The sequence below is a fragment of the Peromyscus californicus genome, unplaced genomic scaffold (assembly GCF_007827085.1).
Source record: "Peromyscus californicus insignis strain IS unplaced genomic scaffold, ASM782708v3 Scaffold_9__1_contigs__length_137607984, whole genome shotgun sequence".
Lineage (NCBI taxonomy): Eukaryota > Metazoa > Chordata > Mammalia > Rodentia > Cricetidae > Peromyscus > Peromyscus californicus.
In genome coordinates, this window is record NW_026294617.1 from 86,601,737 (window position 1) to 86,744,393 (window position 142,657).

The 142,657-nt window shown below is 45.5% G+C and overlaps 4 protein-coding genes and 1 non-coding gene across 10 annotated transcripts; 2 read left to right on the forward strand and 3 right to left on the reverse strand.

Annotated features, from left to right (window-relative positions):
• Nucleotides 1-599: 599 nt before the first annotated feature.
• Nucleotides 600-89,941, reverse strand: Elapor1 (endosome-lysosome associated apoptosis and autophagy regulator 1). Of its 5 annotated transcripts, none has more exons than XM_052729994.1 (22): nucleotides 89,667-89,941; nucleotides 49,403-49,523; nucleotides 47,307-47,499; nucleotides 37,443-37,590; nucleotides 36,902-36,982; nucleotides 36,103-36,208; nucleotides 35,815-35,964; nucleotides 23,649-23,737; nucleotides 22,054-22,231; nucleotides 21,302-21,430; nucleotides 20,650-20,740; nucleotides 18,877-18,982; nucleotides 18,501-18,638; nucleotides 16,891-17,154; nucleotides 14,871-15,044; nucleotides 13,161-13,341; nucleotides 12,040-12,136; nucleotides 11,487-11,588; nucleotides 6,077-6,203; nucleotides 5,819-5,997; nucleotides 4,282-4,447; nucleotides 600-3,250 (listed from the first exon to the last, which is right to left on the reverse strand). In XM_052729994.1, the coding sequence occupies exons 1-22, from the start codon at nucleotides 89,817-89,819 to the stop codon at nucleotides 3,182-3,184; spliced, it is 3,042 nt and encodes a 1,013-aa protein (XP_052585954.1). In that variant the 5' UTR covers nucleotides 89,820-89,941; the 3' UTR covers nucleotides 600-3,181. The 5 variants fall into 5 exon arrangements, with proteins under 5 accessions (XP_052585954.1, XP_052585955.1, XP_052585957.1 ...); XM_052729995.1 differs by having other exon boundaries at nucleotides 600-3,281; XM_052729997.1 differs by lacking the exons at nucleotides 47,307-47,499; nucleotides 49,403-49,523 and having other exon boundaries at nucleotides 89,667-89,777.
• Nucleotides 89,942-90,889: 948 nt separating this feature from the next.
• Cfap276 (cilia and flagella associated protein 276) lies at nucleotides 90,890-100,534 on the forward strand. Its single transcript, XM_052729999.1, has 5 exons — nucleotides 90,890-91,005; nucleotides 96,254-96,370; nucleotides 97,173-97,288; nucleotides 97,801-97,928; nucleotides 98,341-100,534. The coding sequence occupies exons 1-5, from the start codon at nucleotides 90,925-90,927 to the stop codon at nucleotides 98,409-98,411; spliced, it is 513 nt and encodes a 170-aa protein (XP_052585959.1). The 5' UTR covers nucleotides 90,890-90,924; the 3' UTR covers nucleotides 98,412-100,534.
• A 6,216-nt stretch (nucleotides 100,535-106,750) lies between these two features.
• Nucleotides 106,751-107,165, reverse strand: LOC128106829 (small Cajal body-specific RNA 2). Its single transcript, XR_008216874.1, has one exon. It is a non-coding gene; the product is annotated as a small Cajal body-specific RNA 2 (non-coding RNA).
• Nucleotides 107,166-108,810: 1,645 nt separating this feature from the next.
• On the reverse strand, nucleotides 108,811-116,127 carry Tmem167b (transmembrane protein 167B). Of its 2 annotated transcripts, none has more exons than XM_052731468.1 (3): nucleotides 115,694-116,127; nucleotides 113,546-113,741; nucleotides 108,811-111,492 (listed from the first exon to the last, which is right to left on the reverse strand). In XM_052731468.1, the coding sequence occupies exons 1-3, from the start codon at nucleotides 115,701-115,703 to the stop codon at nucleotides 111,333-111,335; spliced, it is 366 nt and encodes a 121-aa protein (XP_052587428.1). In that variant the 5' UTR covers nucleotides 115,704-116,127; the 3' UTR covers nucleotides 108,811-111,332. The 2 variants fall into 2 exon arrangements, with proteins under 2 accessions (XP_052587428.1, XP_052587427.1); XM_052731467.1 differs by having other exon boundaries at nucleotides 108,811-111,495; nucleotides 113,610-113,741; nucleotides 115,694-116,095.
• A 10,154-nt stretch (nucleotides 116,128-126,281) lies between these two features.
• Nucleotides 126,282-138,621, forward strand: Taf13 (TATA-box binding protein associated factor 13). Its single transcript, XM_052731422.1, has 4 exons — nucleotides 126,282-126,402; nucleotides 127,648-127,726; nucleotides 133,721-133,818; nucleotides 137,571-138,621. The coding sequence occupies exons 1-4, from the start codon at nucleotides 126,376-126,378 to the stop codon at nucleotides 137,739-137,741; spliced, it is 375 nt and encodes a 124-aa protein (XP_052587382.1). The 5' UTR covers nucleotides 126,282-126,375; the 3' UTR covers nucleotides 137,742-138,621.
• The last annotated feature ends 4,036 nt before the right edge of the window (nucleotides 138,622-142,657 follow it).

The window sequence follows — 142,657 nt, forward strand, 5'->3', positions numbered from 1 at the left end:
GGAGTGGGAAGGGCTGGAGGAGGAGGAAAAACTTGTTAGATCTAAAGAGTCCCCCCAAAGATTGATGTAGAAAATTCATGCCTTGTAATATTCAGATTCAAAAGCCTGTGGCAGCCTAAGCTCATGTGGTGGGTACAGTTCTCCTGGGGTGCTAAGTGTATGTAACTAGAGGGCAAGAAAGTACCGGATCAGAAGAACCCAGCCCCCCTGGGGAATGGTAGGTCTGTAGGTAGTATCTCTACGACTTTCTCCACCTCTAGTCTGTAATAATCCACTTCCTACTAGGAGAAGCTAAGTTTGTTTGTGTTTGTGGAAATGTGGCGTGGCTGAAGCCTGACTGGGGAAGGAACCTAACAAACTATCTTTGACTTGTGAGATCTTTTGTCCCTCACCCAGTCTTGGTATCATTTCATTATTATAGAAACTGAGGTGTTCGGTATTAACTCCTCAACAGGTGCCAAGAACGTTCTAGCCTCCATCTCGCATGTTGTTCCGAAGTCTGTGCTCCTTTCTCTGTTCATCTTTTCTGATTGAGCTTCAAAGACACCATTTCCCACTCACCTATCCAGCCACCCATCCCCATAATTCAAGAAAGACAGTTCAAAAGGTATGTTTTTATTTTTAAAAAAATGACATGCAACACCCATCCCTAACAAACTATAAATGCATGGGATACAGAATAAAAAGGAAATCCAACCCATCCTGATGAGACACCAATATGATTTCACAAAGCTGAAAAATCTTTTACAAAGCTTCTGTTATATAAATATAGTCAATTTTAGCTTTAATATAGAGTTAGACAAAAAAAAAAGTTTTGATGGCATAAGAAATCCCCTGGTCCTTAGATATACCACAATCTTCATTTGTATTCCCAGCCAAATACAGGGATGACTGCAGGATGAAATTATCATTTAGGATTCTAGATATCCATATGGAGTTTACACACTATCTTCTGAGCCAATGCTCTGCCCCTAAAACTTATGCAAGCTACCACAGGCCTGGCTCAAGGGCTAATGTGTCTGTCCTAAACTGTATGTTCATGGCCAGTGATGTAGCTCGGTGGTAGAGCTCTTTGCCTAGCATGTGAGAAGCCCTGGGGTTCATCTTCAGCACAGAAAACTAAGTCACTGAATTGTATGTTTTGAAAGGGTGACTTATGCAGTCTGTAAATTATATATTAGTAGAGCTACTGAAATTATCTGAAGTTGCTGAACTGCTAGAGAAGTGACAGGTGACCCTCTTCCTTTAGGAAGCACCCCAGTAAGGAGTAGAGGAGAGATCCTAAAAATGCTATCATACAATCAGTGCAGTCTGAGGATGCTTGGGGTTGGGGTACTCAATTCTAAGAGATCCTAATAAGAAGTCCAAAGAGATGAACTTTTTTTCTACTTCTTACAGAATAGTCTAAGTTATCTCCTGTGGTCTTCACCACAGAAACCCAAGAGGCTGCAGGAGACTAGCCATGAGTTCATGGCCTATGTGTACATATCCACTCAAGACAATTCCAGCATGGTCAAGGCCTGAGAATCACACAATCAGGGACAGGTTGGATACCCAAAGAAAAGTTTTTATGTTTAGTCACTGTGGATGCCTCTGATGGTCAGAAGTCATGGCATAGCTTCATTTCTTTCTGATTCTTAGAAACCATCACCAGGGCAGCCATGAGTAGCAGATGAGCAAGCCGCTTTTTTTGGCTGACAAACCACTCAGAAATGCCTCTCTGTTTTATGCCAATCACCTGTCACTGGGGAAAGGGCACAGGTGTAGACCATGAGGAACTGGAGCTCAACCAAGGGATGGCCATTCTGGCATGGGATGAAAGAGGTAGAATTCCCAGGAGCAGGAAGAAAAAGTCAAGTGGAAAATTTTCTGTTTTTTTTCTATTCTAGATACTTCATCAATTATAGCTGAGTAAAATGAGGAGATGGGCAGAAGAAACCCACTCTGTCTGTGAGACGGCACCTAGTCTACTCACCTTTCAAAGGGGTGTCACCAGAAATGGAGGCCCGGAGTCTTTTAGAGTTTTAGTGCACAGTGGAAACGAGGATAGGACAGAGGCCGGGGTGACGAGTCCCTCAGTTGGGTGCAGACCTTTAAAACATCCCTGGTTTTCCTCCCTGAAGACTGGTCAGTATCTGCCTTGCATGCAGTCCCTTCCTGGGCAGTCTACAAGTTAGTACCTCTGTGACCTAGCAGATATCATGACCATAACTGGTCCATGTCATCGTGGGCTGGAGTCCCTAGTACCACCCATTAAAACCCTGGCCTCCTGTGTTCTTTCCAAATAAGATGCTGCATCCCATGATGCCCTAGGACTGAGGTGCTCACGGATGGGCGGTTCCTCGCTGGCAAGTGTTTACTATCTCCCAGTGAAGTCCATAGAAGATAAAGCTCGACTTACCTGGTTCTTTCTAGTGTCCTAAGGAGATGGAAGGGACATTTAAAAAAAAAAAAAATCAGCTGTGGAGAATAGGTCTACTAGGGCTTTGGGCAAGTTCTTGATAAATAAATAAATAATCTCCTTTGCCTTTAGTGAGAATATTTATCACTTAAGAGAAGGAAATGAGGTTTCAGGTTATAAAATAGAACAAACAAAATCCCTTCTTTCTTGCCTTTGTGTTTTTTTCCCAGTCTTTTCTTACACGGGCTTCGACTCACCTTGTCCCCACACTGTCCACTGCTCCCTGTTCAAGCTCACTACCCAGAAGGAATGAACCCAGGCTGCTGGGAAGACTGTCCGTCTCCAGCCTTCCCTCACCCAGCCTCTCTCCTAAAGAGATCGTGAGTCGAAAGCCTTTATCTGACCAAGAAAACTTTGAGCTGTGCCTGCCCTCAAACGGGAGGCCAGAAGTCAGTCCTATACTTCAAAAGGAACTATTTTCACTTCAGAGCTATAAGAGTTATGAGCAAAGGAGAGTATGGCTCGGGGTGTGTGTGTGTGTGTGTGTGTGTGTGTGTGTGTGTGTGTGAACTATTTTAGGACACAAGATACAAGCAAGGAAACGAAACACAAAGTGTGGGTATATTTGGTAGGTCTGAGGCAAGCAGAGAGAAAGGTTTGGGTACTCTATAAAAAACAAGGGTCTGAAATCCAAACTTCCCATAAGGCCACGATGAAGAGATTCCCAGCAGCGGGGTGATGCGCCCAGATGAGAGGCGGGCGAGGCAGGACCCGGGCCTCTCACAGGTCCATGTCTGGGCCTCCTGAAGACGTCTTCAGCGGCACCGAGTCGAATCCATCAGGGGTCCTCTGAAAGAGAGATGGCGACAGGAGCTGGCGGCTGCACGGGGCAGATTAAGGGGACAAAGAAGAGAAATGGAAAACAGGTGACCGAAGGAACCCTTCGGGACTTCCGGCATCCCGTGGATTGGTGGGAACGTAGGAACGGGTTGCCCTCTGTTCTTCCTGCTGTCTTACAGACTCAGAGAATAAGAAAATTATGATTCCTGCTTTGCATCTTTGCTTAGTTCTCGAGGTCCCAGACAGACCTGCGAGGTCCCCAGAGTAACTATTCTCTCACTGGTGGGAAGGAAAAAAAAAACAAAAATCAAAGCCAAAGTTGGCCACTGCTTCACCCTGACGAGTCAGCACAAAGGATCAGACTCGGGCACTGGACACCTACTGCCACCCCTTCTTCAAGACGCTTCCTGCACCCTCCTGTCCTCTCGCACCGCCCCAGCCACACCTGCTTGAAAGACTCCCTTGTGCAGTAATCAGGTGTGTGCTCAGCCTGGGAGGAATTGTTTGGGTGCCCTCTGCTGGCCCTCTGCCCAGAGAGAGTGGTGTCTGTAGGCATTTATGAGCTTCGCGCTCACCAGCTCACCCACACAGAGCCAGGCAGCCCAGTTCAGAAGCACATACCAGGCGCAGTTTAGGCTTGGCTATGACTCAGCCTCTCAGGATGGGGCCCACACACCTTGGGGATAGCACCCTCCACTGGTCTATCGGAAACTGAACCTAGAGATGGACTCCTCTTCACTAAAACACACACAAACACAAAAAACAAAAACAAAAAACAACTCCCCCATCCCCCCACCCCCACTGCCCCCTGTGTGTGTGTGTGTGTGTGTGTGTGTGTGTGTGTGTGTGTGTGTGTGTGTGTAACTATCACACACGGATGGTTCAATACTCCTGGAAATTGAAAGGCCCTAACAATCTATCTACTAGGGAGGAGTGAGCAGGACGAGGCCTTGGCCCCAGGGGGGAGGGTACTGATGTGAAATACAGAAGGCAGAAGGTGGTGTTTCTAGGAGAGGCTGGAACAGTGCTGGGAGTTCTACCTTGGCAGTAAAGGATTTGATCTTCCCAAAGAGTGACTTCTTGCTGGTAAAGATGAGGTCATCTTCCACATCCTCCCCTTCCATGATGGCACAACTGTCCGCTGCTGGCAGGTCACAGTCCTTGAGGGTAGCATTCATCACCAGTTTGGAGTACTTGTATTCCAGTCTGTGAAATGAGGGAAGGAAAGAGGCAAGATATGAGAGTGTGGCATTGAGGGGAAATGGTTGGTGCACACAGATAACCCCTCCCCTGTCATGAGGGGATGGTTGATACACACAGAAACCCCTCCCCTGTCATGAGGGGATGGTTGATACACACAGAAACCCCTCCCCTGTCCTGAGGGAAATGGTTGGTACACACAGATAGCCCCCTCCCCTGCCATGAGGGGATGGTTAGTGCACACAGATAGCCCCCTCCCCTGCCATGAAGGGATGCTTGGTGCACACAGATAACCCTATGTAAGGAAATGGAAGCCTTGCAAAGGGTGTGAAGGATAGGTGAACAGAAGGAATCTTGGCTCTCTGTTTAATGATTTTTTTTTTCTTCAAGACTGGTTGTTTCTCGCCGGGCGGTGGTGGCACACGCCTTTAATCCCAGCACTCGGGAGGCAGAGCCAGGCGGATCTCTGTGAGTTCGAGGCCAGCCTGGGCTACCAAGTGAGTTCCAGGAGAGGAGCAAAGCTACACAGAGAGACCCTGTCTCGAAAAACCAAAAAAAAAAAAAAAAAAAAAAAAAAAAAAAGACTGGTTGTTTCTCAAAACAGAAATATTTATAAAACTGTGCCTTGTTTGTTTGTTTGTTTTTGTTTTTTGTTTTTTGATTTTTGAGACAGGGTTTCTCTGTGTAGTTTTGGTGACTGTCTGTAGAGTGCTGGCCTTGAACTCACAGAGATTTCCCTGGCTCTGCCTCCCAAGTGCTGGGATTAAAGGCACCGCCACCCAGCTTGCTTTTAGTTTTTATGAGACAGGGTTTCATATAGCCCAGGCTGGCCTGGAATGGATATGTAGCTGGAGGATGACCCTGAACTCTGTCCTCTTGCCTCTAACTCCCAAGCGTTGGGATTACAGGCATGAACCACTATACCTTGCCTTTGCATTGTTAATGAAAACAACAAAGAGACCTTTGAATCTAGGTCTCTTGCACATTAGACAAGCACTCTCACTGATCTACAACCTCAGCCCAAAGATTCTCTTTTCTTTTCTTTCCTTCTTTTTTTGGAGACAGGGTCTCATGTAGACCAGGCTGGCCCCAAACTCACAGAGATCTCTCTGTCTCTGCCTCCTGAGTGCTGGCATTAAAGACCTGCACCACCACACCTGACTTGGTTTTTCTTTAAAGAATCTTATAGCCATTTTTAGACAGCCATCCCTGCTCAAGATTGAAGGCCTACAATGGATGAGTGTCTTTAAAAGTCTCTGGCCAATCTCAGCGTCAATAACCAACTCCAAAGAAAATTCTCAGTAATATCCTCAGATGTTCTTCCTGCTCAAGGATCCAACCCTGACCTCCCACAGATTCCAACGCCCCACCATGTACTTTTGATTCTTCTTCCAAAAGTAGCAGGTCAAGACGGTGAGCAGGATGGCAGTGCAGGTGCCAGCGGAGATGCCCACTTTCAACCAGAAATCTATCGTTTTGCAGATGGTGACTCTCTGCTCAGGCAGGGAGATGCCCCCAGAGCACATCTTTGGTTCTCGCCACATGTACGTAGTCTTCTGTTGGGGAGAAAAACAGGGACCTCAGAACTCATAATCTTTCCTTTCCTGGGACATTCCCAAGCAGAGGGCAACCTACCTGGATCCCAGCCACACAGCTGCTGACAAAAGTGTGGTAGTCAGAGGCTGAGCAGAGTGGACAGGCAGCCACATTCTCCCACAGGAAATGGAAATTACAGCCATCGCAGGTCCCATCAGAGCACATGCTAGCAAAGTAGGAAAGAGACGGAGTTGTCAAGTGATGGATTGGTGGGAATGCTGTGGAACAATTCTTTCCTATACTCTGAATATGTATTACTCTCATTGGTTAATAAAAAGCTGACAGGCTGGTAGCTGGGCAGGAAGTTAGGTGGGAAAGCCAAACAGATAATGATGAGAAGAAGGAGGGCTGTAGTGGGTAGCCATTCCAGCTTTGATCTGGAAGTTCCAACCCCCATTGAGACTTCAGCAACTGTCACGCCTACAAGGCGGGGCCAAGGGAGGCGCCTGGAGACCAGCGCTCTCTCTCTGTTCCGGGACCCTGGACGGTGGAGGTGGGCCAAGCAGAGCTCCAGAGAACACCGCTGGACTGCGATACACCTTCCCCAGGCCCTGCGACCTACCTATCCCTTAATTTGTAAGTTATGCCATTAAATAAATCTCCTTTTAACTACATGGAGTGGCCTTAATAATTTCACCAATAGAGGGCAGAGTCAAGAGACACCAGCCAGCCACCCAGGAAGCAAGACATGCTAGAGGACAGGTAAAGCCACGAGCCACATGGCAATACATAGATGAATAGAAATGGGTTAATTTGAATGTAAGAGGTTAGCTAGTAACAAGCCTGATCTATCAGTCGAACATTTATAATTCATGTTCAGCCTTTGAATTGGTTATTTGGGACCTGGCAGTTGGGACAGAAAAAACCCACCTCCATTTGCATATGGTAGCCCAACATGGGTGTACATTCATATAAAGTCTGAGAAAGCTTAAAAAAGGGGGGTAGAGGGTCCTATAAACATAAAAACAGAGCCAAGAACTAGCTTCCTAGTTCATGTTTCTCATGCAGACTGTGGTACAGAGACACATCCCCTGGCCGTGGCATGTGGTCTTGAACTGCAGCATGGCAGATTCCCAAAGACTCACACAGGCCAAGGTACAGAGAGACGTCTCCCACCCATGTGCTATGTGGTGGATTTAGGATTTTTGCTCATAAAGACAAAAAGTGTTAAAGATACACAGTAAGGACAGATTCATGTAAAAAGGCCTCTAAATGGGTCACAGTGTGTTTGAAAAATGTGCGTAGGCTTGAGAGAGAGAAGGAAAAGGAAAGAAACAGTCATAGATTCAAAAAAATTTAAAAATAATAGCAAAGTCATTGAAAAGGGAATAGAGCAATAAAAAAATAAGCCACATAAAGATGGGAAATACACAGAGAGTCTGGATTCTATATTTTATTGTGTTCCCTTTAGATTTTGTGACTGTTAATGGGTAAATAATAGCTGCGGAGAGACATTTGATTGTGAAAGCTACTAAATTAAACCAACCTACATATTTTAAAAATACCTTGACTCCAAAATTTAAGTCAAAAGGTATGTCACTTTGGGGGAGAGGTTGTGTTTTTGTTTCTGCAGGAAATGAGAGGCTATGGATTCATTCCAGGTTAAGGAAAATCAGATTTGATTGAGGAAAACCCCCTAAAATCCTGACTAGAGACATGGAAAAATAAACCTAAAGTAATTACAAGACATGTGATGTACATTTTACCTGATAAAACAAAAAATTATCTTTGGATGGCTTGTGTAAAATATACAGTTTATATTTGTATTAATACAGATATGTATGTTACCTTTAAAAGTTTATGTATTCTCAGAACAAGGGGACCAGACACCCATAATAATGGCCCAGATGATCCAACATCCAAAACAGCTTCAAGGCCGCTGACTATGATGATCCAGCCTCACAAAATACTCCAGCCAAGACTTAACAATTATCCTGATTTTCTCAGGGTGTCTCAAAGATTACCAGTGCCCCTAGTCAGCAGTAAGTAGTCTAGAGAACTATGCCCACATTCCCAAAATATTGGTTATAAATGTTTGTTTTCATTTAAGGGGGTTTGGTTACAAATTGTTATTTGTCATAGTCAATCTCTTTCTAAAAGAGGAAAGGGGGATATGATATAGAAATGATGGGGGCCGGGCGGTGGTGGCGCACGCCTTTAATCCCAGCACTCGGGAGGCAGAGCCAGGCGGATCTCTGTGAGTTCGAGGCCAGCCTGGACTACCAAGTGAGTTCAGGAAAGGCGCAAAACTACACAGAGAAACCCTGTCTCGAAAAACCAAAAAAAAAAAAAAAAAAGAAATGATGGGGGAAAGGGTAGATTATTGAATCTACTTTACTCCAAAAGACAACTGTTAATCTCAAAATATTTTACATTGATATGGATTTTAATTTATTGATACAAATTTAAAGTTATTTCTGTTATGCTGTATGTATATTTCTACTCTTGTTTTGGGTATTGTGTTTATGCAGCTCAATTAAAAATGTAATGTATAATTAAAAAATACAGATTAATAGTCATCTATAATAGTCAAACTTATAGTCCTGTTTGGTATGTTTTCAAGGTAATAAACAGATATATTTAGATAGATGGTCTTCAAACACTTCAAAGATCTACAAAATATGGCATTTAAGATGTTTTAATAACATAAGGTTTTTTTATGATAATGAGACACGTCTCCTCCTGGCAGCATCAATCTACTTCAGAGAAGATGTTGGGCAGTGAAAAAAACTCCATATGGAGTTTGCTTTCTTTATGGCCATGTGGGCAAAGAAACTGCCCTTGCCTCAATTGCTGACAGTTACTATACAAACTGGACCAGCAGGATGCAAGAAAGGTGACTGCTGAACTTTGCCAAGACAAGGTAAGACAGTCCTTCAGAATTCCCTGCTTCACAGGAAAGTCTGCCAGATTTGCCAGGCCTGTAGGCCAGAGCTGGGTGCCCCAGTGTTACAGAGGAACTTTGGGTGACTTTCCAGGCAGCCTGATGTCCCTGTCATTAGGTAACATTTTACCCTTCTGGGGTCTTTGATGGAGTTGAAGACTAAATCATTATAATTATAGTTTTCCTTAGTTATAATAGAAAGTAAATTAGATACAAAACTTTAGATTCACCAAGATAAGATAGATAATTAAATATTTTCTCTAAATTTTGTCAAATGCAAATGGATTAGATATTGTTACTGTAATTCCTACTTAATAAATGTTTTTGTTGTATATATTTTTACTATATTAAGGTTAAAACCTTCCTTTTTAATTAGACAAAGGAGGAAATGCTGTGAAGCAATCCTTTTCTACACTCTGAATATGTATTACTCTCATTGGTTAATAAAAAGCTGACAGGCCAGTAGCTGAGCAGGAAGTTAGGCAAGAAAACCAAAATGAGAATGATGGGATGAAAGAGGACAGAGTCAAGAGATGCCAGCCAGCCACCCAGGAATCAAGACATGCTAGAGGATGGGTAAAGCCACGAGCCATGTGGCAATACTTAGATTAATAGAAACGGGTTAATTTGAATGTAAGAGTTAGCTAGTAACACACCTGAGCTATCAGCTGAGCATTTATAGTTCATATTTAGCCTCTGAATTGGTTATCTGGGACTGGGTGATCGGGACAGGAAAAGCGCCCCTTACAGGGGAAGATCTGGTAGAATGCCTGTTTCACTTCTTGATTAACTCATCTCCTCTCTCTCTAAAATACTTCCCTCAATCTGCCCTTAACTCAGGTGTTCCCTTCCCTCCCTCCCTCCCTCCCTCCCTCCCTCCCTCCCTTCCTTCCTTCCTTCCTTCCTTCCTTCCTTCCTTTCCGTCTTTCTGAGACAGGGTCTCCCTCTGTAGCTCAGACAGGCCTTAAACACGCTGCAATGCCATGTTTTGGCCTCCCATGTGCTGGAAATGTATGGATGAGCCACCATGGCCAGCTTGAGAGTTTGGTCTCCAATTTCCCCACCTGTTTTTGCTGACGCCAAATGAGAGCTCAATTTAATATGTCTGAGTCCTCGAATAGCTACAGTTCCAACCCCTAAAAGACTCCTGTCCTCCCCAGGGACATGTCACATTTTACAGTGGCCACTTTTATACAGTTACCTGGTTGAGGGATTGTAGTTGAGATGGAGTTCAGGCATAGATATATGCTGTGCATGTGCATGCATGTGCTTGTGAAGGTCAAGGTCAACCTTTGGTGTTGTTCCTCAGGAGATGACCACTTTTTTTTTAATATATTTTTTTTAAGATTTTTATTATTTATTTATGTATATGAGTGCTTTATCTGCATGTACAACTTTATGCCAAAGAGGACATCAGATCCCACTAGAGATGGTTGTGAGCCACCATGTGGTTGCTGACACTTGAACTCAAGACCTCTGGAAGAGCAGGCAGTGCTCTTAACCTCTGAGCCATCTCTCCAGGCCCTGACCACTTTGCTTTTGGGGGATAGGGTCTTTCACCGGAACTTGGGGCAGGCTGATTAGGTGAGGTTGGTTGGCCAGTGATCTCCAGAGAGCCACCTGTCTCCTGCTCTCCACCACCGCGACTGCAAGTGTGCCACCGTGCTTAGCGTTCTACCTCGGATCTGAGTTGCTAGGGAGCAAACTTAGGTCTTCGTGCCTATGCACTGAGTACCTTCCCTACTGGACTATTTCCTCAGCCCCTGGTTTTCTGTGTATATGTCTGTGTATCTGTGGTGGTGGGATCTGTGGTGGTGGGGAGTGTTCTGTTTTATTAGATAACATCTCATGTACTCCGGGTTGGCCTTGAATTCACTATGTGGCTGAAAGCAACCTGTTGGGGCACAGACTTTGGGCTTTAGGTGGAAAAAGTGAGGACAAGGGAGATCTATTCAAGGGGGCAATGCACTGGCCTAGCCAAAAAAAAAAAAAAAAAGCTAGTACACACTGGGACCTCCTTCAGTGAAGGGCAGGCTGTGGCAGACCCTCCATATTTCTCCCTGCCCCCATGCATAATGGCCCCAGTAATATGCAAAAATGTCTTGGTCCTTCTGTCTCTACCTCCCAAGTACTGGGATTATAGGCATGCACTCCCATGCTTGGTTTCTGGATAAGCTCTGTTGCTTTGCTGTGTGTATGATATTTACAATGGTAAGGAAAATTCTTTCCACTTCCATACCATCAATAGATCAAAATATCCTGCCCAGCGCACTTTGAGACAAGGTCCCACTGTGTCACCCTAGTGGTCTGAAACTTGATATGTAGACCAGGCTGGCCTCCAACTCAAGAGATCCACCTGCCTCTGCCTCCCAAGTGCTGCACCACAACACCTGGCTTATTTTTTATTTTGAGTTAAGATCTAGGAGCCATGACTGTGTCCCCAAGAGCCCATGAATAGCTCTAAAATGATTTTTATCTTTTTTTAAATAATCGCTGGGTCTTGGGATGGACTGAGTCCGAGGAAGAAGAGGCTGTGGCTCGTGTAGCTTCCCTCCACCAGCTTACCTGGGTAGCTGCAGAGTGCCAGGAGCAGCTTTCATTGGGTTGCATCTGAGGCGGATGGTGGTTGATCTTCCAGAACTGCAGGACTGAGTCACATCATTGGATCTGCAGTGAAAGCCAACACCAGAGGGAAGGAACTTCTCCACTGTTATTGGGGAGCTGTTATATGGCGTCAACATGGGGTGATTCCTTCACTGGGCAAGCGGGAACAGGGAGGGCCAAACTTTGGTCTTTATGTGAGAGAGTGGGGGACCAGGGAGATCTAGTCAAGGGGGCAATGCATTGGCCTAAGAAAGAAAAGGCTAGCACACACTGGGCCCTCCTTCAGGGAAGGGATGTCCATGGCACATCTTCCATATTTCCTGCCTCAGTGCGTAATGACCCCAATAATATGCAAAAGGCCCAGGTCTAGTTACAGCCAGCTTTTACTCTGATGACTGGGTAGCCCTAGACCTCGGACATGCCCAGGCTTGACAAGTAGGAGGTGGATAGAGAGGAAGGGGTGCGGATTTGTGGGAGAGTCTGAGGTTTCACTTGCCTGGTCTCTCATCCTCACCTGAAAAAGAAGACTACATCCGGGATCCCTGAGGTCTCTGGGTGGAAAAGTTCAGCCGGGGAGATGATTCCATCCAAAGTCATGTCTGTCGACACCCCTGTCAAATCAGAGCTCCCAATTAGCTCTCTCTCATAGCATCAGCTGGCAAAGGCTTCAGTGCTTTCCAGACCTGTCAACCACCAACCTTCATTTCATCATACCACTAGTAGCTCATACAAACGTGAACCCGAGGCTGATCAGAGATGCCAGGGGCACCTGGAATGGAATTGAAAATAGAGGACCGCCGGGCAGTAGTGGCGCATGTCTTTAATCGCAGCACCCGGGAGGCAGAACCAGGTGGATTTCTGTGATTTCCAGGCCAGCCTGGTCTACAGAGCGAGAGCCAAGAAAGGCACCAAAACTATACAGGGAAACCCTGTCTCAACCCCCCCCCCCCAAAAAAAAGGAAAGAAAAAGGAAAGAAAACAGAGGACCATGTACCTTCCAGCCTGTCAGCCTCATATTCTCTAACACATACATAGAGAAAGAGACACACACAAACACACAGAGACACATACAAACAAACACACCGATACACAGAGAGACACACACAAGCACACTCACATACACACACACACACATATATATACACACAAACACAGACACACAGAGAGAAAGAGACACACATATACACACAGAGACACACAGAAAGAGAGAGACACACACACACACAGAGACACATATAAACAAATACACCCATACGCAGACACACCCACACACCCACATATATACACAAACACAGACACATAGAGAGAAAGAGACACACATATACACACACAGACACAGAGAGAGAGACACACACAGACATACACATATACAAACACAGACACACATAGAGAAAGACACACAACACAGAGATACACACAGAGACACAGACACATGGACACACACACAAACACAGACTCAGAGACAGAGACATATACACACTAGTAAGAGACACACACACACACAAACACAGACTCAGAGAGAGAGAGACATACACACACAAACACACACACACATACAAACACAAATACACACATACAGACAGACACGCGCGCACACATCACACACACAGTCAAGCAAGCCTGGGGCTGACTCACCAATAAGCCGGTCAGCGAGGCTGACTGGCTGTGAGGACACCCCAGCCTTGTAGCCCGTCACCTCGGAGGGGATGATGACCACCTGGCAGACGTAGGCTGTGATGGACTTGGAGAAGCCGGCCTCACCCTCAGGGATCCGGAGGTCAGTGACGTTGTCTGTGCACACGGACATTTTTTTCCCCTAGTAGGGAAATGTGGGGGAAAGCAAATGGTCACAGATGAGTCCCCAAAGGGACTTTGTTCCTTTTTCTTTTTTTCTAAAAAGTTAAGCTTTCCCATCACATGTTGCAACAGAACAGCTCTAACAAGACTGAAGGTGGGGTGGGGTGAGGGGAGTGGGGGTGAGGTGGGGGGGGAGGTAAAGAGAAGGGCTCGGTCCAGAAGTCTCCAGCCTTTTGCTCCGTGGGGTCACCTAGACTGTGGTGGTGGCAGCTGCTTTGGAGTTCTAGCCAACTGGCCAAGGGTCCTTCTGTATCTGGGTCCATCCTTTACACAGAAGCTGAGCTATGCAACCGATCCCCGAGGCCAGTGACATTGACTGGACCATCTGGGATGGCTTAAGTACCCTTCTTGTCTCCCTCGGGGCTGTGGTTCAGCTGTTTGTCTTGGAAGCACTGTCTAGACAGATACTCCCAGGGGTTCAAACAGGCCCCAGGACCTGAGGCAGGACAACTAATCCCCCAACTTTTTTTTTCTTGGTTTTTTTGAGACAGGGTTTCTCTGTTGTTTTGGTGCCTGTCCTGGAACTCACTCTGTAGACCAGGCTGGCCTTGAACTCACAGAGATCCTCCTGGCTCTGCCTCCCGAGTGCTGGGATTAAAGGCGTGCACCACCACCGCCCGGCACGACTTTTTTTTTTTTTTTTTAAATGAACTTTTGTTAAATAGCCCAGCAGGACCTAGAACTAATGATCACCCTGTCTCAGGCTCCCCAAAAGGTGGGATTGCTAGCTGCTAAAAGGCCTCAAAATGGTTAAGTCTGTGTCCTAACTGATAAACTTTTGGAGGAAGCAAAGTTCTGGGAGCGTGGCCCCTGGGCCTTATGCTTGCTAAACCCTTCAGCTGCTCAGATGTATTCTCAACCTCTCCCTTCTGTTTTGGAAAGAGAGAAATAAAACCAAACAAAACGTGTATTGAGAGAAGGAAAGTGAGTCTCCTCCAGGTTTGTTTTTGTTTGTTTGTTGGTTTGTTTTTTGAGACCGTGCACTGCATAGCCTGGCCTTGAATTCCAGATCCTCGTGCCTCAACCTTCTGAGGGCCGGGACTGCCTGTGTACCACCACGCCTGGCTCCTCTAGTCTTTAATGACTTTACATGGGTAGGCATGGAGATGTACACCTTGCCCTTGGGAGGCTGAAGCAGGAGTAAAAGGTCCCACCATCCCAGATTCCCCACATCACCCCTCCTAACTCCTTCCCTGCACCAGACTGGCTGCGTGGAGTTGGCTTTTGTCCTCTCATGTCCCAAGTTACCACCATTCGCTACTCCAGAGGCTTCACTTTGACCCTTTCAGACTTCTAAAGCAAGCGACACCTATCGCTGATCTTAATTTTAAGAGGAAAAAACAATCCGCAGTGGGAGTTCGTTATTTAAACCTCTTTAATTCTCTTGTTTCCCATGCGGCCTCAGGGATTCTGTGCTGTTCCTCCTGCGCCCATCTCTGGCCTCTAGCCCGCTTCTCAGGTCTCACACTGTTAGCTTGCCCAGCTTACCTGGTTTCCACAGAGACTCAGGGTGAAATGATGGAAATACTTCAGCCCTTTGGAAGTGAAGCTGGGCGCTCCTGCCAGCGAGACAGTGCCTGCCAACGCTGAGAAGTTGTAGTTGAAAAGCCTGGTGGGAGTGTTTCTGGAGAAGGTGCAGTCACTGTAGCAGAGAGAGTGGATCTGAGGGGAGAAGGGTCAGGTTAGCAGGCAGTCTCGGGCCTTCGGGGCTGCAGTGGAGTAACAGACCTGTCTCCAACCTGCTCCGGACTGAATGGAATGGAAGAGGAGGACGAAAGGGCCAAGGTGGACATTGAAAGAAGTGAAACAGACACTGATAGGCTCTACCTTGCCATTCAATTGTGGACACATAGAGGAGAAACATGTCTCAAGGAGGGTTTGTATACAGTCACCCATGGCGGCTACGTGAAAGATGCTGACAGAGTCACCACCAGTGTGCAGACTCTTACAAGGACATCCCTATATATACACAAAGGATTTTTACAAGGACACCTGCCTGGCAACTGTCCACTCAACCTTGGACTGATGCCACTCTTGTATTAGTTATCGTGACCAAGGATCCCAGTTCTAATACGTCCGACACAATTTTCATTCATGTCCATTAAATGTCCCCTGGTCTCAAAGTCTTTGATTTACTGTGGCACATATATTCCAGTGCAGAACTCTGAGGTTCCCAGATGCCAGCATTCACTGGAGAATCTCTGTCTGGTTTTGTTTTGAATACTGCTAGGAATCAGACCTAGAGCCGTGTGCAGGCTGGGCAAGAGCTCTTTGGCCAAGCCTTTCTTTCAAGCAGAAGACTGAAATAAGGGTTCCAGAGTGGCAAGCAAGAGACTTCCATTCGTCCCTCGTGTGCAGGACACACATAACCATTTAAAATACACTGCCTCCTCTTTGTGGGGTTCTCTGTAGGAAACTGAGCTGTGGAAGGGGCTTTTCTTCCTGTTACTTGTGTGTTAGGGAAGCGTTAGAGGCAGCCTAACACATTGCCATTCCTTCCCACAACAGCAGAGGGAGCTCCAGGGGGAAGAAGACTATGGAGAATGTCCCAGGTACCCCTAAAAGATTGTCAGGGTTCTGTATAATAATTGTACATACTTTGCAGATAAACGGAGCAGGAGGCTCTGGAATCTGAGGTCACCCTCAGGACTACATAATGTTTAAAGTCAATCTGGACTACATGGGACCTGGTCTCATAAATACATAAATAAATTTAAATAAGTGAATAAAGTCTCATAGGTGTCTATCTGGCATGATCAGTAAAATACAAATTGATTGTAAGTGTTAATGAGTATCTAAGACCCTTTATTCATATATGCTTTGTTTGGGCTTTTGTCTTGTTTTAGGTTTTGGTTAATGAGCTAGGGTCTCATGAGTTCTATGCTGGCCTCCAACTTGCTGTGTAGATAAGAATAACCCTGAGCTCCTGACTCTTTCTTCTACCCCCCAAGTGCTGGGATTACAGATATGTGCCACCGTGCCTGGATCATACGTGTGTCTTCTTGGATGTGAAACTTCACAGGGCAGTAGCACTGTTTTTTCCACACTAGATCTTTCTGTCCGTTTGTCTGAGAAGCCCCTGATGGAGGTCAGCCATGCCAATATGTATGTCCTGGCAAAGATTGACTCACATTCCCAAAAGAGAGGGGGCAGATTCCTGTGATTACAGGCTGGATTGGACTAGGCTGAATTTGAGCCACAGACCCCACGATTTCTTCCCTTCAGGTCTATGAGCAGATGCCAAATAACCCTCTGGACCCCAAGGTCACTGATCTCTACCCGATGAAGATGAAACTTGGCTACTCAGAGGGAAGAAAAGACCTCCTGCTAAGAACTCACCACCCACAGTCACACCTGGTTGGTGTCCTTCACAACAACCTGAGCATGGGATGGGGTGGGTGTTGCTAGGGGGAGCATGTGGGTATCAGCCCCTTGAGAATCCCATCCAGAACCCAGCACCCACCCAAGCAGAGGGCAAAGGTCACCATGTGTGGCAGACTGCTGGCACCTTGTTGTTCTTGGTCCCTGGGCCACAGGGCACACAGGCCTGTGCACCATAAGGCTGGTGAGCTTTCAGGATGGTGTTAGGCGGGCAGAGGTGGCAAGTTCCAGAATCTCGGTCAATGTAATGGCCAGCAGGACAAGAGGTGCAGGAGGAGCCCAAATCAGAGGCTTCTAGGGCACAGGGACGGCAGTAGGAGGCCACACCGCCCATGACGTTGGTGACGTTGATGGAGTAGATCTTGGCAACATCATTAGTGTACTTTCTGCCCTGGAGACGAGGAAGCAAAAGCAGAGAAAGGAGAGGCCTGAGACAGCAACAACCGCAGAAATATCAGGAACTTGTTTTTATTTAGACTTTATTTACTTGTGTGTAGGTGTATATGGGTGCATGTGGATGTGCATGCACATATGTGAGCATGCATGTGGAAGCCAGAAAGACACCAGACGTTCTTTCATCACTCCCCACCTCATTTTTTTGAGACAGGGTCTCTCACTGAGCTGTCTCGTGTCCTTGTTTTTACATGGGTGCTAGAGATCCAACACGGACCCTCAGGCTCCTATGGAAAGAGCTTTTCCTGACTGAGCCACATGCCCAGCCCCAGCTTACCCCGTGATGCCTAGGAAGAACCCGGGCAGCATCTTTCTCACTTTATTTAGTGGTGATCCTTTGTATGTTAATTAAAATTAATAATATTAAGAATAAACTGTGGGTTTAACTTTTAAAAGACAATGGCTTTTAATGTGTCATTAACAACAAAACTAACCCACTTCAAGTTCCAGGGGAAAATGCCATGCACCAGGGGAATTTATAGACGATTCTAATATATGGGGGCAGGGTGAGGCAGAGGTGGGATTTTCTTTGTAAAAGGGAAAAAAAAATCCACGTATTTTAAGAGAAAGAAAGACTAGGGCTGGGTGTGGTAGCACAACCCTATAATCCCAACCCTCAGGAGGTAGAGGCGGGAGGATCTCAAGGAGGAAGGCAACCAACCAGTCTAGGCTACACTGTAAGACCCGTCTCTAAAAGCAACAGAGAGTGGGGGGTCAGATCGAGAGCAAGAGCACACCTATGCATGAGGGATGGGGAGAGACAGAGAACGCACACGCTCCAAGACAGTAACTGGACTATCTCTGGGTAACAGGGTAATGGGTGATTTTGTTTGTTCTTTTTCTTTTTGTTTTTTTCTGTTTTTGTTTTTTGACAGGGTCCACCTTATAGCCCAGATCAATTGTGTTTTCTGCAATAAATGTGTTTTATTTTGAGTTAAGAAAATAAAGCTGGGTTTGTAATTGAGCTCTGGGAAGGATAAGGCTGAGGGTTGCAAGTTCCAGGTCAGCCTGGGTTACATACCAAGACCCTGTCTCAAAAATGAAGGAAAGTCAGAGTGATGGTTCTTAAAAATAGCCACAGATCTGGCTTCACCCACGGTGGAGACTCAAGGAGGGACAGATGATTGAAGGGACGCAATGTGATCTTCCCTGGAAATCATTTAGAGAAGGCTACACTAAGCATTCTGCTTGGCTCCTGAAAATTATGCACTCAGAAGCATGCATGAGCTCTTGCCAGGATTCCTCCTGTCTCACAGTCTGCACCTGGGATGGAGAGGGACTCACGGTTTCATGAAGAGTGGTCCTCTGGAAGGCCCACGTGAAGCTCACGGTAGCGTTCTCCTCGATGGTGTAGGTGTAGGACTGTTTGCCTTTGGTGCCTTTCCACGTCTCCACGGGAGTATTGGTCCTAGAATTCATGCCCTGAGCCCAGGATAGACAGGTGAGGAAGGCGTGATGGCTAATGAAGCCAGCACTATCCTGTGGACTGTCGTCATACCCGCCAGACCTGTCCTGAGTGATATGGAGTCCCTGGTGGTCACTCTGGGCTCTTGCCCTGTGGGATCCCCATAATGGTTGTCCTTTACATTGCCTTACTGCTAGGGCAAGCTGGGCCAACTTTTCCCTGGAAGCCCCCAGTTGGCTCAGAGAAGAAACATACCACCATGAAGTAGAGCTCACAGTTCACAGAACAGATGGTCTCGAAGACAAATGTGATTCTGGCCACCTCTTTGTTCTCTGTGTCTGCCATCACTGACTGTGGAGGTCTGTGGGACAGAAAGTAAAAGTCATCGCAGAGGCCAAGCAGTGCTATTTAAAGAGTCTAGACAGCAGAAAGGGTCAGGTTGAGGGTCTGGGAGTTTGTTGGAAACAGTGGGAACCAAGTCCAATTATGCCACCCAAGCCTTATGACCTTGACTTGGCCAACATGTAGCTCCTTTGGCTAATAAATGCAAGTGATAATTATCTTTATCTTTCATTATAGTATCACTATCCAACAGTATACAGGGTGTGAACATATTTTTAAAAAATGCAGTAGGAACAGTCCTACTCAATCTTCTTGCCTCAAGTAAAAATGAATGGTATATGGGCTGGAGAGATGACTCAGTGGTTTAGAGCACTTGTTGATTTTGCAGAGGGCCCAGGTTCAATTCCCAGCACCCATATGGTGGCTCACAAACATGCATAGCCACGGTTCCAAGGAATCAACCATACATAGCCCCAGTTCCAGGGGATCAAATCCATGGGTATATACAAGTGTGTGTGTGTGTGTGTGTGTGTGTGTGTGTGTGTGTGTGTGTGTATGCAAAACATTCATACACCAATGAATCTAATAAATATTGCATAAAAAATGAACTGCAAATGGTACTGTGGCCTTATTTTTTTTTCGTTTAAATCTTTTTAAATTTTTATTTATTTATTTTATGTGTAAGAGTACATACTATCTGTATGGATGCCTGCACACCAGAAGAGGGCATCAGATCTCACTGCAGATGGTTGTGAGCTACCATGTAGTTGCTGAGATTTGAACTCAGGACCTCTGGAAGCGCAGCCAGTGCTTTTAACCTCTGAGCCATCTCTCCAGCCCTGCTGTGATGTTATTTTTAAGTCTCTAAAACTCTCTTCGCTGTTGCGAGGAGAAAGGATTCCAGCAGCCAGTCGGTGAGAGAAAGGGGTAGGCCAATACAGCATGGGCAGTGCATTTGTTTTTCTCACTGCTGTGATAAAACATTCAAGGAGGAGCAGCTTCAGCGGGGGAGGGCTTATCCTGCCTCATGGTTTCAGGGGACAAAGTCCACAGGGATAAAGGACAAGTATGGAAGCAGGAGCGTGTGGTGGCTGGTGCATCCACAGTTGGGAGGCAGCGAGACCCATGCCGGCACGCCATTCACTTTCTCCTTTTTAGTCAGTCTAGGACCTTGACCCACATAGATAGATCTTCCTCCTTAGTTAGACCTCTCTGGAAATGCCCTTCCCGACATACCTAGAGATATGTCACCTAGGTGATTCCAAATCTCAAACGGACATTCAGAATTAACCCTGGGGGGCAGGGTTCTCTGCAGAAACTGCTCAGTGATTTGGGGCACTGGCTGCTCTTGAAGAGGACGGGGTTTGAGTCTGAGCATCTGCATGGTGGCTTGCAGTTGCCTGTAACTTTAGCTCTAGAGAATCCAGTGTCCTCTTCTGGCCTCTCATGGGGCATATACACACATGCAGGCAAACACTCATACACATACAAAACAAAAATAAATAAAAACTAACTAAGATCACATGCTAGTATACAGTTAACATGGCCATGGTGTGCTCTGTTCTGGACTGATACCTAAGTGAAACAAAACTCAAGTCTGGAGCCCTCTCCATGTCACATTCTCAAGTCCGTGGGATTTGGTGGAGGCCAGGCTGGCTCCGGCTTCCCCGACTTTGTATTCCTCACCTAAATCCTGGCACAACTAGAGTGAGAATCATGAAGTCGTTGTCTGAGGCTCCAACAGCTGTGTAAATGTGGTCACCAGCCACCTCCCAGCCTGGAAAAGGAGAGGGAAGGGTCAGTGCCCTCAGGCCTGGGGCAAATGTGTATCGGGTGACACTCTGGGGATAATACCACTGTCCTTCAAGGTATCCAGACCTGGTGCTTATCCAGCGCCTAACTGATGCACTGTCTTCCTTTCTTCTTATCTACCTTCCTTCCTTTCTCTCTTTCTCCCCCGCCCCCTTTCTTTCTTCTCTTTAGACAAGACCTCACTTTGCAGCCCGGGCTGTCTAGGACTTGTGGCAATACTTCTAACTCAGCCTCCTTTGTTTTATTTTTTAATATTGTTGTTTCGAGAAGGATTTCACACTGAGACCAGCCTGGAACTCACTACTGCCTCATATTTGCAGTAAAGCTCCTGCCTCGGCCTCCTGAGTGCTGAGATTATGGGCCAGAATCACCAAGACCAGCTTGCCCATGTTTCTCCTCGCTCCAAGTCTCTGAAACTAAGCAATGGTAGCTGTCTGCTGGAAGGAGTGGGACTTTCCGGGGAATGGATGGTTCCCCGTGGGAGTACAAAGAGTAACAGCATGGGGTGGAGGGAGGTGACAGTCACCTGTCAGGCCTTTGTACTCAAAGTTGATTCCGCTGAGAACAGTAGTTTCCATGTTGGAGGGCAGCGTGTTCCACCATTTGTACTCAAATCCCACTGCAGGCTCCGTTCCTGCTGGGCAGTGGGCACAATCTAGGAGAAGCACAAGGATCCGTCACCCAGGAGGAACCCAACCGCTGTCAGACAGACAAGTGTCAGCCACGCGGCGGACGAGGAGGGCTGCGGCTAAAAGATAGGTCAGAGGGACTCAAAACAACACGTGCAGATTAGACACTGACCAGTGCGCCAACTGCCCTTTCTTATCAAACATTCATTTTGATGTACCTTTTAATCTTACTCACATACTTCCCTCGATTCCCACATCGTCATCAAATGCATTTGTTCTAGCAGGTACACGGCCCCCCTCCCCCCAACTCCTTTCTGCAGCGTATCTTACAGATTGGGATTCTGTCCAGTTGGTTGTCTTAACCCATGAACTTTCTAGTTAGCATCTTTGTCACATGCTGGACGTCTCTGTTGTGAAGACTGAGTCACGTTTGCAGATGCAGTGAGGCAGGAGGAGGAGCAGGTGTTAAATCTGACCCTGACCTACAGACCCCTAAACCTGGTCCTCAGAACTGGCCTGCCCTTCACTGCCCTCCGAGGATAGGCAGAGCGCATCCGGCTAGCTCCTCTGGGCATTCATTCGCACGGCCCACCCAACGGCCAATATCAGGATGGAGAGGATGTAAGAAACAGAGCGACAGGACTGTTACCAGAGCCATTGGAGTAGGAGCCGTAGGGGCAGGGCTCGCAGGTGCTGTTGTTGGTTTTGAAGAAGCCTGGGTTGCAGGGTGGGCATCGGGTCTTCACCCCAGAGGCGGGCAGCTTCACTGCTCCCTCCAGGTCCTCACCACAGATTTTTGGCATGGCCCATTTGTACATGAGCTGTGTCTGCAAAAATGGATTAAGCCAGATTCAGCATTGTATAGGATTTAGCCCATGACCAGAACAAGAGCGTTGGGGGATGCTGGAGATTTGGGCAAAGATAAGAACTCTAGAAATAGTAGAGAATTCTGTTCTGGTCACATGTTTGTACCCAGCGACTGTCTGCCAAATAAATGTTGAACAGAGGAGGAAAGGTGTGTCTAATGAGGGATCTATGATAGAGGAGATAGAGACCAGTTGTCTTCAGAAAAGATTTGTTGACTCTTGTCAAAAAAACTTTTTATTAGCTGAGCATGGTAATGCATACCTTTAATCCCAGGCAGAGGCAGGAGGATCTCAGTAAGTTCTAGGCCAGCACTGTCTACATAGTAAGACTATGTTTCAAAAATAAAAAAAATCAAAACAAAAACTCCCCCTCACCCTCTTCAATATCATTGACCATTGAACAGCATTTTCAAAAAGGTTTTCTCTGGCTGCTCAGGCCTGTTCTGTTTTTTTAGGATTCTCTCAGGCCCTGCACATCACCTTACTGCCTTATGGGAGTGGGGCCCTCTTTCTCCTCTGTTTGTTGTTTTCCTTTTTTTTTTTGGGGGGGGGGTGGGGTGGTTTCGAGACAGGGTTTCTGGAACTCACTCTGTAGTCCAGGTGGGCCTCGAACTCACAGAGATCCACCTGCCTCTGCCTCCCGAGTGCTGGGATTAAAGGCGCGCGCCACCACCGCCCGGCTCGTTTTGTTTTCCGAGGCAGGGTTTCTCTGTGTAGCCCTGGCCATCCTGGAACTGGCTCTGTAGACCAGGTGCTGGATTAAAGGTGTGTGCCACCACTGCCAGCAGCCTCCCTGCGGCCCCGTGAGCTCTGTGGGAGTGGGGATGCAACTCAGTCATCTCTGGTCCCCAGCCGGACACATCAGTTCACACAAGCATGGCTCGTCAGCCCAGGGACACCCAGACTACAAGGAAAGTCTTCTCCTGAGGGGAAGGTCCAGTGTGGGTGGGGGCTGGGAGAAACAGTGGGCACTAAAATCAGTCAGGCCGTTCTCCAGGGAGTCGGGAGTAGGAAGAGGTTCCCGCTACTCTCACCTGAAACAGCCAGCGTGTGAGACTGAGTGATCTCTGTGGAAAGCAGCAGATGTGGATGGGCAGGTGCGGCCCGGGGGTAAGCGGACGGGAGAAACCAAGCAAACGAAAATGGAGAGGGTTTGAAAAAGAGCACGTGTCAATACTGAGTGATCCACACAGGCAAAAGGAGAGTCTGACCAGAGCACGAATGAAGCCACGTCCTTTGGCCCCTCCCTAGCCTGGGTTCATCACGCAGGTTTTGGGGGGGGGGGGGGCTCTCCAATATCAGTTTCAATGACCAATGGAGCTTGAACACTGGTCAAGTCCAAGGAACGGGGAACAGGGGCTCGGAGCGGGCTACCCACCTCTCCGTTAGCATCACAGGCTGTGTGGGTATAGAAATAATCCTTGTCTGTGCAGGGTGGGCGCACTTTGCAGGTGGAAGATCCTTTTTCTAAATGACCAAAGTGAGAAAAAAAATATTTCAAGTCACATAAGAGAGCAGGGCTTGTTGTCACTGGCCAGTGACCAGTAACTCCCCAGCTCATGGGTGTGTCACCACACAAACTTCCAGAAAGTGTCTGCTTTCTGTTTTTGTTTGCCTTCTCCTCCTCCTCCTCCTCCTCCTCCTCCTCCTCCTCTTCCTCCTCCTCCTCCTCTTCCTCCTCCTCCTCCTCCTCCTCCTCCTCCTCCTCCTCCTCTTCCTCCTCCTCCTCCTCCTCCTCCTCCTCCTCCTCCTCCTCCTCCTCTTCTTCTTTTTGGACAGGCTGACCTAAAACTCACCATGAAATCTAGGCTGGCCTCAAAAAAACTCGAAGCATTTTTTCTGCTGTGGTGTCTTGGAGGGCTAGGGTTACAGGTGTGAGCCACCTTGCTTAGCTGGGCCTTTTATACTTCAGCATAAAAGTATAAAAAGTATAGCTTTCTACTGTGGGATGCTCTGTATGTTAAATGTGTTGCTCTGATTGGTTCATAAATAAAACACTGATTGGCCAGGAGCCAGGCAGGAAGTGTAGGCGGGACAAGGAGGAGAATAGAGCTGGGAAGTGGAAGGCTGAGGCAGAGAGACGCTGCCAGCTGCTGCCATGAAAAGCAAGATGTAAGGTACCGGTAAGCCACAAGCCACGTGGCAAGGTATAGATTTATAGAAATGGGTTAATTTAAGATATAAGAACAGCTAGCAAGAAGCCTGAGCCATTAAGCCAAACAGTTTAAATAACATAAGAGTCTGTGTGTTTATTTTATAAGTGGGCTGTCGGACTGCCGGGGATTGGCAGGACCCAGAGAGAAAACTCCAGCTACAGTTTTCTTAAAACTTTTTTTATGTATCTATGGAAGGGTGTTTGTCCTGCCTGCATGTATGTCTGTACACCACATGTGTGCCTGGTGCCCAAGGAGGCCAGAAGAGGGTGTGGGATCCTCTAGAACTGGAGTTACAGATGGTAGTGAGTCATGGGAATCAAACCTGGATCCTCTGGAAGAGCAGTCAGTGCTCTTAACCACTGAGCCATCCCTCCATGTCCTATCCTAAGACCTTGTCTGAACATTCTCTTAGCATACAACCAGCATGAAGAAGACCTACGATGACACCCCCTTCTCCACAAGACCACCCACCTAACACAAATAAAGTTGGAATTTCCATGGCCTCAAGATGAAGGCGCCTGACTTCCCTCAGCCTTGTCATCCTAGCTCTGACTTTTGCCTTAGCCTGCTGAGAAATGCTATCAGATTTATCCTACTCTGGGAGTACTGGGGTTTGAACCCAGGGCCATGCATATTTTACCACTGAACCTCATATTCTTACCATTTTATTGGGCTCTTTGTGTTCCCCTTATAATGACACAATACCATGAATCTCTTACATAAGAGCTATTCCAATGAATAGAATAAAAGCAATGGATTTCACGTTTTCGTTTTGTTTTGATTTTAGAGACAGGGTCCCGAACCACAGTCCATTCTGGCTTGGAACTCCCAATCTTGATGCCTCAGGTGCTAGGAAAACAAGTGTATGCCACCACACCCAAGATCAAAAACCTTTTTAGAAGCTGAGCTGGGCATGGTGTTGCAGGCCTTTAATCCCAGCACTCAGGAGGCAGAGGCAGACCAATCTCTGTGAGTTCCAGACCGGCCTGGTCTACATAGTGAGTTCCAGGGTAGCTAGGGCTACAAATGTCTCAAATGTCAAACTAATTCCTTTTTGAAAATTTTAAGAAAAAAAAAAGATTGGAAAGAGAAAAAATATGATAAAAAAATACTGTATGAAATTTTTTTTCTAAAGAGAAAACAAAGCTGTTTCTTTTACCCAGAAAAATATATATAATTCATGCAAATTTAAAATTTCTCTCAAGATTTTCTTTCTACAGAGCAAAAAACACCAAGGACAGGTAGCTGGTGCAGTGGTTAAAGGGCAAATGTCAGGACTGGAGGTCTGGTCCCCAGAACCTACACTAAATGCCAGGTAGGTGTGAGGACCCACCTGTAATTCTAGCACTCAGAAGGCTAACTGAATCAATGATCTCTGGGTTCGATTGAGATACCCTGTCTCAATGAGCTAGGGGAAAGCAATGGAGGAAGACTCCCAGTGTCAAACCTTGGGCCCCCACATGTGTACATACATGTGCCCACACATACATGAACACAGACGTGTGTATACACACACATGGCGGGGGGGGGGGGGACAAATAAAAACACACTGCTTGGTGGGATTCCCCATTATACTGACCCTAACTGCTACATCCACTACTAATATGAGTGCTGTGTCCTCTGCGGATGAGCATTAAATAAGGGTGAGGCAAGCTCTCCTTCAGTATAGTACTTGATCGGCAGCCATGGTGTCATCAAATGAGATTGCAGCTGGGAAGATCCAGGTTTGGATCCTGATTCATTACTTAGTAGCTGTTTAAGTAGAGGTTAAGCAAATTACTTAACCTCTCTCGGCTCTCTCATCCAAGGAGCAGGAGAAATAGTGTCTACATTGCTAGAGCTAGCCCATGCCTGGCCTACTGTGTATGCAGATACTCTCAGAATGGCAATTATGGGGACTGAAGAGATGGCTCAGCAGTTAGAGCACTTGCTGTTCTTTCAGAGACTAGAGTTCCGATCCACCCACATCGGGCAGTACATACATGACTGCCTTCAAGTCCAGCTACAGAGGGACTGCTGTTCTCTTCTGGCCTCCCTGGGAACCTACACGTAAGATCAGGTACATCCACAAAGATACACACACATACATATAAATAAACAATAAATATTTTTTATAAAAAAGAAAAGAAATGGCAGCCACCATTATGGCCTACAAGCTTGCACACATTTTTTTTATTATTATTATTTAAGAATGATCCCAGAATGGTGCCCAGCATGGGGTCCAAATTTCCACAAAGGGCCTGAGAAAGCTGAGAAAAACAAAAACCAAAAACAGATGCAGCTCCTTTAAGAGGCGCCTGTGTTCAGTAGAGCACTTGAGTAGCCAGGAAGCTAAGTAAAAATGCTTGCCACAGTGCAGGTATCAACTTCCTGGAGCTGGGGCAGTTAAATGCAGCTCTCGGTTAAACTCAGCTCCCGGTGGGTTTCAGGCTCAGCTCTCAAAGACCTGAGGAGAGGGCAGAGCCAACCACCAAAGCCTCTTGGTGGAGGGTCTAGCCATTGCTTAGCAGTTTAAGGACTGGCTCACGTGGTCAGAGAATGTTTACAGGTGCACAGTAAAACAGGGCCAAGACCGAAAAAAAACTTTTTTAAAAGGTTACTGTGTGCATAGGTGCTTAAAAAAGAAAAGAAAATGGGTATAGACTGTCATAGGAACAAACAAATAGCTTAAAAATAATTAAGTAAAGTCTTTAAAGAAAGAATAAAGTAATATAAAAAGAATAAACCATGTAAAGATGGGAAATACACAGGGAATCTGGAGCCTGTATGGTGTTTTGTTGACTTTAAATTTTTGAATGCTGATGAGTGAATGGCAGCTACAGAGAGACATGGTATTGTAAAAGAAACTATTGAATTAAACCAGCCTAGGTACCTTAGGGGATGTCTTAACATTAAAGTGGAATTCAGAAAATGTATTGCCTTGGGAGAGAGGTTATGCTTTTGTGTCCACAGGAAACAAAAGACTGTGGATTCCTTAAAAATTAATAGAGGTCAGATTTGATTGGGGGAGGCTCCTGAAAATCTTGGCTACAGACATGAAGAAATAAACCTAGAAAAACTATAAGACAGGTACTGTGGGATGATCCTTCTGTATACTGTGAATATGTATTGCTCTCATTGGTTGAAAATAAAGCTGTTTTGTCCTATGGCAAGGCAGGATAAGGTTAGGCAGAAGACTCAAACTAAGGACTCAGAGGAAGAGGGACGGAGTCAAGACAGATATGAGCCGACTGCCCAAGAAGCAAGATGCCAGAGAACTGGTAAGCCACGAACCACATGGCAATAAATAGATTAATAGATATGGGCTAATTTAAATGTAAGAGCTAGTTGGTAATAAGCCTGAGCCATCAACCAAATGTTTATATATATATATATGCCTCTGTGTGGTAATTTGGGAAGTAGCTGCGGGGTGTCAGGACAAAAAGACTCTGCCTCCATTTACAGACAGGTACCGTATATGCTGATCTCTTGACATGGAAATAGCTCTAAGATTGGATGATACATGATAGATCTTGTTGGTTACAGAGTCCTCATGACTTATTATTACATGCCATTGTTTCATATGGCATAAATGAAGGTTTGGGGCCAGGCGGCGGTGGCACACACCTTTAATCCCAGCACTTGGGAGGCAGAGCCAGGCAAATCTCTGTGAGTTCGAGGCCAGCCTGGTCTACAAAGTGAGTTCTAGGACAGGCTCCAAAGCTACATAGAGAAACCCTGTCTCGAAAAACCAAAATAAATAAATAAATAAATAAATGGAGGTGTGGTTATACAGTCCAAACTAACTTACAAAGTTGATAGAGTTTTACCTGTTCAAACATAAAACAAAAAAGTCATCTTTGGTTGACTTGAGTACAGTGAACAGTCCATACTTATGTTAATGCAGATATGTATGTTACCTTTCAACGTCTGTGTGTTTTCAGAGCAAGGGGACCAGACACCAATGAAAATGGGTGGCCCAGGTGATTCAGCCTCTCAGAGTTCCTATATTGCAGTTTCTTCAGAGTTCTGCATTCAGAACTTCAATATTGCTAACTGAGATGATCCAGCCTCACAGATTATTCCAGCCAGAAGTTCAGATAAGCCTTGCACTTTCCCATTACACAGAGACTGGACAACAAATGTTATATCTAGTTTTCTTAGGACTTGACCATTATCTCAATTTTCTGAGTCCTCTGGGGATGCCATTGCCCCCAGACAACAGGAAGCAGCCTAGAGAAGAGAACACAACACCCACTTTCCCAAGAGGTGGGGAGGGTGGTTTTTGGTCATTTGGTGGGTTATGAATGTTTTTCATCAATTAGTGGGGATATAGGAATATAGAATAAAAAGACAACTATTCATCTCAAATATTTTATATTGGCATGAATTTTTGTATATTGATACAAATTTAAGGTTATTTTTGTTTTATTGTATATATGTTTCTACTCTTGTTTAAGGTACCATGCCTATGCAGCTCTTTTAAAAATATAATATAAAATTCTAGTCCTTGAAAGTTATTATTACAAACTGTTTAGGATAATTAAGAAGTGCAGGTTAATAGTTAGTCATCTATAACAATCAAACTTGTAGTCATGTTAGGTATGTTTTAAAGATATAGTTTAGATTGATAGGTGTTCTTCAGATGCTTCAGAGACCTATAGAATATGACATTTAAGATGTTTAATAACCTAAGGTTTTTCATGACAGTGAGACACATCTGCTCCTGGCAGCATCTATTTACTTCATAAAAGGATGATGGGCATCGAAGAACCTCCAAATGGAGTTTGCTTTCATTGTGGCAAAGCTAGCCATCTGGGCAAGAAATTCCCCCTTGCATTGACTGCTGGCAGTATGTTGTACAAACTGGACAAGCAGAACACAAAAGAAAAAGACTGCCGAACATTGCCAAGACAAGGTGGGATAGTCCTTCAAAATTCCTGCTTCACAGAAAAGTCTGTCAGACTTTCTTGGCCTGCAGGCTGAAGATGGATGCCCCAATGTTGCAGAGGATGCTTGGATGACTGTCCAGGCAGCCAGCTGTCTCTGTCACTTCTATAGTTTTGGAAGTTGCTTGCTCAGCACTTGTTTACTCAGGTAATATTGTATCCTTCTCTGATCTCTGATGGAGTTGAAGATGAGATAGTTATAGTTTTCCTTGTTACCAAATTCAGAAAAAAAACTTACATAAGAAATATAAAGTTTATAAGGTTGAGAATCATAATGGCTTAAGTTGTTTATTTAATAAAATGTTTTGAGTTCTAAAAAGATAATTTTGGGTGGGTAATACAAGTTAGGATAGCAAGTAAATTAGGTACACAACTTTGGACTCACCAAGATAGGATAGATAATGGAGTATTTTCTCTGAATTTGCCAAATGCAAATGAACTGGATATTGTAAATGTAATTCTTACTTGATAATTGTCCTTATTGTATATAGTCTTACTATGTTAAAGCTAAAACTTTTCTTTTTATTTAGACAAAGAGGGGGAAATGTTGCAGAATATTTGTTTAACTATGCAAAGATGTGTTGTATTTGTTTAACTTTGTAAAGATGTGTTATATTTGTTTAATTATGCAAAGATGTGTTGCTGTTTTACCTTGCCTGCCTAAGGCACCTGATTAGTCTAATAAAAGGGTGAACAGCCAATAGCGAGGGAGGAGGTATAAGTGAGACTTCCAGGAAAAGAGAGTAAGTAGGAGGAGGAATTTAGGCTCAAAAGGGGGGAAGAAAGAAAAAAGAGGTGCCAGGGAGACACCAGGGGCCAGCCAGCCAGACACAGAGAAAGCAGGAAAGTAGGACATACAGAATGAAAGAAAGGTAAAAAGCCCTGAGGCAAAGTATAGATAAATATAAACAGGTTAAATTAAGTTAAAAGAGCCACTGGGATAACCCTAAGCTAAGGCCAAGCACTCATAATTAATAATAAGTCTCCGTGTCTTTATTTGGGAGCTGGTTGATGACCCAAAGACAATCCCAACTACACCAGGAGATTTAGTAAGGATTATGAGCGCTTCCCCACCTTCTAGTGAGGCCCTTACTTCTCAACTGGTCCATTCCTTCTCCCAGACGACTTCCACCATCAGAAACTCTGCTAAGGATGCCTTGTTGGCCTGCACTGGGAGTTCCCAAGACTGAAAATCTCCCCACCTCTTCTGTCCCTGTCTTATTAGGCTGAGCAAGAAGGAAGGGCTGGGGAACAGCTGGAATCTTCCCAGCTAGTTTATTTGGTAAACAAGCTAGAGGCCCAATTCAGGGAGAAGGATCCTGTTGTTGACTGACTTGGCCAGGAGAGATCGGAGGGAGGTGCTGAACACATGCCAGTTCCCAGGATATTAGGCCTGGCAGAGTGCAAGTTAGAAAATGTATTTGGCCCAAAGACCTTTGTTCTGCTAGCTAAACATTTGCTTAACCTGACACCCCAGGTCTAAGTTTTAGCAGAAATGGTCCAGCTGTTTACACACAGACCACTGAGAAAATGGCTTTAATAAATGATTAACCCGAATGTTGAGACAGACCTCACTTTCCTAGCTCAGGTTTAAACCAAGGAGTTTAAGCTGGGCCTCAGTCAAGTGTGGAAAAAGTCACCTAGATGTTTGGTAGGGTGAGGAAGTGAGCATGGCTTGAGAGAGATTGCTCCTGGGAAAAATGCAAGGCCTTTATCTCAGCACACACACACACACACACACACACACACACACACACACACACACACACACACAATCCTCTTCCCAATATTTTTTTCTCCACTTCTAGTACAATGTTCTCTCTGAGACCCATTTCATCAAAGGAAAACATTTCCTCAGCAGACACAGGACCCAATGTACATAAAGGCAGCACCCACACCAGCTCAGACTCTTGGCAAGCCCTTCAGCCTCTCTGAACTCACCTTCCATTTGTCAATGGGGCGCTCACTCCCACATCATGCTCTGAGTAATCAATGAGAGACTGTTGTATGGAGTGTGAACTTCTATACAAGTGACCTATTGTTATGAAATACACTGAGAACATTTTCATATTGTAAGAGGAGTATCTGGACAGGCCTTCATGAGAAATGAATTAATGACATTAATGCTCAGGGGGGCAAGGCAAGCAGGAGAATGCAGTGGGTAACCTGAGTCTGATCCCTGGGATCCACGTAGTAGGAGAGGGCTGACTCCTTCCTGAAAGTTGTTCTCTGATATCCATGTGTGTGCTGTCCCATGCACACATGTTCATGCGCATGCCCTCCCCCCATGAAATAAATAAATGTAATAAAAATGAGTGCTTAGCTTTAGAGCTCGGTTGAGGACAGCTTGCCTAGCACGTTCAAGGTTCTGGGTTCTATCCCCAACATTACAAGATTTTTTTTTTCTTTTCTTTTCTTTTTTTTGGTTTTTCGAGACAGGGTTTCTCTGTGTAGCTTTGCGCCTTTCCTGGAACTCACTTGGTAACCCAAGCTGGCCTCGAACTCACAGAGATCCACCTGGCTCTGCCTCCCGAGTGCTGGGATTAAAGGCATGTGCCACCACTGCCCGACAAAACCGGCTAAGAAAAAATTTTAAAAATAGCAATTACACAGCATTGGGGAGGCAAAGACAGGCAGATCATTGTGAGTTCGAGGCCAGCCTGGTCTGCAGAGTGAGTTCCACAACAGTCAAAGCTACACAGAGGAAATCCTGTCTCAAAAAAAACCAAAAATAAAATAGTGATTAAAAAATACTGGGCCCATTTCTAGATCCTTTCTTGTATTAGCCAGTCCCCACACTAACACCATGAGGTAGGTACAATCGTTGTCACTTCTATTTTAGAGATAAAGAACGGAGGCATAATTGCTCCTTGGGCTTCCACCAAGATCCTGTACAGAAACTGCAGCATGGACAAGTGACATACCCCAGGTGTTGTGGGATATTTATAAACTGTACGGTTGTGATTGGTTTAATAAAGAGCTGAATAGTCAATAGCTAGGCAGGAGAAAGGACAGGCAGGATTTCCAGGGAGAGAGAGAGAGGGAAAGGAATGTAGGTGCACAGGATTCGCCAGCGACACGCAGGGAGAGCAGGATGTGCAGTACAGAGATGAGGTTATGAGCCATGCGGCAGAAGGTAGATGAAAAAATATGGGTTAATTAAGTTATAAGAACTAGTTAGGAACAAGCCTAAGATAAAGCTGAGCTTTTATAATTAATAGTAAGTCTCTGAGTCATTATTTGCAGGCTGGTGGTCCCGACGAGAGAGTATTACTACACCTAGGTGTCACAGCTAGTGAGTGGTGAAGCTGAGATATGAACCTGGCGAGTGTGTTCTGGAGGCCCTGCTCGTACACCTTATGTACTTCTATTAGGAAACGGACTACTAGCATTTAACATAGCACAAAGGAGTTGACCTGAGCTATCATGCTAAATGATTCCATGACCCTTCTAGTTTGGCTTATATTGTTTCCACTCCAAGTATCTTGACCCCATGAAACTGCAGATTCATCGTGTAAGATCTCAGCCAGTAGCCGGGCGGTGGTGGCGCACGCCTTTAATCCCAGCACTCGGGAGGCAGAGCCAGGCGGATCTCTGTGAGTTCAAGGCCAGCCTGGGCTACCAAGTGAGTCCCAGGAAAGGCGCAAAGCTACACAGAGAAACCCTGTCTCGAAAAAACCAAAAAAAAAATAAAATAAAATAAAAGATCTCAGCCAGTGAAGGCTCTCCTCCAACCACTTGTTTTTTCTGCCTCCACGGCATGCTGCACTCAGCATTCCCAGCCTGATCCCTATTGCACCAGGGAGAGTTGCAACATTTGTGTGTTCCTATAGCCAGATTTCTGCTTTTTGGTTCAAGCTGGAGGACAGGCACCAGCTCTGGCCGCGGCACCAAGGCCAGTCCTTGTAGGCACTCAAGGTATACGTGTGTGTGTGTGTGTGTGTGTGTGTGTGTGTGTGTGTGTGTGTGAACTGATCTCCAACCACTGCCTTCACGCACGTTCCATGCTGGGCTCTTAGGCTCTCTTTGCAGCTTTCCCAGTACATGGGACTTTCTCTGAACTTCAAGCTGTGAGGTGGTCAAAGGGGCAGATTGAGAAACTGGTGGCAAAAGGACAGCTTTAAGATTTCAGCCCCTTGATTAACAATTCCATGACAACTCTCGGCTAGAAATCAGTTTACACAGCACTGACACAGTTTTTCTACAACTACCTTGTCATTCAAGCCGTCGCACAATTGCTGAGTTAGGAATTGAGCCAAAGCTAGACCCACAAAAGCCTCCATTGACAGAGGTGGAGCAGGGAAGAGGGATTAAAGTGGAAAAACAGGAATTTAGAGGTTTGGCGAGAAACTCCCTCCCAGGTCTAAACTTTCTTGTCTGGCTGAAAAACTACACACATTTGGCATCTGTGTAGAGGAACAGGGCTTTTGTATCAGGAGCGGTAGAAGTAAGCACGTCACAGGTCAACGGCTGGTCCTGGGTCAACAACCACACATCCTAACACCTGTGTGACACCTGGGACTGTCTGCAAGGGCTGTGGGTCTATTCCAATGGGCCTTGTGCTGAGTTTGTACATGTTTCTGTATAAAAAGGGGAAGAAAGAGTTGTGCTGAGGGTTCCTAGGGGGAAGAGCAGACCGGGCCCCTTCCTCTGCCTTCTTGTCTCACTGCCTACCCTGGAGTCTAGACTATGTACCCAGCACTGGGCTGTGTGAGCAGAGTGCTCTTTGGTAATGTTACATATCTTATACCAGTGTTCTGACATATCCTTAAATGACCAGGTCTTGTTTTTTCCTTCTCTTAGAAGAAATGATTAAAGTTTAAAAAAAAATGTATATTTGTGGGTTGGGAATATGCATGTGAGTGCAGTGCCCAGGAAGGCCAGAAGAGTCGTGTATCAGATTTTCTAGAGCTGGAATTACAGGCAGTTATGAGCACCCCCACATGGATGCCATGGGTTCTGGGAAACCTAACTCAGGTCTTATGCAAGAGCAGTACACACTTTGAACCACTGAGTCGGCTCTCCAGCCCCAGATCCTGTTTTTCAAATCAGGATGTTTTTGGAGGCTTCCCCCCACTTTGCTCTAGAGCATTGAGATTTGTCTCAACAACACAAAAGAGGCAAGTGAAAAAGCTTGGCTGCTCCAGTGGACACCATTTAGACTGGTCAAAGATCCCAACTTCCTTCGTCAGCCTTTGCTGTAAAAATGGTTATGATTATAGCCTGATTTGATCACTCTACAAGGTAGGCAAGAACTGAAATATCACATTGTACCTCACACACACTGTTAATCCCCAAGATTCAAGGAGAAAGACCACCATCCCAAACCATGGCCAAATTAATTAAAGCAAGCTTTTTTAAAATTTGTGTACATGGGTTGTCTCTCCCTAAGGTGGGGTTCAAGAAGTCAGCATTGGACTTGGGCAAGATAATGGTTTTTATAGCTCAGGGGTATGGGGTTTACAAATGGGGGATTTGGCAGGCAGATGGGCAGGGTTACAGAAGATCAATACAAGGCAGTCATAATAACCCTTTGAATCAAAGGTAGGGTTGCAAGGTGGTCATAACAACTTTTTGAAACAAAGGCATGGTTGCTATTTCCTGGAACGGACAGCACAGAACTATCTGTAGTTAAGGTTACAGGTGGGGCATAAACTAATCTTTGAGAAATAGAGATTTAATCATAAACAAGAATGAACCTAGTTTGTCTTTATTATAAGATGGCTTTCATGTCCAAGATGGAGGCAGGCTGGTTCATCAATACACATGAAATTACTACTTGTCATCAAAAATAAAAGTTGAATAGTTAAAAAAAAAAACCATTAGAGCTGGGTGGTGGTGGCGCACACCTTTAATCCCAGCACTCAGGAGGCAGAGGCAGGCGATCTCTGTGAGTTCAAAGCCAACCTGGTCTACAGAGCAAGTTCCAGGACAGGCTCCAAAGCTACACAGAGAAATCCTGTCTCAAAAAACCAAAAGAAAAAAAAACTATTAGGCATGGTGAAGTTTGCCTATAATCTCAGTACTTGGGAGGTAAAAGCAGAGGGAGCAAAACTTCAAAGCCAAGCTGGGCTCAGTGGCACACACCTTTAATCCCTGCACTCAGGAGGAAGATGCAGGTGGAGCTCTGTGTTTGAGGCCAGCCTGGTTTACAAAGTGAGTGCCAGGCAGCCAGGGCTACACAGTTTGACCTTGTCTCTAAGTAAATAGAAAGAAAAGAAAAAAGAAAGAAGGAAATTCAAAGCCAGCCTCTGCTACATACTGAGGTTAAATCCAGTATAAGATCCTATCTTAATATCCCTTCTCCTACCAAAGCAAGCAAACAACAACCACAAAAACCACACAGCAAAGAACTACTGTCTTCAATAATAGGCCAATAGGATGGGTCTCCTGCTTTCTTTTGTGGGTTTACTGGTACCCCCATTCCTCCTCCATGTCCTGCCCTCCCCGCAAACATCACCTGAGTATTTGTCAGCGTCACATGGATGGCAAGAAGTTTCTCCTTTATTTGAGTAAGAGTTGGCTGGGCAAAGCTTGCAGAAAGAGGAGCCCTGCTTGGCGGCATATGTGCCAGGCTTGCAGGGGAAACATTCTGAAGTGTAAGCCACCCCTAGGGAGAAAGAATGGCATAGAAAATAAAGATTGAGCCGAGACAGCAAGGCCCTGGGGACCAGTGCCCATCCTCCCCTAGAAGCCAAGAGTCCAGGAAGCCAGCAGCAGACCCCAGATCCAAGCTTGTTCTCTGTACCTGTTATAGCAATGTTTCTCACAAGCACAGGCTTGGACACTTTGGACCACACTGAGAAAGCTGTGGTTCTCCAATAGAGGACATTATTCCCTCTGTTTAGCTCAACCTTAAAAAAGACATAAGGTAGATGTTAATTCATCACAAAAATGGGCATTGCTCATTTGCCTCCTTGGTCCTAGAGAGCCTATTCTGAACCCCTTCTTCCTCTTCCTCAGCTTGGCCTCTCGAAGCTTTGTCTTTCTAACCCTCTCCCATGCTTCCCTGATCCTTGATACAAGATCCTTGTATCATATATTCTACAAGCATCTCTAATAGAGATCATAACAGGACCAGAGAGACAGGCAGTAAGGGAGACCGGCATTCCATCATTCTCTGGTTTTATAGAAAACCCAGCCGGGCGGTGGTGGCGCACGCCTTTAATCCCAGCACTTGGGAGGCAGAGGCAGGCGGATCTTTGTGAGTTCGAGGCCAGCCTGGTCTCCAAAGCGAGTTCCAGGAAAGGCGCAAAGCTACACAGAGAAACCCTGTCTCGAAAAAAACCAAAAAAAAAAAAAAAAAAAAAAAAAAAAAAAAAAAAAAAAGAAAACCCAGCCCCAAAGCTGGAAAGCTCTGGCTCCTGGGATGAAGTCACAGGAGCAAACTGGCCACCATACAGCCTAATCCATCAACCATGAGGAGAGGAAGCCCTGAATCTGCCACATCTTAGACTCCTCCCTCCATGGGCGCTGGAGCAGAAGCTCCCCTTTAGGGTCCTTGGCCCCTCCTCTGGGATCTTGGTTGTGGCTGGTGCGATACTCACACTGTGGAATTCCCATCCTTTCTCCGTAGTTTTCAGCCACCTGGAGTCATCAGCATTGGGCTGGCACTGGTCATTCTGGACCTGAGGCAGAAGGGGTTCGGGATGAGAGGCTCAGCTTCCTGAGGAGATGAGGGCCTCACTCCATGCTGCATGGTGCTCTACAACACTGTTCTCACGGAAGAGGCGCTGCCAATTCCCTCTAGGACCAAACTGAGAACGCATAAGCTACACACAACAACATCTGAACACGGACGCCAGAGGAAGAATTTGCAGTTCAGCCACTTGCATGTCATAACAAGTCTGAACAGGATGAAACACCTAGGAATTCACAGGCTCTGTCCTCAACCTCAGTGTCCTGTGCCTTGTGCCCATTCTCCTCAGCTCATTTTGCTTACAGCTTTCTCTAGCGTGAAAACCAAAAAACTTTCCAAACATGGCTATACTTGTGATTGATTCCTATGAACGAATCTGAGCCTCAGCGAGTCCTGACCTCTCTAAACCCTCTCCTCCCTCCCTCTCTCCCTCCCAGCTAGGAGCTTACAAAAAACTCAAAGATGATGCTGGAGTCCGGGTAGTAGTACTCAAAGTTAACTGTGCCAGACTGCTTCAGGTTGACGGCATACATCAGAGTGGCTGTGCATTCGTCTGTGTTGGAAGCGATGTAGTCTCCCCGGGGAACCCACTTGGACCTGTGAAAGAACAGGGACCAAGAGTAATGGCAGGGGCACACCCTACAAGGCTTTGTGCTATGTGTTAGGTTCCATGTTCTCCTGTTGGGGCTTCTGGGAAATTCCAGACTTAGGAGTCAAAAGCTAAAACTTGTACCTTGGTAGTGGTTTGTATGAGCATGGTCCCCAGAGGCTCATATATTTGAACGCTTGGTCCCCGCTTAGTGGAACTGTTTGGGAAGGATTGGAGGTGTGTGTGGCTTTGTTGGAGGAGGTGTGTCATGGGGGTGGGTTTTGAGGTTTCAAAAGCCTATGCCAGGCCCCTCTCTCTCTCTCTCTCTCTCTCTCTCTCTCTCTCTCTCTCTCTCTCTCTCTTCCTCTTTCTCTCTCTCAGCTGTGGATCAGGATGTAAAGCTCTCAGCAACTGCTCCAGTGCCATGCCTGCTTCCCCCCATGATGGTCATGGACTAAACAAGCCCCCAATTAAATGTCTCCTTTTAGGAGTTGCCTTGGTCTAGTGTCTCGTCACAGTAACTAATAAAGATCTGATCGTGCTCAGGGAAGAGTAACAACACCAGGTGCTCTGGGGCAGATCAAAGGGCCTGAGGCACAACCAATAAGAGGAAGACAGTGAAACTAGCTGGGTGTGCCTCCGTGGTGGATGGCAGGCAAAGTCAGCCATGGGAAGCTTTACATCAACCAACCAACTACGAGCTTCGTGTTTCATATTCATGATTTATGTCCATCAGTAACAGGAAGAACCATTTTTTCCATTTAATAGATGAGAAAACTGTGGCTTGGAGAGTACCTTGGCCAGTCCCACAAAGCCTCCAAGTGACAAGTCTGGGGTTCAAATTAAAAACTGCTTAATCCTGCTGGGCGGTGGTGGCGCACACCTTTGATCCCAGTACTCGGGAGGCAGAGCCAGGCTGATCTCTGTGAGTTTGAGGCCAGCCTGGTGGTCTACAGAGTGAGTTCCAGGACAGGCACCAAAAACTACAGAGAGAAACCCTGTCTCGGAAAAAAAAAAAAATCCAACAACAAAAAAACAAAAGAAAAAAACTGCTTAATCTCAAAGTTGTCAAGATCCATAAACAAATATATCTCAGAGAACTCGGAAGTTCATCCAGTCTAACCCCACTTGTTTTTCCGGAAACACCACCTTACAATGCTACAGTACACCATTTTCCTCAGAAGCCGGTGGCAGGAGAACCAGAGATGGTCAGTCCTGTCATGTGTGTTCCGACTCACTCTATCCACTGGCCCAGTGGCTCCTCCTCGTTCTCTACCACATGATCTCTCGAATAGCCTTTATTTTGTGTCTGGCCCTGCACCCTCCAGTCCCTCTCCACACTATGGTTGGAAACGTCCAGAAGGAAAACATGACCGAATCACTTCAGTGCTCTAAACCGTGAAGATTCCCTGTTGCTCTTAGGATAGAGCGCCCATTTCCAGGCCTACACTTTCTATGGCAGACCTATGGAATTTCTCTCAGTTCCTGTGCCAAACTTTCTCTTCCCCTGGGTCTGGCCTCTCCCTCAAACCAGCTTCTTCCTCCTTCTCTTTGGTCGATTCTTCCTCCAGTCTTATAATAAATAAATAAATACTATGATAGGATGTGATCATTAAATAAATGCTACGTAATGCTAAGAAGTCATCCTTGTGTCAAGCATGGCCATGCACACCTTTAATCCCAGTACTTCAGAGACAGGCGGATCTCTGTGAGTCCAAGGCCATCCTGGTCTACAGAGTGAGTTCCAGGTCAACCAGGGATATAGTGATAACCCTGTCCAAAAATAAAAGTGTCCCTTGACTTTATCTGCTTCTGCAAGAACGCCTTGAGCTTTGTCTGTTTTCTTTCCAGAATTACAAATCTACCTTAAAAATTTAATATATTATCAACCACTTAAGAACTATGCATAGATAAAATAAGCATACATTCATCTATCTACTGCATAGTTTAAGAAATCCAACACAGTGTAGCTTTCATAGCGTTGGAAGGTTGCCACGCAGGTTGTTGGGGGAAAAGTCATCAGTGACATAGAAAGTCACATAGATGTTCCATTTAGGGCTGTCAACCTTGGTCAGAGAAGCTTCTTTTTGCAGTGGGCAAGAGTCAATTCAGAGACTCGCAGCCGGTCAAAGTGCCGAGAGCAAGTGACGGTTGAATGTTCAGCGGAACGTCTATACGACTTTCTCTACCAAGAGCGGGGAACGTTGTGGAAGAGGAGGTTAAAAAAAATGTAAGAACCAGAGGATGGGGAGGGATGCTGTGAAATTCTGTCTCTTGGACATGGCATGAGTATTGTACTCAAAACTCATAGTAGCTGTGGTTGCCTGTTCAAGATCAAGCCAGTCAACATTCCAGCATGGAGGAGGGTGAGGGAGATGAAGCTCCACCCCTAGCTAAGGAGTTATAGGAGGGGGTCATTTTTCTTTATGGGTCTAACCTCCGGTAAGTCGCCTCTGATCTATAAATAACGTCCATGCTTGCCACATGCAAACAGCTCTAATTAAACTGGGTCTCATAGAGACAGAGGTAGATAAATATTTATCTCACATGTTTGGGAATAAGAGAAGTTCCGAAGGGAGTGGAAAGGGTTTAAAGGGTGGCCATGGGTGATGAATGTCTTCAAAATACATTACGCATATAAAATTGTCAAAGACTAAATACACATTATTGAAAGCAAAGCAAAGCAGTCAAGCGCAGCAGAAGCCACTATGTGCCTTCGCCAGCTCCTCCCCTTTCTTCTAGCATTTCTCTCTCCAGCTACCAAGAGGGATGGTGTACTTGAATCTGCTACTTAACGTTCTCATGAAGTTCTTTGTCTGTATCTCTAAGCAACACACTGCCTTGTGGTGTTTGGCATGTTTTTAAATGCCATGAAAATGGTATCATACTTTATTTTCCAAAGCTTAGTCGGGGGGAAGGTTTGTATGTAATGGTGTGGGATTCATCCAAACTCATGCATATAGCACTTCTTTTTTTTTTTTTTTTGGTTTTTTTTTTTTTTTTGGTTTTTTGAGACAGGGTTTCTCTGTGCAGCTTTGCGCCTTTCCTGGGACTCACTTGGTAGCCCAGGCTGGCCTTGAACTCACAGAGATCCGCCTGGCTCTGCCTCCCAAGTGCTGGGATTAAAGGCGTGCGCCACCACCGCCCGGCCGCATATAGCACTTCTTTCTGTGGGGTGTGTGTGTGTGTGTGTGTGTGTGTGTGTGTGTGTGTGTGTGTGTGACCCAGGGTCTGATCTATGCTATATTTGTGCTCTTTCGCTGAGCTATACACTCCTAGCCCTTCCTTTTATCTGCTCTCTAATAGTCTTTACTCTACTTCATTATTTATTTACTTACTTACCATCTCTATTTACAGCTGCTGGACATTCAGAGTGCTTCTAGGTTTTTTGTTTTGTTTTTACTACTGTTCACTCTCTGCTGTAAACACTCTTGTTTCTGTGTTCTTAGACACGTCTGATCCGAGTGCTCGGGGGCAGTTGCTGGCTCATAGGGTGCAAACTACCAGCTTTACTGCCACCTTGCCCGCTACTGCCACCTTGTTCCCCAAACAGTGTGTCAATTTACACCAGCTGGCAGTGCAAGAGGCTCCCTGTCCTCCACATCCTCTACAGACTTGGAACTAAAGACTTTATGTTATGACGTGGTGGGGAGTGTTTTAGTGTCGAGCTGGGCTTTAAATCTTTCTTCCTTGATTGCTGGTGAAGCTGTGCATGTTTTCTGAAGCTTTCTTGCAATCTGGTGTCCTCTTCCAGCCATACTTTAATTCTTCATCTACCTGTCCTCCTGGCTAGCCTGTGGATTCTGAGAGGACAGAAACCAACCATGTCTCACAGAATAACGTATCCCTCAGTCTCCAGCTCTGGGCCCTGGCACCCAGGGACCTCAGGGGATCAAACAAATAATGGGAGAAAAGGGCAAATGAGACAATTCTGCAGTTTCTGTTTTGCCCGAGACTAGCCCAAGACTCCCAGCTGCTTCACAGTTTAAGAGAATCTTAAGCTACTACATTTGTTTCCCCATGTCTGCCCAACCCACATAGTCTTACAATCAACTGTCATGTTTGTTTGTTTGTTTGTTTGTTTTTGAGACAGGGTTTCTCTGTGTAGCCCTGGCTGTCCTGGAACTCACTCTGTAGACCAGGCTGGTCTTGAACTCAGAGATCCACCTGCCTCTGCCTCCTGAGTGCTGGGATTAAAGACGTACACCACAACTGCTCAGCAACAATCAGTATTATAATCAAAATGGAAACAAATCAAATTCTTCCAAAATGACCCAGCTAACTTAACAGTGTTGAAAGAGACATTTAATGCTAATAAACTCCGTGGTATCAGCTATAATTAACTCTTGAAGTTTGATGAATAATTAAAAAGAATGCCGTAAGGGGGTTACATTTGCAAAGTGCATCACAGTTTTGGTGTTTGCTGGTGTTGTCCCTGTGAAGACACTTCATAGTCAGTAATACCAACATTTGATTGATTTCTTTTCTTTTTTTCTTCCAGAGCTGAGGATCGAACCCAGGGCTCTACCACTGTGCTAAATCCCCAGCCCTTGATTTCTAATGCCAGAGCCATTGCTCTAGATCCCTCTCCTCAATCCCTGATCGGTGCTGGGGATCTGGAATTGGATCCAAGGCCTTGAATGTGCTGGCACATGTCCTACCACTATGCTACACATTCTAAGCCTTTGCTGTCATCTTAAAATTCCTTTAAATGTATTTATTTTATGTATGAATGTATATCTGTGCACTACATGAATGCCTCATGCCTGCAGAGGTCAGAGAGGGCACTGGATTCCCTAGAACTAGAGTTACAGATGGTTGTGAGCCATCATGTGGGCATTGTGACTCTAACCCAGTCCTCTGGAAGAGCAGCCAGTGCTCTTAACTACTGAACCATCTCTCCAGCTCACCTTTGTTTTTTTTTTTTGTTGTTGTTGTTGTTTTTTTGTTTTTTTTTTGTTTTTTTTTTCGAGACAGGGATTCTCTGTGTAGCTTTGCGCCTGTCCTGGAACTCGCTTTGGAGACCAGGCTGGCCTCGAACTCACAGAGATACGCCTGCCTCTGCCTCCCGAGTGCTGGGATTAAAGGCGTGCGCCACCACGGCCCGGCTCACCTTTGTTTTCTTAAGATAGGGCCACACTATGCAGCCCCAGCATGAAACTCTCTATCCTCCCACCCCAACGCCCCAAGTGCTGGGTTCAGAGGTATATGTCAGAACACACACATGGTGTCTGAGTTAAGGTTTCTATTACTGCGAAGAGACACTATGACCATGGCAACCCTTATAAACGAAAACATTGAACTGTTTCAGAGGCCTAGTCCATTCTCATCATGGCAAGAAGAATGTCAGCATGGTGCTAGAGAAGGAGCTGAGAGTTCTACATCTTGATCCACAGGCAGCAGAAGGAGACTGTGTCCCACACTGGGCACAGCTTCAGTATGTAAGACCTCAAAGTTCCTCCTCACAGTGACACACTCCCTCCAACAAGAACACACCTACTCCAACTAGGTCACACCTCCTAATAGTGCCACTCCCTATGGGCCAAGCATTCAAACACATGAGTCTATGTGGGCCATTCCTATTCAAACAACCATACGTGGGTATAACTTTTACATGTACATTCTTATTTAATCATTACTACATTCTTTAAGAACAGTACTATTAGCTAGGCCTGATCGGTACACGCTTTTAATCCCAGAACTTGGGAGGCAAAGGCAGGTAGATCTCTGAGTTCAAGGCCAGCCTGGACTACACAGAGAAAACTTGTCTTGAAAAACAACAACAAGAAGAACAGTACTATTTTTAGCACCATTGTTTGTTTTTAAGATATTCTCACAGTGTACCCCTGTTTGCCTGGCACTCACTGTGGAAACCCGTCAGCCCTTGAACTCACAGAGGTCCACTGGCCTCTGCCTCTTGAGACCCGTGATTAAAGGTGTGCACCCCCACACCCAGTTTTATCATCGTTTTTTAAGAGGAGGAAATTGAGGACTAAGGTTAGATTAGCCAAGGGCCAGTCAGCTGTGAGCTTGTTCATGGTTACTATTTGGCCTGCTGTTCTTTCTCATCCACTAATACCCAACACCATATCCCATGCTGTGCTGGTTAGTTTTAAGAGTCAACTTGCCGGGTGATGGTGGCGCACGCCTTTAATCCCAGCACTCGGGAGGCAGAGCCAGGCGGATCTCTGTGAGTTCGAGGCCAGCCTGGGCTACCAAGTGAGTTCCAGGAAAGGCGCAAAGCTACACAGAGAAACCCTGTCTCGAAAAACCAAAAAAAAAAAAAAAAAAAAAAAAAAAAAGAGTCAACTTGACAAACATAATATAGAATCACCTGGAAAAGACTTTGTTAAAAGTTTGTATGTGAGTGAGTGCTTTGCCTGCACATGTATTAGCACACCATGTGTGCAGTGCCCATGGAAATCAGAAGAGGGCACAGGTTCACGGGGTGACAGACAGTTGTGAGCTATCACGTGGGTGCTAGTGACTGAACTAGGTCCTTTGTAAGAATGTCAAGTGCTCTTAACCACTGAGCCATCTCTCCAGCTTCCAGGAAGTGAGTCTTCATAAGGAAGTATCCAGATCAGGTTGATCCGAGGGCGTGTCTATGGGGGATGTAGAAGGAGCAGACCATCGTGAGCTGCACTATTCTCTAGGCCATGGACCCTGCATTGTGTAAGAGGGCAGAAAGCTAAGCATAAGCAAGCAAGCACGTCTGTGTTTGTTTCTCTCTGCTCTCGGCTGTGAATATGATAAGAATAGCTGTTTCAAGTTCCTATCGCCTTGCTTCTCAGTGATAGACAGTAACCTGGAGTTGTGAGTAGAAATTAACATGTGTCCCACACACCATCCGCCTCCACACAAGTTGCTGTTTGTCAGGGTATTTTATCACAGCAACAGAAATCGAACTAGAACACTTCTTCTTTACTCCGATTCCCTCTCGAGACCTCTGTCTGACGGCCGATTGTTTCCAGTGTCTTTGTCCTGTGACCTACGCCCAGGCCATGGATGACTCTGGGGTTCCTGACAGACATGGAGACTGTTCCTTTTGTCTGTCCTCTTCCCCGTGATTAGTTCTGTGTCAGGTTTGTGGCAAATGATATATTAGATGCTGGAGACACAGCAAAGACCAAGACACACTCGGTCCTCTCCTGCTTAGGGCTTGAATTCTGTTCCTAGTTGAGGGAACAGAAATTTAACTAATACAATTAATCACACAGGAACACCATGCTAAGCATGGTGACAAGAATGACAAGGTGACACCAGAGTCTGTTTTAGGAGTCTCCTGGTCCGGGGGCGGTTTCTTTGAGGAAGTGACCTTTACTCTGAGACATAAGAGCCAAATAAGACAGCTAGGAAAAGGCCCACAGAAGAGCTACTCAAAGGTTCCAGGGGGAAAGCACCCTTGCAGCTGGTGTGGCCACAGCAAGGAAGATGTTCAAGAGATGCAGACAAAACGGGCAGAGAGCAGAGTCGAACAGTCGCCTCCTTGGGCTGTGGGAAGTTACTGGATCTTATCCCAAGAGCAACGGGTGGCCTCAGAACCCAGAGTTCTGAGCAGGAAACTATTGTGTTTGGATGTGTATTTGTCATTCTGGCTGCTGGGTGGACAGGGCCTGGAGGAGGCAGGAAGGGGAAGCACAAGAGCTGTTGGGAGGGTGCAAGGTGGATCAGGCAGGGGGGATGCTGGTCCAGCTCAGTGGGAAGTAAGTGGGGTTGCACACAGGAAAGCCAAAGAGCTGTGTTTGTAGCATCAGCTCAATTACTGACTTTTGAAATCTCTCCAGGTGTCCATTTCTACAGAAGAGAAATCCTCTCTCACTCCCAAAGACATTTCTGGATGCCTTAAGATCCAGTCTCCAGGATGGTCTAAGCTGTTATTAATCTACACACATCCTGCCACAGTGAGAGATAATGATTTCTACCCCTCCCGCTGCAGTCCCCAGAGACAGGTGGGACCCTTCCTCTTCCTGGGTTGAGAAGTGATGGAGTGGATAGACTGATCATCTGTATCTCGTCCCACGTCAAATGACATTTGATATTAGGGCTCACACAGGATGGGGGCCAGACTGTTTTAACCCATAGTCCCTCCATTTCTCACTTGCATCTTCTCTAGTTCTATAGCTGCCCCCTCCCAAGTTATTGTGACATGTAAACTTGAACTCTAAAGTAATATTAAAATTGGATGATTGGCTGGGCATGGTGGCGCATGCCTTTAATCCCAGCACTTGGGAGGGGGGCAGAGGCAGCTGGATCACGGTGAGTTTCTAGGCCAGCCTGGTCTACATAATGAGTTCTAGGCCAGCTAGGTTTTAGAGAGATCTTTTCTCAATAAAAACAAACAAATAAAATATAATTGGATGATTAAATGTCTGCTGTGTGGTTCAAACACTGGTCCTTCTGAGAGATTTAAGGATAGGTAGGAATGAGAACTAGCATGGGTAAGGCCCCAGGTTCAACCTCCAGCAGCAAAAACTAACTTCGAAATGAGAAATCCAAGTGTAACGCAATTCTTTGGTCCTTTTAGTCCATTTGCTTGCTTTGGTATAAAAGAATATTTTTCCCCTCTCATACTTATTGTCAGAATTGCTTTGTGTAACTGTCTATTCTGATGTTTTCTTCCCTGGAGCCCGACACGACCTGTCACATAATCATGTGATTTGAAGGGGGCAGTGCAGAGCAATAGAAAGCTTGGGACTGTGGCTGAGTATCAGTTTCACCAGTTTCGAGCTAGGAAACTAAGATGGAATGCTTAACCTCACTGGGCCTCCAGTTTTTCAGTCTGCAATGGAAATCACGATGCCAATTTCACTGGGCTCCTGTGTAGATTCAAGAAAAACCTTTTATAAAGAACATCCAGCACAGGGCCAGGTCCCTGAAAGGCACACCTGGAATAAATATTTGGTTGTCTAGCCCTCCACCCCCGTGGGGAGGGGGCACTGAGCTTTTTCAATGACTGACAAAGGTCTCCCAAGCTGGGAATTTTCCTGGTTACTGGGATGTGGTGGAGACTGGCCCCCTCAGACTCATATAAGTGAATCCTTGGTCCCTAGGTGGTGGAACTGTTTGAGAAGGACTGGGAGGTGTGGATTACATGTAAGATCTCAGCTGCAGCTCCAGGGCCATGCATTGCCTGCCTGCTGCAGGGACTCACCCTCTGAAATGCTAAGCAAGCTCCCCATTAAATGCTTTCTTTTATAAGTTGCCTTGGTCATCGCGTCTCTTCACACCTATAGAAAAGTAACTAAGACATAGGGTCTCAAGGGGGTTAGAAGCTCTCATTCGTGAGCCCCTCCAAACCCACAACAACATGCCATGCAAAGCCAGTTTTAGACGTTTGGCACCAAAGCCAGCGAGACGACCAACACTTTGTACGTTGTGTTCTAATGGGGTTAATGAAGTTTATTTGCTGACTCAAAATTCCACAGAGGAAATCCAATTGGATTTTGTTTGAACCCAGCTGGGCCATTAGATGCTTGTCATCCCTTATGTACCTGCCTCTATTTCTTTAAGTGTTTCCCTCTCACAGATGTCTGCCAGTCAGCGGTAAGCCTAGGTTAGAATGGGTCAAGGGAGCAGTCACGTCCAGGAGTCTCCACTCCCACCCCCACGTCCAGGGAGTGTGGTATTCTCCTCCCACCTGCCTCAGGAACATCACAGACAGTGCCCAGGATGCCCTGCGGCCCCTTCCCCAGGAGACTTGTGCGCTGGCTCCCAGACTCACGAAGTGCAGTTCTCCGTGGACGCAGAGATGCTGTCATCGACTTCCAAGTTGGCCGAGAGGCTGGCAAAACCATGAGGCAACTCATCCCACTCATCAAACCGGATGCCAGTGCCAAGGGAGTAGCGGCCCTCTGCGCAGGGCTTGCAGGACTGGTCCTTCATATCCAAAAACTCTCCGGCATTGCAAGAGAAAGCTGGAAAGCAGGGGAGGGACAGGGAAGGGGTGCTGAGGTCACTGTGGTCTCTGGAGGGGTGATGGGGTTGGAGGCAATCTAATGCCAGGACTTCAGGGTCAGGATCTAGGGGTCTGGACCACTAAAATTTAGGACTAAGGAATGTCTTGTGTGATGATATTTATATGGAATGACCACAAGAGTAAAGTCATAGAGACAAAAGGCAGATCTGTGGTTGCCATGGAGACTGCAGAGAGAACTTTCTTTTCAGTCTCTAAATGCCCCCAAAATGTGAATGGTGAAGAGTTGCTGGAAACAGTTGGGCGGAGGTGGTACATGCCTTTAATCCCAGCACTCAGGAGGCAGAGGTAGGTGGATCTCTAGTTCTAGGACAGCCAGAGAAACCCTGTCTCAAAAAACAAACAAACAAACAAACCCATAAAAACAAAACATGAAAACAACCACAAAAAAGAGTTGCTGCAAAGATTCTAGCATCCCTGAAATTTGCCTAACAAGGGGTGGGATTTACGGTCTGTAAGAAGTGGCATCTTGAAGGTATTATAGCAGATTTCCACAGCTTTATCCATCAAAAATCAGAAAAAGAAAAAAAAAAAAAAAGAAGAAGAAGTGGCATCTTTGGAGGCAGAGGGGGAATTGTTGTAAGTTCAAGATCAGCCTTGTCCATACAGCAAGGTCTAGGCCAGCCAAGGCTACACAGGAATCCTTTCTCAACTGAGAAAAATAAAACAACCCAGCAAAAGTAGTTGTGTCTCAATAAAGCTGATATTTTCAAAAAGAAGAAAGGATTATAAAGTCAGACAAGGTGGTGACTTGCCAGTAATCCTACCATTTGGGAAGAGAAGGTGGGAAGTTCAAGGCCAGCCTCATTTATATGAGACCCTGGAAAGAAAGAAGGAAGGAAGGGAGGGTCGGAGGGAGGGAGGAGGGGGGAGGGAGGGAGAGAGGAGGGAGGATGGAGGGAGGGAGGGAGGGAGGAAGGAAGGGAGGGAGGGAGGAAGGAAGGGAGGGAGGGAGGGAAGGAGGGAAGGAGGGAGGGAGGGAGGGAGGGAGAGAGGGAGGGAGGGCGGACCAGACACTGTGCTAAACTGAGGTTGGAATTTGAATGTCTGGTTTTAGTCTCCTTTGAACTCATTCAATGATCCCTCCACTCTAGTCCGGATATTTATTGTTATTCCCTTTGCATTCCTACGAGAACAGGGCACAGGGGAGCTAGAAAGCTGTAAAGGCTGAGTCATAGAGGGGGGTGGGAGCCGCAGCCACTGCCCTTCCGGTCACATTCCAAGAGTTTTACTCCCTGAACTGATGCTCAGTGCATTTAAAGAGCCTGGACTTGCGCAAGTTCATTTTCTTCAGCTTCTCTTTTCACAAACAAAAGCAAATTGCAATATTGCCTCAACACTGCTGAGGCAGGTAGGTGCAAATCACAGAGAAATGCACAGACAGGCAGAAAAAGAAAAAAGGCACACTGAGTGGCAGACATCTAGAATTGTTTATATTGTACTCATCGGATCTGAATTAAAAAATAAAGCAAACTCAGATACTCAGTTTGAATCTATTAAATAACATTTATTTTGCTTGCTTGCTTTTGTTTTTAGGTTTTTGAGACAAGGTCTCTCTCTATAGTCCTGGCTGTCCTAAGCTCACTCTGTAGACCAGGCTGGCCTCTCACTCACAAGAATCCACCTGCCTCTACCTCCCAAGAACTAGACTTAAAGGCCTTTGCCACCACACGTGGCTAAATAAGATTTCTGCACCACATTCCAGAAGGGTTGGGGGTGGAACTAACTGGAGGACAGATCTGGCGTCTATCCCGGCAGGAAGAGCCTGGCTTGTGTGGCTAGAGGCTTGGGTTCGAGGTCAGGCCTAAGTATCAGGGAGCCCCTGGGACAGGAAGGCTGCTTACAGCACTCGGTGCCCTTGACGGGGTCGGGGAGGCTGGTGCACAGGCCTGGGGTGTGCGGCACGGCGACCCTCCACCTGGAACCGGTACTATCACACGCCGTGTACTCATAATGGTACTCTGACTGCAAGGGAAAGAGCGGAAGGCAGAGGGTTCATCGTCAGTGACGAAACATTGACAGTTTCCTGCCCAGCATGAGGGCTACTGGCACCCTTCGTTATAGTGACGGCCCAAGGACCCTGGCACCCAAAGATTCCAAGGCCCCTAGGAGAACTACATTAATTTCAATCATTTTCCCCCTCGACCTGGCTGTGGTCCAGCCCCTCAGAAGTACATTGGTGCGTGTATGTGATTCTCTTTGCTGTTGTGCACACATCATGTCCCCTGGAGGGGAGGAATGGGGTGACTAAGGATAGACTAAGGTTAGCCATGCAGCTCAGCTGGTCGAGTGCTTGTACAGCACGCTCACAGCGCTCAGTTTGAGGAGTAGAAGTCCAAGGTCAGCCCAGGGTACGTAAGGCTGTCCCCAAACCCAAAACAAACAACAATAGCAACTAAAAATAGGAGTTTTTCTTGTCCAAGCAGTAGAATTCAAGAACAAGGACATTCTAAATGGAAAGGCTGGCGCGCGCGCACACACACACACACACACACACACACACACACACACACACATAAGCGATTGTCACACAGAGTTTTATTCCCAGCTCTCCTTCTGCACAAAAGGACTCTGAAAACTCCCATCGCATCATAGAAACGTCATCTTTAGCCCAGCAGGGGAGGTGCTGCCTTCACGCACACCTGTACGCATTTCCCCGTGCTAGGCCACTCGCTGTCCAGCAGCTTCCCCTGGAGCAGAACAGTCCAATACCGGCAGCATCGCCCGCAAATCAAGCATGTAGCGAAACACCAGGAAGCACTACTCGAGCAAGGGGACACAGCTGATGAGGCAAGCACCTCGGTATTTCTAGTCCTTCAGGCCGCCCATCAAACGGCCAACGGATGGCTTTTTTTCGGAGAAGTGTTTCACGGTCCTGATCCCTTTTGTTCTGCCGAGTGTTTCACGGTCCACGCTTATCGCGTATAAGCAAAGCAGGATGAATGTCCCCCCTTTCCAGCCACACAAAAGCAGGACCCTACAGCACGCATGATCGCCAGGAGCTGAGGCTGACCACCAGACAGGCTGAAGTCTGCTGAGCTAGCCTATCCAAGTTTACTTTTGTAAAAAGCATAGTCTGTGTTAGCTGTCCTAAGACACGTAACCTTTCCACTTAACATCTATAAGACCGAAGTGCTGAGACGGTAAAGAAGCACTGTGCCATATTTGAACTGACTGCAACTTTTTCTCAGGTGCTAGGTTTGAAAAACGGTGTGTCTTCTCAGAAGCAGCAGGATCTCAGGTTTGCTGAAACATGGTGAGCGCGGTGTTTCCAATTCTGGGACTCCAGAAACTTAGTAGGAAGAAAGAACTATTGTAGACTATGTTTTTCTTTTCCTCCCTTGTAAATATTTGCCAAATACATTTTGTCAGCCCAGCACAAACAAGTCCAAGCTGGACCAGTGTGACTTGGGCGGCAACCTGAACTTGACATTTTCACCTTCCGGAAGAAGATGCAGAACGGAAGATCGGCATATTGTGGCCTTAATGTTTGGTTTGTTTATTTGTTTGTTTGTGACAGGGTCTCACACAGCCCAGGTTGAGTCTGGAACTGTGCGTATTTTTTATTTTATTTTTGTGTATATGAGAGCTCCGCTTGTCTGTCTGTTCACCACGCACATGCCTCATACCCACAGAGTCCAGAAGGCATCATCAGGTCCTCCGGAACTGGCCTTACAGATGGTTGCGAGTCTGGGAATTGAACCTGGGTCCTCGAAAAGAGCAGTAAGGGCTCTTAACTGCTGACCCATCAGCCCTGAACTCCCTTTTTTTAAAAATTACACTGATTTGTCATGTGTGTTCATGTGTGAGTGGGTGCATGTGATGTGGTGTACATGTGGAGGCCAGAAGACAACTCGGAAAACTCAAGTTCTATTCTCCCACCATATGGGTCCGTCTTAGTTAGGGTTACTATTAGTGTAATAAAGCACCATGACCCAAGCAGCTGGTGGAGGAAAGGGTTTATTTGGCTTCCATTTCCATATCAGTGTTCATCATCGAAGGAAGTCAGGACAGGAACTCAAACAGGGCAGGAACCTGGAGACAGGAGCTGATGCTGAAGTCATGGAGGGGAGCTGCTTACTGATTTGTTCCCCGTGGCTTATTCAGCCTGCTTTCTTATAGAACCCAGGACCACCAGCCCAGGGGTGGCACCACTCGTAATGGGCTGAACCCTCTCCTCAGTCACTAATCAAGAAAATGCCTTACAGGTTTGTTTACAGCCTGATCTTATGGAGGCATTTTCTTAATTGAGGTTCCCTCCTCTCCGAGGACTTTAGCGTGTGTCAAGCTGACGTGAAACTATGCAGCACAGGGTCCCAGGGATTGAACTCAGGTTGTCAGCTTGGCAGCAGGTGCTTTTACTGAGCCATCTGGTGACCGACCCTAGCCTTGGATTCTCTACATAGTCAAGGATATCCATGAATTCCCAGATCTTCTTGCCTTCACCCTCAAATGTTGAGATTTACAGATGTGCACCACCACACCCGGCTTCTGAAGCTTAATATTTTATCAGAATTTATGGCTTTGGATTTAAATGTCAGTTTCACCAAAGACCATCAGGATGGGGATTATTTTGTGCCCAGGGTTACTATCTCTCTGGGTCTCCTTTTCTTCATGGTTTTAGTTGTTTCCTTGTCTCAGAGATAAATATCCTGTTGCTGGGGGATAAGTAGGCCAACTAAATGTATGGTGAGTTCAGTTCTAAAAATGATACTTTCAAAGGGTCTTGTTACAAGAACAAGGGTTAAATAAAATCCACAGTATGCATATTCAGTAGAGATTTGGTAATGAGGCAGAAGGGACTCTAGCCGTGAACCCGATGGCCCCGGCCATTTGTGTAGCTTTCGGGAGTTTCCAACGCCCACCTCATTTGAGCTTCACAGCTCCCTAGGAGGCAAACAGAGCAGAGACTGTTTTCTCCATTGTAACGTTGACTGTCCATGGGATGAAATGGCTAGCGTGTCCAAGGTCACACAACCTGTAAGTCACTGAGCTAGAACTCAGAGCATGCCAGCAGGAATCCTCTCCCATTTCCATAGGCCCGACCAAACACAACATTCACACTGGGCCAAATTGCACAGTCAAGTCTGAAAGTTAAGTATGATGCTATCAGTCATCTGCCAGCGGCCAAGCGAAGTTCACTTCTGAGGCCCGAGAATTGGTGTTAAAATAGCTAATCTACTCAAGCAGATTGTTTTAATTCTCTCTAGTTGCATTTGGCCTTTTGGAGGCACACGGGCCAGATCCATTCCTTCCCACTGGCTTTCATCTGCTCTCACCAGGTGCTATGATGAGGCTGAGAGATTCTCTGGGAGAGTGGTAGTTCTGAGCCTTTTAATATGTGTTAATTTTCTTCAAGCCACTTGGGGAGAGTCACAGCATCCCAAGATGCCAGCTCTGCTGCAGCTGTTTGCAAACTCCACTGGGCTTTAAGATCCCACGGTGAAAGACGAGCTTAGACATCGTTAGAGCAGTGGGTACCTGGCGGGTTTCCTCAGTTCCGCTCAGTGTCCTGTGAGGATATCAATTCCTCAAGGATGTTAGTGACTTTTCTCATTGCTGTGGCCAAAGAGCTGGCGAAGAGCAGTTTAAGGAGCCGACTTCAGTTTGTGTTCCGAGGTTATACGGTCCGTCTGTGTGGGGATGACTCGGCAGTAGGGACGCTAGACTGCTGGCCCCCGTGCCAGTGGACCGGAAGGCAGAGAAAAGGGAATGCCGTCCCCCACCCGGGTTTCTCCTTTCCCCTCCTTATTCAGACAAGGACCCCAGCCCACGTGCTGGTGCCTGTCACCTTCCGTGTGGGTATTCCCTTCCGTTCACCGTCTCTAGATGTTTCTTCACAGATGCACCACTCAACCGTGTGCCCACTAATGTCCTAGGCATCTCTTTCCAGAGTTTTTCAATGGTATGTGTGTAAATGCTTCGCCTTCCTGTATGTATGAGCACCACGGGCGTGCCTGTGCCTGAAGAGGTGAGACAAAGGTGAGAGATGGTTCCCCTGCAACTGCAGTCACGTGGGAGCTGGGACTCGAACCCAGGCCCCCTGTAAGAGCAACAGAAGCCCTTAACCACTGAACCATCCCTCCAGCCCCATGTCCTAGACATTTCTTAATTCCCTCAATTTGACACAACTCACTATCAAATCAACAGCATCTCAATTACCCAGTCATCTGCTTTTGAACGTGTACAGTTGGCATACTACACAGATTAACAAAGGACAGACAGACAGACAGACAGACAGACACACGCACACGCACACACTCAGTAATCTGGCCAGCACATAACTTCTCCCTCCCTCCACACATAGGTATCCGACACACATCTAAACTTCAGTGTCAAGCACAACAGAAATTAGTTATGCCCTGTTCCTAGAGAAGTAATAAAAGAATTTAGAAATGAGGGTGGGGACTTTTTATTAATCCATGCCCCATTCCCCACCACCCAACCAAGTAATGCTCCTGGGCCCTCAGGAAAGGAAAGAGGAGAGCCTTCTCGCTGGAGTTCAGGTTGCCTAACATTGAACTATCTGTTGGTAGCTTTATAACTCATTCACTTGATGGGCGGTGGTGGTGACACCTGCCTTTGATCCCAGCACTCAGGAGGCAGAGGCAGACAGATCTCTGTAAGTTCAAGGCCAGCCTGGTCTATAGAGTAAGTTCCAGGACAGGCTCCAAAGCTACACAGAGAAACCCTGTCTCGAAATGCCACCACCACCACCACCACCACCACCACCACCACCACCACCACCACCACCACCCCGCACAAAAAAAAAAGAATTCACTCACATAATATTCTTAGTCCTTACTATCCAGGTATTAAACGCACTTATGGAAGAAAATATCAGCAGGTCAGGATGGTAGCTGAATGGAAATCTGTCCTTCCTGAGCTAGAGATGCCACTCAGTTGGTAACAATGTTTGCTCTGGGATCCATCTCCAGTACCGCATATACTGTATGGTGTGGCGGTACAAGTCTGTAATTCCAAAACACTTGGGATGCAGACAAAGAAGGATCATAAGTTCAAGGTCATCCTCAGCTACATAGGGAGTTTGAGGCCAGCCTGAGCTGCACAAGACCGATACAAGCAAACAAAATCAGGAACCTATCCCTTCCATCTTCCTCTTTTTCTTTCAAATAATGTGTCTTACTCTTTTCTCTCCCCTTTTAAAATGATTATCGAGTCAACACACTACATTTTAGAGATTGTTGGTGATCTACAGTTGGCATCCTTTCGGGCTGTTTGGTTGACATTCACTGTGGGAGATAGGGAAGGTATACCCTGAAAAGCTGGTGACATAAAGATACGGTCCACAACGCAGGTAGCGGGAGGCCCATAAGTGCTCTGGCTTCTTTGGGGTGCCTTAAGTAAGAGGTAATCCTGATACCCCATTGCTGTTTCAGAGTGCTCAGCTTCTCCAAGCCTCAGTTACTTCATGGAAAAACAGGGACATGGGAGTTGAGGTTGTGGGGTGCCTTAGTGTGGGGTCTAACCATCAAAAGAGGGAGTATATTTTTTTCTCACGTGGACTAGGCGAATTCAACCAAGATGATTGATGTAGGCCAAGCATTTGGTAATCAGACTAGTCTCAAACTCAGAGATCTGCCTGACTCAGCCTCCTCAGTGCTTGTATTAAAGGTGCGTGCCACCACTGCCTGGTAATCAACCTTTTTTAATCCTAAGAAACAAGCTGGTGTGGGGCTGTTGAGATGGCTCAGTGGTTAAAAACACTGGCTGCTCTTCCAGAGGACCTGGGTTTGATTCTAGCACACACATGGCGGGCTCACCACCATCTGTAAACTTCAGTTCTAGACTGAAAACCCTCTTTTGACCTCAATGGGCACCACATACATGTGATGCTTATTCATACATGCAGACAAAACATACGGCCCATGCTAGGCCATCGGATACTCTTCTAGGGTAAGTGAGAGATGAGACGCAGGGAATGCGGACATTTAATCATTGAGTAGAAACCTGACAGGGGCTGGAACAGAGAAGGGGATGAGACAGAAGTGGAGCTGCTGTCCAGAAGCCCTTCTTCCCGGTTCTGCCTGGCCATGGCACAGAAGTAAAACAACTACACCAAGGGAAAGAATCGAGTCAGAAAGCGAAGAATACCTATGAGTTCACATGTATTTGGAACCCGAGCAGTCAGAATCAGAGAGACAGCAGAACTGTGGTTGCCGGGGACTGGATAGAGAAGGAGGGATTGTGTTCCTGGAAACTACAGATGACAATAGACAGTATGAGCATCCTCAAAGCTAGTGAGCGGAACATTTACAAAGGGCTAAGATGGGGGCTGGAGAAATGACTTGGCGGATAAGAGCACTGGCTGCTCACCGGCAGGACCTGGGTTTGATCCCCAGCACCCACAAGCAGCTTACAACCATCTGTAACTTTAGTTCTAGAGGATCAGAGTCCTTGCTCTGGTCTCCCCAGGCATCAAGCATAGAAGTGGGATTCATAGAAGTGGTACACAGACATACATGCAGGTAAAACACCCATACACACAAATAAATAAATTAAAATGGCTAAGAAGGTAAATTTTGGTATGTGTAAGACTAATAATTATAAGTTTTTAAAAATTACATTAAGTGATTAACTTATTTGTGTGACTCAGTGTGCGTGCGTGTTAGAGGTCAGAGGACAACTTTCAGGAGTCAGTTTTTTCCTGCTGTGTGTAGCTTTCCGTGTGTAGCTCGGGGATTGAACTCGGGTCCTCAGGTTTGGCTGAAGGTACCTTTACTGAGCCAACTCACCAGCCCTGTCCTATAAATTAAAGGGGGGAAAATGTTTTGACTGGGTGTGGTAGCACAAACCTGTAATCTCAACCCTCAGGAAGCTGAGGCAAAAGGATTGCAAATTCAAGACCAGTCTAAGCTAGATGTTTTAAAAATTAAATTTCAAAAGGTTTATGCCATTAGTCCTGGAGAACATGTCCAGCCTCAGAGTTATTCTGTTACATAGGCTTTCCCATGGAAACCTGTAAGTCTAAATTCAAGAGAGACAGCTCCAATTGTTTTAGGGGGAAAAATATATATTCAATTATCATTGAGTTGACTAACTGAACTAAGTGTTTACACCAAGAATGAGCAGTGGGAGACAGCGTGACACACATCACGTGGTCCTACTGGCTGTGCCCCCGGAGCCGGGACTCCCTGAGGCTTTCCCGACAGCTCTTAGCAAATTCTTAAAGCATTCTTAGTGCAACTTTTCAAATATTAAGTGCTAAAACAATGTTTTGTTTTCGGACGTTCGGTTCCTTTACAGTTAAAATATTTAAACTCTGGCAATACTGGTGACATGGAACATTCTAGGGAGACACTCTCAGCATTAGGAGTCTCGAAGCTCCGGGAGCTGAGAGTCCCAGTTTTCAAAGAGATGTGAAAACTGTGTGGTGTGCTGATGAGAACGAGGTGGGGAGAGGAGACATCAAAAAGAAATGCAACAGTGTTGCACGCTCTTGTCTGCCCCCATTTCCCCAGCAGAAGCTCTTGGTGCCCAAGGACTCTGACAATGACAGAAACATGTCTCTAACTCTAAGGCGACGCTAACCACTGAAAAACACTGGTTCTTTTCTGACTGAGAGAGGCTTGAAAGCCGTAGCAAGCGGGCCTCCAGAGACACTAAGCTTTGGGCTAGAAATAACACCCGCAATAGCAGACTAGAGAGGACAGATGGCCGGCGGAAACACCGCAGGGACAAGACTAGGTGACCCAGTGGCAGTGGGCTATCCTACCCTAGCCATCTTCCTGCCAGGGCATTCTTCCCAGCCGAGCTGCCAAGGGTGCTGCTCACAGATGGCCTGGATTGGCAGCAGAGTCAAAAGGCCGGCGGGGGGTCTGGGGAGATGACTTAATCAGCCAAGTGTTTGGAGCTCAAGCATGAGGATCTAAGTTTAGTTCCCAAGAACCCACAGAATCCAGGCCAATGTATAAAACTCTCAAAGAATCATGGGGTGGTGGTGGCACCTGCCTTTACTCCCAGCACTCAGGAGGCAGAGGCAGGTGGATCTCTGAGTTCGAGGCCAACCTGGGTGACAGAGTGAGTTCTAGGACAGGCTCCAAAGCTACAGAGAAACCTTGTCTCAAAAAAACAAAACAAAACAAAAACAAAACAACAAAACACTCTCAAAGAATCAATAAAAACATTATATATTGTTTTAAAAAGCCAGGTATGGTGGCTTCTGCCTATCATCCCAGAACTGGGGAGATGGAATGGAGTCCAAGGATCCCCTGGCCTTTCTGGCTACCTCATCTGGCTGAATCAGTGAGCTGCAGGTTCAGTGAGAGACCCTGCCTCAAAAAAATGAGGTGGGAGCCAGGCGGCAGTCATGCATGCCTTTAATCCCAGCACTCGGGAGGCAGAGCCAGGCAAATCTTTGTGAGTTCGAGGCCAGCCTTGTCTATAGAGCGAGATCCAGGACAGGAACCAAAACTACACGGAGAAATCATGTTTCAAAAAAACATAAATAAATAAGGTGGGGATAAATCAGGGAAGACATACCAATGTCAGTCTTCACTCTCACACATGCATAGACATATGCATATGTACCTGTACACACATGTGCACACATGGTAGACAGATAGACAGGCAGATAGATAATAGAATGCAATAAAATTTTTTAAAAAAAGAAAAAATTGATCTGCTATAAGCCCACCAAGAGAAAAATAATTAATCCCACACCCGATTTTACTTCACTCCTTTATTTATGGACCTTTATGCCAAGGCTGACTTTCTGCTGGCCACAGCAAGAAAACTCACCCTGAAGGAGACCCAGAAGTAGGTCATCTACCAGTATACCAAGTTCCCCACAAGTGTGCACTGTCTGCTGGGTGAAAGGTGGCCTGAGAGAATTAGTTTTAACATTTTGCTGTATCTCTTCCCAGATTATTCTTCTGTATATGCGCCCGTGTTGGGTGGGTGAGCAGGGCAGGTGATGGTGGGTCTTGAACTCAGGGGTCTTGCATATGCTCCGCTGGTGAGCTGTGTTTCCAGTCTTCTGTGTGGAGTTTCTAAAACAAAGTGAAGGACCGGGGTGTGGCTCCGAGGTGGAGTAGACGCTTAGCCCGCCCAGAGCCCTGGGTTTGTCCCTAGACTCGTAAACAAGTAGAGTGAAGGTCGTGTTTTATGCTAGTTTGTGCTGTGACTCTTGCTTGCTTTCAGGTCATTGAGAATGCTGTCCTGCGTCTTTAATGATCAGGTCACAGCTTCTTCAACTGTTCTCTATTGTCGGACACCGAGTTTCCTCCAAGTTCTCTTTGTTTTATGTTGAACTCCAGTGATGTTTCCTGTGTCACTCCTGCTGTTTCCTTTGGGTAGATTCCCAGGAGTGGAAGGATCAAGTTCAAGACAACAAGTTTCTTTAAGACTCCTGTTCAAGAAGGGAACCTTACAGGAGAGACCGGTCTTTAAAAAAGTTTGTTGTTGTTGTTGTTTATTGTTTTCTGAGACAATGTCTTACGTAGCCCAGGCTGGCCTTAAACTTGTGATGTAGCTGAAGATGTGAAAATTTCATTATGGTAAGATCCAAATTTATTGTCTTTATAATTTTTTTTTTGAAACAAGGTCTTGGTATGTCACCTAGGCTGGCACCAAACTCATCACACACCTACCTCCTGCTTCCTAATGATAGAAGTACGAATGTATGCTATCCTGCCAAGCTTTCAAATATATATTTCCAAATATCAAAATAGTACAATGAGTCCTGTGTGCCCATTACCCTGCTTTAATACTTCCCACTTTGCAGGCGGTGGCACACACCTTTAATCCCAGCACTTGAGAGGCACAACCAGGGGTATCTCTGTGAGTTCGAGGCCAGCCTCTACAGAGCAAGATCCAGGACAGACACCAAAACTACACAGAGAAACCCTGTCTCTAAAAACAAAACAAAACAAAACAAAAAAATACTTCCAACTTTCTGCCGTTCTTGCTTCATCCACTTCCCAATAACTTCTACTACTTTCCCAACTTTATACAGAACTTACCATTCATTTACAGTAAAATGTACACACATTTGTGATGCACAGATCTCAACCATATCATTTTAGTGAATGAATGTTATTGAATGAACTATTAACAGCTACTGAGAGGTTGGTGGTAGACAAGGGCTAACTCCTGTCTCCCCTCTCCCCAGGGAGAACCTAGAACCAGGCAGGAGTCTCCCCTCCTGAGTCTTTGAATCCCAAAGCCATGGCTGTGCAGTCCCACTCACCCCAGGAAGCAGGCCAGCAGGGCCAGGGTTTGTCCCGGCTGGGAGGGGCGATTCTCAAGAACAGGTTCTTAAGCAAACCTGAGTTTTTGCTAGAGCCAACTGGGACTAAGGCCCTGGGTTCTGGGGAAGGACACTTCCCACCCTCCCCTCACCCACAGGCTCACCCGCCTTCTCCTCTCAGAGTCCCTGAAAAGCAGTTAAAAGGAGATAATTTCTCCTTTTGGAGATTAAGCTGTGTCAAGTGTCACTGAGCTGGGGACACAGGCCAACGGGTAGGTAGTAGTTGCTTCTTGGCTCAGGAAGCACCCATCCGAGACTGGAGCAGAGCCCATGGATTTAAGCCAGGTCGTGGAAGTCTTTGGTTTCCTCTCAGTCTCTGTCAGGAGGACTTGTCTGTCCTCTACTGAGAAGTAGGAACAAGCTCCACTCTGCTCAGAAACTTGGAAAACCAGAGAACGTCTCAATTTGAAACCTAAGTCCCCATCATGAGACTTCCAGACACGTCCCTAGCTGGATGTTTTCCTGAACGACCATTCTTTATTCTTTTTGTGCTAGGATTTCTCAACTTGAGCTGTGGTGCATGCATGGGTTGAGGCTCTGGGGCGTGACAACCTTAACTCCCTTGTCCGTTTATGAAGGCCAGGGTAGGAGGATTTTTCCTATCACTCTCCAGCTTGTCCAACTGGAAATGGGGGAGGGCAGCCACTTCTTTGTTTATCACCTGCCTCCCCATCCCTGCCCTTTTAGGACCGCTGACACATCAGTACCAACCTTCTGGTACTCTCTCTGTTCATCATAAATGTCCTGGACAGTATGTTTGGATCTCTACATCACCTTCCCTCTTTCAGGGCTCAGTGTTCTAAGTATTCACTTAAGTATTGGGCTCGGAGGTTAAGAGCACCGGCTGCTCTTGCAGAGGGTTCAAGTCTCAGCATCTGCATGGTGGCTCACAACCATCTATGACTCCAGTTCCACGGGATCTGATGCCCTTCTGACCTCAGAGGGTCAGAACATTGTACACAAAAATACATGCAGGCAAACTATTCATGTACATAAAGAAATAAAAAAACAATTATTTATCCCATTTGATATAGTAATTTCCCACAAGATATGGTTCTTAGCCTGTGGTTTATAGACCACTTTCTGTGTGTGACAAGGTGCAGAATTCAGCCATGCATGTTTTTCTGGGCAGCAGGTCCATACTTCCTTTTTACTATCACTTCCTTTTTACCCAGAAAAACATAAAAACCTGTCATGATAGATTAGTAATTTAAGGTCATTTAATATTTTAACAAACCAAGGTTGTAATACTTCAACCAAGGAATTTTCAAATTATGCTCCAGAACCCAAGGGTTTAGAAAGACAGCCCCATCAAAGGGCAGTAGAAAGCTGTCCTTTTAATGGAGTTACATGTTTACACTTCTTAGGTGAAATTTTGTTTACACTGAAAGTCTCACACTACAGAACCATTAAGGTGCCAACCTGGGCTGGCCAGGGACTGACTCACTTCTGATCCCCCTGTCTCCACCTCTGTCTCCACCTCCCAAGTGTTGGGATTGCAGGCACATAGCACCATGCCCATTTCTTAATTATATCTTACATTTTTATTTGTGTGTGTACGTATGTGTGCGGTGGGGGGGGGGGGGGAGTGCACACTTGCCGTGACACGCATGTGGAGGTCAGAAGACAACTTGAGGAAATCAGGTCTCTCCTTCCACTCCGTAGATCTCAGGGATAAAACTCAGGTTCTCAGGCTTGGAAGCAAGTGTCTTTATCCACTAAGTCATGTCACCAGCCCCAGGCCTGTTTTTATGTGGTGCTGGATCAAAAGCCAGTTTCAAGTATGCCAGGCAAGCATGCTACCGACTGAGCTACGTCTCATCCCAGAATACCAGCGTCTTTACCTGAATGTTAGGCACCAAAGGAGAGTCGCAGGGTTAAGGACACCTTAGTGTTTTCCTCTGCCCTGATTGGCCAGTTGTGTCCTCCACTAGCATCTAAGACCTCCTCCCCTCAGAGCAGGCAGCAGACGCAGCAGCCACCCAGCAACAGGCCTCAAGCTGCCTGGTCCTAGTCAGCTGTCCTCTACCATGTGAGGTTGCCTAGCAACATGGCGCCGGGAGTACTGGGGATCCCAGGTTAAGGAGTCTGGGAGAATGCTGGCCTTAGATTGCTGCTTCTTAGCATTGCTCTTTTCTACTCTGGGTTTCCGGCTTCTCCTTTGACCCAAACCCCAAAGAGACCCACCCTCACTCCTCCCAGGGACACACTGCACAAAGCAGGCATTGGGCTCCACCCTGCCCTGGACACTGCTCCCACTATCCAACCTGTCTGTAGTATGGACGGACGGTCTGTTTTGAGCACAGCCTTGGCTCCTGGGAGACCCTGAGCAGTCTTCTAAGGAAGAAGGAACTGGGGTGGTAATAAGGCACTGACTGATGGGCACTTGGCTGGGCACTGGCACCTCATGCATCTGTAGCCCCCACAGCCCTCCTGAAGTCTTGCTACTTTTTCCCTGCTGTCTAACTTTCCTGTTGACAATGACAGTCCCCTCCCCTAGAACTCACTGGACTACTGCTCCCTTGGATCCAGTGTGGTTTTTTTTCCCATAGAGCTTACTACCTTCAAACCCATTTTATAACCTGGTTGTTCATTGCTGCATCCCCATGCCAGATCAGCTGTGAGCTCCACTGGACATGGCTGTTTATCTTGTTCACAGATGTAGCACGGATGTCCGGCATAGTGCCAGATGTAGCGGCTGCCCAGAGGATTTGTTGAGTGCCTGGATGACTGAGCATCTCTGGAGCTATGCAAGGTGATGGGATTCGAGCCCAGAGGTCTGGCCCCTGCTCTTGTCTATCAACCCACCCTGCAGGGTTGTGGGCATCAGATCTCCCTGGTCTATCTATACACTGGGTGTGTCACACTTTGCTGAGAGGACCAAACAGCTCACCCCATACCCCCAAATCTGGGCAGCAGGATGATTGTGAGAATCTGTTCCAGGAAGTTTTTGGAAGCTGAGTTTTCAAAAAGTGGGTGAAAGGGGCACGTAGAGTCCTTGCCCACCCAGCTTGTATGAGGCTTCGGTTCAACCTTCCCGTTCAAAAAAAAAAGAAGGCCGCTTATTGCTAGGACCTGCCTGAGGGGGGTCCCTAGCGAGCACTCGGGCTTTTGGTGTCCCCGTCAGAGCCCAAGCAAGTTAAGGGGCCCTTGACATTGCTGCCTGTCAGCAGTGAGCTGCCTGGCTGGGTCTCCCAGCCCTGACTCACCCTCTAATCTCAGTCTTCTCATACATATGGAATAACATCTGTCCTTTCTCCCCAGCAGCTCCCCAAAGCTAATCTCTCCAAGACAAAGGCTAGCTGCTGACGGTTCTGACACTCCATAACTGCGGCCAGGTGCAGAGGGCTTTTCGGGGCTGGCTGTAAATATCCCTGGGATTGAAAAGGCTTTGTCACCAAGAAACAAAATGCCGCTTTAGGAACCCCCACCATTTTGTGACGGGAGGGAGGAGGGCGCACATCTGTCCAGGAGGCAGGGCTCTCCGAGACTGGCTTTCAAAGATGTGTTTCTCTTGCTCTTTAATGAGAGCAAGCGTGTTCCCCTGGGCTGTTTTCACCTGAGCTCTTAACCAAACCCGAGAAACCAGGCCAATGAGGGCTAGGCTGTGCAAACCTGTCCGAGGACGTGGCCTGTCTGGATGTCGGCTGTTTGAGATAGAGACCCTCGGCCCGGAGGATGCACATCTCCAGATACAAGCCGACAGGCAGGGCTTTAACTCCACTGCAGATACAGCAAATACCTCCCAGCCGCTACAACCCCACAGTCTCCTGGAAGACTATTCCTCAGGCCCTAGACTCCTGAGGACACCCACATGTGCTTTCAAGAGTCCTAAGTCCTCAAAACTTCTTAAAAAGTAATTTTATTTTCTTGCCGGGCGGTGGTGGCGCACGCCTTTAATCCCAGCACTCGGGAGGCAGAGCCAGGCGGATCTCTGTGAGTTCGAGGCCAGCCTGGACTACCAAGTGAGTTCCAGGAAAGGCGCAAAGCTACACAGAGAAACCCTGTCTCGAAAAACCAAAAAAATATATATATATATATATATATATATATATATATATATATATATATATATTATATATATATATGATGTCTCCCTTAGAGAGAAGATTCTTTGGCAGGGTTTTCAGAGCTGGGGAAAGGGGGACTTTTCTGAAGCAGCGTTTTGCTACCCCAGGCAGCAGCTGACCCTGAGCTGACCCTGCTCTTCTCAGATTACTCTGGCCCATGGTGTGTGTGGGGGGGATCTTTAAAGGGAAAGTTGGAGAAATCCTAGTCAGCTGGTTGAGGGGAGGTGATGGAGAGTGGGGTCTCATTCTAACTTGTGAGCTTTTTATCTGAGCCTCACAGGCCTGTGAAGCAGAGGGCCCGAAGAGATACCTGTGCCTCTGGGTTTTATATGATGGGAACTGCACTGGTGACTGAGGGGGGTCTCCATTGTGTTTGTAAAAGAAGTTCAGAATAAAGATCGGAGGCTGTTCTGCGGGCACTCTCATCCTCAGCCATTGCCAAGTGTGGTCAACTGAGATCTGGCCCAGCCTCCTGCCCGTCACCGAGAGAATGAGGTGGCTGAGCCTCCTGAGATGAGAGATTTCCTGTGATAGTGTTAATCGTCAGCTTGACACAATCTGAAATCACCTGAGAAGAGAGTCTCAACAAAGGACTGTCTGGATCCTCTGGCGCACAGGGATCTCTGTGGGAGATTGTCTTGATTAAGGATTGATGTGGGAAGACCAGCCTACTGTGGATGGTACCATCCCCTGAATCTAGGTCCTAGACTTTATAATAGTAGAGAAAGCCAGCTGGGTGGTATGTATGTATAAGTTCATTTCTCTCTGCTCAGCTGTGGGTGTGATGTAACCAGCTGCTTCAAGTTCCTGCCTGTTTGACTTCCAGGAAATGATGGGCTAGAACCTGGAACTGTCAGTCAAAATAAACCTTTTCTCCCCTAAGTTGCTTTTTGCCGGGGTGTTTTGTTTTGTTTTTTAAATAATTTATTTAATTTGACTTTATGTGCATTGGTGTGAGGGTGTCAGATCTCCTGTAACTAGAGTTACAGACAGGTGTGAGCTGCCATGTGGGTGCTGGGATTGAACCTGGGTCCTCTGGAGGAGCAGTCAGTGTTCTTAACCACTGAGCCATCTCTCCGGCCCCTGTGAGGGTGTTTTTTCACAGCAACAGAAATGAAAGTAGAATACTTTCTGTGGTCAACCCCATCCAAAGGTGGGCAGATGCCCTGTCTTTGCATAAGCAGGTTCCGCTACTGCTGGGGCCAAGATCCAGGAAGAAAGGTAGGCAGGTCATCGGGGTTAGAGGAGAGTCCTGTAGCTTGACAGTTTCCGTGCCCACAGAGTCCATCAGGGTCTGGCCAAGCCAGAGAATCTAGTCTCCCTGTGCCCTAGCTAGTGTGATCGTAATTCTGGAAACATACACACTGGTGAAGGAGAAAAAAATGGAGACATTTCTCACGTCGCCTTTGGACTTTTTTTTTTTAAAGATTTATTTATTTATTATGTATACAGAAAAGGGTGCCAGATCTCATTGCAGATGGTTGTGGGCCACCATGTGGTTGCTGGGAATTGAACTCGGGACCTCTGGAAGAGCATTCAGTGCTCTTAACCTCTGAGCCATCTCTCCAGCCCGCCTTTGGACTTTTGACTCTATTGCTATGTGGAAATATTCATTGTTTAAAAAAAATCAAAAATCTAATGTTTACCATTTATCCCCCTGGAGAGACTTGGGGTTTCTAACTGGTTTTTGGTGAAAGCATCAGGAGAGAAACACTGTATGCCACCCCGACCCTCACCCCCATTGTGCAGCATACCCCCACCCCCACTCGAACCCCCATTCTGCAGCACACCTCCATTCTTCAGCACACCCCCACCCCTACCCTCAAACCCATGTGCAGCACACCCCCATTCTGCAGTACACCCCCATTCTGCAGCACACTCCCACCCTCACCCCCCATTCTGCAACACACCCCATTCTGCAGCGCACCCCCATTTCTTTCTGCTCACTCTTCACATTCCACCAGCCCACCTTGGCCCCCTTTCCCGTCCTTCCTGGTGCTGGCCCAGATTCTTCAAGAAGATGAGAGCGCCGTCCTCCACAGCACCCAGCAGCAACGGGCAGCTGCCATATTGGGTGGCTGCGTCTGAGGCTGACACCTGCTTAAATAGCGGTGTCGTTGACTCCTGTTTCTGACTGACGACCTCTGAACATCTGTGCTTGGCCTGTAGCAGACACTTCACAGAGATCTGGAAACAATTCATATGGTTTTGGAACTGGCTGAGGTCTTTGATCCACTCTGACCCAGTGCAGACGGCCCTGATGCACCAGCAGATGGTTAACATGGCTGTGTCTATACCAGTGGTTCTCAACATGTGGGTCACGACCCCCACGGGGTCACATATCAGATATTTACATTATGATTCACAACATAGCAAAATTACAGTTATGAAGTAGCAATGAAATACATTTATGGTTGGGGGTCACCACAACATGAGGAGCTACTACAGGGTGGCAGCATTGGGAAGGTTGGGAACCACTGTTCTAAGAGATTAAAAATATTTAGCGGGCTAGCTGGCGGTGTTGTTCAGAAACAGAACACTTGCTTAGCCTATGGACGGCCCTGAGTTAGATCCTCAGCACCGCAAGAACTAATTAATGAATCCACTCCAAACAGTAAGGAGATAGACGGAGAGAAAACAGGGAGCTGGGCTAGAGACAGCACTCAGCTGGTAAGGGGCTCGCCTCGCACGCATGAAGGCCTGAGTGTGGTAGCCTGTGCTATCAGCCCTGGGCAGACAAAGACGGGTGGATCCTGGTGCTGAAGGCCAGCCAGCCTAACCAAGTTGGCAAGTTCCCAGCCAGTGAGACACACCGTCTCAACAACAACAACAACAACCACAACGAAGACAGTGGGTACTGCCCGTGGGAACGGCACCTCAGGGTGCCCTCTGCCTCCATACACACACACACACACACACACACACACACACACACACACACATCCTTGTCTGCCTCTTCTCAGTGCACCCTACTAATGGTACACTGTTACACCCCACCATGCTTGTGGTGGTCGGCCAAAGCTGCTGAACATCCCCCCCATCGGGGCGGCCTCAAACCACAAGCCTTTGCTGCCTCACAGTTCAGGATACCACAAGTCTGAAATCAAGAACTCAGCAGGAGATAGCCCCTGAAGCGGGCAGGGAGAATACATTCTACATTGCCATCCTTGCTTGTGGGGACCACCAGGAATCTGGGGTGTTCCTTAGCTTATTAACAGTGTACTACTTTTTTTGGATTTTTTTTTTTTTTTGAGTCAGTGTCTAACTATGAAATCAGGCTGGCCTAGAATTGATGATCCCCCTGCCTCAGCTTCCTGAACGCTGGGGTTACAGACAGGTGCTACCATAGCTTGTGAAATTCCTGTCTTCACGTGGCGTTTTCATTGTGTGTACCCCTAAGTCCAAATTTCTCCAACCCTTCTTAAGAACAGAAGTCAGATTAAGTCCCGCCCTAATGTTCTTATCAGGATTTCATCTGCAGAGGCCCTGTTTGTAGATCAGCCCACACTGGGGTACTCTATGGATACTCTACCTTACACAGAAATATTTGGAGGATATGGTTGACCTCAGTATAATGTCCACACATCAAATTTTCTGTCTAGACAAAGAGAAGCATGGTTTTTATTCCTGTGCTGTGAAATTTAATGATGTCTTCTAGATGGGAAAAAAAATAAAAAATGAAAAGATCAAAGCAGAGCCAAGCATAGTGGCCTGTATGCCTCTAATCCAAATGTTCAGAGACAGAGTCAAGAGGACCTGGGATGTCGCCTGCTTGGAGCTGACAGTGGGCATGGAGGACTGGCATGGTCCTGTTTTCCTTTTGGGTATCATATGCAATTGTAGAATTTCCAGAAACTTTCCTTCCTCCCCCAACCATTGTGTTTATGTTTTTAAAAATTATATCAATTACATATTTATTGAGACAGGGTTTCAGGTATTCCGCATAGCTAGATGACCTTGAACGTCTAATCTTCCTGCCTCCACCTCCCAAGTGCTGGGATCACAGGCATGAGCCAAGACACACAGTTTATACAATGCTGGGAGCTAACCCAGAGCTTTGTGTGTCCTAGGCAAGCACTTGACCAACTACATTACACGCCCAACGCCCATTGTACTTTTCATGCAGGAAATACATTTCTCCTCTATGTTCAGATGCTCAAGGTCTCACAAAATCCCAGCTGGCCTCAGACTTGATTTGTAGCCTAGGCTATCCCAAAATTCCCGATCCTCTTGCTGCTTCTTCCCAAGTGCTAGGATTACAGTACCATTGTGCTGGCCTTAACCTCTGTTTTTTCTCTTTTTTCCAGAGCTGGGGATGAATCCAGCCAGCACCTTGTAAACTCTGCAGTTCTGCCTCTGAGCTACACCCTCAGACCCCACACAGAGCCATTTTTGAAACAGAGGGAAGGGAGACAAAGGTACCCAGAGACAGTTCCTTAAACCAGAATTTCCTTCAGGTTTCTTCTGCTGTAAATGATGAGACCTCCTGGGAGACAGCTCCAAAGAGAATGCCCCCATTCAGCTGCATCTTTTGCTTTTAAACCGGGAGAAGAAAACTGGCTGGCCTGGCCTCTTAGGGTAAGACTGCCAGGGTATGGGGCTGGAGAGATGGGAGGACCCAGGTTCAATTCCCAGTACCCTACATGGTGGCTCACAACCATCTGTAACTCCAGTTCTAGGGTATCTGAACCCCTCTTCTGGTGTCCTCAGGCACTGGCATGCATGTGATGTACAGACATACAAGCATTCGAAACACCCATACACGTAAAAACATTTTTTATGAAAAGGCAGTGAGGACGCTTTTAAAGCTGCCACAGGCTTTCAGCCTGCAGTGATGGAGGAAGGGCCGGCTGGACTCTACAGAGATCAGCTACATGCTGAGCGCAGCAGCTGGAGAGCAGGCCCAGCAGTCACCTGTCTTATCAGTGAGCCAACAGGATGGCCATACATGCCAGCTGTTCACTAGGCAGATGCTTGTTTGTTATAGAGGGCTGGGCTCTGGGAGCCTTGGCAAGACCTTTTTCATTTCTTTTAGGAACCCAGGAGCATGTCATATACCAGGGAAGGCATCTGCCGCTGAGCTGTATCTCCAACTGTTTTGTTTTCTTTCTTTCTTTGTTTTGATTTTTTTTTTTTTATAAGACAGGCTGTCATGTAGCCTAGGCTGACCTTGTATTAGCAATGCAGCTAAGAATAACCTTGAACTCCTGACCTTCCCCAGGGCCCCATGAGAGCTGAGATTATAGGTATAGACCACCATGCCTGGCCTATAATCTGAGTTTTGAAAGAAGCCGCTTTTCTTTTTTGGGAGTTTTGGTGGTGGGAGGCAGTAGCATCCAGACCTTGGGCAATGGAGAGCAGTCAGGGCCCTTAAGTCTGGAAAGGCTAGTTCAAGGCCTAGAGTCAGGCCTCAGCACTGGGCTCCTGTGGAGAAGGGTAGGAGGTTTGCAGGGCAAAACCCTGAAGGTACCCGAGGCTAAAGTGACAGGAGGAGCCCCGCCACCCTTCACCCTCAGTCGTCCTTGGAAACTGTATCATCCACAGTGCAAAGGGGAGGTACCTCTGGTAGAAGCGCTTTCGTAGAAAAGAACAAAGAACGGACCGTGTGTGTGTGTGTGTGTGTGTGTGTGTGTGTGTGTGTGTGTGTGTGTGAGAGAGAGAGAGAGAGAGAGAGAGAGAGAGAGAGAGAGACAGAGAGAGAGACAGAGAGAGAGACAGAGAGAGAGACAGAGAGAGAGAGAGAGAGACAGAGAGAGAGAGAGAGAGAATGAGAGAGAATGAGTATGGAGGCCATAGGTGAATGTTGGGTGCCTTCTTCAATAACTGTCCACCAGCTTGTTTTTGAGACAGAGTTGTCAATGAACCTGGAGCCTACTGATTTGGCTGTACTGCCTGCTCAGCAAGACCCAGGGATCCTCCGTCTTTTCCTCTCCAGCTCTGGAATTACAGGTGCACACTCCTGGGCACCCCCTTTTTATTTGGGTGCTGGAGACAGGAACACATGTCCTCTTGCTTGTGTGGAAAGCCCTTTACTACTGGAGCATCTTTCCTGCTCTTTTTCTTTCTTAAGACTTTTTTTTTTTTTTTTTTGAGACAGGAAGAGGATAGTGGCTGCGTTATCCTGGCTGGTAAGTAGCCTGGAACTCACATAGACCAAACTGGTCTCGAACTTGCAGCTATCCTCCTGCCTCTGTCTCCTGAGTGCTGGAATTACAAGTGTGGACCACTGCCCTCACTCAAACAGGACCCTGACATGAGAGCCTTAACCCACTCCCTTCTCCAAAGTCCTCAGTCTTTGTGGCTTCCGTTACCAGGTGAAATGTTCTTTTGTCCCGTGCTGAAATCTGTGAGCCCACACCCCTGCTGTTCCCATGTTCCCTTCCCACCACCAGGCAGCCCACCCATTCCCACCCTAACCCCTCGAGGGCAACTCATCACTTGGGCCTTGAGTGCACACTAACACCTCACACTTGGCTGGAGTGGAAGTGGCTCAGGTCCAAGAATGAAATTTGGTGGAAAAAAATGAAGGCAGAATGCCAAACACCCCTAATTTCCAGGAAGGCATTGAGAGGATTGCTCTGCCTTTCAGTCCCCGGAGGAACCGGACAGAGACTGCCACTCCTTTATTTTATAACCACCCATAAACGAGCTGCCTGGGCTTCCCTGCTGCTCTGACCCGTGCCAGCTTTCAGAATGGTTAATACACAGCAATGAAGCACCATAGCCCTTCCTATTTAAGTTGAGACAAAAGAAATCAGAGGTTTAAAAAATATGCTCCATTTCTACAACTTCCAAAGTTCCACTAAGAGGAGGATTGTGTTCTTGAATTCTGATTGGAACAAAGAAGTTCCTACCTCACTCAGAGCTGGTTTTAGTAATTCCATTGTTAAAATACTGATAGGCCACCCTGGTCTACAAAGCAAGTTCCAGAACAGCCAGGGCTACACTGCATGTATGTCTGGTGCCTATAGAGGTCAGAACAGCGCATCAGATCCCCCTGGAACTCAAAATCTGGAGTCTTGGGTGGTTGTGAGCCACCAGGTGGGTGCTAGGAACCAAACTTGGGTCCTCTCTGCAAGAGCAACAAGTGCTTATAACTGCTGAGCCATCCTCCAGCTTCCCAACCCTTACTTCTTCTGTGAGATTCTCTTTAACACTCTAGCCCACAGAAATGACTTTTCTGTTTATCTGAGTCAGTTTTTTGTTCTGAGAGGTATTCTTCCCTTAGACACCCCACCCTCACTCTTAAGAGTTTTCACTTTTCCTTAAGAAACCAGCACTGGTGGAGACTGGAGAGATGGAATGGCAGTTAAGAGGTCATACTGTTCCTTCAGAGGACCCAGGTTCAGTTCTCAACATCTACATGGCAGCTCATAACCTCCAGCAACTCCAGTTCCAGAGGATTGGAAGCCCTCTTCTTACCCCTAAGGGCTCCTGCACATGTATGGTACACATATCATGGGATGCACATACAAACACTTAGACACACACATGCACATAAAATAAATACTGTTTTTAAGGAAGAAATCTACACTGACTTTGCTCAAAAGCTTTTCTCTTGGTCTCTATCTCTTTCTCTTTTTGAGTTTCATGTGTCCTGGAACTTGCTATGTAGTCTAGAATGACCTTTGAACTCCTGATATTTCTGTCTTCACCACCACACCCAATTTCCTTGGTGCTAGGATAGACTCAGGGCTTTGTGACTGACGGGCAAGCACTCTGTCAGCTGAGCTCTACATGCCCAGCCCTCACCAGGATTCTGGCCCCTGGAGAGGTCCCATACTTCACACTGGTATACCAATGTCTCCACATAAAATCCTGTCCCCTTGGGACTTAGAATGTAACTTTAGTCAAAACAATATCTTTGTAGGTATAATTAGTTAAACTGAGGCTATCTTTAATTAGGATGAGCCCAAATCTGTGGTGGTGTATGCCTTGATTCCTAGCAATTGGGTGGTAGAGCAGGAGCATCTCTGAGTTAGAGGCCAGCCTGGTCTACCGAGTGAGTTCCAGGACAGCCAGAGCTACACTGAGAAAACTTGTCAAGAAGAAGAAGAAGAAGAAGAAGAAGAAGAAGAAGAAGAAGAAGAAGAAGAAGAAGAAGAAGAAGAAGAAGAAGAAGAAGAAGAAGAAGAAGAAGAAGAAGAAAAGAAGAAGAAAAAAGAATTAGGATGAGCCCTAAATTCATTGTTTAGTGCCTGGTATCATTAGTTTCTGAGAAGACAGCAACACACACAAGAATAATACCATGGCCTCATAGAGGCTGCAAACCAAGGGACACCAGGATGGCCAGCAACCACCAGAATCAGGGAGGAGGCAAGGAAGAATTCTTCTCTGTGGCTCTCATGGGTGGAGGACCCCTGCTGCCATATTAAACTTGGACTTGTGACTTCTGGCTTCCGGAACTCAGAGAATTCCAGTTGTTTTGTTTTGGTTTTTTCTTTCTTTCTTTCTTTCTTTTTTTTTTTCAGACAATGTCTCACTATGTGACCCTGGCTGGCCTGGAACTCTGCCTCCCCAGTGCTGGGTGGGATTGAAGGCCTGTACTAACTACCATGCCTAGAAATTCCAGTTTTGTTTTGAGACAAGGTCTCACTAGGTAGATGAGGCTGGCCTCAAACTCACAGATCTGCCTGCCTCTTCCTCCAGGAGTTCTGGGTTCGATGGCATGCACCTGGCTATTTTAAACCACGTGATTTATAGCCCTTTGTCACAAGGACATCAGGGACTACCAAAGCCGATTACTGTGATGGTCTCCCCCCGCCCTCATTTTTGCAAACCCCTTTCCAAGGAAGTTGATTAGTTTCTTGGATAAATGAACCCTGAGATGCTGCAGCTTGCCTGAGTCTAGAAGCCTGCTGGGCTGGGATCTGGTGCCAGCCCCCAGCGTCTGCCTTGCCGCTGATGGCTGCCGTCTGACCCCACTCTGTCACACATGTCATTTCGCCCTGTAACTTCCTGCCACTGCCTGTTCCTTTAACAGCCACGGATCTTCAGATGTGGCGTTCCTGTCATATCGTTCTTTGTGTCTTTTTGTTGTTGTTGTTGTTCATCATGGTCAGTAAATAACTTCGAGGCTGGTGTGGTGGAGCACGCCGTTAATCTTAGAGCTCCGGAGGCTCTGTGGGTTCAAAGCTAGCCTAGTCTGAATAGTGAGTTTTAGGCCAGCCAAGGAGACATAGTGAGAGCCTGTCTCAAAAAAACTAACAAAAAAGTAAGTAACTTGGTGCATAAATTATTTTAAGCTTTGGAAGATTAAAGTTATGAAATATAAGGGGCCAGTGAGATGGCTGCAGGGGTGAAGGTGCTTGCTGTCAAGCCTGATTACTTGAGTTCAGTCTGTATGTTTCTTCTACCATAAGGAACACACAGATTCCTGCAAGTTGTCCTCAGACCCCCACACTCATACTGTGGCATACTTGCACTCTCTACACACACACACACACACACACACACACACACACACACACACACACACTACATAATTTTTTAAAAAATTTAAACATCAGAGAAAAAGTAAGTATTTTATAGAATAAACAATGATAATCAGCAATTTCTAGAGAGAACCTGTTACTGATATTTTCAAACGCTAAATTCTCTGGAACCAGGTACCGATGTGGACAATATTTCTCAATAGTCCAAAGAAGAAGAAAACAATCCAGAACCTGTGTAGGGTGGAGGATGAGAGCCACAAGCAAAGGGAAGGGGACATTAAGGGACCGCTCTGCCGCTTGACCGGCATTTGTGGAACATCTCAGAGGAAGAGGCATCTCCTTCCCTCACCAGACATGCGGATCCCAAAGGCTATCTAAGTTCATGGAGTCAGCTCTCCTGAATCAAGGGCGGCAGGCGTTAGTAGGGTACTCTTAAGGAACTCCAGGTGACCAATGGCCACAAATTTTTTTGTTTATTTAAGACACAGTTCCTTTAGGGAGTCCTGTTTGGCCTGGAACTTCCTATGCAGACCTGGCTGGCCCTGCCTCCCTGGATTACAGGCGTGCTTCACCACGGCCCGCTCCGCAATTTCTTCAGGATGCTTTTCTAATGTCTGACGGCCTTCTTTGTGTTTTAACAAGCCACAGCGATGTGTTTGGAAAGATCTGCACTTTCTGATAGTAGAGTGACTGCAGAGGCTAATCACATACATATATATACATACGTGTGTGTGTGTGTGTGTGTGTGTGTGTGTGTGTGTGTACAAGTATATGTACATATATACTATTCTGCTTTTTTTTGTTTCTCACAGAGTGAGCCATTGGTGGATCTCCCCTAATGTTCACAGCTCAGGTTCTCCATCCAGCCAAGACTTTAAGAACCTGACAGTCTCGTCCTGTGACTCATGCCTTAACGCTGGCACATAGGAGGCAGAGTCAGGAGGACCACGCTGACGTGAGGCCATCTTCATCTATACAGCATGTTCCAAACCAACACAGTGAGACCCTGTCTCGAAAAACAAAAAACAAAACAAACGCCAGGTGTAACTGTGCGTGGCTGTAATCCCAGCATTTAGAGATCAGAGACAGGCAGGTCCTGGAAGCTTCGTCACCAACTAGTCTCCCTACCGAAACAAAGAGCTTCAGTGAGACCCCCTGTCTCGAGGCAATAAAGCCGAGCAGGGTTAGAGGAAGTCTCTAGTTAGAGGAAGGTCCTCCTCTGGCCTTCTCAAAGACAAACATTGGTGCACTCACCCATAGGCACACACACACACTCTCACACACACTACACATACCCACACTACACATACACACACGACACACACACACTCTGCACACACACACACACAAATAAAAAAAGCAGAAAGCCATTAGCCTCAACCTATTTCCTTTTCATGATGCATAGTTATCCAGGTCTTTAAAAACTGTACTTAACAATCCCTGACGACTGGCAGGGTAAAGAACAGATGATAACCACACATCAGGCTTCTCAGACTTAAAGGAGCTTGCAAAGTGAAGTATGAAGATGTACTTGTCTCTAGCGGCTGTCAAGCCTTCACTATAATGATCTGTTCCACTCTTAATCTGGTCCAACACACAGGAGTAAGAAAGAAATATAGAGGAACAGCACGGACTAAGCAAGCCCTAGGAGCTTGACATACTCTTTTTATTTATTATTTAATTAAGAAAATTTATCCACTGCCTAACTTTCTTGATTTAGACAACTGGAAGCCTGATAAAGCTGACTTGCCCTCCAGCCTTGCCCTTCATGTCTCAGTAATTCCCTGGGGTCGGTGAGCTCTGCTGGCTGTTCTCACAGCCAGCGTCTCCCCTGAGCCTGTCATGGAGAAGGCTAATAATGTCTTTGGAAGTAAGTGCTGCTGCTGAGACACTCGCCTCCTACAGAAATGCGAAGCACACTCTGGGACACAGTCGTCTTATTTTTAAGAATTTATTCCAGAGATAGACAAATCTCCATCGACCTGTAAGAGGATATTTCCTGGAGCATTGTTATACGTGACTGGAATCGACCGTGAGACGTTCGCTGCAATACGTTGTGATACACACATCCAAGCACAGGCCTGGTGAGATGGCTCACCTGTCAAAATGCTAGCCGTGTGTGCCTGATGACCCGAGTTCAATCCAGGGCGCCTAGGTAAAGGTGGAAGGCAAGAACCAACTCCGCAAAGTTGTCCTCTGGGAGCCATATGTACCTCATACACACACAGTAAGAGCTGCCATAGTGAAAACAAGGAAGTACAAATAGGACAGCTACTCTGATGCAATTTTTATAGACAGTTTTTTTTAAAGGACATATATGCTTTTCTTTGGGAACAAAGTATTTCGAAAAGAATGTCATGTGGGAGACTTGACAGAGGTTTGTTTTGGGGGACTTGTAGACCCAAGCAGAAACTGGGGTTTCTTTGCAGTGTATACCACTTGGACTGTTTGGATTTGAGACAAGGGCAGGGAGACAGCATCATGGCTAAGAAGCCAGCTGCCTGAGCTCCTGCCCTTTCTCTAGCTGAGTATCTTCCTACAGGCTAATATCTCTGTGTACCTTAATTTCGTTATCTACAAAACGGAGGTTAATTCGGGAAAAGAAAGTGAAGTACCTACTGTGTGATAAGCATTAGAAGCATAAAATGAATAAAGCATACAAAGATATTAGCCCATAGCTAGTTTGCCTTCTAGTCAGAAGAGATGGATAATTAAAATGTAGGCTTGAGCCTGAGGTGGCTCAAGGTTAAGGTTAAGGTTAACCTTGAGCAGGTTAAGGCCCTTGCCGCCACCCCTGACAACATCGGTTCAATTCCTGGTACTCACATGGTGGGAGGATAGAGCTGACTTCCATGGGTTGTCTTCTGACCGCCACGGTGCTTCGTGTTACACACACACACACACACACACACACACACAAATGCATACACACGTGTAAAAATTTTTAAAGAAAAATAGGGCTGAAGGACAGCTCAGCAGTTAGGAGCACTTGTCCTTACGGAGGAGCTGGCTGGGTTCAGTTCCAGCACCCACACACTGGCTCGCAACCATCTGTAACTCCAGTTCCAGGGGATCCCATGCCACCTTCTGGGTGTGGATTACTTTTATAGTGAAAAAGTAAGTGATAACAACCCCCAGCTTGGATTAAATCTCACATTTTTCATTAACAAACACCAGCTTTAGAAGAGATGAGGCTATCCACGTTTAGTGGGAAATCAAAATTACGTAATTTCCCCAAAAGAGAAATTGAGGACTCTTGAGCAACATCAACTATATAATCCACCCTTTGATTAGGGAATCCCCATTTCTAGAAACATCATTTAAGAGTGGAGGAAATGCCACACTGGGTGTGGTGGTTCACACCTGTAGCAGCCCCAGCACTTGGAGGTCGTGGCACGAGATGAGCAGTTTGAGGCTAGCCTGAGGTATCCAGTGAACCCTGGCTTCAAAAAAGAAAGTAAGAGAATGAGAGGGGAGGAGAGATGGGGGTTGGGTTAACTGAATGGCAATAGAGCAAACATCTAAACTATGGGTGTACGATGTTCATTTCGGTATTTGACCTTGATGAGTGAAATTGGAAGGAGGGTTGCAAGTTCCAGGTCAACCCAGGCTACTTACTGTGCTGGTTAGTTGCTGTCAACTCGCCACACACTAGAGTCACCTGGGAAGCTCCACTGAGACACTGCCTCCATAAAACTGGCTTGTGGACGTGTCTGCGGGCATTTTCTTGATTAATGATTAATGATTGATGTGGGAACCCTCAGCCCACTGCGGACGGTGCTACCTCTGGGCAGGTGGTCTTGGGTTGTGTAAGAAAGCAGGCTGAAAGAGCCAGAGAGGAAGGAGCGTTCCTTCATGGTTTCTGCTCCTTTGAGTTCCTCCTGCCTTGAATTCCTCCCTCGGTTTCCCTTGATGGTGAGCCATAACCTATAGGCTAAAATAAACCCTTTCCTCCCAAGTGACTTTCATTTTTATTTTATTTATATGTGTTTGTTTGGGTATAAGCCACACACACTTTCTCACTGCCTGGAATTCTGAGACCATAGTATAAGCCAGTCTGAGCTGGCCTACTGAAAAATGAGAAACAAGGTACCACTATCAACCTGCCAACTGTCAGACATCTGGACGAGGCTTCCTAGATTAGTAAGCTTACAACCCCCAGCTGGCCACAGTCACAGTCAGCCATCCTGCCCAGACCTCATAGTCCACCCAGTGAAGCTTCAGAGTTTGGAGTCAAACAGGGCTACTCCTTTAAACCACTAAGTCTTAGGGAAGTTATGACACAGCAAAAGCTAAATGAAATGGATCCTTTTCCTCCTCCTCCTCTTCTTCTTTTTATTTCTTATTATTATTATTGAAAAGTTATCTAAGCAAAAGCTACATTTGAATTAAAAATGTAAGTAAGGGTGCTCTACCAACTGAACTATATACCCCAGCCCTTGTTTAGTTTAGACAAACGAATGCTATATAGCTAAGTCTGGCTGTGAACTCAATATTGCAGCCAAAGCTGCCCCTAAACTAATAGTGATCTTCCTGTGTCTGCCTCCTAAGTGTTGGAATTGTATTCCTGCCTTAGGAATCAACATATGCATCTTAATCACTTACCCTCTGAAATAATTGAAAAAGAAATCATGATCAGTTCCAAAACCAGTTTAGTGTCTTCCAAAGGTGAATCTGCACACAGCCCGTGACCCAGCACCTTACAGCTTTGAGAAATGTGCACTTTCCTGTCAGGAGACAGATGCAGGATTGTCCACAGCAGCATCATTTAAAATAACAAAATGCTGGAGATCCAAATGTCTCTCAACAGGAAAATGAATTTTTAAAACTGTGAACTATTTATACAAAGGAGTATTTTATAACAATGAAAATGAACAAGATATAAAAACACCACATAAAAATACAATAATCATGTAATATGTAATTAATAAATAATATAACTATATAAACTGTAATAATTAATGATAATAATAATGGAAATAAGCCAGGCGGTGGTGGCGCACGCCTTTAATCCTAGCACTCAGGATGCAGAACCAGGTGGATCTCTGTGGGTTCGAAACTAGCCTGGTCTACAGAGCGAGATCCAGGACAGGCACCAAAACTACACAGAGAAACCCTGTCTCGAAAAACCAAAATAATAATAATAATAATAATAATAATAATAATAATAATGAAAATAAATGTGAATGGCTAATAATTATATATGACATGTAACATCAATATATTAGAAAAGCAAATCCCGCATTTTTATGAAAGTGAAAAGTAGAACTAAGTAAGATTTTGTTTAGGGAGACATATACACGTGAAGAAAAGAGATTAAAAAGAGAAGAAAGTGAGGGACCAGCACTCAGGGCAACGGTGAGCACTGGGCCTGGAAGTGGGTCTCCAGGAGGTCTTGTCACCGTGGAAATCTGAAGGGGAGTAGGAGAGAAATCTCACAGGGAAAACAACAGAAGTTTGTCCCTCCTGTCTGAGCAGTAGCCAGGAGGCTGATGTAGCTGGAGAGGAAGAGGGGGCCGCCTGTGTTCAGGGCCTTGCAGGCCGCTAAAGAAGTTGGTTCCCACTCTACCAAGGAAACCCTTTTTTTTTTAAAGATTTATTTATTTATTTTTATGTATATGGGTGTTTTGCTTGCATGTGTGTCTATATACCACATGCGTGCCTGGTGCCTTCGGGGACCACAAGATCGTGAGCTGCCAAGTGGGTGCTGGGAATTGAACCGCAGTCCTCTGGTAGAGCAGCCGGTGCTCCTAACTGCTGAGCCATCTCTCCGGCTCTGACAAGGAGACTTTCAAAGGTTTGGGCAGGAGAGGACAGAGATCAAGCTTATGTTTGGTAAGTTTACTCAGTGAGCGAAACAAGAAGTCACTGTGGAAGGAAAGCAGCTATGTGGGAGGCCTGGAGATGTCACCTCGGCCAAGGGTAACAGTGGAGGAGTGCGAAACCACCGTATTCGGAGTAGATTTTGAGGGCAGAGCTGGTAAAATTTTTCTGTTAGAGGAAGGAGAAAGAGGGGAGTCAAGACTTGGGGTCTGAACAGCTGGAAGGAAGTTGATAGAGATTCTCTGAGGAACAAGTATTTTAATGATGTTGAGGACCAGGGGTCTGGACACGAGGAACATGAGCTGCCAGTCAAATGACTGCTTACAGAGACCACAGATGCAGCTGGCTATACAAGTCTCTAGGTCCAGACTAGAAGCAGGAATTCAAGAACCATCCATACACATAGAGTCTTTCATGCCACGATGCTGTTTGAGATCACCTAGGGAGTGAAGATGGAAAAGGCTGGGTAGAGAGAGATGGAGGGCTCGAGAGAGGTTTGATGACTGACTTCCGGGAACTGACAGGTTTATAGTTCAAAAAGACAAGGGAAGGAGCCACCAGGGGGGCAGAAGCAAAACCTCCAGCAGGGCTGGTGTCTGAAACCAGGGAGTAACGCACAGGGAGGCTGTGATCAGACTGTTGAGTGCTGGTGGATGAAGACTGTTGGGACAGAGATTACCGAAGGATCGAACAAGTGCAGTTTTCCTGAAAACATCGGGGGCGAAAATGAATGCGGCGTGTGTTCAATAAAGGGGAGAGGTCTAGAAACACTGGTTTTAGACAAGGTTTTCAAAGGAGCAGTTATCAAGGGGAACAGCTATACAGACAAGTAGTTAGAGTGGTGACTGAGAGGAGACCGGCAATCAAGAGAAGCCTGCTTTCCCTGGACGTCAAAATTATTCTAGGTCAGTGCCCTACCAATGAATTGCATCCCTAACTCTATCTTTTTATCTTCTCTCTCTTCTTTTCTTTCTATTTCCTTCCTTTCTTCTTTAATCTTTCTCTTTCTTTAACAAGGTCTGACTGTGTAGCCAGGCTGTCCTTGAACTTGTAGAAAGACAACCATTTTGCCTCAGCCTTCCTAGTGCTGGGATTACAGATTTAAGCCACTATGTCTGTCTTTATTTTAAATTTTTGTTTTGTTTTGAGACAGGATTTCTCTGTGTAGCCCTGGCTGTTTTGGAACTCACTCGGTAGACCAGACTGGCCTCAAACTCAGAGATCCTCCTGCCTCTGCCTCCTGAGTGCTGGGATTAAAGGTGTGCACCACCACTGCCAGACTTTAAATTTCTATTACTTCTTCTTTTTTTTTTTTTTTTTTTTTTTTTTGGTTTTTCGAGACAGGGTTTCTCTGTGTAGCTTTGCGCCTTTCCTGAAACTCACTTGGTAGTCCAGGCTGGCCTCGAACTCACAAAGATCCGCCTGGCTCTGCCTCCCGAGTGCTGGGATTAAAGGCGTGCGCCACCACCGCCCGGCCTATTTCTTCTTTTTATGTCTAAGGGTGTTTTGCCTGTATATAGGTCTCTACACCACATGCATGCAGTGCCCATGAAGGCCAGAAGAGGGTATCAGATCCTCTAGGACTGGAGGTACAGAAGGTTGTGAGCTGCCATGTGGGTGCTGGGATTGAACCCAGATCCTCTGGAAGAGCTGTCAATGCTCTTAACCTCTGAGCCATTTCTCCATCCCCATGATTAAATGTTTATCAGTGTGTAATCATTGTACAGTTATTTTTCTTTTTAGTTTTTAAGTAAGAGAGATGATAATACACTTGGAAGTTGATGAGAACTATTTGGGTTGGATATGGTGATACATGCCCAACTCTAGCACTGGGGAAGCTAACATGAGCATGTTGAGTTCTGAAAATAGCCTGGGCCACATAGCAACACTGTCTAAAAATAAATAAATAAGGGATTTGGTGGAGGAGAGGACTGAGTGGCTCCAGAGTGAGGAGAAACTGCTGACTTGCCTTAGAAGGCAGGAGGGACAGTCACGCTGAGAGTTTGGCATTCGAGACTGGCCAGGCAAGCTCCTCCAGTTCATCACCAAGGTCACCTAGGACAATCTCATGGTCCTCTAAAGTCCTTTAAAAGTAGCTCATAAATGACTAACAAGCACGTTTATGAACATACAACACCTTTTGCCAAACACTTTCTGCAAATTATCTTGCCTAATTCTCCCAGCAATTGTGAAAAGAAGCAAGTTCCTCCCATCTTCCCAACAAAAAGCTGAAGGCCAGAGGTGACCCTCGGTTATGTGGCTGTAGTGGGAGAACAGCCTGAGTCCACACACACGACCTGCTACCTCCAGGCCAGCAAACTCCCATAGGAATGTGAGTCTCCCACAGGATTTTTACTTTCTCTCAGAAATGTAAAAAGGAATGAAAAAGGTGAAATTAATTTTAATAATAAGTTATATTTAGATACTATCTAGATCATACAAGTTTAGAGTCATTATAAATTATTGAGATACTCTTCTTACATTCAGTCTTCAAATTTGACAGGTATAAAAATACAGCTCATTGCCAGCCTGGTCTACAAAGTGAGTTCTAGAAAGCCAGAGCTGTCTTGCTAGAGAAACACTGTCTTGCTAAAATACAGCACAGCCAGGTGTAGAGACACACACCTTTAATCCCAGCACTAAGGAGGCAGAGGTATGTGGATCCCTGTGAGTTCCAGGCCAGCCTAGTCTACATAGTGAGTTCCAGAACATCCAGAGCTATAAAGTGAGACCTTGTCTCGAAAAAAACAACAACAAAATAATAAATAAATAAATCAAAATACAGCTCAATTCAGCAACAAATCTGCATCAGAAATTTTTTTATCTCTGTTTTGAATGTTATAAAAATCGCAGTTAAGAAAATACATTCGGGGCTGGAGAGATGGCTCAGTGGTTAAGAGCACTAACTGACTGCTCTTCCGGAGGACCCGGGTTCAATTCCCAGCACCCACATGGCAGCTCACAACTGTCTGTAACTTCACTTCTAGGGAACCTGACACCCTCACACAGACATACATGTAGACAAAACACCAATGCACATAAAATAAAAATAAATAAATTATTAAAAAAAAAGAAAATACATTCATTTACCCAAGTTATCCTAAACTAAGTTTAAAGGTTTTTCAGTAGTTGAGTATCTATTTTAACTTTCACTTAATTAATATGAAATAAAACTAATCATCTCCTTCCTCAGGGTCCTAGACATACTGTGGCCAGTTGCCTCCCATAGCTGGTGGCCACTGAGTAGAGAACTATAGCCCAGACTCTCCTGTGTCGTCCTGACTCTTCGCCAAGCTCCGCCAACTCTCCCCAGAACACCTCTCACATCTATTCCCCTCTCCTGATTTTCTAAATGTGCTTGTTCTGTTTTCAGATAGGGTTTAACTCTGTAGCCAAGGTGCCCTGAGACTCCCGATGTGGCCCAGGCTCATTTGGAACTCGAGGCAACCCTTCTGTCCCGCATACTGGGGTTACCCACATACCCATTGCTTTTTTGGCTTGGGGGAAGGGTCTCAAACTTTCTGTAATCCTCCTGTCTCTGCTTCCCAGGACTGCAGATGTGTGACACCACACTCACCTTTCAATTCAGCCCACTTCTATCACCCTTAGGTTCTTAGTGATTTTGATTTTACTTATTTTTCTGTGTATGGGCATTTTGCCTGCATGTATGTCTGTGAATCAAGTGTGTTCCTAGTGCCTGTGGAGGCCAGAAGAGAGCACTAGATCTCCTTCAACTGGAGTTACAGATAGTTGTGAGCCACCATGGTGGTGCTAGGAACTGAACCCTAGTCCTCTGGAAGGCCAGCCAGTGCTCTTAACTGCTGAGCCCTCTCTCCAGCCCTGGCTCTTAACAATTTTTTATTACTATAGGAGAGTGCTGATTCTACTTTCTCTAAAACATGGCTGTACCCATTAACACTTATTGAATACTTACTATGCAAACAATTGTCTGAAGCACCTCACACGTATTAACTCACTTAAATTGTCATAATAAAGGAGTGTTATTGATATCTCCTTTTTTTCAGTGCTAGAGATCAAACTCAGGGCCTCACACAGCCAGACAAGTGTCCTATACCGAACTGTATCCCTGGCTCCCAACATCCCCATATCTAAGAGAAGTAGCTGAAGCATGAGGAGATCAAATAACCTCCTAGCTACAAGTGGAAGAGCTGGGAAGTTGAACCCAGCTTGATCCATGCCTCACACTCCATGCCACTGTTCTGTCTCCCTCACAGGGATACACACAAGGATGGTAGTTTGAGTGACGTGATTCCAGGTGCTTTTATTATTATTATTATTATTATTATTATTATTTTCCCTCCTTCTTGTCTGTGTATTCCAAGTTATGAGCCCATGAGATATACCACCTTTTAAATGTCTTAAATAAGTCTGATAATTATTATTTTAGTTTGATTTGAGTCAGGCAAATCACAAAATTGATTCTTAAATGTCCAGATCCCAACAAGATACTGTTCCTTAGTCACTGATAATAGTCTTCTCTTGGTCACTAGTGGCAGGTGCTCTAAACATCCAGACTCAGTGGCTCCTAACCTCAAGACTCATTTTCTTTCTTCAGGTTTTTTTTTTTGGTTGGTTGTTTTTGTTTTGTTTTGTTTTGTTTTTCCAGACAGGGTCTCACTATATAGCTCTGGCCATCCTGGAACTAGCTCTGTAGACCAGGCTGGCCTCGAACTCACAGAGATCCCCACCTGCCTCTGCCTCCCCAGTGTGCTGGGATTAAAGGCCTGCGTCACCATCGAGGGCCACAAGAGTCATGTTCACTCATTTCCACTGTTGTGGAATACTTCCTGAAAGCTCCGAGGTGCTGGGTACTCTGTAGATCTGCCCACGGCCCTACGGAGCTCTAGCCTCCAGGAGAAAAGATAAAAGCTCAGGAGCTTCAATCCTACTGGGCAATAATGTGGTAAAGACCCTAGACTCCTCAACCCTATAGAAGCTGATAAGAAAACAGGCACTGAGGAGAAGGACCAATCACCCTGCTCACCAAGGCTGTGTCTTCTTTCTGCAGTTCAGCTAGCAACCACTACCAACCATTCCCTTATGCTAAAATCCTGACAAAAAATTTGTACTTGCCCCTTCAACAGCAGCCTACCCCTTCGATCATTTACATCCTCCAACTTCTCCCTTCAGCCTGTCTGTCCTCTTTAGGCCTTTGCATTTATCACACTGACACTAACCCGGCACAGTCCCTTCGATAACTCAGGCAAATCCTGAACTGGCTTCCTCACTTTGCCTCCTGCGCTGAGCTTTTATCCAACTCAACCACATTCTTCTCGTTTCCTTTTTTCCCTTTCTTTTTTTTTCTCTCTCTCTCTCTCTTTCTTTCTTCTTCCTTTTATTTTCTAAACAAGGTCTCATGGAGCCCAGGTTGGTCTTGAATTTTCTGTGTAGTGCAGGATAACCTTGAATTCCTCCCCTCTCCACCTCCAGAGTGTTAGGAATGACAGGAGGGGCTGGCACTGGGGAGACGGCTCATTGGTTAAGGGCACACACTGCTCTTACAGAGGACTCCAGTTCAATTCACAGGAATACCCTATAACTCCAGTTCCAGAGGGCTCCGACACTCCTAGCCTCTAAGGGAACCTGTACTTACATACACATACCCACACAGACACACAAAAACACACATATGTTTAAAAAATGAATTACAGGAGTGTACGAGCCACTATGCCTGGTTTATATAATGTTAGGGTTTGAACCTAGGGCTTTTTTTGTCTTTGATTTTGCTTTTGGTTCTTTGAGACAGGGTTTCTCTGTGTAGCTTTGGAGCTTTCCCTGGAACTACTCACTCTGTAGCCCAGGCTGGCCTCGAACTCACAGAGATCCACCTGGCTCTGCCTCCGGAGCGCTGGGATTAAAGGCGTGCACCACCAACCGCCTGGCAAACCTAGGACTTTTCTTTCTTTTTTTCTTTTTTTTTACGTTTTATAAAATCTTTATTGACAAATAATTCACATAGTATACCATTTGCCTGTTTGCACAATTTGATAGACTTTAGTCCAGCATCCTCATAGGCCCATGACACCATCACCACTTTCTACTTTAGAACATCACTGTCTTCAATTTCATACACAAATATAATGTGTGGTGATTACATTCCACCTTATTTTTTTAAATGAACATAATATTTGCAATTGTAACCATTTTTAAGTTCACAATTCAGTGGCATGAATTACATTCAAGATATTAATTATACTCATGATATTCATTAATTACACTCATGATATTAATTACATTTGTGGTATTCATTGATTACATTAGCAGTATTCATTCAATAACTATATTTATGATATTCATTAATTACATTAATTGTATTGGTTTATTACATTCATGATATTATGTCCTGATACTACTGTCTGTTTGTGGAGCTTTTCCATCACACAAAACAGAAATTCTGTGCTTGGGAAATCGTTGTTCTATATTCTTTTCTTCTCCATCTTGAGATAACGTCTAATCTTTCTGTCTCTATGAATTTGTATATTCTATATATTTCATGTAATACAATTCTATAGTATTTGTCCTTTTTTAAATATAAAAAGATTTTATGTACAACTACAGGAGAAATAATACACAGATAGCTTGAACATAAAAACAAAACCTAGGGCTTTTTGAAGTCAGGCAAACACTCCGGCAACTGAAATATAGCCCTAATCCTCAACCATATCCATGCTTATTCCCCTGAGCAGGCTATTATCCTGGCCAGAAATCCTAATGGGTTCTCTGTTTGATTTCTAACATTCTGATCTTATTGCCTACTATCCCCACATCGATCCCTGTTTCAGCCAACTGGTCTACTTACAATTCCCAGACTCTGTTTCTCCCATCTGTTCCACTTTCCTCAGGTTCCTCCCTCTATCTAGAAGTCAACCAGCCTCCATGTCTGCCAGTGAGTGCAACTGGTTACTCCAGAGGCAGGCCAAGTGCCAATGGTTCCCGTGAGGGTCTTGTCCACTCACCTCTCTTCCACCGCTCCTGCTGACCACATGCTAACCTTAGGTCAGTGTTTACATGTTGTTATTTGTGTGCAAGACTTGTTGCCTCCAGTGCTTCTTGAGGGCCCACGATATCCCGGGAGTACATACTAGGTATCTGACATGTGCTGTCTAATTCAATCCAGTCCTCACGACAGTCCTGTGAGATAGATACGACTCCCTTCGTTTTACAGGACAGGAATCTGAAGCTATCGGGGGATTAATGATCTTGATTCCTTACTAAATGGCACAGATGTCACTCACTCAACAAATTTTATTCCATTTGGTGTCTGCCAGATTCCTAGGACCCCCTGGGCCTTTCGGTATGGATTGGGTCCCTCCGGGAGCAATTAGCACAGCAGCCTCAGGACTAGGCAGATCATGTCAAAGGCAGTTTTCTGCCCCTCTCCTTTCGATTTAGATCTGTTGCACTATGAAAAAAAAAAAAAAAAATGTTTGGCTCTCAGTCAGCACTTAGCCTGGGCCGGCACAGGGCTAAAGAAGTGATTCATGTGGACAAACATTATCCAGGATGTTTTGTTCTACTGGTGACCCCGATCGTTGTAAACCTGTGACAGGAGTGCCAAACCCCGGGCGCACAGCCAGCGTCTTGCACTCCCAGCACCATGCCACCTCAACAGAACCTCAAGCCAAGTCTCCCCTCTTCCTGCTTCAGCCTTTCTAGAGAGCCTGTGACAGCATTACTGCCTTGGCTTGATAAGAGGCTCTTGAGAAATTCATATGGTAATCAAGAACGAAGAAGGGTGAGTCTCCCTTGAGCCGGACTTTCACCCTTTAGTGTTGGAAATCCACAAACTAGTTGGATCAGTTCATATTGCCTCATGAAGAACTCCATAATAATGGACTCATTCCCATCTTCCTTATCATTTTAGAGTCGAGGGTGTTTAGAGGCCGTTTGCTCAAGCGGAGCTGATGCCCACGGCCAATGAGCATGCCTCCAAAGCCAGTTCATCCTGGCCAGAGGTGTGGCTCTGATTAAAGCGTCTGAGCCAAGAAGCAGGGGTGAAGTAATTCTATTTTGTATTTGAGGTGTATTTTTTTTTTCTTTCCATCCTCAAGACAGTCTTCTCTGAGGTTGGTGTTATCAGACTGTCTATTCCACAACTCCCAAACTGTGGAACGTTGAACACCTATCCACTGCCTTCGGCTCACTCCATCTTAAGCAAACATTGCTTGTTTAAATAGGTCTAAAGGCAACATTTGCTCACAAAGTAGAGTTCTTAAGCTGATATTCGTCCCTCCCTCTCAACCAAGATGGTGTAAGTGTTCAGGGCCTTCAGTGTCTCATATGGTCCATAGTGGACAAAGGTCTTAATGATAATCTGCTATTGAATGGTAGAATTCTTATCTTGTCAGACAGTGTTTAATTCTTAGGCAAGGGAATAGACCACAGGCCACCAGGGCCAGTGAACCAATGTCACTGGGAAGATCATCATGTTCTTGGTTATTTTTAAAATATATCATGAAGCGGCTTGGTAAATATGTTAGATGGCCAGGGTCAGGGTATAATAATTGGGACAAGTAAATGTTCTAAAAAGCCCACTGACTGGGATCACTTTCCAGTTACCGCTGTTTCCCCCAGTATGGAGTGTGTATATTTATGACATGTGTATTAATATGGGCATACACATCCCAAATGAAGGCCAGAGGATGACTCTCTGGAGCCTGTCTCTCACTATGTAGCTGAGGATAAACTTGAATTTCTGATCCCACTGCTCCTACCTCTCAAGTGCTGAGAGTACAGACATGAGCTTCCATGCCTTGTTTAGTCAGTGTTGGAGAATCAAACCCAGTGCTTCGTGTGTGCTAGGCAAGCACTCTATAAACTATGCAAAATGTGAGAGGTTTGAAAACATGTCAAAAGTCTAGCACTGGAGCAGGAGTGCTAAATGTCAAACCTAGCTAGGGTTTGAGAGGTTAAAATAATCCTTGTAGTTACATCCCAGCCCTGGGGTCACTTCATTAAAAAAAATGTTTTTATTTTATGTTATGAGTGTACCGTATGCAAGCAGGGCCCTCAGAGACCAAGAGAGGGTGTCACATCCCCTGGAACTGGAATTAAGAGATGGCCGTGTGGTTGCTGGAAACCAAACCCAGATCCTCTACAAAAGCATCGAGTTCTCTTAACCACTGAGCCACCTCTCCATCCCGATGGGTTACTTTGAATATTAATGAATCTTTTAAGTCAAACTTTATTCGTGTAAAAATCCCCTTGGTTCATTCATGATGTGTTATGTTGTAGACAAGCTAGTGCTTAGAACCTCTACATAATACTAGTACTCCTCAAGGAACTGAATCAGCATTGTTAATTAACATTGGTGACTTAAAAGGACTGTTTTAACCCTTCAAAACTTTGGCTGGGTTTGACATTTAGCATTACTCCTACAATGTTAGTCTTTTTTTTTTTTTTTTTTTTTAAAGATTTATTTATTTATTATGTATACAGTATGTGTGCCTGCAGGCCAGAAGAGGGCACCAGATCTCATTACAGATGGTTGTGAGCCACCATGTGGTTGCTGGGAATTGAACTCAGGACCTCTGGAAGAGCAGTCAGTGCTCTTAACCTCTGAGCCATCTCTCCAGCCCCAATGTTAGTCTTTTAACAGGTTTTCAAATCTCTCACATTTTGCATAGATAAATTTTATTCTGCCTTCCCCGATATAGCTCTTGTAAATATTTTATTGTTGCCTCTACCATATGTTTTTAAGTCTCTTAGAGCACAAACCAAATATTATTTCACTAATATAGAAACTATTGAATTTTGCTATTCCTAATGTCAAATGCCCCCCCAAAAAAACAATTTTCAAAAAAGCAAATTTTTTTTGTTAGAAGACATACACTACCTACTGTCTGAATTATTTGCTAACGTTTTAGAGACACCTTGAAAAAGACTTATGGCATATGTTAGTATAAGTTCAGAAGAGAGAGTGGGAGAAAACACATTAAAGAACTCAAAGATGGAACATGCCAAACACTGAGCAAAGCGTATCGCGGAACAGGAAGAGCAGGACCACTGACAACTGGAGGGCAATTGGGTGTTAACACCAGAAGGCGCTCTCCGGAGCTTCCCACCCTCAAACCTCAAGGCTCCCAACTCGTCTCCTGCCTTTCCCCAACTTTACTCTTACCCTTTCCTCTTTCTGTTTGGCCTCTCAGTGTTATCGACCACTTTTAGGTAATTTCACCCCATCTGGAAAGCAACTCCAGTCTTCTTTCTCTTTCTTTCTGGGGACGACTTCTTCGGACCTTACTTGCTGAGCCAGAGCTGAGAGCTTGTGAGGGTGATCTATTTTAAGAGTCCTCCAATGGGCTGGCCTCCCCCATGACAACGCCAACCTGCTTCCCTCCCCCCAACCCCTACTTCTCATCCCTAGAGAAATTTGAACTCCGTGGCCCCTGAAACTCTGCCTGGATCCCCAAGGTCTCCATCTGGAGCTAAGCTTTTTTTTTTTTTTGACCAAAGTGAGATCAGGTCAAGGGGGTGGAGTGGACAGTACCTCTTTGCAGGCGTGAAGCTCGGGTCCGGTTCCTAGGGTCACCTGGACGGTGGTCCCAGCCCAGAGCAGCAGCCACATAAGCCGAGATGTGCGCCTTTCAGTTCTTCCTCCGCCTCCGGCAGAGGGATGAGGGTTGAGACCAGGCTCAGCCATAGCGCTGTCCTGAGCCAGCGGCTGTAGCGGCTCAGGTGCTGCGGTAGCTGCTTATGCTGGCAGAAGGAGGAAAAAAAGAGGAGGGAGGTACACAGGGGGAGGATGCAAGGGGCTGGACTCGCTTCAGTCACCTCCCTGCGGCTACGCCAAGGCCGCCCATCCTTCCTCCTCCCTCGGTCCTTTCCTCCTCCTATCCACGTCGCCTTGACAACCGCATCCTCTTCGCTCAGCGCGGGTGGGGCAGGGACCACGCGGGCCTCTGCCGCTCACCTGCCGGTCTCCATGGCAGCCGCCACCGCTGGCGCGCGGCGTGGGAGTTCGCGCGCCAGGGTTTGCAACTAACCCAACAGGCTTACGTAAAGCACGCGGTAGAAGAACCCTCCAACCATCCGTAGCAGTTCATTTCGCCCTTATTGATCTCCCTGGCCAGAGGTTATTTCTAATCATCTCTTATTTTGTAAACGTGGCATGTGAAATGATAAAGGGAAAACAAACGTCATCACTACCTTCGAGGGATCGTCTCCTAGAGTGGCCCCAGCACTAACTGCAAAAGCTACTTCCATCCTTCCACCCCGCCAAATCCATCCATGTTTTTACAGCCGGGTCGATGAGCAACCCTGACGTCTGCATAGTTAAACAGCAAGGAGAGTGACCTAACCGACAATTTTCCAATCAGGACACGTGAGATCTGGGGGGTTTTGACATTCTCGGACTCTCATTGCTTTGAAAATGGAGAAGCTTTCTTTTAGGTGAGGGTGAGAAGGAAACCTCTGGGTCATCCTAAAGGACTTCTTTCGTCAGCTTTTGCGGGACTCCCAAGCTGTTGGGAGGCCAGCGTTTTCCAACTAGGGCTCCAGAGAGCACATCCAGGGCTCCTCTCCTCGGTATTCACAGCAGCCTCCTCCCAAGGAGCCTTCTGAGTTGAACCGCCAGGTGGCGCATCTCTCGAAGGAAATACATCTCTGTCATAAATGGAGGGGTAGTTGCCTGGCAACCAAAAACTGGGCGTTCCAAACAATTGGGACCGGGGATCCTGTATGAGACAGGTCGTGCTGCGGCTACGCTAATCTCCTGGGACTAAGCCAGCGTCTTTGGGCCTTTAAGTATGCCTCACTCTCAGGAATCTTTCTCGCACCCTACCTTAAGTGAAGAAGACTCACACTTGGGCAGTCTGCGGGCTTCTAAGGTACTGAAGTTTCCTCAGCAAATTCCCAGTGGGGTTTCCAGTAGACTCCTGGTAACCTAACTCTGGTGAGACCACCAAATGCCAGAGAAAACTGTTTTCTGCCTGTCTCCTTGGCCCGCTATTTGGGTCTGCTAACGTTTCAGAAGTGGTTTTGAGCAGAGGGACGTGAACTCTACTGTTGAATAAAGTCCATCAAAGCAGTGACTAATGTAAGTGATGGGAAAGCTGGGTTCCACCAAGTTACCTATTTTTTTTCTTTTTTTGTTTTTTTTGTTTGTCTGTTTTGCTTTTTTTTCTGTGTAGCTTTGGAGCCTTTTCTGGAACTCACTCGGTAGCCCAGGCTGGTCTCGAACTCACAGAGATCTGCCTGCCTCTGCCTCCCAAATGCCGGGATTAAAGGCGTATGCCACCACCGCCCAGCTACCTTTTTTTTTTTTCTTGTCTTGAAATCTGTACTCCAAAGACAAATGAGATGTGGACTAGAAAAGAATGCTCTGAAAGATGCCAGGTCATACTTCAAGCAAGTCTTCACGATACTTCTGTCCTCTGGTTGATGCAGGAACGCATCTGTCTATGAGTGTGTTTAATTTGTGTTCAGTGCTCTGGAGATACAAACCATGCTAGTATAAGTATTTGGGATATTTGAAGAGATGGACAATAGAGTGAATTAAGTGGTAATCTGAGCTTGATAACAATACGAAAGCACTTCCTTTCAGTCAATATTTGTTATTTATATGCCAGACAGTCTGCTAAACACTGAGGGCACATAGTCTAAAATTAGATATAGTTAATGTCCAGTTAGCTTAGTAAGGAAGACAGGCGCATCAGTAAAAATGTGTAGACAAGCCAAGCATATGCCTGTAATCCCAGCACTTGGGAGGTCAAGGCAGGAGAACCAGGAATTCTAAGGCTGCCTGAGCTATGAGAACCTGTTTCCAAACACAAAAGCAAACAAACACAAAAATGTGCTACCCGCAGTGGCACATGTATTGTGAAGGAGTCACAGGTGGAATGTCCTGAGAATAGGAACCTGAAGGAGGGTTTCTCAGAGGTGAGTGCGTCTAGATGAGTTAGCTGGCACAGATGAAAGGGGTGTGTGTGAGTGTGTGAGTGTGTGTGTGTGTGTGTGTGTGTATGTGTGTGTGTGTGTGTAAAGAAAAAAATCAGATGCCCAGGAAAAGAAGCAGTAGGTGTGCATATGCCTGGGAAGGAGAGACAGAGTGGCCTGGGGAACTGAAAATCCAGACAAGCTAAATGTTGGTGTGAAATAGAAGACACGGAGCAATGGGTGTGAGAGACCAGACCTTGTGGCTGAGCGTTGTGAGCATTGTGTTAGCGGGCTAGAAATCAGCCTGGAGGTGCTGGGGAATGGAATCATGGGATTTCAAGCACTGAAGTGTCACGATCAGTGTATGTTAGGAATCACACACAGCTATGTGCATGTCTTTCAGAAAACGTGTGTTAAATGAGTATAAGCAAAATGGAGGGCCTACAGCCTCAGCTACATAGCAAGTTCAAAACCAGCCTAGATTATATGAGACGCTGTTCTAAAAAACAAAACTGGTGGCCTATGTGGGTAAACTTCATCGATGGAGGAGGGGATGCCATTAACATTTATAGGACTGGTCTTTAAAGTATCATGTACTCAGCTCCACAAGTTAGTTGTAAATATGTCTTTGTTGATAGAAATGTACTTTCATTTTATCTTTGATTATTATGTGAATAGAGTGTAGTCATATCGAAAGCAAAATTTAGAGTCTCAAGACAGCTTGCTCTGGTACTCCCAGATACCTAAAGGAATTGAATCAACAAATAGTTGCCTGTGTACATGTACTATGACACTGATATTCACAATACCCAAGTTAAAGAACCAGCCTAGGTACTGTCCACATGAATGGATAAAGAAATTGTGATATGTAGGTGGAAGTTTCTCTCCTGCCTGCCTGCCTGTTCCCAAATACCCGGCAGCCCCTTCTTAAATAATATTAAGCCTCTGAGTCAATTATTTAAGAAGCAGCTGCCGGGTATTTTGGAAAGTGTTGTGGGATAATGCTCTTGTACACTGTAAAGATTTGTCACTTGAATTGGTTTAATAAAACACTGATTCACTGTCGGGCGGTGGTGGCGCACGCCTTTAATCCCAGCACTTGGGAGGCAGAGCCAGGTGGATCTTTGTGAGTTCGAGGCCAGCCTGGTCTACAGAGCAAGATCCAGGAAAGGCGCAAAGTTACACAGAGAAACCCTGTCTCGAAAAACCAAAAACCAAAAAAAAAAAAAACAAACCCACACTGACACGCTGGTAGCTGGGCAGGAAGTTAGGCAGGAAAGCCAAACTGAGAATTATGGGAAGAAGGAGGGCAGAGTCAGAGAGATGCCAGCCAGATGCAGAGGAAGCAAGATGAGAACGTAGTGCTGAGAAAAGGTACCAAGCCACATGGCTAAACATAGATAAGAATTATGGGTTAATTTAAATATAAGAGCTAGTTAGTAATAAGTCTGAACCATCGGCCAAACATTTATAATTAATATAAGCCTCTGAGTGATTATCTTATAAGCGGCTGCGGGACCAGGCAGGATGCAGAAAAGCTTCTGGCTATAGTGCTAGACAGACACAACCAAGTGCTGTCCAGTCATAAAGAACAGTTATATTTTCAGGGAGATGGGTGCAACATAACAAGGGAGACAAGGCAGATTCAGAAAGGCAGATGTGACATATGCATAATCTAGTTTAAAAGTAAAGACATGAGACTGGAGTAGATGCGTGGTAGAACGCTTGCCCAGCATGAGTTTGATCCCCAACACAGCAAGGGGGAAAAGGGACATGAAAATAGAGAGGGGGCTGTTTGGAAAAGGAACAAGAGAGGATAATGGGGGACAAATATGGTCAGAATTTTATGGAGGCACAAAAAAATATGATGAAACCTGTTTTATATGGTTAGTATGTGCTGATAATAAAAGATTGTATTTGCTAATGTACAGAGACTGTCACAGAATTGGTGATCAATGAATACAGGCTCTTCTGGCTCTTAAAAAAATCACACACAGGCCGGGCGGTGGTGGCGCACGCCTTTAATCCCAGCACTCGGGAGGCAGAGCCAGGCGGATCTCTGTGAGTTCGAGGCCAGCCTGGGCTACCAAGTGAGTTCCAGGAAAGGCGCAAAGCTACACAGAGAAACCCTGTCTCGAAAAACCAAAAAAAAAAAAAAAAATCACACACAGAAGTGGACTGGGTACAATGGAGTGAGGCAGAAATGGCTCAGCTTGGAAACAGGTGCAGCAACCCTGAAGAAGAGTCACAGCAGTGACATGACATGGCTAAAAGATGGATGTTTGAGAAGGATGGAAGGGATAGGGCAGTGGGATTTGACAACTCAATATGGGCCAAAGAAAATGAATAAATATAAGATAGACTCCTGAGTTTCTGAGGGCTTCATTGGCACCATCACTGAGACAGAGCATCCAAAGGAAGCAGGTTTGGGCAGAAAGATGTTGGCATCAATCATGTGGATGTTTCTGTGGTGCCGGTGAAATCTTTAAATGATTTTATGGTAGGCAGGCTTGAGAGATTGGGATTGAAGATGTATGTCTGGGAGCTAATAAAACAAGAAGGAACATTATTAGAAGCAGAGAAAAGACTGAGCTGAGAAAGAAGGTGTAATAGCCAGAGACCAAAGTTAAACCAGAAGGAGTTGGCCTCATAAGATGGAGAAGTATTTGTGGGGATTCAGAGTTACAATGCCAGAAATCTCAGGAATCAAATAAGGTCAGGGGTAGCAAAGATCTTTCTAGTAGCCACAGAGATTGCTGCTCAAGAGCCAGGCCAGGTTCAGTGGGCACTGGAAGAGAGGCCAAACTACAAAGGGTTGAGACTTAAAGGGTGGAGAAGGGGAGACAGTAACTGTTGACCCTTACAGAAATGTGTATCTGTGGAGACAGTGACAATGTGGCAGACATACCTTGATAAAGGGATGGTAGAGATGTTTGGGCCAGATGAGGGCATGGGGAATAGTACAAGTCCAAAGAACAGGGAAGGGCTGGGTCAGAGATGCTTCCTTCTAAGTGAAGGACTTCTCCCTATGACCAAAGAAAGGAGGTCTGCAGGCTGGCCCCAGTGACCGACAGTTGGTTTTCTTTCTTTTCTTTTTTTTTTCTATTTTTGGTTTTTTTCAAGACAAGGTTTCTCTGTGTTGCCCTGGCTGTCCTGGAACTCGTACCGTAGACCAGGCTAGCCTCAAATTTACAAAGATCCGCCTGCCTCTGCCACCCAACCTTAGTGAAAGGCAATCCCCTTGTGCCAGTAGAGGAGATGGTGAGTCTTGTATGGCCTTTGAGGAAGGTGACCGAGCTGCTCAGGGCCGCAGCAGGGATAGCTGAACCTATGTTTGCACTGTGTGTACATATTTTACATATTTGCCTGATCCTACTGTTCAACCTTCAAAGACTGAACTGAGTTGAGTCACATAGTACTTTGCTACATGGAGGGAGAGGAGGCTAGATGGTCGTGCTTACTAGAATCAGTCATTGGTTTGATCAGGGCACAGTTTTATGTGTATTAGGTCAGCGTGCTTGGAACTGAGGATACGGAGGTGAAAATGGTCAGTTTCATACCCAAGAAACATAACTCTGTGTTGTTCTCACTTCTGTCTGTCTGGGGTGTTTATAGAACTGAGCAGTGTTCACTGAGCTCTTTCCGACATTCCTCTCCATGCCTTATCCTTTCTTGCACAGTCTTTTTCTCACCTAGACACCACACTTTCTGACTTTGTCTCCCATTGCCGGAGTGAAAATACTGTCCCCATAGACCCTTCTGGTCAGGCTCTTTTTTGCAGGCTTCAACTACTTCTGCATGTGGACAACTTGATCTATCTCAATTGTTTCCAGCTCTCCAGCAAGCCATACTCTTCCACTTTTCTGTTAATTAGAAGTTTCATCTTTTCTCCAGACCTGGGGCTTCTAAACATGAACATATCATCTTTCTGATCTGTCCCCCGAGCCCTCCTCTCCCCTTCCCTCCCCTCCCCTCTCAGTACCCTGATCTGCCAGCTTCTCCTGTGTCCCCGGCCCCGGCCCATTTCAGTCATTTCTCACTCAGAATGCTTAGGGAGGCCTGCCCCTGTTATTACTCCTCTTTGTGGCTGTCCTTCTGAGATTCAGGTAAAATGGGATGAAGCACGGTGATGAACGTGACCCACGCTGCATCAGCAAGGCCTCCTGTAACCAAGTCCTGCATGTTTTTTCTCTTTTGCAGAAATCATCGTTTAAGAACCCAACTCACCTTGCTCAGCAGCAGGAACCCTGGAGTCGGCTCAACTCAACTCCCACATTTACCTCCATGAGGCGAGATGCCTGCTTTTTTGATCCCAAGGTACATAGCACTGAAATACTACTTCTTTTTTGTATCCACTTCGGGCTCAAAAAAATCTTCTATTTTATTTTAATTAATTAATTGATTTTTTTTTCAGATAGAACCTTGCTACATAGCCAAAGCTGACCCCAAACTTAGTATTTAGCCCAAATTGGCCCAGAACTCTGAATCTTCCTGTCTCAGCTTCCTGAGTACTGGGATCATGGGCATATGCCAGCACACTTGGCATTAATATCCTTTTCTAAGGTAGTCTGAAATGCCTCAGCATCTTTCCTTTTGTTCCAATTCAAGATCTTACCAAATACAAAACCAACCTATTAAGTCACAAGGCTTGCTCCAAATCATTTTTATCAAATTTCTTCTCACACACTGTAGTAAATCAAAGGTTGAACTGGGTAGTGGTAGTGACGCACACCTTTAATCCCAGCACTTGGGAGGCAGAGGCAGGGCAATCTCTCTTGAGTTCGAGGCCAGCCTGGTCTACAGAGTTAGTTTTAGGATAGCCAGGGCCACATAGAGAAACCCTGTCTTGAAAAATGAAAACAAACACAAACAAAAAGAATATAACCATAAATGAGATAAGGTTTGTCAAACCCAAAGACCATTTTTCCATGTCACCAGTGAGCTTACCACTCTTAGCCTAACCACAGGAGATCATTCCTGTGGACAAGAGTTACGAAGTCACCATCATGCACAACATAGTGTTAGGTGCTGGTGAGTTTCTGCTCTTTTGGATACAATCTGACTAGAGTTAAGGCACAAAACAGCCAAGTTAACTGTCGGAGGACTGATTCCTCTGTAGATGCCAAAGGATGATCTGGATTTCCGCTTAGCAGCCTTGTATGACCACCACACTGGGGCATTCAAGAACAAAACTGAGATACTGTTGCACCAGGAGACCATTCAGGATAAGCATGGGTAAGTGCTGAAGGCAGAGCCTCTCCACCCTAAGGATGCTACTACCATCAGTGACATAAGCCAAAATGACATGTGACAATACGAACAAGTACGTAGTTGGGGTTTTATGAGCAGAATAGTTTGTTTTTGTCTTTGGCTTAAATGTGCTGGGGATCAAACTTAGGATATCATGCATGCCAGGCAAGTGCTGTGCCACTGAGCAACATCCTTAGGCCTCATTTCTGCATTTCATTTTCTAAAATGAGCAGAAATCCTCATCTGGATAGTTCATTTATCCAGTTAGGTCCATCTGAATAAACAAACAAATGCTTTGATAATTCCAGAAGGTGGTTGGGGATTTAGCTCAGTGGTAGAGCGCTTGCCTAGCAAGCGCAAAGCCCTGGGTTCGATCCTTAGCTCTAAAAAAAGAAGATAATTCCAGAAGGTACACAGGGCCTTGGACTTGAAACCTTATGATATTATCTCCCCTCTCATGTTTTCTTTCTGACTCTTCTCCTCTCACTGTTTTCCAGAAGCAAGATCCAGTTTTCTGGAGAATGTTTCCACTCTCCTGCGGCCCCCATCACTTCCCGGGCTAACATCATCAGACACTGGATCAACCCTAAGAAAGAATCCATCCACAGCATCCAGGGATCCATAGGTGAGGGTTAGAAGACAGGGTGGCATGTGGGGGTGCTCCAGTGCCACTGAACCTCCAGGGACCAGGCTCGGGGTGACTGGCTGGCAGGAGGATCGGAGACCACAGAGGACGGGAATTGGTGATTAAGTTGTCATCTACTAGAACACTCCTAAGGGACATGCTGATTAATAGAACTAGGGAGTTCAGCTTTTCAGATTTTGTCTAGGTGACATTTTGAGCAGGGCAGGCATAGGCCACAAATCTGGGAATGAAGATCTTAGTTAACTTCCATCAGTCCATCATATGCCAATTTCCCATCTTTACAAGAATCTTCTCACGGTACCAATAAATGCATTTGATTAAAGGATTAAAAAGGGGGGTGGGGGGCAAAGGGTCTGAAATTCCAGCTCACCCCATTCCCTTTTCTCCACAGTGTCTCCTCACACAGCAGCCACTAATGGAGGTTACTCCCGAAAAAATGATGGTGGCTTCTTCTCCACCTAGTGGTGAGAACTGGGTTAATTTCATCATGGTGGGACATCTGGCTGCCCCTTCTTCATTAAATAGGTTTGTTCAAGATGAAGCCTGAAGTGTCTGCTGCCCATAGCACTTTTGACCGCTCTTAAAAGAAAACCTCCTGATTCTAGAATCAAGTCCTGTTGCAACTTGGAAAGTCATTTTGCCAGAAGGATTTAGGACAGAACACTGGTTTGGAAGGGACACTAGTATTTAGTTTACAAGTTTGTAAAGTCACAGCCACCCAGAGCCACATTAGTGGCATCTGCTCTAAGTGCAGGGAAACAGGAAGTAGACATGGCCTGTTCTCTTAATGAGCAAGTTATCACTACGATACTAAATGCGCCACATAGCTAACTGCTAAAGTCGCATGAACAGATTTTAGACCTCTTGAGTTTAGTCACCTGCTTTCCCCCTGGTCCTGCTCCTTGCCATCCCCTAGTTTCTGACTCTCTACTGCCTGGAAGTCAACTCTCTTTTTCTGTGTTAACTTTGCCTGTGGCATATATCGCCAGTTCTCATAAGCATTGTTCAAACACTTGATGCTGGGATTTCAAGGTCCCTAAAATTTGATGCGTTAACATGGTTTCTAATCTTACAAGTCACAGGGCTGGGGAAATGGCTCAGTGGATAAACTGCCTGCTGTGCAGGCGTGAGAAGGACCTGAGGTTTGGATCCCCAGAACACGTCTACAACTCCAGTGCTGTGGGGCAATGGTGGGCGAGAAAGGCAGGTCCCAGGGGCGTGCTAGGCAGCCAGTCTGGCTGAATCAACTGAATTCCTGGTTTTGTCAGAGACCCTGTCTCAAATAAATAAACAAACAAATAGGCACACAGGAGACGGAGGAAGACACCCAACTTCAACCTCTGGTCTCACAAGTTCACACACAGAGGCGTATGAATCTACACAAATATGCACATACACACACAATACAAGTCACTCATAAGAACCTGTTGTCACAAAAAGATTGGGCAAAAAATGGCCCAATGACCTTTTGAATATTGCCCTATGTGATATGTACAGTGGTATGTGCCTATAATCCCAGCACTCAGCAGGTAGAGACAGAGGAATTGCTAGTTCAAGGCCAGCCTGGGCTACATAGACACTGTCTCAAAAAGTGTTTTAAATAAACAAAAAAAAATTAGTGTACTATAAAGTTCCATTTCTAACTAAATCTGACACTATTACTTCATTTATAATTCAAACACAAAGGGGAGTTCTTCCAGGAACTACCATATTCAAACCTTCTAGTCTCCTCAGATATGAAGTTTCTGTACTTGGGAGGCTGAAGAAGGAATATCAGGAATTTATGGTCATCCTTGTCCATATAGCCTGAGATATCTCTGGTATGATGCTCTGTCTCAAATAAAATAAAATCTTAACATTTTGAAAATTTGAACAAGAAAGAATTCTTACAATTTCATTTCTCAGGGCAGCATTAGCCCGATACCAGATAAAACACACATACATTTATATACTCATACACAAACACACTCACACAACTTAACACACTCAAACACACACATTTTTAAAAAGGAAAAATAGCCGGGTGGGGGTGGCGCACGCCTTTAATCCCAGCACTCGGGAGGCAGAGGCAGGTGGATCTCTGTGAGTTCAAGGCCAGCCTGGTCTCCAAAGCGAGTTTCAGGAAAGGCACAAAGCTACACAGAGAAACGCTGTCTCGAAAAACCAAAAAAATAAAAATAAAAAAATAAAAAAAAATAAAAAGGAAAAATAAGGTTTCTATCTGTAAGGAACATTATGGTGGTTTGAAGAAGATGGGATGGGGTTGAAGGTGTGTATCACCTCCCCTGGCTAGGGTCATATATTTGAATGTTTCCCAGTTGGTGGACTATTTTGAAAGGATTAGGAAGTCTGGCCTTGTTGAAGAAGGTGTGCCCCCGGGGTTGGGCTTTGAGGTTTCAAAAGCCCACGCCAGGCCCAGTCTCATGTCTCTGTCTGCCTCTAACTTACGGATCTGATGTAAGCTCTCAGCCATACTGCTGCACCATGCCTGCCGGCCTGCTGCCATACTCCCTGCCATGATGGTCATGAACTAACCCTCTGAAACTGTAAGCAATATTCCAATGAAAAGATTTCTTTAAAAAGTTGACTTGGGGGCTGGAGAGATGGCTCAGAGGTTAAGAGCATCGTCTGTTCTTCCAGAGGTCATGAGTTCAATTCCCAGCAACCACATAATGGCTCACAACCACCTATAATGAGATCTGGTGCCCTCTTCTGGCATGCATGCAGGCAGAACACTGTATACATAATAAATAAATAAATCTTTAAAAAAAAAAAAAAAAAAAAAAAAAAAAAAAAAAAAAAAAAGTTGACTTGGTCTCTCTTTATAGCAAAAGAACAGTGATTAAAAACAAACAAAAATACAAAGCTCAACCAGATACTAACCAGACCCAACAGCACATTAAAAGGATTGTTACTGCGATCAAATGAGATTCATGCCAAGGATGATAGGTCAATATGTAGAAAACAATAAATATGATACAGCACATCAACAGACTGAAAGATAAATCCCATATGATTGTCTCATCAAATGGAAAAAGTTATTGTTAAAATCCAGCATCCTTCCAGGATAAAAACAAAAGAGATCAGGTGTAGGTGGTCATGACCCCAACATTAAGTCCATATATAACAAGCCTACAGCCAGCATGTTACTGAATGGGAGACAGCTGAAAGCTTTCCCTCTGAGATCTGGGACTTGTATTCAGAATGATGCTGAAGTCCTAGTCAGAGAAAGCCAGGAGGAATGAAGAGCATCTGAACTGAAGGGAGGAAATCCAACTATCATTGGTGCAGATGGCATGGTCTTACAGGTAGATAGCCCTAAAAATTTCACCAAAATCTATTAGCGCTAGTAAGTTCAATACAGTTTCAGGATAAAAATCAACATCCAATCCTGTAACCCCAGCCACTCGGGAGGTTGAGGCAGAAGAATTATAATTCCAAGGCTTTCCTGGGTTATAGAATGAGTTTGGGCTAGCCTGGGAAATTTAATGAGTTCTTGTCTCAAATAAAAGGAGTAAGGGATATAGTTCATCGATAGAATAATTACCTAGCATGTACAAGGCATGTTCAGTCCTCATTACAGGAAAAAACAAACAAAACCTGTAGCAATGCTGTGTATCATTAGGAAATTATGTAAACAAGAAATCAAGAAAGCAATGCTATTTGTGATAAATTTAAACCATGATGTGAATGATCTCTACAATGAAAACTATAAACACTGAGAGAAATTGCAAAGGATACACACACACACACACAATCTTGTGTTCATGCATTGGAAGAATCAACAGTTAAAATGTCCAAGCATTCTGCAGAGTCAACATAATCCCATTCAAAACACTAATAACGTTCTTCACAGACCTAGGAAAGACAAGGCTATGATTCATATGTAACTACAAAAACTCCAAGTAAGGATGAGATGTCTCAGGAGCAAACTGCCTTACAAAATCAAGGACCTGAGTTCAATCCCCAGAACTCACATTCAGAAAGCTGGGGAGGGAGAGCTGGAGAGATGGTTCAGTCGTTAAGAGCAGGTGGCTGCTCTTATAGAGAGGACCAGGGCTTGATTCCCAGCCCCCACATGACAGCTAGAGTTGTAACTCCAGTTCCTGGGTATCTGACACCCTCTCCTGGACTCCATGGACACCATGCATACATGTGATATACACAGACATACATACAGGCAAAACACTCATACACATAAAAATAAATTTTAAACAAAAGAAGTCAGGTTGTGGTGGCGCATGCCTTTAATTCCAAGACTTGGAAGGCAGAGGCAGGTGGATCACTGAGTTTGAGGCCTGGTCTACAGAGTGAGTTCCAGGACAGCCAGGACTACACAGAGAACCTGTCTCAAAAAAAAAAAAAAAAAAAAAAAAAAGTGGACAGTGCTTCTGGCCACCACATATATGTGCACATGCACTCACATCCTCGACAGCCACATCTTGAGCTTATGGTACCTCTCTTAAGAATACACTAGCAGGGCAGTGGTGGCGCACATCTTTAATCCCAGCACTTGGGAGGCAGAGGCAGGCAGATCTCTGTGAGTTCGAGGCCAGCCTGGTCTACAGAGTGAGTTCCAGGAAAGGCGCAAAGCTACACAGAGAAACCCTGTCTCGAAAAACAAAAACAAAAAACAAAACAAAAAGAATACACTATAGTTGGGTGGTGGTGGCCCACGCCTTTAATCCCAGCACTCAGGAGGCAGAGTTAGGTAGATCCCTTTGAGTTCAAGGCCAGCCTGGTCTACAGAGCGAGATCCAGAACAGGCACCAAAACTACACAGAGAAACCCTGTCTCAAAAAAAAAAAGTACACTATAAAGGTATCCATAGAAACAGCATGGATTGGCATAAAGATACCTAGACCAATGGGGCAGAATAAAAAGCCTAGAAATAAAGCCTCCACATGCAGCCAACTGACCCTCAGCAAAGAAAGCTGTTAAGAAAGCACATGGGAGCCAATGTGGTAGTACCCAACTTTAACCCCAGCACTCAGGAGGCAGAGGCAGGCAGACTTCTGTGAGTTCTAGGCCAGGGCTACAGAATGAGACCCTGTTTAAAAATTAAACAAACCTCTATGTGCCCCTTAATTTCTCCTCAACTTGACACAAACTAGAATCATTTAGAAAGATGGAACCTCTACTGAGAAAATGCTTCCATTGGATTGGCCTGTAGATAAGTCTGTAGGGTATTTTATTCTCTTGTTTTTTTTATTTTTTGAGACAGGTCTCCATGTAACTCTGACTGTCCTGGAACTTGCTGTGTAGACCTGGCTGGCCTTGAACTCAAAGGGATCCACCTAACTCTGCCTCCTAAGAGTGGGATTAAAAGCATGGGCCACCATGCCTGACCCGTAGGGCATTTTCTTGGTTATTGGTATGGGAAGGCACAGCCTATTGCGGGCAGTGCCCCCTCTGGGCAGGTGGTCCTGGGAGGTCTAAGGAAGGTGGCTGGATGTGTGCCTGGACAATAAGCTAGGAGACAGCACTCCTTCAATGGCCTCTACTTCAGTTCCTACCTTCAGGTTTCTGCCTGAGCTCTGGCTGTGACTTCCCTCAGTGATGTACTGTGATTTGGAAGTGTAAGATAAACCCTCTCCTCCCCAAGCTGCTTTGGGTCGTGGTGTTTATCACAGCAGTAGAAAGCAGTAATTTATCACAGCAATAGAAAGCAGTAATAGGGCAGCATGCAACTGGCCAATGGGTATATGGAAGATTGATATCACTAACCATCTTAGAGGTGCAAATCAAGTCCACCATCAGGTATCATCCCACTGTAATTAGGATGGGATTGAGACAACCATAGGTCGCAAGTGCTGGTAAAAGGTCTGGGACATAGCTCGGTTGGTAGAGTGCTTTGTCCAGCATGCATAAAACCCTGGATTTTCCCAGCACTCAATAAAAACTAGGCGGGTAAATGTGCATGCTTGTAGTCAGATCATTTGGCAGTACACACCTTTAATCCCATCCCTTGGGAGGCAGAGGTGGGCTCATCTCTGAGTTCAAGGCCAGCTTTGTCTACATAGTGAGTTGCAGAACAGCCAGGACTGTAATAGATTCGCTTCAAAAAATATAAAAAAAAAAAAAAAAGAAAGAATACAACTACCAGCCAGGACTGGTGGCATGCTTGTAGACCTAGCTGCTCTTGGGATGCCAGGCCAGGACTGCTTCAGCCCTGCAGCAGAGATCTTGTCTCAAAACTAAACCAAACCATAGGATCTACCCAGCAAGTGTTGCATCTACTTGTTATGCATCAATGAAAGTGAAATCAGTATTTTGAGGAGGTATTTGAACTCCCATAGTCTTATGTTTATGGCAGCAGTATTCACAATAGCTAAGAAATGGAATTAACTTGAATGCCCACCAGTGAATAAATGATAACATCATATATGGGTTGAGTTGGCTCAGTGGGTGACAGTTCTTGCTGCCAAGCCTGGCAGCCTAAGCTTGGTCCCTGGAGCCTGCATGCTGGGGAGAAATGACTTCCACAGCTATCCTCTGGCCTTCACATGCCCACGAGCACTTGTGCACACATACAAGCACAATTAAAAATAAAAAGGAATAGCTCAGTAGTAGAATGTTTGCAAGTGTGATGCAGAAAATGTATATGGTTGGGAGGCGGTGGCACACGCCTTTAATCCCAGCACTCAGGAGGCAGAGCCAGGCGGATCTCTGTGAGTTCGAGGCCAGCCTGGTCTACAGAGCAAGATCCAGGACAGGCTCCAAAACTACAGAGAAATCCTGTCTTGAAAAACAAAACAAAAAAAAAATGTATTATATGTACACAACTGTCTTAGGATTTCTATTGGTTTGATGAATCACCACAGCCAAAGTAACCTGGGGAGGAAAGGGTTTATTTGGCTTACACTTCCACATGGTTGTCCATCACTGAAGTTAATACAGGACTTCAAACAGGGCAGGAACCCAGAGGCAGGAGCTGATGCAGAGGCCATGGAGGGTGCTGCTTACTGGCTTGCTTCTCATAGCTTACTCAGCCTGCTTTCTTACAGAGCCCAGGACCACCAGTCCTAAGGTGTCCCATCCACAACAGGGTGGCCATTGTGGGCCCTCCCCATCAATCACTGATTAAGAATATGCCCAATTGAGCCGGGCAGTGGTGGTGCACACTTTTAATCCCAGCACTCAAGAGGCAGAGGCAGGCAGATCTCTGTGAGTTCGAAGCCAGCCTGGTCTACAGAGTGAGTTCTAGGACAGGCTCCAAAGCCACACAGAGAAACCCTGTTTAAAAAACAAAAACAAAAACAAAAAAGCCTCCCTAAGATTGGCTTGAGTTTCCTTTCTCTCAGATGACCCTAGCTTGTGTAAAGTTGACACAAAACTAGCCAGCACAATAGAGTATACATCCATGAAGAAAGGATGGAATCCTGGTGCGCAACATACCTAGAACTGGGGAACGTTGAAAAAAGGGCACAGAAAAATACACAGACCATCTTACTCCTGTGGAATGTAAACAAGCTGCTCTCCTACAGGTTGATAGTACAACAGTGATGAGCAGAGGCCAGGGAGAATGTGATGGACAGATGGGGGAAGGGTTGGCCAGTTGCTATCCATCGGGAGAAACAAGTTCTGATGTTCTATTACAAGGTGAGGTGATAAAAAACAACAATGTAGCCGGGCGGTGGTGGCGCGTGCCTTTAATCCCAGCACTCGGGAGGCAGAGGCAGGCGGATCTCTGTGAGTTCGAGGCCAGCCTGGGCTACCAAGTGAGTTCCAGGAAAGGCGCAAAGCTACACAGAGAAACCCTGTCTTGAAAAACCAAAAAAAAAAACCCAAAAAAAAAAACAAAAAAAATACCCAACAATGTATCCTATATGTAAAACGTGAGACAGACAGACAGACAGACAGACACACACACACACACACACACACACACACACACACACACACACACACACGATATTTGAGACAGGTACTCTTACCCTAATGTAGACATTACACAATGTGCAAATGTACTGGTAACCCCCAAATAAGTACAATGTATATGTCAATTAAAGTTATTTTAGGGCTAGGGCAGTGGTTCAGTGGATAAAGTATCTGCCACAAGCGTGAAGATCATAGTCTGGAAATCCACATAAAAGCCGGTGGGTGCACCTATACTTCTGGGTGTGTGTGTGTACAAATGGCTAGTTAAGACAAAGCTCCTCATACAGGGAGAGGATCTGCCTCAGAAAATGAAATGGGGGATGACTGAGGAAGACTGGAAGTCAACCTCAGGCCTTCACAAGCACCCGCACATGTGCCCCCCTCCAATCTCACGATACACACACATATTTTTTTTTTTTTCTTTTAGCTCAATGTGTTAGCAAAATGGCTGTACTCTGAGCCCAGGAGGTGGAGGTAGGCAGTTGAGAAATTCAAGATCCTCCTCAGCTACAAACCAAGTTCACAAGCCTGAAAAACAAAGATAAGAGACACAACATCCACCCATAAGCCTTGAATCTTACACATCCCATTCTAGTTCACTATATGGGCCAAGTCCCTGGATCCTGCAGATTTTGTTTATGTCCTCTAACGGACACATTCCGAGGCTGAACAGTGCACAGTGCCTTCTAGCCCTAGGTGAAACGCAGTTGATACAAAGAAATCACCAAGCAAGCCCAGCCTAAACAGAGGGGGGATGGAAAACCGCAGCGGGAACAAAGGCCTCCACGGGCCGGCGGCGGCTTCACGTCTGCTCTGGGCGCTTTCACCCTGGGTCTCGGCTAGGCGTCAGCAGACGAGGCCCCAGAGCTCGGGCTAGGCGGCCGGGTCCTGGGCTAGGCGGCCGGGTCCTGGGGTCGGGCTCAGATCAGAATCGCCTCGGTAATCAGCGGCCGGGACAGACCCGGCCTCGTCTATCTGATCAATTCATCACTTCTGAGCGCCGGGCCCGCAGGACCGATCCCGAGACCTCGGGAACCGCGGCACTGCCACCGCCCAGGAGGCCTCGCTGCACAGCGCCCCGCAGAGGGGGCTTCGCAGGAGGGCTGCTTTTCATTTCGGGTCGGCCCGGCGGGGCGGGGGTCACGACCCGATCAAATAAGATCAAGGTGTAGGCGGGGGAGGGGCGCGGGGCGGACACACACACTCGCCTCGCACGCCCCAGGCACGCACATACACTCTCACATCCACACTCACACTCAGCCCACGCGCACCACGCACGCAGCACCACACCAAAGAGCTCCGTCCTTGACCCCGGCCGCGCTCCCACTCGCGAGGAGGCGGAAGTTGCACCCTCTTTTAAACACTCCGTCCTGTCCCAAAGGATTCTGGGAGGAACCACAGAGTGGTCAGGCGGCTTCCGCACACCATGTTTACCCAGAGCACTCTCTTCTGCCTCCGTGTGGCTGGGAGGTCTCAGAACAAAAGGACTGATTTCCATAAACAGAATTGGGTTTTGTTGTGTTTTGTTTAAAAGTCTAAGTGCCTCAACCTGGTGTCCAACTCAAGATCCTTCCGCTTCAGCCTCTGGGTGCTGCGATTACAGGCAGGCAGAAAGCCTTTACTATGTATCAGTTTATATAAAATGTAAATGTTTATATCCCTGTCTACTTTTTCTTTGATTTGATCTTTTCTTTGCCCTACATTAAAAAATATCCAGTTTATAGCTATGAAATGATCCAGTCTCAGATTTATATGTGGATGATTTTATTTACCATGGGCTTAGCAACCCTGGATTATTACTAATAAGAGCATCATACGAACACTCTTCGAGGCGAGCCTTCTCCCTGACAATAAATACCATTTATCATATGTATTTATTGGCAGAGTGAGAGCAGTGTGTCATGATGCATGTGTGAAGGTCAAGGACAACTTTCAAGGAGTCAGTTTTTTTCCTCCTACTGTTCCAGTCCTGAAATCAAGTTCAGCCTGACACCTTTGGTAGCAGGCGTCTTTACCCACTGAACCAAACATTTAATCAAAGGCTATTTGAGTAAAGAAACGGGGTATCTTTAAAATGGGGAAATGTAGGACTGTATATACCTAGCCTCACTTACAGAGTCTCCTGGCTGCCCAAAACTTGATGCTGAGCCTTCATTTACATTTATTCTATTGAAATAGATCTGATTTTTTGCCAGAAATCGTGGTGCACCTGAGAGGCAGAAGCAGGTCAGATCTCTGACTTAAAGGCTAGTCTAGTCTACATACTAAGTTTCAGGAAAGCCGGGGGTATGGTGATGTGCCTCTCACCATAGAGAGCGTATTAATATTTCATCCTCTTCTCTGTCCTTTTTCAGTAAGAGCTGGGGGTGGCAAAGTACAAGAATTTTAGCCATTAGAAAATTATTTCTGAAGCTGTAATTTTTTTGTTTTTTTCAAGACAGGGTTTCTCTGTGTTATAGCTCTGGCTGTCCTAGACCTCGCTCTGTAGACCTGGCTGGCCTTGAACTCACAGAGATCCGCCTGGCTCTGCCTCCTGAGTGCTGGGATTAAAGGCGTGGGCCACCACTGCCCGGCCGGAGCTTTAATTTGTACTTAATGCCAGTCTTTTTGGCACCTTCAATAAACAGACATGGAGGAAAGTACCCATATGTTCTAGAATCCCACTGGCTCGGATATTTTCTAAGGGCTTGGGTGATTAACCTGGTAACTTTTTAGAATGAAGCTCACCAATAATTTGTCTTTAATAGTGGGCCTGTTGGTTAAATGTATTAGAGGAGCAACCTACCTCACTGAATAGACTTCATTTTTGACTCATATTCAGCTCCCCCAGGAAAAAGCTGGGCCATCATATCTTCTGTAACCTTCACAGGGAACTCATCAGGTGAGCCAACATGCTATGCTATGGGTAGAACCCGGGGGGGGGGGGGGGGGGGGGGGGGGGCACTGAATAGTTCAATAAACACACATGACGAAGCAGACAGTAACCACAGGGAAAAAGGTTTATTTTCAAGGACTGTGCCAACAATGGTGAATAAAAAATGGTATTTCAACTATAAAAAGGAGCTGATTTCATTTGATCCAGGTGAGCAGGGTTCGTGGTGATGAACCTGAATCTGAAGCAATATCGCGACCCTCCAACTTCCACCCCTAAAGAACTTCCCCTAGAGGAAAAATTTATCATTGTTTTTCTTTGCCAAAAATGAGACACATCAGCCCAAACAGTAAGTACACCAGGTTCCTATGTACCTGCTTACATAAAGTCAAGAGTCAAGAAGTGAAATAGGGTATTTGCTTCTTCATGTACTTTTTGGAACATTCTGGTAAGAAAACATCTTAAAATCTATCAACTCAGGCATTTAGGCCAAGAGGAGCCATGAAAGAAGCTGCAGAATGAAAAGCTGTTTAAGAAATGAAGGTGCTCTGCAGACCCAAGTTGGAGCCATCAGCCCCATTTGAAAACAAGTCAGTAAACACAAAGTAACTAGTGCTGAACCTGCTTCCCACGGGACACCCAGTAGGTCAACAGGTCCCCAACTCATCCCAGGATCTCTGCATCTCTGCAGATCCATCAGATTTCTTTCTCTCAGGATCTCTGCATCTCTGCAGATCCATCAGATTTCTTTCTCTCCTGTGTACAATCCTCAGGAATGACCACGGAAAGCAGCGATCACTGCCGTCCGCCCTATGGACCAATTCCTGAAGAGAGATGCTCACACATGCAGTGCTTTATATCGCTGCAATCAAAGACTCGGGTGCATGGGAACCCACGTCCCAGCAGCCTTTGTTCTTGCAGCGTGTGCAGACGAGAGAACTTAACTTCCCCTGCGAGTGAGCCGCAGCGCGTGTCCACTCAAGCTTTATGATGACAACTCAACTGGAACATCTGTGTATACCCTTGTGTATTATTAGTATTAGACCTCTCTTTTTTTTTTTTTTTTTTTTTAGATTGTTGTAGACTTTACACCTAACAGCTGATTCTTTTGCAGGCATAAGGAGGAAGGAATGGAGAAATCTTCCCTGCAAACGTTGTTATCTAACATCATCTGTCCAGAAGTCCTCACATTCCATGGAAAATCCCTGAATACTCAGCTGGAAGTTCCGTTTTCCTTTACTCAGTAACACACTCATTTTATTAATGGATTCTATGAGCTGTCCAATATGGTAATATCAACGACTCCTCTCATTTCAATTTCTCGTGGTCTTACAGTAAAATACACCAGTGAAATACTGCAGTATGAAGAAAAGTGAGAGTTTGCAGAGACACAATTAAAAATTGCTGTAACCCAGATTAAAGAACAAGCTTGTGTCTTTTATAACATGACAGAATTCCCATCTATATATACTTTCATTACAATAAATTCTTATACTAGATGAATTTACTAGTATATGAATTGATATACTAATTTACTTATCTCTTCTACCAGAACTTCAAATATATTAGTCAATTATTTATTCAATAGTTCCTTCCCCCAGCATTGGTATTTAAAACTGAGTAACAGTATTTAGCACTAAGTAATTTAGAAAGTATTACAAAAGCTTTAGGAAATAGTAAGAATTGGTTCATTTTCTACCTATCAGTTGGTCAGGTGGAATCTTCTTTGAGGACACTGGTGAGCAGAAAATGCTTCCTGTCTCAGCCACTGCTTCTCCAAACCAACAACCCTAGAATGCACATTCTTGGTTTATCTTGGAAAAACCCTCAAGCTACCAGCACATGGCAATCTGTTCTCTCTACACTGAGAACCATGTTCTCTTAAACTCCCAGACGGGCATAGAAAATACACATTTCAAAAGCCAAACTATTTCTTGACCTTTTATAACTCCTATTTCCCACTCAGTCCCACCCTCCCTCCCCAATTCACCAGATTCAAATTAGCCAATAAAATCAAGCCTTAAATTATCTTCTGATGTATGCCTTTAATCCCAGCACTCAGGAGGCAGAGGCAGGTAGGTCTCTGTGAGTTAGAGGCCAGCCTGGTCTACACAGAGAGCTCCAGGACAGCCAGGGATATTCAGAGATTGTATCTCAAAAAAAAAAAAAAAAACAAAAAACAAAAAACAAAAAACAAACCAAAAAACCAATAAGGTCTTCCCTTCTAGGAAGTCTGAACACAGCCTATATCCTTCCCTAATGAGCTTCAGTTTTAAAAGGTTCTGATGATGGACTGAAGAGCAAAATAGATGTCCAATTACAGGTTGTTTTTTTCAGTGTTGGGGATCAAACCCAGGACCTTGACAATACTAAGCAAATGCTCTACTACTGAGCTACCACGCAGCCCAGGTTTTGAAGCAGGAGGTACATAATCATATCACCAAGGGGTGTGATTTATCTGGAGATATATGCTTGCTGCTGAGGGCTGATTAACACAGAGATCAAAAAAGTTGGCTTTCTGGAGTCCCCTGGAGTAAAAACAATGTTCGTGACCATGAGTGTTGCCCACATGTGGCAGGCAGATGCTGCTGTGTCATCTTAGGGGCACTGATGAGTTTAGCTGGACTCTCCTACACTTGGTCCAGGTTTCCAACAAGTTCTTCATCTTTATCCCCTTGGTTGGCGGTTGATGAGTGGGATACTTTGGAATTCATTTGATAAACAGGACGTAAAAGGCCATTACAATGCAGGCAATTGCAACAGCAGCATGCAGCCGGGTCCCAATCACAGCAGCTGGAAGACAAAAGTGAAGAGAAGTTACACCCGGCTCCTCACAAAACCCTTGCTTCCAAAGCCATGTTCTGAAATCTCTAAAGAGAACCAAGGCTTTCCAGAGTCTGGGAATGTTTTTTTTTTTTTTTTTTTTTTTTTTTTTAATTTCAGGACAGGGTTTCTCTGTGTAACAGTCCTAACTGTCCTGGAACTTGATTTGTAGACCAGGCTAGCCTTGAACTCACAGAGATCTGCCTGCCTCTGCCTCTCAAGTGCCGGGATCAAAGGTGTGCGCTAGCACCACCTGGTGAGCCTGGGAATGTTCTTAAATGGTCCATTACACTCTAGGCTCTACATGAATTGCTTATCCCCTTGCCCCTTCTTACTTTTTGATGGAATAGCACTCTGCAGCCCTGGCTGGCCTGGATTTGTAGGCAGAACAAGAATGTCCTTGAACTCATGAGATGTACCTGCTTGACTGCCTCTGCTTCCGGAGTGCTGAGATTAAGGGCGTGTGCTGCCATGCCTAGCCTCCCTAACCCTTTTGGAGTCAAAAGCTCACTCTGCAATCTAGGCTGGACTTGAACTCCCGAGGGCTAGGATTATAGGTATGTGTCACCATGCCTGTCCTTATTTTACCCTACTTTGAAAAGAAAATAGTTACATAGGATTCCCGATGAAGGTGCCCCAAACAACGAAGTGAATGTGTATGGATGGATGGATGGATGGATGGATGGATGGATGGATGGATGGATGGATGGATGGATGGATTCATTAAGCTAAAATTAAGGTTCCAATGTGTTCTGTTAAAAAAAAAAATCAGAGCCGGGCGGTGGTGGCGCACGCCTTTAATCCCAGCACTCGGGAGGCAGAGCCAGGTGGATCTCTGTGAGTTCGAGGCCAGCCTGGGCTACCAAATGAGTTCCAGGAAAGGCGCAAAGCTACACAGAGAAACCCTGTCTCGAAAAACCAAAAAAAAAAAAAAAAAAAAAAAAAAAAAAAATCAGTGGATGGACTGGAGAGTCAGCTCAGTAGTTAAGAGCACCTGTTGTTCTTTCAAAGGACCTGGGTTTGATTCCCAGAATCCACAGGGAGGCTCACCACTTCCTCAGGCATCAGGGATGTGGTGCACAGACATACATGCAGACAAAGTAGTCATATGAATAAAATAAATCTAAAAAACATTTTTTAAAAATAGGTAGAAAAATATTCTCCTGCTAAGAGGAATTTCAGGCCAACCTAAAATAATATAACTTGTAACATATCCCCACCTCAGCCCAAGATACAGAGTATTACTATGTTGCCCAAGCTGGCTTCTTAGCCTCCCCAGCAGCTGGGACTATAAGCATGGGCCACATCTGCCATTGTACTTTCACTTAACCCTGGAATACCAAAGTTACCTAGACAGTAAAATAAACAAGTATGCCTTAAGTAACAGCAAATTTAAAATGTACCTCTTCCCTCAACTTTAGAAATGACTATTGTATATTACTAATGGACGCTGGCAAAGCACTTCCCACACAAGTGTGAGGACCTGAGTTAAAACCCCAGAAGCCGCCAGGTGGTTATGGCACACGTCTTTAATCCCAGCACTTGGGAGGCAGAGCCAGGCGGATCTCTGTGAGTTTGAGGCCAGCCTGGTCTACAGAGCGAGATCCAGGAAAGGCGCAAAGCTACACAGAGAAACCCTGTCTTGAAAAAACAAAAACAAAAAAAACATATTTGGGGTTGGGGATTTAGCTCAGTGGTAGAGCGCTTGCCTAGGCAAGCGCAAGGCCCTGGGTTCGGTCCTCAGCTCCGGAAAAAGAAAAAAAAAAATCCAGAAGCCACATAAAGCTGGCCAGAGTCACACACATCTGTATCCTCAGCACCTCTAAGATAAGTAGGCAGGGAAACTCCTGGAGGCTCACAGAGGCCAGCTAGCCAGGTGTGCACGGCAGCAAACACACACCCACAACACATCACACACACACTCACACATAAAGATGAATCAGCAAACACACCCACAACACATCACACACACACTCACACATAAAGATGAATCCAAATACAACCCCAGCCCCCTGCCTTCTAGTTTAGAGAACCATGCTGCCGAGAAAGCTCTATCTCCTCTCTGGGTCTGGAGAAGACCTTACCTTTGTAAAACACGCCCCAAACGCCCTTCTTCTCTGAGAGCAGCCAGGTTTTGAGACGAGGTACTTTCTTGAAGTAGGCACAGGTGCATACGAAGAGCAGACCAAACACCAGAATGCCGTCCAAGGAGTACACTGTCACACAAAGAGGGAGAGGAAGCCTTTGGTGCTGCTCTAGCTTGGGAGAGGAGAGCCTGCCCAGAGCTCAGGGCCGAGATGACCTCAACAGCAGCGCCAGCACTCCACAGGAAGGGTCCAACAGCTGGCACTACTTCCCAGGTGGTAAACAGCCCCCTTACAACTTCACTGCCTGCCCTCAGTACAAACTGAAAACGTGTGGACTTGTGTGGACCTATGTCTTGGGAGTAACTGGTGCTTGTACTAGGTTTTAAGGATCCTGAAAGTCTGAGCATAAAGATTTACATATGTTCTTGGTATAAATCACTCATCTGATGAAGGAAAGCTCAATCTTCAGCCAAGTTTTTCAGATCTGCATCTGTTGATAAAGCATGTTAGGCAGACCGAAAAGCTTAATGGAAATTCCAAGAGTTAGACTTCATATGGCTACACTTTCGCTATGTTCAGTTGATACTTCAAGCATGAGTCACCTTTTACAAATCAGATTCCTGCCAGAACACAAAGTGTGCATACGGGAAAAGATAGGAAAAACTGATATCCAAAAAGTGCATCCATAATGATGAACTCCTTTAACAATGGCATTAGCAAAGCTCAGCCTAAGCTACAAAGGGAGGCCATGTCCTATTTCTGTTTTTGAGACAGGGTCCTGCTGTGGAGGCAGGGCTTACCTTAAACGTGTGGTCTGCCTGCCTCCCTCCCTCCCTCTTCCCCACGCCAGGCTTAGAGGTGTGTCACACACATCATACAAAGTCCAGTCTCAAAAAGAAAAAATGTGTCTGATGCTTAGACACCATGGAAAGCTCTTAATTCTGTTTCATGTGTTATATAGGTAAGCAAAATGAACTATATAAAGGTAAATTTTATCCACTACACTAGAATGTTCTATTTCCTAGTTCACAGTATGTCTTCCTCTGGGTGATGCTCCTTTTCTAATTCTCTGTACTATGGTAAGACTGACTACCCAGAATGCTTCAAATGGATATTACACATAACCAGTGTCTGCCAGTTCCTCCCAGTTCTAGACCACACTGTCTATCTTCCTCCAGTGGAACTATTTCACAGCTAGTCCCAGTACACCAGTACACTCACAGTTTTCATGGACACCTTCATGTGCTACTCTTTTGCTCCTATAAGTTCTTGTAGATAATGCCAAAGGACGTGACATTTGACTCTTTAGTGTCAAGTCTATGGAAGTCTGTGAGAAATGCTTTCCTGAGACCCTCCAATCACAGTGCCTTAAAAGCTTTCTCACTTCTTTTCCTGTAAAACTGACTATAAAGGTCTTAATTCCTCCTCTAGAACTTGGAAACCTTGGCTATAAAATTGTTTGAAGCAGCTTGGAAAAAATAGGTGAGATAAACAGGGGGGCAGGCGCTCCATCAGTAACGAAAGGCGGCTCCTAAATCCACCCTTTGCAACATAAGCCAGAGGTTCCGGAGGGAACCACCCAGCTAGGACTTTTAAAGCCAAACAAGTAAAACCAAACCAACCAAACAAAAAACTTTGGGGATTTTCTCCATTCACTTTGCCCGCAAAGTGGGGGGTTTGATACCATTCCTAGGTCCTCTCAAGCAGCCTACTGTCCAAAAGTATGAGACTTCAGGGAACTTGATGACATCCTCTATTCCCTGGGGACTAACAGCACTAATTCTATGGTGACCGACCTCCCCAGTGGCCAGAGCTAACTTCTAGGAAAGAGAGAAAGGGTAATAACCAAAAAGTCAGGTGTGGGCACTAGGCAGCATTTGAGAACACCGATGGACGTGAGAAGAGGGAACCTGGGAGAAGTATCCCAGACAGGAGCTAGGGGCTCCCCAAGGCCCAGGGGGGCTGGGCTGGGAGGGGGCGGGGAACGGCCACGTCAGTCTAGCCCCGCCCGCCACGTTTGTCCCCCCCCCCCCCCCCCCCATCCTCTACCGCCATCCTCCGCTCCGGCCCCCAGCTCTCACCGTTCGTCATGGCGGTAGGGCCCGGCCGGGATGAAGGGTCCGGGTTCAGCAGTAGCGGCGGCGAAGGCGGGGGATCCCGGCTCCCACTTTGACACTTCCCGATCCGGGACGCGGTGACGGGAACGAGCCGTAGTACGCAAGCGCAAGGGCCGAGAGAAGAACGCCGAACTCAATCAGACGTAGTTAGCAGATCGTCGAGCTACGGACCCTGCCCGCGTCGTGTCTGCGTACCTGCGTAGTGTCTGCGTCCCGACGTAGCGTGAGGCGTTCGTGGCCTGCGAGGCTTCCTTTGTGGTCATGGCAACCAGATGTCCGCAGTTTGTGCCGGTCTGGCTAGACAGACTGGACGGCTACCGTGTGTTTGAAAAATAAAGGCTGGATGACTTGCGCTGTGGCTGCTGCTGCTGGGGTGTGTGTGTGTGTGTGTGTGTGTGTGTGTGTGTGTGTGTGTGTGTGTGTGTGTGTGTGTGTGTGTGTGTGTGTGTGTGTGTGTGTGTGTGTGTGTGTGTGTATGTGTGTATGTGTGTGTGTGTGTGTGTGTGAAAGCAGCCGCCGCCTACAATCCTGGGAGAGCATACTGTGCTCTCTTTTTCTCCATCACGCGGTAGTGTGTGTGTGTGTGTGTGTGTGTGTGAAAGCAGCAGCCGCCTACAATCCTGGAAGAGCATACTGTGCTCTCTTTTTCTCCATCACGCGGTAGTGTGTGTGTGTGTGTGTGTGTGTGTGTGTGTGTGTGTGTGTGTGTGTGTGTGTGAAAGCAGCAGCCGCCTACAATCCTGGGAGAGCATACTGTGCTCTCTTTTTCTCCATCACGCGGTAGGCTGGGCCTCTAAGGAATGCACGTGAGCTGACTCACGTGTGTATACTACAGCAGGGTCACTTCATCTATGGTAATAGCAAGCTGAAAACAGCACCACTGTCAGGACAGTTGAACCCGTCTTCTTGGGGATACAGTTTTTGTTTGTTTGTTGTTTTACTTCCACTCTCTGCAGTAGTACTATGTTCTGTAATATCGGAAACCCAACGAGAGTATGAGGGCATGGGGGGCGGGGGATGCAACAGTAGTTACTCAGGCTTCTGGGACTGCCCTTGCTGGGTGGCTTCTTCGGGCGGAAATCTAGCCAAACTGAGTCTAAATTTTGTAAACAAAGTAAGGAACTTTACAACAAAAACCGCATTATTTCAGTCCGTTGTCAGAAGCATTCAGATGACTTCCTGATTGTTAGAATGGGTTTTTCTTTTCCTTAAACTATGGGGATAGTTTGCTTTATCTCCTGCATTTAAATCATCTTGGGGTCACCTCAGGCACTTTTTTCAGAAATCTGCCCTATCATGGCTTCTCTGAGAATATTTTGACATGATGATGAAAGGCATCCGTCTAGTGATGGAGTGGGGTACAGGAGACAAAGCTAGGTTCTGCTTTGTAAGCTGGAAGCTTTAGCTGTAGACAATTCAGTCTGCTTTATTAGAGTCTGGGTGAAAAGTGCTGCCCTGAATCACGAGCGTGGTTGTCAAAAACCTAAGAATTCTGTCCATCCCTGCTACAGTGCCATCTGCTGGCTGTGAACTGCCCGGTTACCTAGAAGAGAACTGTCAGAAGGTTGGCAATGGAGAGTCAGGAGGAGGGGAGAAACCATCACCGGCAACAACAGCTGTAACAAAGTTTAATGTAGGAAAGACTCCTTGAGAAAACATACTGAAACTGAGAAATTACAGCATCAAAAAATAAAAGATACATAGGAAAACCTAATATAAGCCAGACAATCACTCAGATTACATATGCATGGGCATACACACAGGGCATTCCACAAACCAAAACATGGTTCAGTGGTTAAGTGCATTTATTAGCTGTTATTGCTAAAGACCTGACTTAGATTTCCAGCACCCAAATGATGGCTCACAACTGACTAGTTTCAGGAGATACTGTTACAAAAATATGCCTTCCTAGTCAAAAATCCCTCCTCACACTTAGAGATGAAGGAAGAAAAGCTCTATACTTCTGTAAAACAATCTTTTTATACACTATGAATATGTATTACTCTCATTTGCTAATAAAAAGCTGATTGGCCGATAGTTGGGTAGGAAGATCCAGACTAGGAGAATTCTGGGAAGAGGAAGGGCGGAGTCAGAGAGGCAAGGGCAAACACAGAGAAGCAAGATGAGAATGCCGTACTGAGAAAAGGTACCATGTGGCTAAACATAGATAACAATTATGGGTTAATTTAAGTGTAAGAGTTAGCTAGTAACAAGCCTGAGCTCTCACCCCAGCATTTATAATTCATATTCAGACTCTCAGTCAGTTATCTGGAACAGGGGAGTTGGGACAGGAAACATCCTTTTACACTGTACTAAAGTGTCTGTCAGACTGTGGTTAATGCCTAAATTAGAGTTGGCTTTGACAGATTTTACTAACTCATATACATGTTAGGCTTGTGCATCCCACAGTGTCATCCTTAAGTCTCTTTCAGGTCCCAGCCCCAGGTTACACCTCGATCAATTTAAACAGAGACAAGATGCTGCAAGTCTGGCCACTTAGGCACAGAAGAGATTAAAAAGCAAATATTACCTATTGCCAGAATTACTTGAAGTATTCCGGTGTTGTTCTTTTTCGAATGGCTGTTACCCAGGGTCTTCTTGCCCACCTGGCAAAACCATGTCTTTCCTGTTAAGAACACAGGGGACTTAACTGTAGACCAGGACTTGATGGTGGTTGTGACCTTAAGATGCCTTTGTGAGCTACTCTCTGAGAGGTATATCTAATGGCAGATGTGACCTAATGATAGCTAGTCAATTCTGATGAATAAACATTTACATCCTAGCATCCTAAATTTCACTTGTCTAAGAGGCCTGGTTAGCATGCTACTTATCCTTTAGATAATTCCACTTGTGTGATTTAATGTCTCCTAAGCAAATCTATTACTAAGTCCTTTATAACATCAATTTTATTACTTCAAGTTTCTTTTACATCTATGCTACTCCCCTCTTCTGGACTCTGTGGGCACATGAGCAGGCTCGTGGTACACATACATATATATGCGGTCGAACTACTCACACATAAATAAAAATAAAACAAAAACAGTCTGAGGTGGGAGAATGTCAAGTCGGAGGCCAACTTGGGAGGGAGGGAGAGAGAGAGAGAGGGAGAGAGAGAGAGAGAGAGAGAGAGAGAGAGAGAGAGAGAGAGAGAGAGAGATGGAATGTGTATGTGTATGTGTTCCAGGTCAGCCTGGGCCATGTAGACTTCATTTCAAAAACAAAACAAGGGCTCAGTGGTAGAACACATGCCTAGTACGTTCAAGGCTCTGGGTTCAGTCTCCAGAAATGTGAAATGAAAAGAAAGGGGCATCCTCCCTTGAAATCCCTTCCATTCTCAGAGGTTATTTCTCGGTTTTTCTTAATACATCTATAAACAAAATCCATTTTTCTCATTAATTTGATTGGTGAACTATCCATGGCTCCATGGCTTAAAATATCACTTTCCTTTTACATTTATTTATTCAGTGTGTGTGTGTGTGTGTGTGTGTGTGTGTGTGTACATATAGAATCAGAAGACAACTGAGTTTTTCTCCTTCTGCTCTGTGGGTCCGGGGACCAAACTCAGGTTGTCAGCCTTGGCAGCAAGCTCCTTTACCTTCTGAGCCATCCTGCTAGTCTCAACTATTGCTTTTACATCAAAGTCATACTTCGATGTCCTGCTTAACAATAAAGAGTTATATATTCCAAAAAGTTAACCATAGACATATGATGCGGGATGGCACTGTCCTTGAGGTGATGGAAGCTTTGTCTCTTGCTCAGGTGGGCTTCAATCCAAGAGCTCAGATGCCCGAAGCCCACTGAATCAGTGCCTTCAGGTTCTTCTCCCTTGAATCTGAAAAATGAAATCCACATTCCACAGAGGGTGAGTTTTACAAGTTTTATCATAGGAAGCTTAAGAGAAAGAAGGCAGAGCTCCCGTCCATTAAGGGTGGGCACCGAGAAGTGGTACACCTGCCAATGAGCTACTAGTCTGGGGGATTGTAATGACTGATGGATGAAATTGGGGTGAGGTGTTGAGAAGGAGTCACTCCAGACACCCACGAAGTTTCCAGGTATTTCTTCTCAGTTTCATTCCAGTCTTTAAGTATAGTTTCCAAAGCAGAGGGGCGTTCATTTCAGAGAAGAGTCACAATGTGGAAACCCCATCTCCCTTCTGATATCCCTGGTCTCTGACAAGGACAGAACTGCCAACAGGACCTTGGAGAAAAACTACTTGCTTTAGGTGACTGTGGTGGACTGAATAAGAGTGGATCCCATAGGTTTATATATTTGAATGCTTAGTTATCAGGGAGTGGCACTACTTGAGAAGGATTGGGGGGGTGTCCTTGTTGGAGTAGGTGTGGCCTTCTTGAAGGAAGTGTGTCACTGGGGGTGGGGTTTGAGGTTTAAAAAGCAGTCATACCCCCCAGCACAGTCTCTCTATGGATCAGGACGTAGCTCTTAGTTACTTCTCCAGCCCTATGCCTGCCTGCTGCCATGCTTCCCACCATGATGAGAATGGACTCACCCTCTGGAACCATAAGCCAGCCTCCAGTTAAGTGTTTTCCTTTCAAAGAGTTGCTGTGGCCATGGTGTCTCTTCACAGCACCAGAACCCTGACTAAGCCAGGGCTGTCACCCTAAAACTACCTGACGGCCTTCTGTCTCATCACCAACTGGGCATGGTGGCTCAGGCCTGTAATCCCAACACTTGGGAGGCAGATAATGCAGTCTTTGTCAATTCAGGACCAGTCTGGTCTCCACAGCAAATTCTAGGCCAACCAAGGCTGTGTAGACCCCGACTTGACTTAACAAAAGTAACACACACACACACACACACACACACACACACACACACACACACACACGCACACACACACATCAGGTCCAAAGGAAACTCCAGTTCCCCGAACTCCAAAAGGCAGTCCAAATATCTAGAAATGAGCTCATCCCGGACTAGAGGAGGATTTCTGGCAGCTAGATGAAAGCCAGTATTCCTCAGGAACTTGTGAAGCCAGTTACTGTCTATCAAAGGGAGTCATTTCCTAGCAATCACAGCGCACGCTGGCCTCCGGGCTCCTTCAGTATCACAGGACCTGTTACACATTGCAAGTCCGCACTAGCATGCTAGCCCTGCTCACTGCTCCTCTACTCAAACTCCCACCAGCTCAGAGCTTCCCTCCTGACAGCGACTCATCCTTCTTGAGCCCCGGCTGTTTTCACCGTCTTCTTTTCAGTTCCTGCCCCGGCTATTTCCACGAGTTCCCTTCTCTCTCCTGCTTCCCTAGCACCGGCCAGGTCCAGTCTGCTGGCCAGATTCAGTCTACTGCTTTCTCTCTCTGCTCTGGACTCTAGCAGATGCCTCTGAGATGCTGTTCTCTCTCTCTCATATCTACAATAAAACCTTCCCATACCTGGGAGCGACCATGCCATCAGTTTAGACACATACATTGTTTCTCCTGTGCAAAATTTCATTAAAATGGTATGTCCTTTCTAGGGTTATTGGATTAAGTGAACTTCTGTTTACAACAATAGTTGACATGAAGCATTACATCAAGAGTAGCTGGGCAGTGATGTTGCATGCCTTTAGTCCCAGCACTCAGGAGGCAGAGGCAGGCGGATCTCTGTGAGTTCGAGGCCAGCCTGGTCTACAGAGCGAGTTCCAGGACAGTCAAGGCTGTTACACAGAGAAACCCTGTCTCTAAAAACTAAAAACAAAAAATAAAAACTATCTACCATTGCTGATGTTCATTTGTTTAAAAAGTATTTACCAGTATTTATGATGTGCTGGGCACTTTATAGGTTTTGCAGAAATAGAGGCAAAAATAAGTCCCTGCCTCCAAGAGAACCAAATGTACTAGGTAAGGCAGCTGAATAAACAAATTTAAGAATATACAGCCATTGTACAGCTGACATTATTTTTGATTTTGTAAAATATCTGCGGAAAATTTTTAAATGAGAACTCATATGAGAGTCTGAAAGAAGGTACAGCGAGCCTGTAGGTCGCCGGGATCTGGGCCTAGGTCTATGTAGCTTCAAAGCTCCCTTCCACTTGTTATAGCATCGCCTCAAATTGCAGTGCTCGCCACCCATACCGATCTCTGGTGATTTTTGTCCCAAGCAGGATTATTTCCTTTTCTCTGGAAAGCCCCAGAGCCTCGGTGTCACCATCCCCTGCAGACGTGTTTCACGTCAGGCTGAAGCCTGGGTCACTGGCCCTTGGAGCGCAAAGGCAAGGAATGAATAGAGCCCCACTGGACTGGGGCGCCTCAATTCACACTTCTTCATCAGTTCATTTCAGTGGACACCCGAGAGCTGGCAGTTCTTGCCAAACGCCTGTCAGTCCAGAACAGTGGCCTGTTTGTGAGGATCGCTGTGGTCATTGTGGTGAACACCAATCAATCTTGGGGACCGTGACCAGAGCATTCTGGTTTAGCCGAAGAATCCGTTCAGTCCTGAAGGCACAGCTTGCGACAATAGCTTCATTTGAATGAAAACTGTTTGAAAAGGCATGTCAAACAGGCATTCATGTATGCTATACACATTTGTCTCCAGACTTCTGAGAGTGAGGAATGCGCTAACCTTAGGGAGTCAAGAGCTGAATGAGAAAGAGACTCCATTCTTAGTGAGTTTAAGATGTAATAGAAACAGATAAGCTACATCTAGAAATAACCAAAAAAAAAAGGGGTGGAAAGTGAGAATTGTCAAAGAAAAATGAAAACTCAGTGCTGGAGGAGGATGGCGAAACTGCTTTCAGTCAAAGAAGGCTTTACCAAAGAGCAGGCAATTCCCTGGGCCTGAAAAGCACACAGTGTCTCAATAGGAGGAGAAACATTCCAGTGGGGAGGAGCTGCGATCAAGGGCTGGCGCCCAGGAGGCTGGAGCACACTGCACTTGCTTTCTTTACTAGCTAACTCCATGCCTCTCTCAGGCCGCAGCTGAATCCCCACCTGCTCAAAGGGGGCCTCCTCTGACCTTGGATCACCTTCCCCAACATACGCTTCTAAAGCAGATGCTATCCCATTCACTCTCCCGCTACACTGTAAGCTTCACGCGCACTCTTTGTCATTTTATCGATACTGAAGAGCTGGCAGTTGCTTGTCAGTTATTTGCTGCAGGGCCTGGAGGAGGGCCCAGTGGGTAAAGGTGCTTGCTGCCAAGGTTGACAGCCCCGAGTTCAATCCCTGGAATCTGCATGGTGGAAGGAGGGGACCAAGACCTGCAAATCATCCATTGGCATCCACACAAACATGATGGCACACATGTACAGATACACACAATCAACAAACACAGAAAAACTGTTGAATGAGTAATTGGGTATGGTCATGTACAACTGGAATGTCAGAATTGGGGAAGAAGAATGTTGTGGGACAGACTTTTCCTGGGGAGGCACCACACACACACACACACACACACACACACACACACACACACAGGCACACAGGCATTGGGTCAGGAAGGGTGCCAATGAAATGCCAAAGTAACAATGGCACCAATGTCTAACCTGGTAAACCAGTTGACTTCTGTGGTGGTTACTAACAGGATCTGGATGAGGGGTTACATCCGAGGGTCAGGCATGACTCAAAAGCAGCTGCCTTGCACAACAGCCCACCTCAACACAGATGCTGACCCATGACAGCTGCCCCACTGCAGCTCTGCACAGCAACAGGCAGCTGGACTGTCTCAGACTCTCTTCTCCTCATGAGTTCGCTGCTCAGAGACTCCCCCCCACCCCGCCCCCAAGCAGTGATTTACTCCATTTTAAGTTGCTGGGGCCAGGCACTCAGAATCTTCTAAGTACTCCCCGATATGTGAGATGTGAGCCTCCCTCCCTCCTGTGTGGAATATTTCAGCTCAGAGAAAACTGTCCAACAACAGAATAGCAAATGGTTGTCAGCCCTGGCTGCTGCTCATTTTGTAAAGGCCACTCATTTTGGCTAAACAATGACAATTCCTGAAACTAAAGTAACTAATTTTTCTAGGTTCCTGTTCTCTGAGCCCCGTCCACCCTCAGCAATGGCTGACTTTGAGACATCGCCCCTCCAGCCCTAAACCTGGCTCTGGAGTCCACTCTGAACTTCTTGCAGAAGCACACCAGGGCTTTTTACTCGGATTTATGTCTGCTCTGCTCATTACGACCCATTTTTTCCCACTTTATGTTTGGAGTTCAAGTTCAGAGGGTTGAATTATGCCAATGCTTCATAGTTCATGGCTTGCTAGTGGCCCTTCCTCAGTCCTTTACTTTTTACTTATTCCTGTTCCCACGTTTTCTATGCTACAACCTTTCTAACGTATTTGATGTCTCTGCTTTTTTGTTTCGTTTTGAGACAAGGTCTTTCTATGTAGTCCTGGCCGTCCTGGAGCTCACTATGTAGACCAGACTGGCCTGGGACTCACAGAGCTCCTCTGGTCTCTACCTTTCAAGTGCCGGGATTAAAGGCATGTGACACCATGACTGGTTGTGTCTCTGCCTTTTTATAGGTTCCTGTAAAACATAAGGTTTCGTGTCTTTTTAATTTACATAAGTGGTGTTAGATCTCATTGTGTTTCGTACTATTTTTCTTAGCACAGCTCATAAGCTTGGTTGTGTTGCTAGTCTATTGTTTCTGATTACTCCTAGTACTTTATGATATACATCTGGGGCATTTTTACTTATGTGATACTCTGATAATGAACACTTTCTTCTAATTGACTCTCTGGACAAGCTCCACCACAGCTTAATAAAGCATTCTCAAATCAATTTTTCAGATGGGTATGGTGAGGGGTAGGAGTCTTGCAGTCTTGTTTTTCTTACTTTCTTTTTTTAGATTTTATTTATTTATTTATTTGTTTGTTTTTTGTTTTTTGTTTTGTTTTTTTGAGACAGGGTTTCTCTGTGAAGCTTTGCGCCTTTCTTGGAACTCACGCCGGGCGGTAGTGGCGCACCCTTTAATCCCAGCACTCGGGAGGCAGAGCCAGGCGGATCTCTGTGAGTTCGAGGCCAGCTACAGAGTGAGTTCCAGGACAGGCACAAAGCTACATAGATTTTTAGATTTATGTATTTATTATGTACACAGTGTTCTGCCTGCATGTATGCATGGACGCCAGAAGAGGGCGCCAGATCTCATTATAGATGGTTGTGAGCCACCATGTGGTTGCTGGGAATTGAAGTCAGGACCTCTGGAAAAGCAGCCAGTGCTCTTAACCTCTGAGTCATCTCCCCAGGCCCCACTTTTCTTTCTTTCTACTTTATTTTTTGATGTGTGCTTACGGTGAGTGCATATGTATGCACATGTGTAGCTATGCTTATGCACACATACGCATAAATATCCACATTAGTCCTTTGAATCAGGGTCTTTTAATGACCCTGGAGGCAGTTGGCAGCCAGATGCCCCAGTGACTCTCCCGTCTCTGCCCCCCCTACAATGCTAGGGTTACACGTGCATGTGGCCATGTCTGCACTTTCACGGGACACTAGGAGGCAATCCAGGTCCTCACGCGGGCACAGCAAGCACTCTTACCCACCACTCTTACTGTCCAGCTCCTATTTTTCTTAACTTTAAAATTAATATGGTTGGTGCAAAACCACAGCTCTTAACTAAAGAGAATAACTGATGGATTTTTTTTTGAGCCAAAGTAACACTGGCCTGGGAATATGGATTCAGTTTGCTCCTGTATCAGTTACTTTTCTGTTGCTGTGATAACACACCATATCTTATAGAAGACACTTAAAGAAGAAAGTATAACACAAATATGAAAATGGTCTTTTAATAAAAAACCCAGAGCCAGATATTGGGGTAAATGCTGAAAGATCAGACAGACAAAGGAATAAGTCACTACTGCCTCTAGGACTCCTCAGTCTGAAAATCCTTCAGTTCCTGTCTCCTCACCCCTTATATACCTTCCTCCGCCCAGCCATCACTTCCTAGTGCTGGGATTAAAGGTGTGTGCTTCCCAAGTACTGGGGTTAAAGGTGTGTGCCAACACTGCCTGGCTCTGTTTCTCTCCTAGACTGAGTAGTAGTCCAGGTGGCTTTGAATTCACAGAGATCCAGAGGGATGTCTGCCTCCAGAGTGCTAGGATTAAAGGTGTGTGCCACCACTGCCTGACCTCTATGGTCTTTTTTTTTTTTTTTTTTTTTTTTTTGGTCTTTCGAGACAGGATTTCTCTGTGTAACAGTCCTGCCTGTCCTGGAACTGGCTTTGTAGACCACACTGGCCTCGAACTCACAGAGATCCGCCTGCCTCTGGCCTCAAACTCACAGAGATCCACCTGCCTCTGCCTCCCAAGTGCTGGGATTAAAGGCATCCGCCACCACCACCCGGCCTGGCTTTTTTTTTTTTTTTTTTGGTTTTTCGAGACAGGGTTTCTCTGTGTAGCTTTGCGCCTTTCCTGGAACTCACTCTGTAGACCAGGCTGGCCTCGAACTCACAGAGATCCGCCTGGTGCTGCCTCCCGAGTGCTGGGATTAAAGGCGTGTGCCATCACCGCCCGGCCGGCTTCTTTTTCATTTTTAATTCCTTCTTCAGGATTCCACGCTTAAGAGCGCGTCACTGCCCTTTAGCCAGTCTCAGCCCGAGAGCGGGTTCGTGCAGACGCAGCGCCGGCCGGGCCGGAAGTGACGCACCGGATCCTATAAAAGCCGCGGCGGTCGCCGGGCGGTGCTCAGACGGCTGGCGGGCCGCTAGGATGGCGGATGAGGAGGAAGACCCCACCGTGAGTGAGCGCCTCGGTCCCAGCCTGTTTCCTCGCTGCCTCGGGCTCGCTCGCGGAGGCAGCCCGAGCCTCGTGTTCCGTAGGGAATCCAGCCGAGCCTGGGAGCTCCGCAGCGTTCCCCCCTTCCTCGGATTTACCGTAGTCGTGGGGCAGGACGGGGAGGAGTAGGGAGCGGACCCCCTTTGAGCTGGACCTGCCGGACACTTTTGAGACACCTTGAGGGTTATTGGGAGATCGAAGCGAATACTGCGGAACCGGCCTCCGCTGCTGCTAACAAAACTAGTGTAGATAGCGGAGAAACGATGGACTCAAGTCAGGAAGCCTGAAGTCCGAACTCCTTTTCTCCCAGGAAGTCACTTAACTTCAGACATCGGGTTTCTCGTCATGGGATAGGATCGGGCCCACTTAGGGAAAGTTTTTAGTCCTACGTTGTTAAGTGCTTGGTAAATGTTGGTTCCGATGACAGCAGAGGGTAGACTTTAGACCAGTGTCAGGTCTTTTACTGTAGGATTGCCTAGCAGTGTGACAACTTAGTTGGCTAAACAAAACCCAGAGCCCGATGTCCTTAGGACTTTTCCACACATAAGGTGTAGGGTTGTTAGGGGCCGTAATAGAAGCCTTCCTGCATGACTTGAGAATTGGACTAGGTCTTAAGAACCTAAGTGTTTAAGGTCTTAAGGTGCTAAGTTTTCATGATTTTGTGCTGTTTGGTTTAGCCTATCACTATTGAAAATGAGAAAGGGTCACTCAATGGGCGTGGTGGTGAACGCTTTTAGTTCCAGCACTCATGCAGGGGCAAGTGGATCTCTTAGTTCCAGGCAGACTGGGGTACATAGTGAGACCTTGTCTCAAAGAAAAAAGAAAAAAAAGAAAAAAAAAAAAAGGCCTAGAGAGATAGCTTAGTGGTTAAGAGCACTTACTGTCTGTCATATCTGGCAACGAACAGTCACCTGTAACTCCAGCTCCAGTGGGTTGGACACCCTATTTTGGCCTCTGTGGTCACTGTAGGCACACACAATATACATAAATAGTGTCTTTCCAAAACAAAAACTCCAAACAAAACAAAAGAGGAAAATGAAAAGGGGCCTGGGGAGTGTAGTTCAGTGGTCGAGCATCTGTTTAGACTCTTGAGCTCCTAGGTTCAGTTATAGCACACACAAAAGAAGAGAGACCAGAAAGGAGACTCAGTGGAATATCAGATGCAGTAGTCATCTGACATGTCTTGATGTATTTTTAAATTTCTAGTTTGAGGAGGAGAATGAAGAAATTGGAGGAGGAGCGGAAGGTGGACAGGGGAAGAGAAAGAGACTTTTCTCTAAAGAATGTAAGTTGTATTTCGCAATGCTGTTACTATGGAGGGTGAAAGTTTCTGAACATGTCCATTTAAAGTAGATTTATTTTATTTTATTTTATTTATTTATTTATTTTTTTTTTTTTTGGTTTTTCGAGACAGGGTTTCTCTGTGTAGCTTTGCGCCTTTTCCTGGAACTCACTTGGTAGCCCAGGCTGGCCTCGAACTCACAGAGATCCGCCTGGCTCTGCCTCCCGAGTGCTGGGATTAAAGGCGTGCGCCACCACCGCCCGGCCAAAGTAGATTTATTACTCTGCACACGTTTGCCTAAAGGGACAGTGTCCTCAGACTTGCCTATGAAGTTGTCTGTTTTTATTATTGTTTTTCTATAAGACAGTCTCTCTGTAGCCCTGGTTACTCTGGTGCTCACGTGTAGCCCAAGCCAGCTTTGGATTGGTAGCAGTCCTCCTGCCTTAGACTCTCAAGTACTGGGATTACAGGTGTGTACCCCCATGTTCGGCATAACTGCTTTCTGAATCATGTATACTAATTCTGTGTACAGCATATAAAATGAAGAATGTGGTCATGATCACTTTCGGGGGGGGGCAGGGTTTTAGTTTTGATTTGTTCTTTTTCTTTTTTTTTGAGACAGGGTTTTTGTGTGGCCCTGGCTGTCCTAGAACTTGCTCCATAGACCAGGCTGCCCTCAAACTCAGATCTCTCTGCCTCTGCCTCCTGGGTACTGGAATTTAAGATATGTGTCACTACCACCCAGCCATATATCCCAGTATGGCTTCCAACTTGGTATGTAGACTTTGAACTTCTGATCTTCCTGCTTTACTTCCCTGGTTGCTAGACTTATAGGCTTGTGTCATGATTCCCAGTTCTTGCCTTGCCGAGGATTGGACCTAGGCTTTGTGTACGTTAGGCTGACACTCTACTAATACTGAGGTACATACATCCTGAGCACCACCACCATCATTTTCCTGTCTTTGTTTTTTGTTGTTGCTGTTTTTCCCTTCTTTTGATTTTGTTTTTAGCAAGGTCTCCTGTATCCCAGACAGGCCTTGTATTATGTAGCTGAGGATGACTATGAAATCGTATTCCTCTTGTGTCCACCGTTCAAGTGATGTAAGTTGAGGCTTTGGACTAAGGCGGTGAACAGGGCAGAAGGTGGAGATGTGCAGTACTAACAGTGGCATGGAGATTATAATGTACTAGCCTTCTGTCCTACGCCTTCAGCAGACAAGTTAGGCCCTTCGGGGCAGCAGCAAGGTTAGCCGTTTCTTCCTGTCATCACCCGTACTAACTCCTGAAAGACACCAAGAGAATGTACTCTCCATCTCCATGCCCAGGGTCCTTGGCTGAGCATTGAGAAGTACAGCAACACGGATTTATGCCTGAATGCGGTAGTATCTAAAAATTCTTGAAACTGCAAGATCAGCCTTTAACTGTCTAAATCCTTTTCCAGCCATCTGTGGTGGCACATACCTATAATCCCAGCTCTTGGGAGAGGTAGGGACAGGAGGATTTGGGGTTCAGTGTCATCCTCAGCTAGATAGTGAGTTTGAAGCCAGCTTATGCTATATGAGATCCTGTCTCAAAACAGCAAAATCCTTTCTGATGTCTTCATTTTTTGTTTAAGTCTGACCACTTCCTGTTCTATCTCCCTGATGCTAGCTACATGATTCTTGTGTGTCATGTGGAGATATGAAAAGAATCCTTACACCAAAGCCCTCTAGAAGTGGTACTTACACTGTTTCTTGTTCAAACCTTTGGTTCAGTTTCAATTGCTTTACCTTTATGATGACAAGAATTGGGAATTTTGACACGCTTCTCCCATTGACTTAACAGAACCTTCGTGTCTCTTCATGGATCATGTTTTTGCTGTTTTTCTGCCAGCTTTTGACTGTATAGTCCAGGTTGGCCTTAAACTGCCCTTCCTCTTGCTTCAGTGAGTCTCTCCTTCTACCATGTGGGTCCCAGGGATGGAACTCAGGTCCTCAGGCTCGGCAGCAGGTGCCCTTACCTGCTGAGCCATCTCCCTGGGCCATTTTTTTAAAAAATTGTAATGTAATTACATCATTTCCTTTTCCTTTTCCTCCTTCCAAACCCTCCCATATACTCCACCTTGCTCTTTCAAAGTCAGGGCCTCGTTTTTTATTGATTGTTGCACACACACACACACACCCCTAAATATGTTAATACAACTTGCTTTGTCTGTACAGTGTTAGTTTATGTGTGTTTTTCAGGGCTGACTATTGGTCTTGGATAACCAATTGATGCGATCATTTCTGGGAAGGCTTTTTCTCCCTTTCCCAGCATTCCTTAGCTGCCTATAGTTCTTCAAGGAGGGTTGAGGCCTCCTGGGCTCCCCCGACTCTACATTAGCTTGTCTACTTTTGTTGTCCTTGTTTGCTTGTTCGTTTGTTTGTTTGAGAAGGGTTTCATAGAGCCCAGGCTGACCTTGTAACTGAAGATGGCCTCAAACTTCTGACCCTCCTGCTTCCACTTCCCAAATGCTGAGAAGACAGGGATGTGCAACATGACCAGTTTTATTCAGTGCTGGGGATCAAACCCAGAGCTTTGAGCATGCTAGGCAGGAACCCTCCTGACTGAGCCACATCCCCAATTCTAAAGATTTCCTTTTGTTATGGTAATACTTTCAAAGTATCCACTGCCAGGTGTCTATGCCTTTACCTTTGACCAAATACAGACATCGTCTAAATATGTACAGCTTTTATAATGCAGGTTTTCTGTTCCTAGTGAAATAGGTGAATTCTACCCGTCTGTGACAGTGTCTTCCTCAATTATTTAGGAAAGAATAACTTACAGTGGAAATTATAACAGACCTCACTTTAGCTAATGATAAAAGTTAGCATTCTCAGTGATGTATTGGCATGTACCTCTGATGTGAGATACTTTCTCGTAGCGTGTGAAAGCATTCCAACCTCGGTATAATCACGAGAAAACGGCAGACAGCACAGTCTCAAGATCTGACTTGGATTCTCAAGAGTTGAGATTTTGAAAGACAGGGAAGAACTAAGGAGCTGTCACTGGTTGGATGGAGAAAACTACAGAGTGTGACAAGTAGAGTGGAGTCTGGAATTGAGCCTGGGGAGTGTAGCCCAGTGGTAAGGGCATTTCCCTACCATGTGGGGGTGGAGTAGACATAAGGAATCTGAACAGGAAATGGACCTAAGTAGAAAAATAAGTACAATCTGAATAAGGTACTTGTACTAATGTTGATTTCTTAATTTTGATGAATATTTGTTGTATAAATGTTATAAGTGGAAGCTAGATATTGGGCATATGGAAACTTTCCTATTTTTATATCTCATCTGTAAGTCTAAAATTGTCTCTTAAAAGGCAAGTTTTAAAAACAGAATTCAAAAAGAACTAGAGACTATTGGCTGCTCTATTAGTTCTCTTCCTTCTTGTTGGGACCTAAAATCTCTTGGCATTTTGAACACCAGGGATAACTGTGCTCCAGACTGGCTTCCCAGTCACCCCGGTATTTCTTCTCCTTGTGGCCCCTGCCAGTTTTTGCTTCTGAATAGGAATTATTTCTATAATTCCAATACTCAGGAGGCTGAGGCAAGAGGATTATGAATTTGAGACCAGCCTGGGCTACCTGGAGAAACACTGTCTCAACCCCTCCCAAGTAGTTAATTAGATATTGATAATAGTAATCAAAATAAATAAAAACAATGTAAAAGGAGTTGTTAATGTGCCTATTTCTTTTTTTAGAAATATACTCTAAGCGTTTTTAAAAACAATATATAGTTTGTCATGGTGGTGCTTGCCTTTAAGCCCAGCATTAGGGAAGGCTATCCAGGTCTACTTAGTGAGTTCCAGGTCAGCCAGAGCTACATAATGAAACTCTGTCCTTTACTTATTTTAATTTTTTTTTTTTCTGAGACGGTTTCTCTGTGTAACAGCTCTGGCTGTCCTGGCACTTGATTTGTAGACCAGGCTGGCCTTGAACTCTCGGAAATCTGCCTGCCTCTGCCTCCTGGGTGCTGAGATTAAAGGTGTGCACCACACCACACCTGGCTGACTCTGTCTTTTTTAAAGTATTATTAATATTATATTTTATGTTGGTTGGTATGTGTATGAGTGTGCTGGTCCCATGATGCACAGGAGGGCAGGGGACAACTTTGTGAAGTTGATTCTGTCCTTCCACTTTTGCGTGGGTTCCAGGGATTGAATTTAGGCCGTCAGGGTCGCACAGCAAGCATCTTTATCCACAGCCGTCTTTCTAGCCCTTCAACTTCCTCTCTCTCTTTTTTTTTTTCCATTGAAGATTTATTTATTATGTACACTGCTCTGCCTGCATGTATGCCTGCTGGCCAGAAGAGGGCACAAGATCTCATTATAGATGGTTGTGAGCCACCGTGTGGTTGCTGGAAATTGAACTCAGGACCTCTAGAAGAGCAGCCAGGGCTCTTAACCTCTGAGCCATCTCTCCAGCCCCAACTGCCTCTTAAAAAAAAGACTTGCGCCGGGCGGTGGTGGCGCACGCCTTTAATCCCAGCACTCGGGAGGCAGAGCCAGGCGGATCTCTGTGAGTTCGAGGCCAGCCTGGGCTACCAAGTGAGTTCCAGGAGAGGCGCAAAGCTACACAGAGAAACCCTGTCTCGAAAAACCAAAAAAAAAAAAAAAAAAGACTTGCATACAGTAAACTGGGCATGTTCTAAGAGAACAACCTGGTGAGATTTATATCTGTGTGCTTATGGTCACTACTGAGATCAAAATAAAAGTAACCCTGTCACTTAGGAAGTAGAAGCAGGTTGAGCATCCTTATGAGTCCCATCTGTTCTAAGCTATAAAGAAAAGCATGACTGCTGGGGTTCGGATCGGCTGGAGTCACATTTAAGGTTCACTTTTTAGCTAGTTGTGTGACCTCGAGGTGAGTCACTTCACTTGGTGCCTTAGTTTTCTCACCCATAGAAGGGGTGTCAGTAGTGTCTAAATTAGAGGCCTGTCTAAGGATTCAATGAATTATATATGAAAAGCCTTAAAATAGTATCTGGCCTATAGGAACTACTAAAGTTTTTTAGCTATTTGCAGTTATTTTTATTCCTCTGAATTAGACTTTTCTTCTCTTTTGTATATTCTGTTCTTTCAGATGAAGCCTGAAAGGGCTTCAGCCTTTTTATTCTTTATTTTCTTTTTTAGCTTTTTTGAGGCAGGGTTTCTCTGTGTAGCACTGGTTGTCCTGGAGTTTAATCTGTAGACCAGCCTGGTCTCAAACTCACAGAGATCTGCTTGCCTCTGCCTCCCGAGTACTGGGATTAAAGGCGTGCGCCACCACAACCGAATTCAGCCTGTTTCTTATAAGAAGGTAGTTGGAGCACTTTCTCTCATGTCCTTTACCCTATGGTAATGATGGAGACCCTTGTGCTTTCTCTTTGCCAATGCCCCACTACCTCCCACACTTCCACATCACTTGCTGGAAAGGCTAATCTTTCAGGCCAGGTGTGGTGGTGCTCGCCTTTAATCCCAGCACTGGGAGGAAGAGGCAGGCCTGGTCTATAAAGTGAGTTTTAGGACAGCCACAGCATAAGAAAAAAAGAAAAGAAAGAAAGGCTGAGCTGTCACTAGCCTTGTCCTTACTACATTTGAAGGTGTTCTGGGCAATAGTGAGTGGGTGGTAGAGGTTAGGCAAATGACAGCAGGGTTTAGTAGCTTGGGAGGAAGGGAGGTTTGTGGAGGCTAAATAGTAAGACTGGTCATAAACTGCTTAGACCTTTTATACCAAAATCCATACTTGGAGACAATTGTAATATTTTGTTGTTTGTTTGAGGCACGATCTTCCTATGTAGACCAGCCTGGGCCTGAACTCAGATTCACTTGTCTCTGATCCTTGACTGCTGGGATTGAAAAGCCATGTACTACCACACCCAGCCTTAATTATGTTTTTAAGCCATTGTTTATAATTTGGCTTAATTCTAGTTGGTATGGAAAAGGTGCTGGTGAAGTTGGTCAGTCTCTGAGTAAACCAAAGCTCTTGTTCTTTCACAGTACGGTGTATGATGTATGGGTTTGGGGATGACCAGAATCCTTACACCGAGTCAGTGGATATTCTTGAAGATCTCGTCATCGAGTTCATCACTGAAATGGTAAGACAGTTTGTAACGATTAATTTTGTCATTTTTATTTTTGTAACTTGTTGCACGAATCTTAATTGGTCTTAATAAAAAACCCAGAGCCAGATATCAGGGTGAAAGTTAAAAGATCAGAGAAACAGAGCAAGCCACAGCCACCACCTCTTACCTCACCAATTCCTCAGCTTGAAAGGGACTGAGTTCCTGTCTCCTCCTGCCTTATATTCCTTTCTCTGCCCAGCCTTATCACTTTCTGTCTCAACCTTCCTAGTGCTGGGATTAAAGGTGTGTGATCCCAAGTGCTGGAATTAAAGGTATGTGCCACCACTGCCCGACTGTTTCTCTTTTAGACTGGATTAATCTCGTGTAGCCCAGTGTGGCCTTGAACTCACAGAAATCCAGACAGATCTCTGGAGCCTCTGCCTCCCAAGTGCTAGGATTAAAGGTATGTGCCACCACTGCCCGACTGTTTCTCTTTTAGACTGGATTAATCTCATGTAGCCCAGTGTGGTCTTGAACTCAGAAATCCAGACAGATCTCTGGAGCCTCTGTCTCCCAAGTGCTAGGATTAAAGGTGTGTGCCATCACTGCCTGACCTCTATGTTCTAACTGTGTGGCTGGCTCTGTCCTCTGATCTTCAGGCAAGCTTTATTTCTTAGATTACAATGTCACCACATAACTGTTTTAGTTCATTGAAGATTTGAAATTCTAAGCGTTAACTAACACTACAGCTTTTGAAATGAGCTGTCCATCTGAGTGCGGACTTGGTGCAAATTCCTGGCTTCATTGCCAGTAAGTTCAGTTGCCATTAGTAATGGAGATTGCATAATGAAGTTTTATTTGTTTGTTTGTTCGTTGATTTATTTCATTTTATATCTTTGGTTGTTTTGCCTACAAGTATGTCTGTGTACCATGTGTGTGCCTAGTGCTCTAGGAGGCCAGAAGAGGGTGTTGGGTTCCCTAAAACTGGAGGTAGGTGGTTGTGAGCTGCCATGTGGGTGCTGAGAACTGAACTGCAGTCCTCTGGAAGAACAGCACTGGGCCCTTCTCCAACTTCCAAGTTTTATTTGTTAAAACGCAATATCCTTGAATAAAGTATTGCCCATAACCTCATACAGCCGAAGTTCTTTTTCTTTCAGTATTCATTTGAAGGTATGTACAGTTTATGTCATACCTTTGGGGTTTGTTTGTTTTTTTAAATCTTTGAGAGCCCTCTCCAAAGATAAAAACAAACCAAAAATTAAAATTAAGTAACATAATGTTTTCCATAGTAGTGATCATAATAACATTCATTTTACTTTTAAATGCTTTACAATATGTGTTTCTTGTGTTTTCATATTTTATTTTAGTAGCCATATAAATTCATTTGAATTTCTCTCCCCTGATACAGGGTCTTATGTATTTCAAGCTGGCTTCACTGTGTAGCTAAAGACAACCTTGAAGTTTTGATCCTCCTGCCTCCACTTCCTGAGTGTTGGGAGGGAATACAGGCTGTGCTATCAGGCCCATATGTTCACTGCTGGTGATCAAACCCAGGCATTATGCATGCTAGGCAAACTATCAAAGCTCAAACTGCTTCCCATATTGATTATCCTACTAATTATGATTAACCCTAAGCTTATTGTGTAAGTTATTTACAGGTGGTTTTGTTCTGTGGTGTTTGAACTCAGGGCCTCTTGAATGCTTGGCAAATGCACTGTCACCAAGCTACATCTCCAGCCCTGAGTCTGACATCTTGTTTGGAGTTTTTGTTTGTTTGTTTTTGTTTTTTTGTTTTCCAGACAGGGTTTCTCTGTGTAGGCCTGGCTGTCCCGGAACTTGTTTATATAGACCAAGCTGGCCTTGAACTCACAGAGATCCACCTGCCTCTGCCTCTGAGTGCTGGGATTAAAGGCGTGCGCCACCATGGCTGGCCTGAGTCTGACATCTTGAATGACCACTTTTATGGATTTCTTCCTTTCTTTTCTTTGGATATATTAGCAGGGATGGGGTTACGGAATTTGAGGGTTTTTTTTTTTTTTGGTTCTTATGAATATTCACCCTTTATTTTGGATTATTTCCTTATTACACAATAAAAGTGAAGAAATTGCTCAGCAAGAGCTGAAGTTGAGCTTGGTGGAAGACCACTTGCCTAGTGTGTGTAAGGGCCTGGGTCTAATATTGCACTGAAGGAAAACGTTAACAGTAATAGTGGTAGATCATGTCCTTAGCATGGGTGAGGCCCTGGGTTCAGTCCCCCAGCACCACATTAAATGACGTACCTGGCATAATCCCAGAGTTCCAGAGACAGACAGGAGGATCGCTACAAGTTAAAAAATCCAACCTGGTCTATGTATAGCAAGTTCTAGACCATCCAGAGCAACATAATGAGCCTGTCTAAAAAAATAAAATAAGCCAAGCAGTGGTGGTGCAACACCTTTAATCCCAGCACTCAGGAGGCAGAGGCAGATGGATCTCTGAGTTCAAGGCCAGCCTGGTCTACAGAGTGAGTTCTAGGACAGGCTCCAAGACTACAAAGAGAAGCCCTGTCTCGAAAAAAAAAATAAAACCCAACACTAACAAAACAGCCAGGAAAGAGAGGATGTAATCTCAGCATGCTAAGCATTCTGGAGGCTGAGGCAGGAGGACCCCAGTTTCAAGTTCAGCCTTGGCTACATAGCAAGACTTTGCCTCAACAAACAAAAGCAAAGCTAGGCAGTGTGGTACATGCTTGTAAATCCCAGAACTTGTAGCACAGGCAGGAGGATTGCCTCAACTGAGACCAGCCTGGGCTATGTACAGGGACCCTGTCTCAAAAGATGAACAGTGAGGAATCAGACAAGTGAGCCTGAGTTCAGGGTCAGGCAGGTCTATATAGTGAGTTCCAGGTTATATCGTGAGACCAAGTCTCAAAAACAAAACAACAACAAATGTCACTGTTGTGTCTTCAAGTACAGATTTTGGTATCAAAGGTCTAAGCAGTCTTATGACCTGTTTACTATTTACCCTCCATAAACCTCCCTTCCTCCCAAGCCCTTAAACCCTGATGTTATTATTTGCTTAATCTCTATTACCCAATCACTGTCACCCCAGAACACCTTTAACAAGACCACCTCTCCAACAAAACAAAAACTCCACCTATATCACAAAACAAAACGGATGCATCTCCAAATTTGGTAGATTTTGTTGTTTTCGGTCTATTTATCTCTCTGTCTGTCTATCTGTTTTTGAGGCAGGGTCTCACTATGTAATTCTGTCTGGCCTGGAACTTACTGTGTAAATGTTTATATAAACCAGGCTGGCCTCGAACTCACAGATATCTGCCTGTCTCTGTCTCTGCTGGGATTAAAGATGTCCTTCACCTTGTCTAGCTCACTTTGGTAATTTTAATGTCCTTAATGCAAATAAAAAAGCCCATAAAGCATAAAGAAAATATTGCTAACTATGCAATAGAAAAGGGACAAGGAGATGACCGTACAGATGGTTCTCAAATGAGTAGCTGTAATTAGAAGAGAAAATCTTCAGCCTCACCAGCATGTTTAATAGCAAATTAAAACAAAAAGATTTGACTCAGCCGGGCGGTGGCGCACGCCTTTAATCCCAGCACTCGGGAGGCAGAGGCAGGTGTATCTTTGTGAGTTCGAGGCCAGCCTGGGCTACAGAGTAAAGTTCCAGGACAGGCGCAAAGCTACACAGAGAAACCCTGTCTCGAAAAACAAAAAAAAAAAAAACAAAAAAAACAAAAAATAGATTTGACTCTTAAAAATGAATGTGTTTCCTTGTCATAGACTCACAAGGCAATGTCGATTGGAAGACAGGGTCGAGTGCAAGTTGAAGATATTGTCTTCCTGATTCGAAAGGACCCAAGGAAGTTTGCTAGAGTTAAAGACTTACTGACTATGAACGAAGAGTTGAAACGCGCTCGAAAAGCTTTCGATGAAGCCAACTATGGATCTTGACACCATTTGTAATTTCTGGAATTTTGATATTTTATTTGGAAACCATGTGTTGTAATATCATGATTGCTAGGCACACAATGAAAGAGGTCTTCAATTTTAGCTTCATAACTTGAGTCTTTCGTTGCCTGCCTTGATCTGGCTGTATTTGAATTCTTTACTGGCTTTAATGACTACTAACTTAAAATACAGCCGACCATGCAGTTCCAGCTCCACAAGGCAGACTTGTGTGTGCCAAGCTATATACCTTAGCTGCATAATATGCAGTCTAAATGCCCTTTGACTTTATGAAAGTTGAGACATGTCCTTTATGTATTTCAAGTTTTTATGACAGTGGCAGAGAGTTATTAAAGAGAGTGGACTGGTTTGTGTTTCTTTTAAGGAACTAAGTTCTTGTAAGAGTTTGTTTTAATATTCTTTTCTAAAGAACACTTTCTTTTTTTAAAGAAACTTACTATTTGTTAAATGTTAGTGGCCGTCATCTTCCTTGATAGCAGTAAAATTCTAAAAATAAATACTTCCAGTAGTAGGGATGGCAAGGCTTGTAACCCTGAGGTCAGGACAGGTGTTGTAGGCGGTGTTCTAGTGACATAAATGTAAGTACTTTCATTGTGAAAAATGTACAGTTGATCCAACCCATATGTGGCTGTGCAAACCATTTTTGTAGTAAAGGATATGCAGGCTTTGTGTGCATTTAGCTTATTGCATTAAATTATTATTCTATTTAGCTTACAATAAGGATTAAAATTGCATTTAAAGAGGTTACTGAATGTTACTCTGAAACTTACTGGTGCTTCTTAACATCCCTAAATCAGACTTGGGAAATACTTCCTGTTTAATCTGCTGATACAAAGAATAAAGAATGAAGACTTAAACACGCTAATACTTGAGTTTGCGACTTATTTATTTGTTATGATTTATTATGTACACAGTGCTCTGCCTGCATATATGCCTTCAGGCCAGAAGAGGGCACCAGATCTCATTATAGATGGTTGAGAGCCACCATATGGTTGCTGGGAATTGAACTCAGGACCTCAGACCCTCGGGTTGGCGTCTGATCACATACACTCCTTGGTATGCTCAGGTTTCTCTACCACCCATAGACACAAAATAAACTTAATTTTAAAAATTGAAAAAGCATGGTGGTGGAATAATATTTGTCACTATTTGGGGGGTGGGGTTTGAAACAGCATCTCTATACATAGCCCTGGTTGTCCTGGAATTCACTAAGTGGACCAGACTGGCCTTGAATTCATAGAGATCTACCTGCCTTTGCTTCCCCAGTGCCAGGAGTAAAGGCTTGTGCCATCATGGCCAGCTGTCTGCCACTATTTTTGCTAATCAGGGCTGCTCCATTCTGAAAAGTATACTAAAGAGTTACACTGAATGCTATTCAATTTTTACTTACTTTGTGCAGAAAAGTGTGTGTACCCTGACTGACTCAATGTCCCAGTCATTTTAAATGGCTTACTTTTCTACTAATGACCATTTTACTGTTTATATAACATACAATTTTAAAAATTAACACACACACACACACACACACACACACACACACACACACACACACGTGTGTATCTGTGGGTCCTGGGAACCAAGTTTTGGTCATCTGCAAGTAGTATGCACTCCAAATTGCTGAAACTAATCCAACCCTGGTTGGGGGTTTTTGGTGGTTGTTTTTTGTTTGGGGGGAAGGAGATGTTTTGAGATGGTCTTTTGTAGTGTAGACTGGCTTTGAATCAACTTACTACGTAGCTGAACTTCATCCTTGACCTTCCATCTGCCATGTGCTGGGATTACATTTATGTACCACTGTCACTATGCTTTTTGTTTTGTTTTTACTCTCAAGACTTTTTTTTAAAACATTATTTATTTATTATGTATAGAGTTCTGCCTGCCTGTATGCCTGCTCGCCAGAAGAGGGCGCCAGACCTCATTACGGATGGTTGTGAGCCACCATGTGGTTGCTGGAAATTGAACTCAGAACCCCTGGAAGAGCAACCAGTGCTCTTAACCTCTGAGCCATCTCTCCAGCCCAATCTCAAGACTTTTTAAGGTGCCAAGTGATAGAATGCAAAACGAATATAAGCAGAAAAGGGACTTGACTTACTGGCTTACTTAGTTGAAACATGGGAAAGAGGATGGGACTGACTTCAGGCTTGACTGGACTCTAAGGCTTAAGAAGAATCAAGAACATGGGTAACCGTTCTAGGGTTCTGTCTTTAACAACTTCCGAATGAGGAAACTGTTGCACTTCCTAGTTGTGGTGGTTTGAATAACAATGGCCCCATAGGCTCATGTTTGAATGTTTGGTCCCAGTTAGTGGAATTGTTTAGGAAGGATTAGGAGGTGTGGCTTTCTTGGAGGAGGTGTGTCACTAGGGGTAGTAGGCTTTGAGATTTCAAGAGTTAGGCCCAGTCCTAACAGCCCTCCCCTCCATCTTTCAGCTCTCATGTAAGCTCTTGACTACGGCGCTAGTACCATGCCTCCTGCCGGCTGCCATGCTCCTCACCCTCTGGAACTGTAAGCCAGCCCCTGATTAAACGCTTTTCTCTTGGAAGAGATGGGTGATGGTGGTGCATGCCTATAGTCCCGGCACTTGGGAGGCAGAAACAGGAGGATCTCTGAGTTCGAGGCCAGCCTGGTCTACAAAGCAAGTTCCAGGACAGCTAGAGCTGTTACACAGAGAAACCTTGTCTCTGAAAAAATAAACAAACAAACAAATAAAAGTTGTCGTGGTCATTGGATCTCCTCACAGCAATAGCACAATAACTGAAACATAGCATAGGAAATTCTAAGAGTTAGGATTGATTGTCTTGGCTCTGTCCAGGAAGAAGTATGTTATATCCAGGACCTCCTGCTCCACCTCTATGGTAAAGATGTTCCTCATTTGGTAGAGTGCTTACCTATCATGCTTAAAGCTCTGGGTTTGGGGGTTGGGGTTAAAAAAAAAAAAAAAAAAAAAAAAGCTCTGGGTTTGATCCTCAGCACTTCATAAACCTATGGTAGTGTACCCACACCTATACTCTGGATCTCGGGAGATGGAGGCAGGAGGATCAGAAGTACTGAGTTGGTGGCCAGCCTGAGATACGTGAGATCCTTACTGTCCCCACCCCACCCCACCCCACCCCCACACAAAGGCATAGAGTAGGCCTGGGAAGCAAAACAAGAGAGATTGGATAAGTCTCACTGTACAGTCCATCATCCAGCTGCCCATGATTGAACTCAAGGATCTTCCTGCCTCAGTCTCCTGCATGCTGGGGGGTTACAGGTTGTTTGTTTGTTTATTAATATTTTTTATCTTTTGGTTTTTCGAGACAGGGTTTCCCTGTAGCTTTGGAGCCTGTCCTGGAGGTCGATCTGTAGACCAGGCTAGCCTCGAACTCACAGAGATCCACCTGTCTCTGCCTCCTGAGTGCTGGGATTAAAGGTGTACGCCACCACTACCTGGCAATTACAGGTAGTTTATTAATTTTGAGTTCTTAGAGTAAGGCACGATAGCTGCCTTCCAACATCTAGAGTAGACACTAACTACATCTAACAATTTCATTAAAATTAAACAAAATTGAGAATGTAGTTTCTCAGCTGCACTTGATGTATCCCAGGTACTCAACCCCATGACAGTGGCCAGTGTAGCCTTGGACAGAGCTGATCTAACACATTTCCATTTTCACAGAATTTTTTTTTTTTGAACAATGATGATTAAGAGGGCACAGGTGCTCCTTCCTCAGTTCCTTGGTTTTACATATGCATATAGTATAATAGAATAGCATAATGAGCCTCAGCATCAATAAGTAACCAACTCTTTGCCAACTTGAGAGTAGTATTAAACCAACTTCATCAGCAAATGGAGAGCACATCCATCTCCCAAAGTGGAGCCACAGAAGACATGCTCAAGAGAGTGACAGAAGAACGTGAATACCAGCTTACAAATGTAAGTAAAACTTGTCCTCTTGCCTCTAGGCAGACACACAGAAACATAAACAGTATAATGAGGGTAAATCATAATGAGGGAAATTATAGGAATGCACATCCAGAGCATCAGATAAGCTAGAATGGAGTCAGTGTAGTTATGGGGAAAGCGGCTCACCAGGTCTGAGCAGTGCAGAGGTGTGTGCTGCCTAGGAAAATGCCGTCAGATCATTTGTCTCGTTGCTGACGCTGGAAATTTAGCTTGATTTTTCATGTACCTTACTTAACAAGACTCATTCATGGTGTCTGCTTGTCACTTTAACATGACTTTGAATATCTAATTTACTTAAATGTTGAGTTTAGAGGTCATTCTTTTCCACTGTACTGATGGACTGTATGTATCCCTTCAAATCCTGAGCCCAAATAAACCCTTTATAAGTTACTTCTGTTAGATATTTGGTCACATGGATTAAAAAAAAAAGTCAGTTCAGTGGTAGAGCGCTTGCCTAGCAAGTGCTAAGGCCCTGGGTTCGGTCCTCAGCTCCAGAAAAAAAAAAAGAAAAGTAACAAATACAACATACAGTATCTACTCAGATGTCATAGAAAGTCTACTAAATGGCTTCAAGCTCATTCCTTATTTTTTATTATACTTACTTATTTTGTATGTTTGCTTATGTGCATGCATGTACCATTGTAGTCGTGTCGAGATCAGAGGACAGCTTGTGGGAACTGGGTCTTTCCTTCCACCAAGTGGGTCCCTGAGGTCTGACTTAGGCCATCAGGTTTGGTTGTAAGTGCCTTAGTTCACAGAGCTAAGTATTGAATATCTTACTGACCCTGAAGTATTGTTTTACTTTACAAAATTACGTTTATTAATGCTCAGATATTAATATAAATAAAACATCCCTCTTATTTGAAACAATGATGTGTTTTTAACCATATACATGTGTAATTTAAGCTTTGTTGAGGAGCCTTGGTATATCCATGTAACCGTTTTCTTTGTTGTT

What these genes read in the sequence shown, in the direction of transcription:
- Elapor1 (XM_052729994.1), bottom strand. Translation starts at nt 89,819, where the DNA reads ATGGCTGAGCCTGGTCTCAACCCTCATCCCTCTGCCGGAGGCGGAGGA. An exon ending in CCTGTGATGCTAACGGAGAG is followed by an intron (nt 22,232 to 23,648) that starts GTGGGTAGCCCG and finishes CCATTTTTGCAG; the next exon opens with ACACAGCTCATGTACAAATG. An exon ending in GTGAGCTCTACTTCATGGTG is followed by an intron (nt 18,639 to 18,876) that starts GTATGTTTCTTC and finishes TCCTGGGCTCAG; the next exon opens with GGCATGAATTCTAGGACCAA.
- Tmem167b (XM_052731468.1), bottom strand. An exon ending in CAGCATGGTTCTCTAAACTA is followed by an intron (nt 111,493 to 113,545) that starts GAAGGCAGGGGG and finishes GTCTTCCAGCTG; the next exon opens with CTGTGATTGGGACCCGGCTG.
- Taf13 (XM_052731422.1), top strand. Translation starts at nt 126,376, where the DNA reads ATGGCGGATGAGGAGGAAGACCCCACC. An exon ending in GAGACTTTTCTCTAAAGAAT is followed by an intron (nt 127,727 to 133,720) that starts GTAAGTTGTATT and finishes GTTCTTTCACAG; the next exon opens with TACGGTGTATGATGTATGGG. An exon ending in TCGAGTTCATCACTGAAATG is followed by an intron (nt 133,819 to 137,570) that starts GTAAGACAGTTT and finishes TCCTTGTCATAG; the next exon opens with ACTCACAAGGCAATGTCGAT.
- Cfap276 (XM_052729999.1), top strand. Translation starts at nt 90,925, where the DNA reads ATGCCTCACTCTCAGGAATCTTTCTCGCACCCTACCTTAAGTGAAGAA. An exon ending in ACCATTCAGGATAAGCATGG is followed by an intron (nt 97,289 to 97,800) that starts GTAAGTGCTGAA and finishes ACTGTTTTCCAG; the next exon opens with AAGCAAGATCCAGTTTTCTG. An exon ending in CAGCATCCAGGGATCCATAG is followed by an intron (nt 97,929 to 98,340) that starts GTGAGGGTTAGA and finishes TTTTCTCCACAG; the next exon opens with TGTCTCCTCACACAGCAGCC.